The sequence below is a fragment of the Tasmannia lanceolata genome, unplaced genomic scaffold (genome assembly GCF_043159265.1).
Source record: "Tasmannia lanceolata isolate RefF3 unplaced genomic scaffold, GAP_Taslan_0.1 ptg000002l, whole genome shotgun sequence".
NCBI lineage: Eukaryota > Viridiplantae > Streptophyta > Magnoliopsida > Canellales > Winteraceae > Tasmannia > Tasmannia lanceolata.
The window spans coordinates 46183905-46292883 of NW_027518679.1; the positions used below are offsets into that span (position 1 = coordinate 46183905).

Here is a 108979-nt window from a genome sequence, read left to right on the forward strand (position 1 = left end):
GCAGTTGTTTCTTTGAAGCTACGACTTAGAAACGACGTTTTACGTTCTCAATTGAGGTCCGACTAAGTCGATGCTTAAGACTCCATAAGAGATATGGATGGGCAGGAAAGCCACATTGAATCATGTGAGGATATGCCCCTCCCGCGTGAAAAATATTGGCGTTGATAAATTGGAAACAAGAACCGAAAGGTGTGTCTTTATTAGATAGCCTAGTGAGATTGAGGGTTATTAATTTTTTAACCCGTATGAGCAAAATGTTTTTGTGAGACGGAATGCTGGCATGAGGGATAAGGTTGCCTTGGACGAGCAATCTGAGAATCCAATTGACAGGACATATGAGGACGTGTAGTAGGTGTAGTAGGTACCCACAGAACCTATTCCAACCCTCCGACATAGTACTAGGGAGACGTACGGGTGCCCGATAGACTTGTCTATCTTGGCCAGGCTTATAGTATTGTCTGTAACGTGGTCGAGGCCGACCCCCTTATTTATAAGGAGATGATGTAGGTGAATAAGTGGGACCCACCTGTTTGTTATTTTGGACCACCCGTTAGGTGTTATGGGTCCCTTTAGCTACACCGAGAGGACATGGAGGCTAAAGAGCAACCCTAGAGCCATGTTTCCCTGTTTTTGAATCTTAAATGAGCTGAGACAAACCTCAATAAATCCGTTGTAGTTTCTTACCGTCAAGTTTTTTTACAGCACCCTCCTCCGTGGGACCCACTCAGAGTTTTGTTCTTCTCTTTTCTACAACGTTCTTCCTCTCTCTCTCTCTCTCAGAATCCCGATTTTGCAGAATCAGTGATGAACGGCTGTTCTCCTTCAACAAGATGCATGGATTCTCGACCGTTGATGGCTTCATGGACGGTACCCAATTACCCATCTCTCTCTATCTCTCAACCAAAACGTTTCCAATTTCTCTCTCACCCTAATTAGAACTTCATACAGACTCTCTTTTTCTCTTGTGGGTGTTTATGATTTGTGGGTTGTATGCGTATTTTTGGGCAGTGAAGGAATGCTTAGGGGAGATGATAAAGTATGTAGCAAACGAGCCCTCTGTAGGGCTTTACTTTGTCCAACAACACACCCAAAACGCCGTACCTAATTTGATTCATCTTAAGGTATTATTTCTACGCTCATCATATCTTGTTCTCGATTTTCTCTCTTTTCTCTGCCCTTTTTCCTTTTATTTTTTTTTGTAGTGTTTGAGCTTCTATTACAATCAAATTGCAATTTGGGTTTACATCAAACACACCCATTGATATCTATTCCCATCTTGATTAATCTATGTTGTTTTTTTTAAAGGGAATGCCATTTTTGAACTAATAAATCTAAAGGTAGATACACTATGAAACTCTAAAATCTGCTGTCAATGGGCTGGAGGCGTCCATCAAAGTTTGGGTTCATACCATTGTTCTGTTGGATTTTATATCCATATTAAAGTTTCAAATATTAATAATTGGGCTAAGGCTTTTAAGGTGGCTTTTCATATTCCTTGAAATTTATTTAATTGTTTACATTATTAGATTCATGATAAGCTTTGACTATTTGTGAGACTCTTCATGTTCCATTAATGGTGACTCTTTGGTTCTCTCACTAGTGGTGTGCCTTTAGTGCTCTCATTAAGGGTGATTCCAAAATAATGAAGAGACTCTTGGCTAGCTTCTATTAAGAGAGAAAAAAGTACAGCTTTTCTAATAGAGAGAAAAGAGAAGAGATAGTTCTCTACCATTGTTGTGGTGTGAGAAAGGAAAAGCCAACCAAGCGTGAATCCCATATTTTGGTGTGATTTGTTCCACCATTTCTGTGTGAGATTAAGGTCTACACAAGAAGCCTCAAAGTGTTTTGTAGAGCCCGATTTGCTTAACTAGAGAGACTCGAAGCTTTGCCTTCAAAGTGTTTGGTAGGTGCACACCAACACTTAATTGTTGTTCCTGGAAACAGTTCGGTTGTCAGATTCTTTCACCGGAATATGGCCGAATAACGTTTTAAGCGAAGCATTCGAGGACGTACAACAGCTCTACAGTTATTGAGGATTATTTATTCATGGTTTGGTCTTTTCACTTTTCTCTAAGATCATATTATTGCAGTTTTCATTTTATAGTTTCCCTATTTGCACCAACATGTTTCATAGTGTAGATGCAGGTCAGAACGTGGCCAAAACAAATCCTAGGAGACTCGGGACAATTCGGTCGAGTACTCGGTTGACACGGCTCAATATTCAGTTGACACGTTCATTACTCGGGGAGAGTCAAAGGAGTTTTGATTGGCATTATAGGGAAAAACACGGACTTGGATATGAACGTGGCCAAGGTAAAAAGGAGTCCACGATGATGTGTGGGAGTTTTGAAACGATGATTCATAAAGGCGTGCCCAATCTAGATCCAAGTCAAATCCAACTACTACTGATTGGATTTAACCAATTCAGACTCAGATAGTAAGACCGGAAGATTCCTAGATGGATGTGAATCTCGCTTCCTGGAGATTCTCTTTGGAAGCTAAGTTCTTCTCGCCAGGGGGGGTGGTTAGGATTTAAGAGTATAGGAACCCATCTACAGGTAAAGTTCATTTGCGTAGAATTCTATTTGTGGTCCTAGATCCCTTTATGAGTCCTTAGTTAGATTTAGCATGGGAAACGGAGAGGGGACATGATTTTGGGTAGTTCTTTGGCTAGGTGAGTCCCTGTTATGCCACGCATTTCCGAACCTATATCTTTTAGCAACCGATAAATGGGCCACCTTGTGCGACTATATGGAGGGTAGGGGGCCGCATTGTGCGACTATATGGAGGGTAGGGGGAATGAGGTTCTTGATTAGGTCATTAGGTTTAGACGAAACGTAAAGGACAGCGAAATAGACAACTTCATTTTATTTTTTTTGAAAAGGTAACAGAATTTTATTGCATAATCCTTAATTATGGCAGGGACAAGATGTCCCCAATCTGGTCAAGGACCAAAACCATTAGAAGATACAGAAAAAACAAAAAGACACTACCAAGGAGATAAAAATTCCTCACAAAATATACAATCCCGATTCCACACCCTCTTTTGCAAGTGCATCCGCCACCGTATTCACCGATGCACAATCATAGGTCTTAGGATTATTACCAAATCCCTAATCTCATCGATCTTGTGCGCTAATCGCCAAGGGCCGCATTGCCGATTTGACGCCAAAGCCATAGTATTAGCCGAGTCCCCTTCGCCTATTAGTGGTCCCAAATTGTTCACCAGATACCATTTAAGACCGTATAAGTGCAGTTACCTCCGCCTCGTTGGCGTCGCAGAAGCCGGCCGGCCCAGAATAGGAGAAGAGAGAAGCACCGAAATGGTTCCTTATAATGCCACCGATTCCCGCCAAACCGGGATTTCTAATCGAACTCCCATCAAAATTCAATTTGAACCATCCATCGGGTGGTGGCAACCATTCGGGTGCAATCACATTTTTATTCCGCTTCTCACGAATTACCGTCGACCAATTACGCAGAATGACCCATGCCGAGTAAGGCGTCCCGCCCCTTGCCAGCTCCCACCCGATAATGGCAAGTTTAATGTCGAGCGTAATATGGTGACGTGATCTCGATACGCCACCAAAGATGCGATTGTTGCGTTCCTTCCATAATAACCATGTGGTTGCAAACGGAACCGCTCTCCACATAGATTCTCCCAGACAACTATGAAAGGCCCCTTCCCAATCAACATTAACCTCAGAAATGCTTCTTTGGAATACCCATTGCATACCAAAAAATTTGATGATGTTCATCCAAACAAGGAATGAGAAAGGGCAGTGAAATAGACAACTTCATCTCGTTAACATAACGGTTCTTCTCAGTATGTCGTATTTGTCCGCTACAAAAGAGTGTGATTCCAGATATATGAGGCTCCTTCTCAGTTTGATCTTTTTTGAGGAAAAAAAGGAACACGCTTCTCAAGACTCTGGAAAGCAACACGGGTGAAGCCACTTGTAACCGACTCAAAAATGGTGATTTACCTTGGCCAGCAATTGGTGCATCTTTTGCGAGAAAAAAGGAGGAATCCTTCAATCATCTTATGATACATTGTCTTTTCCCTCATCGGTTATTGGTTCGGACTCTCTTTGGCATTTCAACGATCAATCAAGAATATTATTCTACATTAGAGTGGAGGACCCTTGGTAGATCAGGAAAAATACTTCGGGGCCTCGTTCCTTATGTATTGATTTGGCTTATATGGAATGAGGGAAATAGTCGTATCTTTAAAGTAAAAAGAGGCACTTGGGAAGGATAACGTTATAAATCAAATATATCTCATTCTTTGGGGAAGAATTTCACCAACATTCTTAGAAATTGGAGTATTATTATATGGGAAAAAAGTTTGGAAAATAGAGTTATTCCAAAATGGCGCCCTCGCCTAGTGGATGGATCAAGTTTAACTTTGATGTGAATTTGAAGCTAATCCAGGTCGTACAGGTATTGGCGGTATATATCGTGATTTGGATGGACGTTCTTTATTTACTTTGGTCCTGGTGGGTATATGCCACTCCAATGAGGCGAAAGCAACATCCCTTCTTTGGGGATTCAGATTGTATGCTGACTCTATGTATAGTCCCTCAGTCATCGAAGGTGATTCTTAATGTCATCGCATGGACAACAAAAAATTAAGTGTCCTTGGAAACTGGCAGGTGTTATTGCTGAAATTAGAGATCTGTATTCCAAATTAAATTCAGAATTTTAGCATATGTTGAGGTCTACTAATAAACAAGCAGACACATTGGCTAAAAGGAATGAAAAAGGGCGAACTGGTTATTGTCAATTCCAGGAGTGTTGTTAGCTCCTAGATAGGATTTTGGGTTTGGCTTACTAATCTTGTATCTACTGTGTTCCTCTTTGGAGCGCCTTTTCCCTCTTTTTTTTGAAAGATAAGCACAGGTTTGGGCAGATCAAGCCAGGTGCAACTGCTTTGAGGAGCTGATTTAAGCCTCAGGCAGTTGGACCAATCCATGATTAGAAAAATGAGTAGATTAGGTTTTATAAAACCCAATCCTAATTACAGTTGTCCTCTTGTGGCATAAGTAACATGGTAAATTTGCAGTCTGCCATGAATTATTCTTCAAAATTAGATGTCAACTGAAGAATTAGTCCTTTTTCTTATTTTAAATTAACTGCATTCTTTTTCTGTCTATCATTATTCATTGATGGTTCTGTGTTGTTTATAGACATTAAATATTGTGGCATTGCCGCGCTTCTACTTTTGTAGGATAAAGTAGTGGAGTCGTCACGTGAAGTAACCCTGCACACAGAAGACTTGGAGGATTCTATCTGCGCCGTGAGGTCAATGAAAGACTGCGGTTTCATCATTGCTGATGAGATGATTAAAGACATCAAGAAATCTTTCCTTACGATGTCAACATCACAGCCCAAAAAAGGGTAAGACCTGTGTGTGTGTGTGTGTGTGTGTGTGTGTGTCCAGTTATTTAAAGCTTCAAAACCACCGAATCTGAGGGGTGTGTGTGTGTGCGCGCGCCACTGCTCAAAATGTTAGGAGTTGCAATGTGGTGGTCATGGGTTAACCCCAGCCTCACCACCAAAGATCTACAGTGATACTTGCTGTTCTTGTGACATTTAAAATAGTTGAGTAGCTTTTTCTAATAGGCTCCGTTTCTTTTGATGTAAAAATGGACGTAAAATTTGTTTTATGCCCATTTTTACATCGTAAACAAATTTTACGTCTATTTTTATGTCGAAAGAAACGAAGCCTAAGTTTAAAACTCTAAAATCAAGATTACATCACGGGACGTCCCGCAGTTGTAACATCTATTATGCTATCCCTAAATTGGTAAATTGGAAAGCACAGCTCTTCTATATTTCCAGAGAATAACATTGTTGTTGTTTCTGAAAAATGTGTCTCATTTCTGGCCGTCGGACGACCTTTTCCTTGGTTAAATATTCTCAATTGAAACAGCCTTCGTTCTTTGTTAGTTATGCTGCTGATTAGCAATTCCAAACTTGATGCTAACCACCTGAATTGAACACAAAACTAGTACTAATAGGAACTTATACTTGCTCATGAGTCTGAAAAATGTGAAAATTCAGGTTGATCCGTAATGCGAGTTCAAGTTTTCAGATGGGTCGAAGCAGCTCTTGGAGGCCAGCAGGATATAATTACAGTATAGGAGGCAGTGAAAAGGATGAAAGAAATAATAGCAGTTACCTGTCCACAGTTTTGAACTCAGCAAAGCAGAGAGCAGCAGCTATTAGATGGCCCCAAATTGATTCTACTCAATTTAGAAACCCAACAGCTGAGAGGTTTGTGTCCTCTCCAACTCCACAAGTGTTGGTGATATCTGCGGGCACCGATTTGGAGGTTGATGAGTTGCCTGTGTCGAGCTCGATCGCAGATGAGCAGATTGATGAACCAACTAGAGAGTCTAGAAGCACATTAACCCATGATTTATTGTCAAGGCCGGAGAATTATGAGAAGTTTAAATCTGATCAAGAAGCCAAACTAGAGGAATGGCTTGATGCCCATGACAACTCGCTGACAATTCGTAGTGGAGTAGAAGCAAATGAGGCAAACCCACTTTAGATTTCTAAGAATATACAAAGAGATGATGTTCATATGGATGATAGAACCTGGTAAGTACTGTTTAATAATAATGTTTAGTATAATCACTGTTTAATGATTGACGGCTGCTTATTCCTTGTGTCTTGAGATCTATATTTTCTTTGCTCTGTTGAGCTATCACTTCTCTATATTATAATTGGAAAGCAATTTTCTTTTTCTTGGTTCATCATGATTTGTTGGACATTAGGATCACATTAGCCTTGTTTTGTAGCCTTAGGTTGAGGGAACTTGGCTGTCAGGTTAACCGTGGTTCAACTTGGGCCAGGTTGGGTCGGGTTTAGGCCAACCCTAGCCCAACCCGAGGTAGCATTCCCTCAACCTTAACAGTTAACCCGACCTCAGCGGCTCCATCACAAAGCTAACATGATTGTCGTTGGCAGTTAAATACAGTGTGATCTGGTTGGTCTTGTGAATGGACCATAGCTTAAAAGTAACTGCAATCAGGTGGTGTATTTTGGTTTAACTTTTGCTCATTTCGTTCAATTTCCTTTTGATTTCTTCAATTATATTGCTAACATGATTTCCACACACCCAGGTTATGGATCATTATATCAACAATCACTGTAAAGGCATCAAATGTAAAGTGGAGAAAAAAATTGGTGTTCAACAGGATCTCAGAATGGTTAGGTGTAAATTATGTACCTTCATGAAGCTATTAATAGGGGTGTCAATGGGCAGGAACTAAAACTTTTATCTTTTTAATTGGGCTGGGCAATGTTTGGGCCTATCCAATTGTGTGCACCCCCACCATATGCGTTACCCACATGTGCCATCTGCTTAGGCCCTGTTAGTTTTGGTGAACTGATTTTGAGTCCAAAACTGATTATTGGACACAAGATCAAACACAACTTTGAATCCAATTATCAGTTTTGGACTCAACATCAATTCGCAAAATTCATAAGGAACAGCGCCTAATTGCATTTAGTTTTGTGTCCAGTAATCAGTTTTGTACTCAAAAATCAATTCTCAAAATTGAAAACAAACATGGCCTTCGTGCTATCCACAACTTCAGTTCGATCGACATTTTAGTGATGGAATTGTTTAAAGAAAATCATGAGTCCAAATCTCCCTAGATAAAAGGACACTTCATTTTGAAAAATATGGTTGGGGCCTACAGCTGGGCCTTAATGTTACTAGACTGTGCCCCAAAAATCATTTCCATAGGATGATTGCAACCCTCCAATCTATAAAGGTTTCCATAATATGCAGTTTCTCTTTAGATCGGAGGGCTAGGATCGTCCTATGGAAATTATATTTCATCAAATGGACAGTTTGGATCATCCTATGGTGTGGGCCGTACAATTCATTTTGAAATATATGGGCGGTGCCTACCTTGTTCAAATATTTAATCAAATTAATTGTTGGGCCCACCAACTGTTCATGTTGCAGAGAGACAGACCGGTTTCTAGTTGTGTTGTACGTAGACGGAGAGGGGGACTTGTCCTAGAAAGAGGGTAATTTATCACTAACATTGCCAATAAGCTATCAACAGCAAAGGACAGAAGTTTAAAATAGGAGAGTCCCAATATCAATTCAAAGTGTTCTTACAGAGCAGGCAAAAGTACAAATGCGGCCACTGGCTGAATGATTCAAACCATTTAATTTCTAAGCCTTGCTATGGACGGGCGATTGAACAAAATCCAGTTCCGTTTGGACAGTTATAGTCCTTCAATATGCTGTCAATAAAGGGATGGTGAGAAAAAAAAGAGTGTAAGCCTCTACAAATTGGAGAGGTAGAATCGAAGAATCATTCAATAAGTGTAGATTTCGTTCCATGGCCCATCCATAACAAAGCGCGCGCCCCCCCCCCCCCCCCCCCCCCCCGACACACACACACGCCCGCCCCTCTTAATAAAGTATGCTTCAAAACCCTTACTATCAGGGTCCCTCCCCTTTTCGTTGCAAAGTTTAACCACCCATAGGAAAAATTGAGGGGGATTGGGGGGTAAACCTCTTGAAAGAGGTTGTCATTATCGACTTCCTAATCTAAATATTGATATGGTCAACCTGTACAGAAATAAGCATCAAACAACCATTCCCTGAAAATATTGCAAAATGGGTCCATCTAGAAGCATGTAGATGAAGCACACTAATGCCCAAAAGGGTAACTGATGTTCATTAACTAAGGTCACAGCTACAGTTTAACCTTGCTCTGCATTTTGGCATAAATGGCTATCATGTTTTCTGTTAATTGACAACACAAAGTTGATTACAACAGGAATTTACAAAAGTTCAACCGACATTATAACTGCCTAAAGTGTGACAAAATTTCTTACTGGAGAGCAGACGCTAGTGCGTCATCTGAGTCCACCTTTATCTGCAAACCAGGGAATTAAAAAAGACTCTAAGTTTACAACTGTAGCGAATGAAAAATCAATCCAAAATGCATTTGTTTAAAAGATGAAAACAAGAGAAAAGAAAAGAAACTCTTACTTGTTTCAGGTGGTTCAGCAAAGCTCCATGTAACAGCTTTTTGAGCGTGTCACATTGATCAACCATATGGCCAGAACTTCTCAACTCCTCAAGTTGGCACCACAACTGCTCTATCGCTGTGTATGGGAAGCAAATTGCAGACATTCTTTTCCGATTAATGATGTCAGCTGGCCGCTGTAACAGGGGAACAAAGATAGCCTTCACTCAGTAGTTCACATATAGACTATGGCACATTACAGAAGTCCAAATAGACAAAATACGCATACATTTAGCTAGAATGTGTGTTTACCCAAGTTTCTTTGAAAACTGGTGATACAAAGGACAGAGAAAAATATTGTCTTTGCAAAATGAATTCTCTCCCATTTAGAGAAGGAACTCTAATGAAAGATTCCATCTCTAATTTGCTCGTGTGTTTCATGTTTCTTTCGAAACTACAGGTGTGGGGACGATTAACTTGAAAAGATATGAGAATAGGGAAGAGAAGAGAAACAAACATCTCTAAAAGTAAAATGTGTGTTTACCCAAAACATTTGGAGGAATAGGTGTGGAGAGTAAGGAACAGAGCTCTTCTAGGTAAGTGGACTTGGAGAGTGGGCATGCAAAAAAAAACAATAGAGTTGCCTAAAAGGGGTAGGCTAGGGAGAAAGTGGAGTTCTTGCAGAACATTAGGCTTATTGAAGAGGATTTTGGATTTTGTAGAAGATTTGTGGATGGATAACATTCCATTGTACCATGTTTTTCCTAGCTATGATGCATTGATTCTATTAGGAATAACCTTCCATTGTACCATGTTTTTCCTAGCTATGATCATGGATTTAAATTTAGACCGAAATCCGAATTTTCGGACCAAAATTTCGGATTTCGGTCCATGCCGAAATCAAAATGCGGAATACACGAAATGGTATTTTATTGGCGAAATTTGGATGTTCCGTGTATTTCGCCGAAATGAATGAAATGGAGTGAGAATCTTCACGCCAGATAAGCATTGGAAGGGTGGTTTTGTCATTTTAAGGAAAACAAAAGCCAAAAAATTAGGAAAAGATTACGAGTAGATTTTATAGGGCGGGATTTTATATGATAGAATCCCGTAGGATCTAGTATTTTTTAAAAAAGTACTATAATGCTTACACCATAGGATGATCGAAACCGTCCATTGATGGGCAGAAATGTAAACATGTTTCGGGCTAAATGTAAATACGTTGATTGGGAATAAAAATATAGTTTTTTAACGTTATACCAAAATTTCACCCGAAATTACAGAAATTTTGGCCGAAATTTTGGCAATTTCACTGAAATTTAGTATTAAAAAATATTGTTTTTTAATTGTGTACAGGATTTCGACTGAAATTTCGAAATTTCGCTTAGGGGCGAAACACATTCCGAAACCTAAATTTAAAACCATGGCTATGATGCAATGATTCTATTAGATAGACAAATTACTTGTGTCCATTTCTAAAACTCCATGGATCAACCACAAAACTTCCAGATTTGCAATTTTTTTTTTTAAATTTCACACTCACTCACACATACACACAAAGCGTTAAAGGCTCCGTTAATAGAAGGTTACCAAAGCCGATTCACAGCCAATTACCAGAACCAAGCGAAGAAAGTGGAGGCACGAAGAAAGGGTCGTCTCTCTTTCTCTCTCTAAAACCTATTCTTCGTCTAATCTCTCTCTCTCTCTCTCTCTCTCTCTCTCTCTCTCTCTCTGGTGCAAACGCAGAGGTTCGCGGGAAACTACGAAAAACTTAGGAGCTTAATGGGTTTTCCTTCCCATGTAAAATAGTTCAATGGAGAACTTAAGAGTGCATTATAATAAATATAATACATTTCACATGCATTTCATATAAATATAATTATGTAACGTACACTGATATAGTATATCATTAATACACTTACGGTTTTGGTTTCTCTTTGTGTTTTAGTTTCGCTATGGTTTTTGGTGGGGATGGAAACAAAAATATTTTGATTGTTTCGTGTCGGTTTTGGAGGAAATTTAAAGTGACTTTCCAAGGATCCATCCATCTTTTGACTTCATGATATCAGAGCAAGCTCAATCATGATCCCAGAGGAGAACATTTCTAGATCAACCAACCACCTTGAAGAAATAATGTTTTGAATCCAATTATTTTTTGTCTTCTACGCATGATTTGTATGGTCTAAGTCAGGCATGCAGCCATTAAAAAAAAAAGTAAAAAAGTCAGGCATGCAAGGATACGACCGATGTCTGTTGAAACGGTCTTCCTACATATTACCTTTGACCACCCGATGTTCATAAGTTGTACCACTTCATGTATTGTCATCACTTGTACATGTCAGCGACACTAATTTTAAAATGATGCTGTTACCACTCTTTGTAAATAATTTTTGAAAAAAAAAAGATTTAGAAAAACTTTTGTCATTTCTTGACCCGCGATGTCTAATTGAGATATACATTGCAGATTAGGGATTTATAGGCAAGAACACCAGTTTAAAAACATTATTATAAATATTAATTCATAATCACAAAAATTGACACTTAAAAACTAAAAGATATACCCAACTATTTCTTATAGGACAGTACGCGTGAATACAAATGAGAATTTTTCATGGATAAATTGGGGCCCTATTATGAAATGGTCAAGTTAAAACTCATAGAACATGAATCCCCACATCCAAATTTGTCGTCAGACAACAAGTTTAACAGCATGCCATCTATATTATTAAAAAATGCAGTTTCATGTTCATAGGGAGAGATAAACTGTCACTTTTAACCTGATAACCATCCTTAAATGTGGAGATAATGATAATTGAATCTGTAAAAAACGGATAGATATCTACAAAAGTACCAGTGAAAGCAAATATTGAAGCAATAAGACACTAAGATGCTAAATGGACAACTAATGCTTATCAGGCAATAATGATGTTTGCAGCACTAGTATTATTGTGAAAAGGGTAAATAGTTACCAGGGATGCAAATGATTCAATGTACTCAAGCAACAAATTTGTAGCTTCTGTATACCGACCATAATCAACATAGAGACGGAATAAAGTCGCAGGTTCTGGTTCATGGCCAGACATCCCCCAAGATGTCACCCTACGTCCACCCTGTTACATCTCATATGAATATGTCAGACACACACACACGAATGCAAAATATGTAATCTATTGTCAATGAAAAGTGTGGAACCAATATTTCCAAAAAGAAAAAAACCACATGAATTCCAAAATGCGAGTAAAATGCTATAAGCATCCATTAAATAAGCTATGAAATTTCCCCAAATTGAAACCATCTTCTCAGGGTTATTTCCCTCAACTTTTAGAATCCAATTTGGCTTCCCTCATGTTTCTGAAAGTTAGAATCCTACATTGTTAATCCAAATTAATGTAAGAGAAATTACCTTAAACATATGAACCAACCAAAGGGGCAATTCGATCTGAGGATCAGTATGCAGAAGTGTTTCAGCAACAGTTGCCGGTAATCTCAGGTGCAATTTTTTGTATTTCCCCTGTATACAATGATTACACTAGTAAAAGAGATGCAGAGACAAGTAAAGATGTGTAGACATACGGAATCTCAAATCTAGATGATATCCTTTGTGCACAAGGGCAGACCAGTAAACAACTTTGGAAACTACAAGTAGTCTTCCTAAGCATATCCATTTTCACTTATAAACTGAACTGAGTCAAAAAGTGTCATGAGTAGGCTGAACGGTATATCGTCAAAGCCTTTAATATATCTATGAAATTAGGTCATTGGTGGTTACCTTCCATTCAAGTATTAGACATGAATTCTACTAGTACTTTTAGAAATTATCATAAGCATCATTGGCATATAATGCAAACGAGTGTAGAAAATCTACACAAGCAAATATGAAGAAACAATAAACACTTATATCCCTCAAACCCTCTCCTCCTCAAGCTAATTTGCATGATCACTGCACTGAAAGCTTTTCCAAGAGAAAGAATGTCTTTCACCTGATAGGCTTTGGTGAGAGTATCTAGAACCTGTTCACCATATGAAACATAGAGTGGATTTATCTGACAAACTTGACTTTTCTCAACACACACATAAATATATAACTGTTCTTGCACAAGCGTGCAGGTAAGCTTACCTGCACACGAGTGCAGAAACAAGGTGGGGGCCCACATTTTTGGGGGGTCCAAAGCATTCACTTGGCAGGCCCTTCCATGGGTAGGGTGTGGCCCAGAAATCAGCCCCATTGGATCATTTGTGGAGGGGAAAAATGGGCAGAAACATGGACACAAAGTGTATGTCCATTCCTCCCCCCCCCCACCACCTTTGATTGGGTTAGGACGATCCAATGGGGCTGATTTTTGGGCCACACCATATCCATGGAACGGCCTTCCAAATATGGTTTTGCTCCCCCCAAAAATGTGTCCATGTTTTTGCCCAGTTTTTCCCCTCCACAAATGGTAGGGTTAGGATGATCCAATGGGGCTGATTTTTAAGCCACACCCTATCCATGGAAGGGCCTTCCAAGTGAATGCTTTGAACCCCCACCCTGTTTTTGCACTCGTGTGCAGGTAACTTACCTGCACACTTGTGCAGGAACAATTCTCTCTCTCTCTCTCTCTCTCTCTCTCTCTCTCTATATATATATATATATATATGAGTTAAGTGAAGCTACACATATGTGTAGCTAACTTAGCTACACCAACGGCTTAAAATACAGTGGGCCCACATTGTTTGGGTGATCCAAACCATTCATTTGATAGGCCCTTACATTGATAGGGTATGCCCAAAAAATCAGCTCCATTGGATGATCCCAACCCTTCAAACTATGGAGGCAAAAATGGACAGATTTGTGAAGGTTTTTACACGTCCATTTTTGCCTCCACAAATCGTAGGGTTGGGATGATCCTATAGAGCTGATGTTTTTGGCACACCCTATCTATGTGAGGGCCCATCAAATGAATGGTTTGCATCACCCAAACAATGTGGGGCCCACTGTATTTTAAGCCGTCGGTGTAGCTAAGTTAGCTACACGTATGTGTAGCTACACTTTCTCTCTCTCTCTCTCTCTATATATATATATTTATTTATTTTTATTTTATTTTTTTGAAAGATGACAAATTTCATTAATATTCAGAAAGCATTCGGGACCCGGAGTCCCATCCTGCAATACAAAATATTAAGATGAATTGGCATGGGATACCCGAAGCCAGTTTAAACGTAGCCAAATAAGTTACAAAAAACCAACTATTCCTTTCCTCTATTGTACTACACATAATTCTTGAATTACACCTGATTCTAATGTGCACATAATCCTTTCCTCTATTCCTTTGTCTATTCATTTCTTGACTAATAACATAAAGGACTCCCAGACCAAAGTGCCTCGGCTAGTGAAAGACCATGGTCTCTCAAGCTATTGAGGAGCTAAATCTTTTCTCAACTTATCTAGGATCTGAAATTACCTAGCGCAGAGATTGACCCCTACGAAACATTCATTCTAGCAAACATTCTCTCTCTTTCTCTCTCTCTCTCTCTCTCTCTCTCTCTCTCTCTATATATATATATATATATATATATATATATATATATATATATATATATATATATATATATATATACACACCATGGTAAACTTGCTTGAACATTGTACTTCGCATCAACAAAGATCATAGATGGAGTTTAAGGTATCAAATATAAATAAAAACATTTGTTGATCCAGCAATGAAAACTTTCATTCAATTTGTAAGGTAAGAAGAGAGAGAGAGAGAGAGAGAGAGAGAGAGAGAGAGAGAGAGGACAAGACTGGCCTCCATTAATAATATTGGCACGAGCAAGGCAGAGCCCCATGAGGAACCTTCGAACCCAGCTCCTCTCCTAGAGTTGTAAGAACTCTTTGCAGTACTAGCCTCAAATTGTCGAGCAGACAACATATCCTGCTGGACCTGTTCAGTCTATATTAGAATGCCCTTGCTCCCTTGTGTATACCGGTATAGGTCAAATTCAACCCTGAACGTTCTAGCTTGGTTGGCTGGTTGATAAATCTTTTTAAGGTAGTTCCAAATCTCACAGCATGTCTTGTATGGCTTGACATTAAACACAATCGAAGGTTCAGCCTAGTTGAGAAGCAAAGTGATGATGCAAGCAAGTTCATTTTCCATTGATTGATTTATTTATTTTTCGATTGGCAGTTTGACATTAGTTCCTATGAACATGCATGAGAGCCATTTCCCTTCAATGAAGAGGCTGAAAATCGAAAGATCCGGTTTTGGCAGATTAGAGATCTTTCGATTTTTAACATCTAACGACTAGAAGAGATGCAGGAAAGACAAAGACACAAAGCAAGAAACATAATATTTACGTGGTTCGGCAATTTGCCTACATCCACAAGAGGAGACTTTTACTATTTCGATTAGGGTTACAAACTATCTTTTCTACCTATTCTCTTAGCCAAGAAAATGCCCCAAAAACTCACATCGGTAACCTTAATATGTGGCTTATATACTAATGCCACTACATCAAGAATTACTGAAATAACAACATCTGCATTTCGCACATTAGTCATCTAGGATGATGAATCATTGCCAGAATATAAGACATCTGTAGAACAGAAGACACGAAATTGAAAATACGTAGAGATTAAGAAGATCCATCGAACTTAACAGTGATTTTTTTCCCCAACTTATAGGCCATAATTGCTACCTCAAGGAATGAATTGTTATAATGTAGTTAATGAATTATCAAGATCACATGAACTAAGGAGATATCAGCCTGCTACTACTCAAAGATTTAATATCGGAAAATTGCAAGATCTTAATACCATAAGTCATTAATCATAACATCCATCCCCTCATAACAAAATGCCATATGCATAGCAGATTTGTCTCATGAATCCACAATCAAACTGTCAAATATATTCTAGGTAGCTGACATACGGACAAAGCATATGAGATCCAAGTTTCAAAGCAAGAGAAAGATGAAGAGAGTAAAGGAGACAACGAGAGTCTGAAATCAAAGGTGAGGAAGACAACCACAAGCATGGCTAAAAGCAAGGGTGACGCAGAGGGCCAAGTGGGTGACAGAAAGCGATTGCAGTGCAGAATGCCACAAGTGGCCGAAAGCAATTGTAATGTAGACAGCCATTCGCCCCCTTGTAGATAGTTAGCTAATTTTTCTAGTTTCTAGGGTAGTTAGTCTATAAAAAAAATAGAAAAAAAAAGGAAGGGGAAGATGGACCTTAGTGTTCTGAAGGTTGCAAGTTAGCCGAAATTTCGTTGAAAGAATTCACCATGCTTCATAATATATGGCCACTTGAGGCTCTGAGCTAAATGGAAGCTGTGAACATCTGCTGGGAACTTGATTCCCCTGGGCTCAATTTCAACTACGGTTTCGTTAGATATCTTACAACTAGAATCCCTCTTTTTTACGATCCGGTTCCTCCACCACCGCGAACCCCAGTTAGGTTCAGGCATGATACACTTTTTAGTTGTTGGGAGGACCCTATACAGCTTCACTGTTCCCCGGGATTGGCTTTGGGCCTTTCCTGCGCAGCTTAGGTGGAGGGCGAAGAAGGCCTCCTTGCGGGGGGGGGGGCAAGCCATCATTGACCCGCCTGCGACCTCCTGAGTTTGGCTCTCTAAGACTTTAGGGTCATTCGCTTAGGGTGTAATCCTTCCATAGAGGTTTTCTTGTCTTCAAAAGGCTGAGAAGATATCTTTTTAGGGTGTATCTGGAGGCTGTTAGAAGTATAAGATTAGGGAAGTGTCTGGGAGACTGTTTACAACATTTTGTGATCCTCTAGGGAAAGACTGCCACCGTTATGTAGCAAGGATACTGAAATTTGTCTATATTCAGATGGGCAACAATTTGAACCAGTCTTGGCTAGAGAGATTATGTCTTTCGCTTAGACTGGATCTTTGTCAAGATCTTCCTGCTTTGCTATTCTATCTCTTCGAGGTGTGGTGATTTTATCAGAGGTTTGAATACTGGGCGACTGTTAATATCGGTGTTAATAGGACTAATGGGGTTTAGCTTGTAAAAAGGACTGATGATAAAGAGAGATGCACTTGGAGCTTTAAAACATTTTTTGCCAATGGCATGATGAAGGAGAAGAAATATTGTTGCAGTTTGCTTTGTTTTGCTTGTTTTACTATCTCCTGGTTCCGGGTATGCCCGATCCAGCTCTTGTTGATATTTTGTAACACGGTATGGGACTCCTGGTCCCCAATGTTATTCTAATATCAATGGAATATGTCAATTTTCAAAAACAAATGTAGACAACCATACAAGTGGCTGAAAGCAGGGTATGCAATTCACCACAGTGGTTGGCGACAAGTAAAAGAGAATGAAAATGCAAAAGAAAAGATCTGAAGTTTTAAATTGGGTTAAGCAAAGAAGGGGTCAGAGGGGTAAATGGACAAATCTAAAGTATTTAACGGCACTTTAGGGCAGATCTAGAGGTTGTAAGGATAGATCAAGGATATTGAGATATAGATCTACGCATTTGAGTGGGTGAAACTGGCTGATATATGGTGTCAAATGTGTTGGGGTCTTAAAACCTTATATTAGACCCCAATTCCTTCACTTTTTTTTCCTCCTATAAGGATGTTAATACATTCATATGGATTGCTATGTTAACGGATATTTGCACAAAGATTTGAAACATTCCTTTGTTTTGCAAAACAGACTTACTCATATATAGCAGGGATGATCAATTTTCTCAGCCATTCTTTTGAATCCTTTGCATCAAATCAACATGAACCCCCTCCTCCTTAGGGCTGCAACTCGGGTCGGGCGGGTCGGGTTTTGGAGAACCCAACCCTACCCGAGAAATATCTCGGGTCGGGTTTTTTTCGGAAAACCCACGATTCCCAAACCCGGCCCTACCCATGATAAATCTTGAGTCGGGTTTTTTCACGTTGACGCAATTTTTTAAGGAAAATTCTTGTTTGGCAAGGCAACTCAACTCATAGAAGCAGAAATTACACTCACATTACACTTGAATCAAACAATGATGTCATTACACTCACATTACACTTGAATCAAACAATGTTGTAATCAAACAATGTTGTAATTACAATCAAACAATGCTGAATCAAACACTTGAATCAATTCAACTCATAGAAGTAGAAATTATACTCACATACAATAACAGTGGGTGCGTGGGTTTTCACTTTTAACTTTTAACTAACAATAGAAAAAAATGTACATACTATAACTTATGTAACTCGGTCGGGCCCCTTCAAACCCGGCTCGACCCGAAACCCTTGAAACCTGAACCCAACCCAGGCTATTTTCGGGTCGGGTCAATGTGGGTCGGGTAAAACCCGGCTCGAGTTGCAGCCCTACTCCTCCTCCTCTCTCTCTCTCTCTCTCTCTCTCTCTCTCTCTCTCTCACTCTCTCTCTCTCTCTCTCTCTCTCTCTCTCTCTCTCTCTCTACCAACATAAAATATACAACATAAATCGTTCTGGTGTCGGGTTTGCAAGGATACTGTATCATTAACCAGGACCTATGAGTTTACTCAATAACTTCAATTAAATGACAGGGATGATATAGAGCATGCATGCTTGAGCATGTAGGTGTGCTCTATTATGTGCACCTGTGCATGCAGGTTCTATCCCCTGCGATGCATGCAGACACGTACTTCCCATGCTTCCTTGACTTGGATCTGGTAAAAGAGCACGAAACCGAATAGATAAAATTTTGTGCTGTCAAATCATAATAGGGGGGCAAAGCTCCCATCTACAGGATATAGGGAGGTGAAAAACCCACATCTTCATTACTTTAAATTTTCCTTGAGTGTCTGTTTGGTTACACCAAAAATAGAGAAAATCAAACTACAAAGTCAAATTTCCCTTTTCCTAGTATTATTTAGTTGCCATTGACTATTCACATGAGTCCTTGTGGACCCTTTTTACTGTTTGTTTTTCCCCTTAAATCAAGATGAAAAGGAAAGTAAAAAAAATGGGAATCTGATTTCCTTTCCTCCTACTATATTACGTACATCCAAACCAGTGTTTAAAAACGTGGATGCTACGCGGAACGTGACCAAGGTAAATGGGAGTCGACTCGGGCGAGTTCAGAGTCGAGTCAACGAGTTTTTAAAAACTGATCCAAACGGACCTTAAGGAAAAGAGAGTTTTTGCCCCTTTTGGACGGAAAGGATCGAAAGGTAGAAGGCAGCCATTCTTGACTTTTTTCCATGTGGGAAACAGATCTCAAGATCTGGTCACCATGGTCTTTTATGTTGGGTTTATAGTATGGTTTATTGTCATCTCTGTCAAATCATGTTGCCTTTTTTTTATTCCACAAGAGTTTTTATTTTGAAGATTCGGTTATCGCTATCACTGTTCACTGCCACTGGATAAAATCAATACTAGCTCCATGCAAAATCATGAAGAAATGTACCAAAGCGTACATTCCTGAGAAATATGACATTTTATCAGCATGCTTATACCTTTGGGTCATTCAATAAGCAACAGATTATAAAATAACAAAGATAACAGATAATAAAAATGAAAAGCTACATACAAGATACAGCTCGAGTGTTTCCCATTGCTTATTTCCCTTGGAATGATGAATTGCTGTGTCCATATCAATCTTTCCATCAACACGTGATTCATCCCAAGAAGATCCCAATAGAAGACCATGAATCCTGCCATAATTCCCGAAAGATCTAAACATAAGTACCTCAGAACTATTGGTGAAGATTTTAAAAATTAAGCTGCTATAAATCTAAACAGTAAATATGAACGGCATGTTGAAGGGAACAAAGTCAGAAAAAAGGTTCAATGCTTTAGCTTACCCTACAAAAGATGAGGAGCCTACTCTATTTGGACAACATTTCTGTGAGATAGCAATAAAGACTCGCTCCAGTTCTCTGTAACAAGATCTTGTTAAATATTGCATGCATACCACTGAATAACATAAATGAGATTCAGATTAAAAAAAAATTATACAAAACATGAAATCTCAGTTCACACCTTTTCAATCCTGAACCCTTCCAAAATTTGAGAAGAATTGTAAATGCCATATCATAAAAGTCTGCCTGGATCAGTAGATCCACCAAATCTGATAAAACTGTTTGACTTCCTGTATTGAAGACAAAAAACAAAAAAAAAACCCTCTGGTTATGCTTACTATTACCTTGTTTGAGGAAGACAATAATAATGTTTACAAAAAGTGGAGTTCCACAAGTTCTATCAATCAACTGACCCATTCCAATGAAATGAGATAAAATGAAAATACTCTAATTTAGATCCTTACCTGCAAATGCTGGCTTAACATTTGCAAGTACAAGCAAATATTGCGCCGATGTAAGCACATACTCATTTTCAAGCCTTTCAATATCAATATAGCATTGCACGCTCCAACTTTCTGGATCATCTCTATTTATTGCTACAAAAATAGATCGTCGAATAGCATATTCACGTGTAGCAAATTGTAAAACATACATAATCAGAAAGGTGAATCACCTCACATCAAATCACATTATTTAGTTGAAGAAACTGACACATGGTAAATCCGTAATATTATGCCAAGAAAGAGAAGAATTGAGTAATAAAAGCAAAGCAAATGAAAAAAAGAACACAATTCTTATTCCAAGTCCAGATACTTACCGTTCCCTTCCATGATCCTTCGAGCCTTTTTATTTGGTGAATGTTGATCAGGACCAATGTAGTTTTCAAGCTGAGAGTCAATCCAAGCAAAATCACAGTGAACAAGATGAAGGGCGCTGATAGCAGCGGACAGCCCCTGAAGTCTCTCTTGCAATTTGTGAGAAAGCTGTGGGCATTCTTTTAGATTTGCTTCTTTTTTTAAACGAGTAGCGTACTGATACATGTAACTAGCTGCCTTTCTCCAGTTGTGTCGATACATTTCAAAAGTATAAAGCAGTTTGTATGGATTTGGCTTTGTAGTAATATCTGAACGCTCAGCCTGTATGTTTTAATTTATAGATCCATATGAATTTAATCTAAACAAAGGTCTAAATTATCTAAAAAAGAGAAGTTCTTGTATCATTATTTAGCATTTTGTAACTATGTCACACCTTCCAAACTAGCTCTTGCTCCACTTTGTCTATCAATCCAACAAAAGGGAGTTCACCATCACAAAGGACCTACAACAAAATGAAATGTAAAATTTTTACTATGCTAAAATAGGAATAACCAAACACAAATTACCACTCAATACAGAGTGCAATAAATTACTACTTTTCAGACAACAAATACAACAAGCATCTCAGCTTGTATCTGTCTATACAAAATACAGCCACGAGAAAGTGTTATTCAAGGTAAAAACTCGGATCAGGTACAACAGTAAGGAGCCATTTGGAATCGCAGATTTAGAATCTTGGATATCCTCAAAACCCAGTATGGGAGACGAGAGAAGAAGTAGACTGTCTGTTTCGCTTCTCTTGAGAATCTTGGATTTTAAGTAAGATATCCAAGATTTAGAAATCCATCCCCCATCCCGAGATTTCTAAAACCTGGAAACATGGGATGATCTCTGGCTCTCGGTGACAGAAAGAAGGGCAAGAAATTAGAAAACGACGGCTGGTCTGCTTCTTCTCTCGTCTCCTATCTACGATTTTGAGGAAATCCAAGATTCTAAAATCTGAGTATCCAAACGGCCCCTAAATACAAAACAAGCAAATTCAAATGATACGACAGATAAGTGTAAAAGTGTAAAAGGTAAAATGTCATGGCAACATCATTGCATTGTTCTAGAGCAAATATGAGCTGCCCAGTAGGAGATAGCTCATTGGTTCTCCAATCACTAAAGAAAAGTATGAATTATAAAATACCACATGTCCAGATGACACAAGTTAGGATAGTAAAGTCAAAACCATAGAAGCAGGATTTGTTCCTGGAATTGGGGATTCGCGAATCCCCGAATCGCGAATCCGAACCGTGATTCGATTCGAATCCCCGATTCTGGGGAACCCCGATTCCCAATTTTGTGAACCCCGATTCCCAATTTTGGGAACCCCGATTCCCAATTTATGAAAACCCGATTCCCACTTTATAGAAACCCCGATTCCCAGACGATTCCCTGCGAATCCCCAACGAATCCCCAGCGAATCCCAACTCCCCACGACTCTCAACGATTCCCCGGCGAATCCCCGACGAATCCCCAACGAATCCCCTACGAATCCCCGTCGACTCTCTGGCAAACCCACGATTCCCGCTTCCCACCATCCCAGGAGCCTTCGATTCCCGCTTTCGAATCCCAAATCGAATCCCGCTTTCGATTCCCGCCTTGGCAACCTTGGTCAAAACTCTATCTTCGGGGAGTTTTCTACTCCTCATCGCTTCAGTTTGGACTTTGGAGGCACAATTGTTTTTCTTCCCTTATATATTGGAAAAAAATTATTCTGAGGACTTATCAGCCATTTATGCAACATGTGACACGGCTTGTACTGTTTGATTTGATATGTATTAGGTTGTGATGTTGTTCCAACAATTGAATTATCACGTTGCACTTTTGTGAAATAAAGAAAAGCTAACACATCCCCAGCCCAAATTTTTATTTTAATCTTTCTACTTTCCACGTAATCTTCACTCAGGATATTCTAAGATGCATTTCAAATATTTCTCCCATTTCTTACTCTGTATATGAATAATGAATGTACAACAATTATTAACTGCTATGCATACTAATTATCAATTTAGTATGTACAGGGTGTACCACATTGGTCCCCACAGTGTCTCCCAAGGCAGGGGGTAGTTCGAGCTACCAGGGTGGCACATGGCACCTTCAACAACCCAGAAACACCCCCTAAATCAACTTGTGACTAGCTAAAGCCGACACAGCATTGTCTACCCAATACTGAAACTTTTCCAACTCTTTTGGGGGTCATGATCCAGGTTACCAAATGCTACTACATACATTTCAAAAGTTAAAACCTAATATCACTTTTGTGTATGAATCAATTGTTTCTACCACAAGAAACACCAGTCTATCAAGACCCATAGCCGAAAATTCTCATCACTCAAGCTCATAGGACTTCAAGTAATATAGAAGAAAAAAGTACATGTTGTCAGCCTAGTAACCACAAAAAGTAAAAATGTACCATGCTTGAGATTCTAAGATCTGGATGTAGAAGTGGGATTCCAAACAAAAGTTCTTCAAACCATCAAATTCATTCAATTGAGGTAAAATACCCGTGAATTTGATAGAATGTGCCCTTGAGAAGGTTCTTGGAAGCAATTCACCAACTTAAGTCCACTGGAGGCCAGAGTAGTTGCTGCATGATCTCATTTTCCAAAATGACATTTGATGGGTTCTTAGAATCGGTTGAAATGGAGTTCTATCAAAAGAAAAAAATATATATATTGCCAAGGACTTTGTTAAGTGATATATTAGAGCTTGATGGGATCATAAAAAAAACTCCAGCCTTTCAATGGTTCTACAAAAGGAAATGCACTGACAAAAACTTGGCCGCAGTCTTGCCGCGTTGAGTCTACTCAGTCAAGATTGTGTCAATCTGTTGGGTTTGGAAGCTATTCTGAACCCCATAAACCTAAAAGGAAAGAAAGATTCAGAGAGCTCATTCAATAAATCATTCATAATACATCCACTTGATGTGACAATATCCACCAAATCCTTAATACCGCCCTACTTGCATGATAATTTCCACCAAATGGCATTTCCAAAAAAATTTACCACAAAATCACTAGAAACAAATTATTCTAAAAAAAAGACTAGAAAAAATTAAAAGGCCTTCATAGTATGCAACAAGAACCATTTGCCACTATTAAGACCTAACAGTACCTCAATAGTGACTCTTCTACATATTATCTCCATAGAAAAAAAGCTTCTAAAAAATACACCTATGCATGCGTTGTCATTCTTTCAAGTGTATCTTATACTTTAGGAAGTTCACTTTGGAATGAGATGTCCCCAAGAACAATGATGAAAAAACAAACACAACTTTATGCTAACTTATCATAGTAGATGGATAAAGAGGGCTGGAAAGAACCATAGATATATCAAAGTAGCATGAGTTCGATGTATAACCTTAGCCACACCATGCTCGCAGAGAACAATTATGAAACGCCTCAAGCAGATATATTTGCTATCCTCATCCGGATTTGACGTTATAGCGCAATATGCATCCGTATAGTTGTTAAGATCTAATGTAAACTTGAACACATTTGCCCAGAGCCGTCCTCTAATAGTATTAGGAGGCTCAATCGGAGAATCAGGACCATTGATATCATGTTCCAAACTGTAAAGTTCATCTACTTGCTCTAATGCAGCAAGGGCAAACTGGCAAGCACCTTCACTCATATTATATTGCTCAAAAAGCTGCATTGCCCATTGATAATAATGAAGCTTCCATGCTGTCGCAGAGCCTGTATGAGCTGAAAAGAGAAAAATGTTAAAAAAAAAAAATACCTGCAGGTTTCTCCAATAAGCACAGTGGGATCCCAAAATAAACTCGCTGTACCAGGGTATGGCAGGCCTGTTTGGAAGAATATACTTTGCAAAGCTTGGTGTGCATTTTCACCACATGCAGCCCTGAATGAGAAGTTTATGATAGTAGATAACGATAAGAATTAGATACCATGTACATATCATGGTCACTCCTAAGGCAATAATCTAAATGAAACTTGTAATCCAAACCTATAACAGATTTGACTACAGAGAAACAGTTTCATAAGTAAAACAGTACAACAAAACCCGAAAAAAAAGGATGATGAAGAAACTAACTGTTGAGATATACGTTATTTATGTTTTAATTTTAAGGGTGTTATGGTCATTTTGTAATCTATTACTTAAGTGAATAAAAAAGGGAGTGCTACACGAATTGAAGTACACGAGAATTTAGATGGTGTATGGCTGTGCATGCCCGTGGAGCCCCAAAAGGCAGTGGGGCACACATTGTTTGGTAGATCCAAACCATTCATTTGTTGGGCCCTGACGTAGATAGGGCGTAATTTTCAAAAAAAAGAAAAGAAAAGAAAAGAAAAAGTACACCCAGAAAATCTTCCCTGTAGGATGATCCTAACCCCTGAGAAAATCTTCCCCGTAATTAAATACAGAGCCGCATTAGCTACTTATATGGAGATTACTAGGATTCGAGCACAACTCATAAACTGCTGTATTCATCTCAATTCTTCTACTACTCTATACGCAAAACTTGGTCGCAGAAAATTTCTATCCATATTAGAAATGGAGAAGAATAGTTGGCATTGAATTTGGCATTCCAAAAAATCCTTGTGGATGTCCAATGATTGCTAGGGTAGAGAGGAAAATTATGCACATATGGTCAGACTATGCTTATTAGGGAAATTTTTTTTTGGCCTCCACACACTCTACGCCCCTTTCTAAAATTATGACATCAATACAGAGAGAATATGAAGAGATGCCCTATGGGAAGGGGCATGGATGGAGTATAAGTTCTACCTAGTTGATTGAAGCTGCGAGGTGTGTAAGTCTAAGAGAAACAAAATCTTAGGAAAAGGAAATACCCCCCCGCACGCACACACACGCACACCATCCCAACCACAACAAAAAAAAAGGGAATAAAGCTACTTGGGAAATATTTACAGAGATTTTGAGAAGTTGAGGTGCTTTAAAGAAAAGTAATTTTGGGCATGCATTGGGTAGAGTACTTTTGGCGGGACTAGAATGTAAAAATTAGAAGAAATGGCTCAGGTGTTTGGAATTCAATTATTAGAAAATCTATTTCTTAAGTTCAAGGAATGTTAGGTACATGATAATAGTTGAGAACTGGATCAGGTTATGGGAGGATATTTGGTTGGGAAGTGATGTGTTGTGTAAAGTCTCCATGAAACTATACATGTTAGATAGGGAAAAGGCTGCTAGTGGTTACAAATTGCTATGTTCGAAGAGGGGGAGGTAGTTTGCTATCTAGAGTTCAGAAAAAATTGGAAAGAATGGGTTTAGGTACATGATCATAGTTGAGAACTGGATCAGGTTATGGGAGGATATTTGGTTGGGAAGTGATGTGTTGTGTGAAGTCTCCATAAAACTATACATGTTAGATAGGAAAAAGGCTGCTGGTGGTTACAAATTGCAATGATCAAAGAGGGGGAGGTAGTTGACGAGGTAGAGGAGTTCGACTTCATCCACTATGCTACCGAAATGAAGAATTGTCAAAAGGGATCCATGACCAAAACTACAATGAGTATCCGGAAAAGGGGGTGAATGATTTCGAGTAGCCTATGAAGGTATTCTTTATGCCAACACCTTCCTAACTAATATGCCCAAATCAACTAAACGTGTTGGCATAAAGAATGTCAGACTCCAAAATGTGGCCGATGGATCCTCCTTTTGAAAATCTTATATTGAAAGTATCAAGTGGAGGGCAGAAGCCTCAGGCTTGGGGAGTGGGTTACCGATGGATCCTCCTTTGCTCACTTTATCTTATTTTTACCAATAAAAAAACAAGAGGCTGAGTTGCCTATGGAAATTTCTATCTTCCACTACCCTTTGAATTGTTGGGAATGAAAGAAACGACCACATTTTAAAGGGAAACGGAATAACTTGGGTTGCATCATAAATGATAATTGTTGAAACTTTTGACAGTGCTTAGAAATGCTACGAGTATGCTAACATACCATTGAAGGTTATAATAAATAATTGGATTGCCATCAATTTGGATTTTTCACCCGGAATCTTAATCTCGATACGTGGTTTCCCCAAAAATCCTAGATGGATCAAGCTTAATTTTGTTTAAAGTCACCCTCGAGATTTTGGCAATTATTCATAGAGATGGACACTGTTGTTACTTTAGATTCCTTTGCTCAAATTCATGGAGAAGGGAATGATCGTGCAAATTCTTTGGCCAATTACGACACTATACTTGTACATAATTGTTAGTTTGACATCATATGTCGGTTTTGTAATTGCTTCCCATGTCGGTTTTCATTTGGCCTTCTTGGCTTTGTTGTTTTGTTTCGTTACTTCTTTAATATTGTATAACTTGTTTGAAGAAAAGATACTATGACGAACATGAGGATCTAAAAACAAATTTTAATGAGCAAATTTATGATGATGAAATTTATAAATCCATGAAAAAGGACGAAGACTATTCACACAATGGAGTCTCATTATTAATTTTGCAAGTCAAGTTCAATTTCAGTAATTTGGCGTTGCAAGAATCAAAGCTTCCCAACGAATCTGTCAAAAAAGATGATAATACTAAATTCATCGCTCACAATGTTCCTGAGAACTTCCATCAAGAAGATGATGTGAACTCTTGGGAAATATGTGAAAAGGGATTTTAGAAGTATATGTAAGGATTTTCAAAGTTCAATTTTTTTAGGGAAATATGTGAAAAAGAATTTTGGAAGCATATGTAAGAAAGGAATGGAGCTCTACTCCAAATACCTCATTTGGTGGGAGGGATCTCCACATGATTTTTTATCAATACTTGAAGACAATCTTGTACAATTATAAATTCTCTCAAGTATATTTTTTTCCAACCATGAAGGAATTGATGCAACACATACCCATGGTGATGTAGGACCGGGAACAGAAATAGGAGAAAGAGAAGAGAATAAGAGAAGCGGAAGAAGAAGAGAAGATGAAGAATAGATGAGAAAAGGGGAAGAAGGAGAAGAAGAAAGAAGAAGAAGAGGAAGAGGAGAACTAGAAGTAGTAGAAGAGAAGAATTACAGGGGAGAAATCTCAATCAATCTTATCAATTATCCAAAACTTCTTAAAGTTCCATACATGAGACCTATATATAGGCAATGGAAATAAAATTCCATGGAAAATAAAAGCCCTAAAACTACAACATGAAAATAAAATACTAGACACTAAATAACACGTAAAATAAATCTCTAAAAATCCTAATGGGCAAAGATGCCTTTTATTGGACCTACAATATGCATAACATAGGTCCTTCAAACCATAAATAGAAGAGCGGATGACCTCAGAATACATAAACTTTTTATGAATTTTGATGATTTTTGCTTGTAATTTTAGAATATTTTTATTGTGTCAAAGTCACAGTTTTGGGAAAGGGTTGGACTGTTTGAAGTGTTTCGAGTTTCTAATTTGAATTGATGATGATAAAGTTGAAGTGGGAAGGGTGAATTATGATTGGCGTCCATTTGAAAACAGTTAGGATAGAAAGTAAAATTTTAAGATGAGAATTGAGTAAGTTTTCTTTGGGAAGATTCTGTTTTTTATGAAAGAATTCTAGCTTCTTTAGGACATTTTTTAGAAGTTTTAAAGTTAGAACTCCATATGAGACATATAGGCTGTTTGCGTCCAGAGATGGAAATATGTTAGAGGTAAAAAAGTCTATTTTTTTAATGTAAGACACTCTTTTTGGGGAGATTGATTAATTACAAGTGAAGTTTATGCAAGGAGGTTTATCATTCTCTATTGCTTCTCTTTAATATAGCACCATATCTTACTCTCCTCGTCAGTTATTGAGGTATGTTCTTGGTTTTGTTTTGCGCTGAAGTTACTTTCAGAACACGTGATAATTATTCTGTCTGCTACAGCATTTCTAGATGAATTAAAGAATAGAGGAAAGCAAGTAGAGGGAGACCGCGTTATAATATAATGAGGCACCCCTGTGATGACATAATGGGCCCAAAATTTGATTGATTTAAATCATCTGCCTGGTAGGCCCTACGTTGAATCTCCAGTGGCCCAACTGTGATGACAATCAAGTATTCCATTCATATGCTCTTGATCAGAGAGTTGGAATCATTTGATCAACATGATTATTGAGGAATTGAAAATTTAAGGTGGGAGTGACAATGAGGACAATTTGGATCAACAGATGGGACCCACAAATGAGATGTGACCTTAATGGAGCATTCCTCACAATCAACATATTATCAATTCCTTTGTTTAAGTTAAATCTATCAAATTTTCTACTATCTTATTTGGATGTCTTATGTTGCATCTCATGGTATGAATATCCTTATTTGTATTTATGTCGTAAATTTCGGGAAATACCGAGTCAAAACTCTGTGACTACATCCATATCTGGGCATCATAATTTATTACGCAGGAGTATGGGTGTCACAATTTATTAAGTTAACCAGGAGTATGGGTGTCATAATTTGCTAAGTTAACCAGTTTTTTTAGATTATAAAGTGGAATTTCTACTTGCTTATTCAAGTCCTCTTTGTGAGTAGTATCAACCAATAAAAATTCTAAATAAAAGATGTAGGTAGAAAGTACCAAAACAAGTTGGTAGCAATACCAGTTCCTGGAAAATAGGTAAGTACAAAACCAACTTCCAACTCCTGGAGAATGGTTTCCAGAGTAGCGGCCACAACCATGCTAAGAAATGCAACTTTAAAAATTCCACACGCATAAGTCAGTATTTCTAATCACAAACCTTCACCAGCAACTACAGATAATAATGACATTTATTATGACCAACATCAAGTTAATCTTCGATGACCAGTGATGATTGATGAAAGGTTCATTCAATAAAAGAAAAAATGTGGGCAAAGAACAAAGGCATCTTGGAAATAAAAAAACCAGGACCTTTTTTATTAGAATGAGGCACCTCTTCCATATAAGATATAGGGATTTGCTAGTATCCATCACAAAAGGCATTTCACGGATGGGCTGTTACATGTGAGAGCAGCCACCTCATGAATGAAGACAAAATCTGCTGAAAAGTGAGCCTGTGTGGCTGCTCTCACATGCAACAGGTCAACAGCCCATCCGCGAAATACCTTTTGCGATGGACGCTAGCAAATCCCAAGATATAAGTATAAATAGAACAGTACTGACAAAAATTAACTGGTGCATTGAACGATACCATATTATATCTGAAGAGGTCCACAAAATGCATAAAAATTATTACCGGAAAAATGCCATTCAAAAAAATATTACCGGAAAAAACAACGAACAGCTTCACGAACTTTCCTCCCTTTTAGGGCTCCACGTAATCCACTATGTGCTCGCACCAGAAGGCAAAATCCCATAAGATGAAGACGAGCACACCAATCTCCATTAGTGCTTTGAGCACTCTGGCATGACTTTTCCATGTGTGAATGCGCACCAATAATAACAAGAAGATTCTTGAAATAAAAAACAAAAAAAGATAGAATTTTTAGTACATACCACTGAATATCTGAATATTAAAAGAAAAAACAAGCCCAAGACATAAACCTCAACAGCTTCATATTGCCCATGCTTAAGTAGGAGTATCGCAAGCTCAGTTCCATGGCTAAAGGAGGCTTGAGATTCTTCTGTTGTACTGCCCCAAACAATCCAGCTGCTGAAGTTTCGTATAGAACTAATAAAATTGTTTGGGTCAGGAAAATATCTGGAGGAAAAGTAGCCATGGTTTTCAGACGAGCCAGGGAAATTACGTAAAAGTATACACGCCAACGTGAAATTTCGTGTGCCAAGTTTTTCATCCCATGATCTTTTATCAGTCTTGTTATCTGAAAAATAAATAGTAGGAATGAGAAGAATGGGACCAAAAACCATCCTCGGGTCAACTGCACTAAAACTCTAGATGTCTCAATTGATCGTACAAAAAGAGACATTGTCCATCATGCACTAAACAACAAGCATTTATCCAAACCTCCAAAAAATCTCGCAACAAAAATTCAGAGCTAAGATGGTTTAAACTGTCTGAGACAACAACTATCTTAATATGGCACATCACACTGCAACCTGTGTTTCTGGTGCAATGCCATTTTTCTTTACTTTTCTTATAAGAAACAATGGATTATTAAGAGAAGAAATACAGCATACAAGAAATGATACACGACAGATAAAGACAGACTACAACAATGAAAACAGTAAGAAACATGGAATTACAGATCGCCAAATACCATAAATCGAATTTCAAAATTATTGAAACGTGACACATGGTTGTATCATATGCTACCCCACACATTCATGACACATGCATCAAGCAATACTGTTTGATAAGAGATGATAACCATGTGCGCATTGTATGTGTCTAGGGCGGCACGCACACACACACACACACACACACACACACACACACACACATATATATATATATATATATATATATATATATATATATATATATATATATATATATATATATATACAAAGAGAGAGAGAGAGAGAGAGAGAGAGAGAGTAAAGCATTCCTGCACAAGAGTGCAGATAAGCTACGTGCACTCGAGTGCAGAAACAGGGTGGTCCCACATTTTTTGGGGGATCCAAAGCATTCACTTGGAAGGCCCTTCCATGGATAGGCTGTGTATAAAATCATCCCCATTGGATCATCCTAACCCTGCCATTTGTGGAGGGAAAGAATGGGCAAAACATAGACACAGTGTCTGCCCATTTTTTCCCTCCACCTTTGATTGGGTTAGGATGATCCAATGGGGCTGATTTTTGGGACACACCCTATCCATGGAGGGGCCTTCCAAATGAATGCTTGTGATCCCCCAAAAAATGTGGGCCCCACCCTGTTGCTGCATTCGAGTGCAGGTAACATCCGCACTCTTGTGCAGTAACACTTTAGAAGAGTGCAAGAACACTTTACTCTCTCTCTCTCTCTTTATATATATATATATATATATATATATATATATATATATAGCTAGGCTTAGCTGCGCTCGAGCACAGAAACAGGGGGGTGGGGCCATTGGGGGGGTGATCCTAAGCATTCATTTGGAAGGCCCCATCATGGATGGGGGGGCCTACCAAAAATCAGCTCCATTGGATCACCAATGGGTGTCCATTTGTGGGGCCAAATATGGACAGATACTGTTTGTCCACAAATCTGTCCATTTTTTGCCCCACAAATGGACACGCTAAGGTGATCCAATGGAGCTGATTTTTGGTGGACACCCTACCCATGAAAGGGCCCATCAAATGAATGCTTTGGATCCCACCCAAAATGTGGCCCCACCCTGTTTCTGTGCTCGAGCGCAGCAAATGCATGCTCATATGAGAAAAGGTTTCTGTGCTCGAGCGCAGCTAGGCTTAGCTGCGCTCGAAATGCATGCTCATATGAGAAAAGGGTTTATGTGCTCGAGCGCAGCAACTATATATATATATATATATATATATATATATATGAAAATTCATACATCTAAGAGTATAAAATGAAGACATCCGTAAAGAGGTGGGGGTGGCACCGGAGCACCGCTTAAGATGGTTTGGGCATATCCAACGTAGGCCTTTGGATGCTCCAGTGAGAAGAAGTGGCTCGTGCCAAGTTGATGGAGTAAAAAAGAGGTAGGGGCAGACCGAAAGCAACTTGGGTAGAAACAGTGAGGAAAGACTTGAGGGCTAGGAACATAACAGAGAGCATGACCTTGGATAGGATAGAATGGAAGAAAATGATCCATGTAGACGAACCCAACTAGTGTCAGGATTAGACTTAGTCAATTTGAGCTGGGTATATCCTTTCACCTTCTTCATGAAATTGTTCTAAAGGATTCATTAGCCGACCCCAACTAGTTTGGGACAAAGGCTTAGTTGAGTTGAGTTAAGTAAGAGTATAAAATGAAAAAAAAAAAAAAAAAAAGATACTCCAGAGAAAAATGGACTGAATTTCCAAGATAGGAAAAGGAAATTACAACATTTCATGTGATTTTGCACTCAACAAGATTTACTCACGGTGAGTGTGTCAGATCTTGCATCCTACAAGAAGAACCGACGAACCGAAGAGGAAATGCACATCACTTCATGAGAGTGCAAATCTCTAGCGGAGGGAACGTCCTTCTCCCTTAGAACACCTCCAAGATCCCTCCAAACTCCAAGTCCCCAAAAATTAGAATTCTCAAAACTAACTAATCTCTACTCCCTAGCCCCTATTTACAGAAAACTCCAGCATCAATATGATGATGTGGCATTCCACTTCAGCCCGCACTTACACTTTACAACACCACACACTTGTACAATGTATTAGGCACATGCACCACTTAACCCACGGCTAGCCAAATCTTGGCCGTTGATCTACTACATCAATGCAACACCAACTCTTGGCCCGATCTACTTCAGTTAACCTCTCTCCCATGATAACCAATACAAGTGTGCGCACGCACACATTTACAACATAAAAGGATATAACAAAAGACACGATAATATTTGAATAGAATCGGACTCAAATCACTACTTAACATTCGACGCATCAAAATAGGTATTCCCAATCTGTTATCAAGCTATAGTACAACTCTAGCTAAAGACTATCAAAGGAAAAGGTCATGAGCATAGATACCAAAACCTGCAAAATAACTATGACAATGGAAAAACGAACTATGCCAACAACCAACAAAAAAGGGGTAAGTGGATAGATATCGCATGATAGAGATAAAGAGCAGGTGATAGCATGATATAGATACAATGATGAAAGCATCCAATGTTGTTACCAATATGCAATGATGAAAGCCGAGAGCTAAATTCATCTAAAATTGGTGATTCAGAAGGTGTTGTTCCTGTCAGATGGAGGACCAGCCACGGCGTGAGTAAGTCCTGAATCATCGGAATCAACTGAAGTTGTATTCGGGAGATATCTTCGTGAACCATACAGACCTGTAACACGTAGAAATTAAACATAAGAAAGGAGAGCTTTTTGATAATTCCTCAAAGCAACCATTTCCCAAAAGAAAATTCCTCAAAGCAAATCCGTTGTTACAGAAATAATTAGAGATTAAAGCAAATACCAAGGGAAATGTAAGGAAAAATAAAGGCTACTGATATTTGCACCACCATGTTTTGATAACCGTTAAAAATAAAAGACAAGGTGAGTTTGTGCCATTACAAAACATGGTAGTGCATCTGAAACAAGACAAAACATACCTGCCCACTGATGTTGACAAGATAACATAGCAGCACAAGTATGTCGAAGGCAGAGTCAAGCATTACTCTTGCAACTTGAGAAGTCGCCTGAATTAACAGTAAACTATTGACATTAAAGAATTCTTTTGAATCCTGACCGTACACATGTTTATTTGGAATGAGATACTTGAGATACTTTTCCACAACATCCAAAACTCTACCCCAGTTAGTAGCTTTACTGCACAACGAACGAAGAGAAAGCAACATCTCAATTGAGAATTTCCTCTGGCTTTTGTGATCTGCTTTTTCCTTCTGAGAAGCAATATCAGCACCAAATTGTGATCTGTGGGCTGTTGTTACCGATGAACTGTATCCAGACACTAAAATCTTTACCAAACAAGGGATAACATCTTCTGAGGAGATAACTGATGGACTAACAAGTGATTCGTAGAATACTGCAGCCGCCGCCTTGCCCAGTTGGTGATTGATACTACTGATGCATCTTAAAACTTCAAATAGAATTTCACGATCCGTATCATCATCCGGTAAAACCAACCCCGAATTTATAAAATCACCAAACTCATCAAAACAACCTGACAAAATACAAGCAGACAATAATGAATAAAAGGCATTTCTTTCAATGATGAAAAAGTTTATTTGCAACATAACAAGGATGCATTCCAAAATAATATATGGAATGAAAAGCAAGGACCTAAACCTACCATAAATAAGCTGCTCAACATCTTCCAAGCATCGGAATACAGAAACGGAATTTTTCCGGATTAAGGCAATTGCCCCTCTTGAGGAATCGATAAGCAAACCATATGGTATACTGTTCTGACACCAATAATGAAAAAACTGAGAGCAAAATTTTTTCCAGTAATAAATTACGGAAATTGGACTTTCAGCAACTCCCTGAAACATCAGAACATTGCTTTCATCAATCAGGAACTTCCAAATAAAATCAACAACAATAAGAATAAGGGGACTGATATCCGCACTACTATACTTTGATAATGGGTCTACTCACTTTGTTTTATAATTTTTTAATTAGCTTTTAAGGGCTGTTACAATCCTCAAGAATGCTATCCACATCCAATCAGGAACCTGTAAAACCAGGTGAGTTGTCCCATTATCAAAATAAGGTATTGCGGATATCAGTCCCCTAATAATAATAGTAACAACAAAGACAATAACAAAAAGGCTTTTCTAATACATGGAAATAGAAGAAAAGAAAAAGGCAACACCAACATATGTTATTGTCTTTAAAGAAAAGAAAAAGGCAACACCAACATTTGTTAAAGCATTTTACCTCAAACTCAATAATTGAGAGAATTTCCTTTTTCAGACCATTAACAGTTAGAGATTGGAACTCAGAGTCCGACAAGTGTTTATTGTGATCCTGCATTGTTGCACGCAAGGCAGCATTTTGAGGAACACCAGGGTGGAGCAGCCTACGTAAGAAAATAGAAGACACGAATGGGACAACTTGATCCTGCAAAATGAGTCAATCACTTGAAAATTCATAGGATAAAAATGTGACATCAACAACCACAAGAAGCAGAGCATCATCATAAGATATTTTCATAATGGCAAAGGATATTATAAGAAATAGTGTTTATATATATATATATATATATATATATATATATATATATATATATATATATATATATATATATATATATATTGTGTGTGTGTGTGGAATTCATATAAAAAACTAATAAATCCTAGGATTAATCAACTATAATCTAAAACAAACATAAGATAATCAAATGACAACGCATTCATCAATATAATCTAGTTCTCTTCAATCTACAAAACAAAGCGACAAAGGGAGACCAATAGGATACAATGAATATAATATTGGAATAAAAGTTTGTTTCGGATTTTAGAGTTGGGAGAGGAGATATAACAGCAAATATTAGCTAAAGAACTAAAAGAAGAGTTTGTAATAAAAGAAGAAATAATAATAAAAGACGTGGACACAATATTCAATAATAAAACAGAATGTCACTATTAGCACTATACGAAAACATGTCGACACGTCCACATTAAGTCTAACACTTCTAACATTACATTTAAAAGTGACGAAAGGAGTGTTGACACGTGTGGAGACGCATGTCGTGTCGGAAATGACGTGACACTTGTCAGCAATACATTCAAAGTGTAGCCTAAATCATAGCTGATTTTCCTATGAAGAAATGCATAGAGTTGTTTTAAGTTTTGTTTGAGGGGTATTTTAGTCTTTGTCGCCATCTTATGTTGTAACCCTAGTATGTGTGTGTGTATCATATTACATTAGAGGTCGACTGACTGACCCTCACTTTCCCATCTCTTTCCCCCTTCTTCTTCCTCATCTTCTCTATGACCACCATCAACATGGTATCAGAGCTTTATGATTGTCCATCGCCTTCTTTCTCCTTCCCCTCTCTTTCTTCTCACACAAAACAAAAAAATGAGAAAAGATCTTACAGCCAACCCTAGGGTGCTGGGCTATCGCCCTTAAGGGGGTGGTCGTGAACGTCAGACACCCCCGTCGTGATCGCCGCACACCTTATTGTCATCGGCCTCGTCTCTGGCACTCTCTGATCCCTCTTTCCTTGATCCAGTCGTTGATTGCCTTCGTTTGTGATGGTGTAAGTCTTCGCCGACACAAGGTAAATAAGCGGGCATCCTGCCAACCAGATATCACTACAGAACCCAATTTTTCCTGAGCCCACAACCGATCTAGCATTTACCTTTCAATGTCATTTTGTGTCCAATATTCATTTCCAATGGGCAAAGCTGTTGTTGCAGGCTTCTCCTAACTTCAGATTTTGCCCTCTTCCATAAGTAGAAATGAGAAGATCACTCGAAAGAGAATTCCGTTGGAGGAGTTTATGCAACGACTTCATACGGAATGCTTTACAATAGTCCATGATTGCTTTGGTGCCCACCTTATACTATAATTAAACTGATTTTGAGGGAAGGGGTTTCCCTTAGAATCACGGAGTTCTCAAGGCTCTTAGCCAGGATTGGCAATCATATCCCCCTTGTAGATTTTAAGGAGAAGCTGAATTGACTTCAAAGAGTGGATTGTTGATCAGAAAGTTTGGTTATGCTAGCATCAGGGATAACATGGGAAAATAAAAATAAAAATAATAAAATATTGAACAATAATCTTAATCAATAAAGTTATAAATTTTTAGGCTTTGGGTCTCAACTACACCCCCCCCCCCCCCCCCCCTCTCTCCTGCGCCCCGCGGGTGGATGCAGCAACCTGACGCTTGATGGCTTAAGCTGAATTTTGATGGTAGGAGCAAGCTCTGAAATAACAGCGAGGCCGCATATCGCGTAGCCAGATTGGGGACCATGTTCTCCACCTCTAACTCTTAGGTTGCTCAATTCCAGGAATTATGATTTTACTTTGGTGTTCATTCGGAGTAGATTCGGATTTAAATCTTGCATATTTGAAAAAAAAAGGTGAAACAGAGCTAGAGTTCAGCAATGTAAGACATTTTATAGGTATAAAGAAATTTACATTCTTTAAGTATTTAACAGCTATGGAGAAATTTAGAGCATAAGACATTTAATAGCTACAAAAGAAATTTATAATTTTATATTTATAAGCTATTTAATTGTTAAATAAAACCTTACATTAATAAGGTTTTAAATAACTTTAGGCCACCCAATCCATTATTTATAGTATAAAACTATAAATACAAATATAGTAGTAGATAGATAATATTTTAGAGAAGTGCAAGCATGATGCCGCATGATGATGATTAGGATGGGACAACCTCTATTTGTACGCTGTGGGGCAAGCCATGCAGGTGATATGCCCATATGCAGGATGCATGGGTAGTAAATACTGAGACAACCTCTGCTTATACGCTCTGCATATGGGTCAAGCCACGCAAGTGGTCTACCCATATGCAGCATATTTGGCCTATAATGTGGCTACAAATTTCCTTCATGAAAGAGCTTCAAAGACCAATTGTCTAAGATATAAAAAAAAAGGCAGCACCTCTCTAACTATCAGACCCCCACAAACCCAATACGAAGTGCATGTATCATCCAATGTCCTATGTTTTTGGATAAACAATGTATGTACAAGAAGTTAGATACAATCATTGATTGTAGCGTTTGTTAGAAGATATATATGTACCTAAGGGTGGTTTGGTCATTGTACACACGTGTGTGAGGGGGAGACACTCTCTTACTCACTTTCCTCTCATTCTCTTCCCTTCTTCCTTCTCTCGACATGGTATCAGAGCCCTAGGGTTGTGGTGCCCTAGGAACCGCCATTGGAAGCCCAAAACCCTAACCCTCCTTCTAACTCTCGCCTCCTAATTTCCACACCCAACAGCCCCTCGCCTCTCCATCTCCCAACAGCCCTCGCCTCCCTTGCCTAATCTCATCTCCATATATCCCTCGCCTCACCCCCATCTCTCTCTTGCCTCTCCATCTCCCACCACCCTCGCCTCCCACCCCTTTCCATGCCCAACAGCCCTCGCCTCCCTCTCCTTTCCACGCCCAACAACACTCCTAACCCAACCCCTACTCCTAGCCCTGACCCTAGCCTAAGCCGACAGCCACCCCTACCTCATTCCCCACCTACCTCGCCCCCTCTCTCCTAACCCTAACCTGACTAGACTTCTTTTCTTTTTTTGTTTCTTTTGATCCCTAGCCTCTCATCCCCACTCATCCCCTCTCTCGGAACCCTAGAAATCTCCTTGTCCATTCCTTTTTTCCTAAACTCCTCTCTTTCATGGTCTAAATCGTCTTTATCAAATCTTCTCTTCATGTTTCGCGGCTCCGTTTCGTTCTTATCATTCCTTGCGTGCCTTCCTCTAGTGGTACTATGTGTCCTTGTCCAGTGTATATGCTTCAGAGCTGCGGCATGATGTTTGGGTCTATCTCTTGAACCCTATTTTTCTCTTATTTATTCTTTATATGTCGCCGTTGTGGTTGTGATTTTACTTCTATTTCTGTCTTCATGGATCCTCCTGTCAGCACGACTCCTGCTGTCACCCCGACTCCTCCACATTCAGCTCCCTCCTCTAGTTATTCCCTTTCTGTGGAGGCTTCTTTCCCACAGATGACTATAGTCAAACTTGACGGGTCCAACTATCAGAATTGGCGTATGGCAGCTGAGATCTACCTCCCAGCTCGAGGCAAGGTAGATTTCATTGAGCGTGATCCTCCCTCGGCCACGAATCCCTCATATGCTTGGTGGCGGCAGGATGATCCCCTGATCTGCACTCTCCTCTAGCAGAGCAAGGCCCCTCACATCGTTGGCACGACAACGTGCCCAAGACATAAAAGGAAATCTAGGAGCATGCAGCTATTCTCTATTTTGGGGTTGATAACCTCACCCGTATTTGCGATACATATTCGGAGTGAATGAGACTCCAGCATGGGGATACGCCTCTCACTGCCTTTTTTACAGTCAGTATGTCTCACTTTGTTAGCAGGTGGACGTATATATGCCCTTCACTATCGATCTGGCAGTCCTTGCCATGCGACAAGAGGAGCTCCGTGTTATTCGCTTCCTTAATGCATCGGGCCCTGATTTTGTTTCCCTCTGTGGCTCTGGTGCCCATTCCATCCCTCACAGAGGTCTTCTCTCGTGCCCAACAGTGTCTGCGGTGTGGCTGCTCTCATGACCCGCCTGTCGACAGATATGACTGCCACGTATGTTGGTGGCGATCGCTTTGGCCGGGGCGGCGGTAGCTTTGGCCGTGATCGGGGCCGCGGTGGTCGTGATACTAGAGGCGGTCGTGGCACAGGTGGGCGTGGGCACCCTTATTGCACTCATTCCAGGTGGCGGGGAATACTATGGATATTTGCTATACCCTACATCCGAAGCTCCATCCACCCCATTCTGCTCACATCACATCTGATAGCCTTCCTGATGTCTCTACATCCTCCTCCGCCGGCCCAGTGGCACACGATGACCCATTCCTCTTCTCCAAGGCCGACTATGATGAGCTTCTCCGCTTGCGTTCTAGCAGCAGCCCACTGACTGCGGGTTTTGCACAGCAAGGCAGTTCACCTGCTTCACTTCTCACTACCTCCAGCTCCTGGGTTATTGATTCAAGGGCCTTGAACCACATGACGGGTAATTCTATGTCCCTTATTTCATTTAAGCCCTCTCACTCTACTTCTCATACCATCACTCTCGCATATGGGAACACTGCTCCCATTTTTTGTAACAGTATCATTTCTCCTCATATGGGACTTAACTTGTCCTCGATTCTTTGTGTTCCTAAATCTCCTTTTAATTCACTTTCTGTTAACCAAATCACTAAAAGTCTTAACCGCTCTGTCTCTTCTTCTTTTTTAAAAAAGAAAAAAAGTAACGCTTATTAATTGCAAAATCCAACAGTACAAGACAGGGGATGAGCGGTCCCCAAAGGTAGGTCCGATTACAGAAACAACACTCATCTTTCACAGGATCAATTGGAACACCAGGAGAGAAGTTGAAGCGAGTGATAGGAATATTCACCCCCGCTTTTGCCAAGGCATCAGCTGAGGAATTTGCAGATCTCCGTCGGGGACGTAATTGGAGGTGAAGTTCCCGCACTAAATCCCGAATCTCATCGAGAATCCTGTGAAAGCACCATGGACCACCACCTCGATTCTGAGCCCAAGCAATTGCATTGGTTAATCAGCCGATAGTCCTTAAGCTCAGCAGCCCCCTCCTTTTTCAGTATAAGAGTAATGAATGTGGAGTTACACCCTTTATTTAGAATACCCCTCTCATGGAATTCGTTCATGAATCCCAAAACATCAGCTTTGAAAATCTCCCAATATTTATGATAGAATCCCATAGGGAATCCATCGGGGCCCGGAGCTTTTTCCTTCTTCATTGAACTGAGAGCTTCTTCGACTTCCTCCAATGAAAATGGTCTTTCAAGCCACACTTTCCTAATTTTTTGCTCTATCTCTTTTTTCCTTATTATTGTGTCTTTCAGGATCTCTAGACTAGGAAGACGATTACTTCGGATCGTGAGGTGGATGGCCTTTATCACCTTGCCGTGTTGCATAGTCTTGTCGACGCATATTAATGGCATTGCCGCCTCGACCATCCCTCCATTCAGAGACTTCAGTAGTCCTCTGTTATTTCTAGTCCTCTTCAATCCTTTCAATGCGGGTCTTGTGAACTTGGGAAGCACCATTGTATGTCCATCCGGACTGTCTCTTTTTGCTTACAAATATTTTATCATTTTCTTATGATTTCTCCCGTATGGCCTGGTTATTTCTTCTTAAGGAGTGCTCTTAAGTGTTTACTGCTTTCGTACTTTCCATGCCGAGATTACTAACCAATATAATTACACTCTTAAATGTTTGCGCACCAGTGGTGCTAGAGAATACTTTTCTACCTATAATGACTTACAGGATTTCTTATCCACTCATGGTATTGTCCATCAATCCTCTTTTGCCTACACCTCTCAACAAAATGGTGCAGTCGAGAGGAAACTATGGTATTTGATTGATATGGCCCGCACTCTTCTCTTTCATATGCGAGTCCCCAAAGCCTATTAGAGTGATGCCATCCTTACCTCATGTTTTATGGCTAATCGGCTCCCCTCCTCTGTCCTAGGTGGCAATCCCCCTTCTCGGTCTTACATCCTCAGGGTGCTCCCTTGCCCCTCACTCTACGGATCTTTGGTTGTATTTGCTTTGTCCAGAACCTCTCTCCTGGCCTCGATAAATTGGATCCTAATATGGAAAGATGTGTCCTTCTGGGATACTCTCGTACCCAGATATTACAGCCCTCGGTTGAGCCACTTATTTCTCTCCGTCGATGTCACCTTCTTCGAGCATGTCTTTCTTTACCTCTTCCACTGAGGGGGCTGTCCCAGACTCTCGAGTTCCTCTTCCTCTTCTCGTTCTCCTTAAGCCTCTTGAGTATAGTTCTTTTCCTTTGCAGGTTACGTCGGCTCCTCATCTTGAGTCCAGTTCTTCTCCTTTGCAGGTGACGTCGCTACTCCTCTTGAGTCCAGTTCTTCTCCATTGCATATGACTTTGGCTCCTCCTACTCCTCCGAAGGTCTATATGCGTCGTCCGCAGCCAGAGGTCCCTCACACTGCGCCGAGGAGTCGTCTTCCTAGCCGGACATGCCTCCTACTTCTCAGGTACCTCTTCTTCCATCCCGTACTGTCCCTGTGGATTCTCATAACGCTTCCCGTACTCGTTCACGTTCTAATGCCCATCCTATTTTAATTGTGTGCCCTGTGATAATCTCACCTCCGTATTTCATAGCTTTGTGTCTTCTTTGTCTTCGGTTTCTTTGCCTTGGTCTGTGGCATTGCAATGGACCTTGAGATGGGTGCCCTTCATGCCAATCAAACATGGGATTTGGTCTCTCTTCCTTAGGGTGCCCAACCTGTGGGCTGTCGTTGGGTATTCTCCATCAAAGACTTGCCAGATTGGACAGTTGAGTGTCTAAAAGCGAGCTTAGCTGCAAAAGGGTATATGTGGACATTTGAGATCGACTATGCTGAGGCTTTCTCTTCATTTGCCAAAATTCCTTCAGTTCGTGTGTTTCTTTCCTTGACTGTTAACCGTAGTTGGCCCCTATATCAGCTGGATGTGAAGAACGCCTCTCTTCATGGTGACCTCACTGAGGAGGTGTACATGGAGCAACCTCCTGGGTATATTGCACAGAGGGAGATATCTTCCTCAGTTCGCCGACTGCGAAAATCTCTTTATGGCCTAAAACAATCTCCTAGAGCATGGTTTGGATAATTCAGTATGCGGTTATGTTGTTTGACATGAAACAATGTGCAGTTGATCACTCGGTCTTTAGCCATCAGTCTGATGCCGAATAGGTTCTTCTGGTAGTATACGTGGATGATATTATCATTAAAGGGAGTGACTCAGTGGGCATACAGAAGTTGAAGGCTTTCTTGCAGAAAGAGTTTTCCACCAAAGATCTGGGTAGCCTGAGGTACTTTCTTGGGATAGAAGTAGCCTATTCGCGTTGTGGCCTAACCCTTTCACAAAGAAAGTATGTACTGGACTTATTAGATGAGACAGTTTCTCTTTGGGTGAAACCTACTATTGTGCCTATGGACCCGAATGTAAAACTTCTTCCAGATGAGGGAGCATAATTAGATGATCCCTTCTAGGAGGTTGGTCGACAAGCTTATATATCTCACAATTACTCGACCAAACATCTCATTTGCTGTAGGGGTAGTCAGCCAGTATATGAGCTCACCACGTACCTCTCATTGGGTAGTAGAGCTTCAGATTATAAGGTACTTGAGAGGTGCTCCAGGGAGAGGCTTGTAGTTTAAGAGGCATGGTAACGAGAAAATAGAAGGGTTCACCGATGCAAATTGTGCGGATCTCTAGCAGATTGAAGATCAACCACTGGAAATTGTACCTTTTTTGGAGGTAACTTGGTGTCATGGTGAAGCAAGAAACAAGACGTCATAGCTAAATCCAGTGCAGAAGCAGAATATAGGACCATGGCACACATGAGGGGAGAGCTCATCCGGTTCCGCTCCCTTTTGTCAAAGATTGGTCTCGCTCCCTCCTCTCCTACTCAGTTGTATTGTGATGATAAGGCCGCCATTCAAATTGCTACAAATCCAGTCTCTCATGAGCGGACCAAACATATTAAGGTGAACTGTCATTTCATCTGTCAGAAAATTCTGAAGGGTGAGATATGCACAATTTTTACTCGATCAGTGGATCAGCTGGCTGATGTGTTTACCAAGCCATAAGGCAAAGCTAAGTGATATTTGTAACAAGCTAGAAATGTATCATATATACATTCCAGCTAGATGGGGCTATATATATATATATATATATATATATATATATATATATAGAGAGAGAGAGAGAGAGAGAGTAGAGTAGAGTTCCTGCGCTCAAGCACAGAAACAGGGGGGTGGGGCCATTGGGGGGTGATCCTAACCATTCATTTGGAAGGCCCCATCATGGATGGGGGGGGGGGCCTATTTGTGGGGCCAAAAATGGACAGATATTGTTTGTCACAAATCTCTCCATTTTTTGCCCCACAAATGGACACCCTAAGGTGATCCAATGGAGCTGATTTTTGGTACACACCCCATCCATGATGGGGCCTTTCAAATGAATGATTAGGATCACCCAAAAACTGTGGGCCCACTCTTGTTTTCTGCACTCAAGCGCAAATAAGCTATCTGCGCTCGAGCGCAGGAACTTCCCTCTCTCTCTCTCTCTCTCTCTCTCTCTCTCTCTCTAACACACACGCGCGCGTGCACATACACGTGTGAGGAGGAGACACTCTCCAACACAGTTTCCTCTCATGCTCTTCTCTTCTTCTTTCAACAGCATCCAACCAAAAATTTAAGTAATGGAATAAATATGTCTCACATTTAATGGCCCTTTAAAACTATGCTACCACCACCTATGCAAAACAGTAAGGAATAAGTTATAACCACACCATAGCGAACCAACATCAATTGACAGGATCAAAGGTATTCCAAGGAGACCATTCTCTTTTGGGTTGAGCTCATATCTCAGTTGCAAGGTACTTTGTGTAGCAACCAAGAGATATGAATTCAAGCCAGCTTACCAAAATAAATATTCCATGCCACCAAGCAAACTTCCTCCAATTGAAGTCAAAATGAATTTAAGGAAACAGAAAACAACTGTTGATGTAAGAACGGCAGAGATACCTTTAAAGAAGAAAAAATTGAATCGCTGGCCCATATCAAATCATCTGAAGTATGATCTGAACCTTGAAATAGCAGGTCAGCAACAAAGGCCTCCTGCAAACCATAACTATATGTATGTTCCCTGACAACAAATTTTAATTACACACAAGAAATTAGCTCATCTATTACTATGGAAAAATATCTAGCAAACCGGCAAAGGCAATCAAAACATGAAATCTATGCATAGAGAATAGAAGTGTAAGTATATAAGCTTAAATGATGAGATTAATTGAAAAAACTTAAGCCAACAAAAACCCCATAAATATACCATTTTCTACTTGTCTAAGTAAGCTAGAACAGATTTACCTTAACCTCTTAGATTTTCACCTAAAGGCTTTCCAACAAGTATCTAGATAAACAACATAAGAATAAATTGGACTAAAAGAATTACAAACACAAATTTAGGAATTTTTGTAGTCCTTACCCTGCTTCATTTGTTATGTTGAGGTTCTCTCGACAGATTAATGTTATTGGAAATGAATTTCAACATTTTTTAAAATTTTTGTAAGTGATCCTATCGCTAGAGAAATCTCTAAAGAAGGTGGCCAAATTGTAATGACATTGAATAGAATGAGATAATAAGTCATCTCCCTCCTGTCAATTGATGTTGTCCTCATTATTCATGTGGTATACATATATACATAGTTAGATACATACATACAGTCATGTCCCTCCAAATTGTAATGACATAGAATTGAATAAAATACTCAGATGTCTGATAGCCAATGTTTTAAAAATCGGAATCGAATCATAAATCGTAGTAGAAATAATAAAAAAATCATATATATATATATATATATATATATATATATATGAATGGATATATGGTTTGAGTGCTTGAGATATATATAATAAAAAAATAAAAAAGTAGAGGAATAATAAAAAAGCAATTACTTATTTTATTTTTTAAAAAAGTAAATAACTAGTTATTTACTATCATATAACGAATTGTTTGCCAACAAACTTTTTTTAATGATTTTTTTTAGTATGTGTAATATGTGATAAGTTTGTTAGCAAACAAACTTATCACATATTAAACAATAAAACACGACCAGAAAGAGAACAACAAACGAGAAACAGCTTAAGCCTCAATTCATGGAGGCAAAAAATCAACAACTACAGGCCTTGCTTGTCTACGCCAGTCTTAGCCAGGCGGTCCGCCGCACAATTGGCCGATCTTCTAACGTACTTGAAAATAATCAACGAGCCAATAATTTTATTAAGCATCTCATCAAAGAGATGAGCGAATCTACACGGAGGGACCAAATATCCTCTAAGCCATCGGATAGTATTAAAGGAATCACCCTCCACTATTACCCTATCCAGACCCTTTCCAAGCTTTTAATCCCATGGTGAACGATTTTGTGAACTTAAAAATATTGTGAACAGAACGATTTTTGCAACCATGTACTGGACTTTTCCCTAAAGACCCACTGTACTGAAGCAGCTAAATTTTGTTGAACTTTTTCAACGCAAATCTCATATCACCACCTAACCTCGGCTTATTTTCTGATCTCCATGAATAGAACTCTCTAAAATATATGAGTTCTCTGAATTCATGTCTCGTTCCCATGTCTTCAGCAAACGTTACATCAGAAAGCCATTGAATCTATGCATGAAGATCATTGAGATTATTGTCTTGCACCTCATCAATAAAGGGGTCATTAACAACATGTGTTGCCCTTGATTAAAACAAACTGCAACACATTTTATGGCCTTGACAATACCCCTTAGCATATGGAAAAGAGGAGTGTCAATGACGGTTGCTATTCAGTTCACCAACAGCAGATCAGCATCTGCCTTTTGAGGCTCTTCTATATTGGCCTCCATATCATCTACCAAAACGACAGAGGTGTTGACTGTCAGATTTGGTATGTGTTATAATATGTTTACCTTTGCACTTCATATTATAACTCTCCTTCCTTTCATTCACATGATCAAAGTGTCAAACACCCAATGGGATTGCAGGATCTAGCTCTAATCTATGTCACAAATATCGTTCTCGGGAATTTCTTAGCAGGGTAAAATCGGATATATTATTTTTTTTTGTATTTTTTTAGGTTTATATCAGGAAAAAAACGATAAAATAAAATTATTTTAAAATGTATACATTAAGGGAAAAATAAAAAATTTCATAAAATATCGTGATATTATCACGATAAATGAAAATATCGCTATATTTTTTTAAATTCTTGAAAATATCGCTATGAGCCGGGTAGATCCTTTCACCTTCTTCATGAAAATTTTCTAAAGGATTCATTAGCCGACCCCAACTAGTTTGGGACAAAGGCTTAGTTGAGTTGAGTTGGGATTTTGTTGTTTTAGCAAAATATCATGATAAAATCAATATATTTTGAAAATATCAGAGATATTTGTGACATAGGCTCTAATACCAATCTATAGCAATGACCCTGAATAGAATGCTTTGATACCACTTGTGATGCCTGATAACAATAAATAGATGCCCGACAACACTAAACAAATGTCCAGTAACCATAAACAATGTACGACAACAACAAACAGAAGATTAACAATAAACAATGTTTGAAAATCATAAACGACGCCCGGCAATCATCGACCAAAAATATTAACATCCACGAATTAAATCAACTAACAAGAATTAGGCAATTCTCTCCCAAACATCACAAGTAGAATAGATCAGAAATAGTATTTTTTTATATTTGCAGATTAGGAATAGAATATCCCCGTAGCAAAGGAAAACAGCTAAAAGAAGCCCATCGGAGAAAAACATGGGAACAAAGGGCTCCCTCCCTAGCTTGATGGAAACCCTAAGGAGGGAGGCGATTTCATCCCTCTCTCTCTCTCTCTCCTTTTTAGCATTATTTTTCTCCTCTCTCTCTCTCTCTCTCTCTCTCTCTCTCTCTCTCTCTCTCTCCTTTTCTTTCATTCTCTCCCTGATCTCTCTTTTTCTACTTTTTTTTTATCCCCTCTCTTTCTAACTCTCCTTTTTAGCGTTTTTTTCTCCCCTCTCGCTGGTCTCTCTCTCTCCGATCGATCTCTCTACCCCTCTATCCTTTCCTAATATCTCTCTCTCCCCCTATCTCCTTTTCTTTCATTTTTCTGATCTCTCCCTAATCTCTCTCTTTCTACTTTTTCTGACCCCCTCTCTTTCTATCTCGCTAGTCTCTCTTTCTCTTAGATCTATCTCTCCTACTTTCTAAGCTCTCCTTCTCTCTCCCTTGATGTGCAAGGGAGGTTTTGGTGGCCAGATGATGCCCAGATTTGGGCAGATCTCGCAGGAGATGCAGCAATGGTGGCTGGAGGTGTGGAATGGCCGGACCTGGGTCCGAGTAGGCAGGATTTAATGGGGAAATGATCGGAACTGGGTAGGGTGGATGGAGAAAGTGGGATGCTGAGTCGTCGGAAGTGGTGGACATGGCAGGAGTATGAAAAGGGTGGCCGGATTCGGGGAAAAAGGAGGAGGTTGGAAGTGGAGGTGATGGTGATGGTGGAGAAAAAGTATGATGGAGGATGCGGACGGCGGTATTGAGACGGCCAGTTATTCGATTATTCCAAACCCTCTTCTCCCTCATGAAACACGGAAGGTACGTGGGATGTCGGAAATGGTGCGGCGGATGACCAGCAAAGGACTTTGGGAAGCCGTGGGTCGCCAGATCTAGGGGCCGTGTTCAGTGGAGGAAGCGATGGGTAGCCGGAGATAGCATTGAGGTTGCCGTCCAGAGATTGAGGGGTAAAGACGGGTTTGATCGAGTGCGGGGTTAGGGCTAGAAGGGCCGGGGTGTTACGTTAGGATAGGTGTTTTGGGTTGCAGGTAGTTAGCTGGAGTGGTGGAAGGCGGTGACTGGAGAGGTGATTGAGGAAGGAGGTAAGACTAGAATTAGGTGGAAGGTAGGGTAAGATTAGAGATTTGGGGTTTGGTGGAAGTGAAGAGGAAGAATGTTAGGGTGAACAATGGTGGTCTCTAGGGTTAAGTGGAAGGAATGGTAGGGTTAGGGATTTAGGTTCTAGTAGAGGTGAAGAGGAAGAAGATAGGGTGAACAATGGTGGTCTAGGGTTAGACTACGGTTTTGTGGTTTAATGGGGATCCCCTGGGACAGGCGGTGGCGCAAGGTGGAGGCCGCCGAAGATCGGATTTGATGGGTTGGCTATCGTGCACGGTTAGGGGCGCACAATAGCTTCAAGCCTTTAAGCATGATTTTTAAAAATCGAATTCGCCAGCTAGAAAGTGGTGGAGAAGTCTATGTGACATCGCAGGTCACACATGACTTGATGGAGCCCACAAATATGGTATTTTTTTGTTGGATTCGATTCAATTGAGACCATTGGGCAATGTAAAGGAAATGAAGGAGGAATGGTGAAGGCACCCTCGGCTGCGATAGTAGATGAAGAATTCGAAAGGAAAGTGAAATAGTTATTCGGCATGGTGGCAGCGCATGGAAGTGTAGACCTCACTGTAGCGGTTGACCCAGAAGATCACTTCTTTTGGTTTTTTACTGGCCTAGGAGTATGCCCCTGGCCACCCTTAATTGATTCTAGGTAATGCAAGTAGGGACCTTTGGTCCCCAATGTAATCTTCATAGTATCAATGAAATTGTCAATTTTCAAAACAAAAAAAAAAGGAATACGTTATCCCCGAGAATTTACGAAACTCCTAAAAACAAAGAAGCAGTCCCAAAGTAGAGATCTGATGAAGATAGTCCCATGAATAAAAGATCGACAAACAGTCAAAAACTGGTGTGGAAAATATAATGATACATAACAACTCTCCACAAGTAGTTAATGGCTGAAGGGCGTCAACCAACAATAGGACGGTAGAAAGGCAGAGATCTCACGTTTACTGGGATGTAACCCAGTAAACCCTAAACCCGGTGTTTCCTCCAAAGATCACAATAGGTTAGCTCACAGACGTGTGCTCTGCAAAGAGGAGACGGATCCATTTATTGTAAGGTGGCTAGAAGAATGTATGGTTTGCAAAGTGTAGGCATCCCGAATTTAAAGATCGGGAAATATGGTCTCCCTTTGTGGAAATTTGAAACACTTGGACAGAGCAAAGTTAACCTATTTTGGAGGACAATTATGCTTCGTTAAATAGGATTCTTCTTCTTACAGAGATTTTGAAGGTTAGTGGGCCCTTGCATGAAATAAAATTTGAGGATGCAAGTTTTTTCTAGAAAGTGGGGGGAAATCTAAAGGTAAGATAAATAAGGTGAAGAAGAGTGCAAAATGAGTGCCGCCGACTTTGAAGAGAGGATAAAGGAGAGGGCATTTTGGCTTATAGGGGTCTTATTGGTGTCAAAGATTCGAACAAAGCCGAGGTCATACATTGCTTACAGCATTGACCATCTTTCATAGAGACTTGAGAGAGGGAATTTGGTTAGAAGGAGCTCCTACGAACACACCGGTTGCGCTGCCCGTAGGACCGAGCGATCAGTTCATATTATTAATGAAACAGTGGATATGCATAGGGGCACTGACTTTCCCTTTTCATGTTATTCGAGATACCAATTATACAGCAAATGCCCTTCCTCAAGAAGGGCAAGTAGGATGTCTAGACTGCGGCAATATCACTCCCTGTTATAAATTTAGTTTGTCTGTAACGATGGTTTATTACCGTTTCAAAAAAAAATAGAAACAGAAAGAAGTGGCCAAGATTCTAAAATAGTAGATGCGAAAGTATTACATTGTAAGTCAAAAAAAGATGTGAAGATACTACATTGCAAGTCAAAAACCAATTTTTGAACAGAACTTCATATTACTAAAGTTATCACTCTTTCATGTAGCTCTCGAAGTGAGACAGATATAACTAACAACAATTGCAATCAATTTTTAGGAAAAAAAGATCGCTGCAATTTATCTGTGGCCGTGGTACATCCTACAGAGGAAAGCTGTCAAAAAAATTTACATATAAACAGCAACGATGAAAATCAAGTCATGGGGTCAGCCACTTTTAAGGGGTACAATCAAGTTTCAATTAAATGAACAAACATGGCATGAGATGGAAGATAAATGAGTGAAAAGACAATTGAAATACATAAGCCTAAAGCATAAGAAAAGGCATGATACCAAAAAAATGAAAATGTGTCAGTAACACAGTCATACGAACGTATTTATACTTACATATTAACATCAGTATGAAACAAATCGTATAACATTGAACCATCTTCTTTCAGTATCCAAATCTTGTTATGAGTAATTTTCATGTCAATCAGTTTCCCCTAATACAAATGAGGCATAAGTTTATCATTATATTTTCAAAATGCAATGCCAGATCTTAAACCCGGTAACCTAAAATTAAAAAAGGGAACATAATCATAAAACTTTTACTTCCTCCAGGTGTAAACTTCGCATTGAAGGCTCCAGTGAAAGAATGATTTTGTCCGGGATACTGAAACGGAGGCTACGCACAGCAATCATCTCCATATCTGCGTCCTTAACAATAGCACTCATAGGTCAGCTATTGTTAGCTTAAAGCATTTGAAATTAAGAAGATCAAGAACAGATCAGACACATAATTGACCAGTAAACCACTTTAGCCACTGAGATTAGGAAAAGAAACACACTGATGAGCTCACATGTCGAAGAAAACATTAGAATCCATCTACTACAAAAGATGCTAGAAAACAAAAGGTTAATGACTGCAAATGAGAGGCGCCATTCGAAATACTGTGGGCATTAAGAACAAATGACAGAACACATCCTTTGCAACAGCATTTTAAGAATTAGTACAAAACTGAGAAACAAGTAATACGCACCAAGGTGTTTAAAAAAATTTATATGGAAAACATGGTTTTAAATTTCGGCCAAAATCCAAAGGGACTGAAATCAATAAATTTTAGATTTCAGGTTTGATTTCGGCCGAAATTTGGTCATTTTGGCCGAAAATTTTAAAAATTTGGCCAAAATGACAGAAATTTAAAAAAAAAAAAATCGGTTTCAACCGAAACCGAAACCAAAATTTGAAACCTTGATGGAATAAGAATTAAGGACACCACAGGAGGAAGTCACGGGCACGACGTGCGTACCCTGCATGTGGGCCAAACCGCTCAGCACTTCTCTTTACAAATAAACAAAAATGTTAGTTGTTGCATTGTGATGCAAGAAATATGCATAGGAATGAGAAGAATATCAACCAAGCCTAATAAATAAAAGTTAGTAATTAGGCCAAGACATGAAAAAGCACTTCGAAAGATACAACTTAAGACACCTATCACCGCTGCTTCAAATCTTGAACATTGTAGGTGCAAAGTAGGAATTATAAGCCATATGATACAAGGAAATCTTTGAATAGATCAATGTTCAGCAAAAAGAAAGAAGGACGATCAAGACTCAAAAGACGGTCACAAGGAGATCAAATTATGATGTCATGCCCACATCAGTGGTGAATAGTAGAAATTTCCTTTCATCACAGAAATTGCTACACAGGCCATTTCGTCTTATCTCTCATTTTATTTTCCTAATGCCTGCAAATCTGGGAGAGGTTTAGTGGAGAAACAGGGGAATCCAAGCTCAGTATGAAGGTTTTACAGGTTCCAATAGATGATATTTCTCTCTCAAATCGCCACTTTCTTGAAGGTAACACTGAATGCGTTATCTGGCTATTTTCAAAAGGGATGTTGTCCAATATTCAATGATCCTTTTGACAATTGAGGAAGATTTCGTAGTATAATTTACATGCTGTCCATTGTATTAATAGAAAGTATGGGCTTACTCTACAGCAAAAAACATTTTAGCCAAGCCGATTTTGAAGAAAATGCACATGCTGCAGAAATAGAGAGACGAGTTGCTCAAGAAACAAAGGCTAAAAAGCACATTTAGAAGCTTTTATTACACGGGGCTGGAGAGTGAAGCTTATATTATTACTCAGGGATGGAGAGTCCATGAAGGCAACAATTTTTTTTTCGTAGGTGAGTCAACAATTTTTAAGCAGATAAAGCTTCTGTTTCAATCTGGATTTGATGAGGCAGAACATAGGAGTTATTTGTCACTTATCCATACAAATAGGTTTCAGACAATTAAAATATTTCAAGTAGATTTCTCTAAGTATGTTACATCCCCTGAAAATATGGAGCTTGGAGGAAACGGTCTGAAATCAGAGGCAGAATGGATTATCCATGACTGTCTAAAGAGCTTGCAGAGGATGTAGAACTTTTTGGAGGGATCCTGCAATTCAGGAAATTTATTCTCGTGGAAATGAATCGAAGTTCCAGACAGGGCTCACTATTTCATGGATAATTTGCACCGGTTTCGGATTTGAATTATGTTCCAACAAAGGAGGATATTTTTTATACCAGAGTTCTAAGTCCGACGCAATCTCAGCTACTTAATTCAAGAGATTTTATACGATGTTTGGCTGTATAAACCTGTATTTTACGGATACAGACAGCAACTCAGACTAGGATTTACACTTTAAAAAAGGAGTGAGTTGCACGAAGAAGCCATGGAACATGAAAGGCAGGCCTGAAAGTGTTCACGATATGGTCATGAGATGAGTCAAGTGTCAAGTAGCGCTGAATAACTAACTTTTCAATAAGTAGAATTGATGGATATGAGGAAAGCCCATACCGATGCATATGGAGTTGGAAATCAAAGATAGAGGAATTGATATATAGGGTCGCATTTTGAGAAAGCAGATTTTCTTCATTCAATTTTTTTGCCATTTGGTTAACTCTTAGCAACTAAATCTTTACATGTCAAATGAAAAAAAAAAACTGAACTTAGTTACTTAGTTTTTCTACTAAATGAGGATAAACAAGTCTACTTCAATATGGCTGATCTATTAAAATGAGTGACACCTAAAATATGTTAACAGATATGTAGATAGAAATAGATACAAGAACACCAGTTTGTTAAAGCTGATCTTCATCCAACATCAAATAAAAATAACTTTACAGCAAACAAGGAAAAAAGAATGCATGAATACACTATTCAGTGGAGTTAAGGATGTTTCTAGTTAAACATACCGACGGAATTCTATATAAAATTGCCAAATGAATCAGGCTTGTGTCGTAGTTACCATCACCAACCCATAACCTTGAGACTGTAGATCCTAGAAATAAAAGAACAAAAAAAGAGATAAATACAGCTAGTCATTCAAATTTTTAATAGGAATAACAACATAAATTGCAAACTTTCCTCACATGGGTAACCATCATAAACTATCTAATTCATACACAAAATAAATAACAGCATTGAAGACAAAGTTGAGAACAGTTCCACAAAAATCCAAGAAAATTTTGATTTTTTGAAATGCCATTTAAATAACACAAATATCCCCAACCCTTGAAAAGACCTAAATAGTTATAAGATTTCAGCCAAAATTGAAATGTTTCTTTTTTACTGAAGACCAAAACTGAAACCGAAATTTAAAACCTTAACGACACTGAGGAAGTCCAGTACTTAAAGAAGTACCTTAAAAAATAAATGCAGGACGATTTCAAAGGCAGGATGGCAGGTAATTTACCTTTCACTAGGCCAGACATTGCATATGCAGTGTTATCAACCAATTCATGTATACTATTTGATGAAGCACCGTGAAGAAAAATTGAGGAAAGAGGAGAGAAATAGACGAATGGGGATAAAATTAGAAGAATAGGGGAAGAAGAGATGAAAATAACCTGAAGAAGAGACAAAAATAACCAGAAGAATAGATGAATTTAGGGAGAGAAGAGAAGAAATCAGAAGAGAGAAGAAGAAAACCAGAATTAGAGGGAGAAGAATCTTTATTCAATATCAATAATCATCAAAAGTTACAAAATAAGCTGTAAAGAGGCCTATAAATAGGCAAATAACAACCTAAAAGATAGAAACCTACTAAAATAAGCATTCCTAAAAGAATAAACTTCCTAATTCTAAATAACATGGAAAATAAAAGCCTAAAAACTAAATAATATGGAAAATAAATGCCTAGAAATCTAAAGGGCAAATATGCCTCTTATTTAGGCCTAAAATCTGCATCATTCTCCCCCAGCTGAAAAAGAACTCGCCCTCGAGTTCTAGTCCACCTGGGTTAAAGATGTAAACAATCCACTGAAGTAGTAGAACGCGTAATCCGGCGGAAGCAATCATGATGTCTAATACTCAAGACAATCGGGAGAGGCATCTGCAAGGTCGGCAAAAGAAGAGGGAAGAAAGTGCCCCTGTAGGCTTATGAGAACAGAATCTGCGCTGGAGAAGTAAACTAGCTGGGAAGATCGCAACGTACTCCTCCTGGATCGGCAAAACAGCTATGGGCAGTATCAATCCATGATCAGCATCAAGATGGTCATTTTGTGCACTGAAATCGGCAGGCTCGACCTCAATAATCATCTCAATCGGAGCATCTACTGGAGAAGCAATGCTATCAGTGTGCTCATGTAATGATATGGAATCGGCATCCTCAATTATCACCTCGTGCTATGTATGCTCTGGTAATGCCCCAACGATCTGGTCACTCAGCTCGGACTCAGGCAATGGATCTGCCTCACGTGGATCGGCCACAATATCTGCCTCAGAAGAGTGAAGCTCACTCTCTAGATGATCGGCAATCGGTGCGGCAGAAATCTCAGAAGCATCATGTGCAACAATGTCGATATCAACAATCAATTGAGTCTCAACTCTGGATCGTCCATCGTAGAGTCTAAATCTGATGGAATCAAAGGCTCAACATCAATGATCTCATCAATACTAGCATCTAGACCCGTAAGAATATCAACAACGGGTAATACAAATGAAGTAGTGGATAGAGCTCTGCAAATCGGACTCACGCATGCGACGCTCTAAATTCTCAGCTTCAATTTTAGCTTCGCGTGCACAACGGGCTGCTGCTTCTTGTTCACAGCGAGCTGCTTATTCTCGTCAAGCGGCTTCTTCACGCTTCAATCTCCGTAGATAGTGGAGCGTGTAAAGAGCCATAAAAAAATCACGAACATCCTTTCAACGGCAGATTGGAGGCTCGCTTCTTCTACGACGGTACGTTTCCATTTGGTCTCATGAGCATCGGGCTTGTCGTCGCACAGTTTCTTTAGCCCAATAGACAGTCGCTTGGTGATCATGGCCATTGTACACATGATATGCGTCTAGAGCATCAATCCACTGTAAACATGCATCCTCATAAAAGCTAAAGGGAGTGCGTCCATTCCAATAGCTTTCGTCGTACCCATCAAAATATGGAATAAATGGTGGAGGCATAGGGATCGATGTCGAAAACTAAAATCAATTGTCTGATCTGTCTGGCATGTTGAAAGAAGCACAACGTCTCTCGCGAATATGAAATCGGATGAGTGAAAGTTGATGATCGGAAGAAGGAGCGCGATCAACGGCTGAGATGGCTCCTGAAGCTGTGCTGGAGACTACTGAAAGTGGACTTGATATACGAGAAAATGGGTCACGAACAACTTTCGTGTTGATGGCAAAACCCAACTTTGAGCGGAAACGGCTAGGGCGAGGAGAGAGAAAATAGAGATAGGGTAGAGAGAGAAACTGTAGAGAGAGAGGGAGAAAGAAAATTCAATTTCTATCTTCTTTTTTTTGAAAGGTGACAATTTCATTGATAGTAGAGATGCATTGGGACCAGAAGTCCTGTCTAGCGATACAAAATATCAATAGACTGGAACAGGTATGCCCAGAACCAGTTGGGGTAAAGCTAACAGAACAAATTTACAACCAATACACTTTTTTCTGCATTATACCACTCCAACGATATCTATCTATTCAGAAATCTACATCAGTATCCCATCATCCACATCCATTCCCCTATTTCTATCTTCTTCTTCTTTTTATCTATCTTTTTTTTTCTTTGTTTTCTGATTTTTTTTTTTTTTTGGTGCCTACCGTTGAAAAGAGGGGGGGGGGTTAACTGTGGCTTCTAAATGGAAAGGGCGCCCATGGGAGAAATGGAGTGGGTAACTGAACAAGTATATTTTTTGTTTTCTTTTGCGCAACAGATAACAAAATAGGGGGAGGGGTGCCTAGAGGAAAGAAGCGGGTGTATAGGAAAGACTAACTTAAAGTAAGTGGGGGTGGACCTTTTCAAAAAAAAAGTAAGTGGGGGTGGTCTAGGGAAAAAGGAGGGGGTTGAAAAAAAAGATTTCTCAGCTACGGTAACAGGAATAGTGACTCTTTCCTGAAAAATACTTATTTCTAAAGTATTCATATGCATATGGGGTAACATTAATAGCACTGCTGACACGTTTCCCACTTTCTAAACCAAAACTCTTTCTTCCAGTAAAGGTAACCTGCTTTATATATATATATATATATATATATATATATATATATATATATATATAGAGAGAGAGAGAGAGAGAGAGAGAGAGAATAGAGTTCCTAAGGTGTCACCTCATATAGCTTATATGAGGTGGCGCTTAAAAACATAAGGGGCCCACTTTGTTTGGATGATCCAAAGCATTCATTTGACAGGCCCTCACATAGATAGGGTGTGCCCAAAAAATCAACTTCATAGGATCATCCTAACCCTTCCATTTATGGAGGTTGAAATGGATGGGTATAAACCTCCATAAATCTGCCCATTTTTAACCTCCATAAATGGAAGGGTTAGGATGATCCTATGGACCTGATTTTTTGTAGGCACCATATCCATCTAAGGGCCTTTCAAATGAGTGGTTTCGATCACCCCAGAAATGTGAGCCCCTTATGTTTTGTGAGCGCCACCTCATATAAGCTATATGAGGTGACACCTTAGGAACTCTATTCTCATATATATATATATATATATATATATATATATATATATATATATAAAGAGAGAGAGAGAGAGAAAAAAAAAATGGTTCCTACACACGTGTAGATAAGTTATCTACACACTAGCTTAAAATACAGTGGGGGCCACATTATTTGGGTGATCCAAACCATTCATTTTTAAGGCCCTCTCATAGAAAGGGTGTCCACAAAAAATCAGATCCATGGGATCATCCTAACCATTCGAACTTTGGAGGCAAAAAATGAACTAATTTGTGAAGGTTTAAAGACATCCATTTTACCTCCACAAATCGTAGGGTTGGGATGATCCTATGGATCTGATTTTTTGTAGACACCCTATCTATGTGAGGGCCTTTAAAATGGATGGCTTGGATCACCCAAACAATGTGGGCCCCCACTGTATTTTAAGCTAGTGTGTAGAGAACTCTCTACACATATGTGTAGAAACCGTTTTCTCATATATATATATATATATATATATGAGGAAAATGATTGTAAGCTTGACGCCCATATAGCTTATATGAGCTTGAGGGCCCAAACACATGTGGGCCCACATTGTTAGGATGATCCAAAGCATTCATTTGAAAGGCCCTTACATAGATAGGGTGTGTACAAAAAATCAGCTCCATAGGATCATTCTAACCCATCCAAAAGTGGAGGGCAAAATGGACAAACACTGTTTGCCACAAATCTGCCCATTTTTGCCCTCCGCTTTTGGAGGGGTTAGGATGATCCAATGGAGCTGATTTTTGGCACACACCCTATCTATAATGGGGCCTTGCAAATGAATGGTTTGGATCACCACAAAAAATGTGGGACCCATGTGTTTGGGCCCTCAAGCTCATATAAGCTATATGAGCTTCAAGCTCACAATCATTTTCCTCATATATATAATTTTTGCCCTCTGCTTTTGGAGGGGTTAGGATGATCCAATGGAGCTGATTTTTGGTACACACCCTATCTATGATGGGGCCTTGCAAATGAATGGTTTGGATCACCACAAAAAATGTGGGACCCATGTGTTTGGGCCCTCAAGCTCATATAAGCTATATGAGCTTCAAGCTCACAATCATTTTCCTCTATATATATATATATGGTAACCTGCTATCTTTAGGTAATCTAATAACTCTTACCAAAAATAAAGAGATAACAATCAATGACCTTGTATTTCCTTTCCAACCACGTACCAAGAGCTCTCCGGATTATACGGCAGCGGCAAGTGGGACTGGTTTTGCACCAAAATAAGGACAGAAACTTTGTAGTTTCTGTTTTTTTGAAACTTTAGGGAGGCTGAAAAATTAGGGATTGAGAACTGAGTGGGTTATGGAAAGGTGAGACTTTCTTCTCTGCAAAGTGAAGGAAAGGGTCTGGATGGGTTGTGGATTTCAAGAACCAGTTTTAGAACATGAAAGATATTTGCACGAAACTGGGCTGCAAACTACAGATCTGAGAGCTCTATTGTTGGGCTGAAAGGGACTGGATTTTGCAAGCAACAGCTAGACAGCAAGGTATAGCGGATAAATCTGGGTTTCGAAGAGGCTGTTTTGGGTGGTTATTGGGTTAAAGAGGTGAAGGTTAGGGTTTCAAGAGTTTGAAGACAACCGAGTTGACTGGGTGAGTCAACTCAGCAGCAAGAAAAACACCTTCGCAGATTTTCGGCGAAACACAAGAATCTTTGGACCTTTAGCTTTGATACCAAATTGATGCAGCACCGTGAAGAAAAATTGAGGAAAGATGAGAGAAATAGACGAAAAGGGATAGAATTAGAAGAATAGGGGAAGAAGAGATGAAAATAACCTGAAGAAGAGACGAAAATAACCAGAAAAATAGACGAATTTAGGGAGAGAAGAGAAGAAATCAGAAGAAAGAAGAAGAAAACCAGAATTAGAGGGAGAAGAATCTTTATTCAATATCAATAATCATCAAAAGTTACAAAATAAGCTGTAAAGAGGCCTATATATAGGCAAATAAAGAACCTAAGAACTGGAATCCTACTAAAACATAAACTCTTAAAGAAGCCTACTAAAATAAGAACTCTAAACAGAATAAACTGCCTAAAATGGAAAATAAAATCCTAAAAACTAAATAACATGGAAAATAAATTCCTAGAAAATCTAAAGGGCAAATATGCCTCTTATTTAGGCCTAAAATCTGCATCACTATTCAGACTACTCATTTAGATGCTGCATATAGAATTTTCAGGTTTCTGAAACCCTCCCCTGGTAATGGGTTATTATTTGGTAACCATGGTCACACAAGGGTTGAGGCATATAATAATGTAGATTGGGCAGGTTCAGTTACAGATCACAGGTCTACTTTTGGCTATAGTTCATTTGTTGGGGTTAATTTAGTTAGCCGGAGGAGTAAGAAGCAGCAAATAGTTGCAACATCGTTGCAAAGGCAGAGTAAAGGTCTAGGCACACTGGGTGTGCGAGCCTTTGTGGACAAGAATTTTGTTGCATGAGTTGAATGTTAGAGTTCAAGAACCAAAGAGCTTGGACTGTAATAATAATGCGGCGATCAGCATAGAATATAATCCATTCAGCATGACAGAACGAAGCAGGTCGAATTGTAGAAGGAGTTAAAAAGATGTTGGGAACAAACCAAATTTGCACACCCTATGTTATGACAAACAAGCAACTTCTTGATGTGTTAACAAAGGGTGTGATCAGCGCTCACTTGCACGAGATTCTATCCAAGTTGGGCATGATAAACATCTCCACACCAAGTTGAGGGAGAGTGTTATCAAGGTACCTATAAAGGATTTCATTAGTTATTTCATTATGTTCATTGGTTATTTATATTGCCATGGGCCTTGTAGCAAGGCTTATTAGTGTTTATATTATATAGATGGGGCACATCACCGGTAAGTCGTTCATGGCTAGCATTTTTGTAATTTATTCAAGTTAAATTTATATTTATATTACTTTTCGTGGGGTAAGACTCACCCATAGGAATTTGTCCTTCACCATCTCTTTCTTCTATTCTTCACTTTTCTTTTATAGCGAAAACCCTAACCTCGAATGCACCCCCAAAGAGGGGAAGAGAAAAAACAAAATCCCAACACTTAAGAAGTTCTGAGTGTCTTCCTCTTCCACACTATTCACACATTCAAGGAAAATTTTAAACTAATGGCAAGTGAGGGAGAATCCCCCAACACAACATTTCAAGATGGTGGTCGACGACAAGGTAGTGTTTTTCAAAATCAGCAGCCTCTTTCTCTATATTCTCTGGCGACGAACCTAGAGGCGCTGGTTGGGGGCCATGTATTATACGAAGCACCCTTACTACATCAACAAAGGAGAATTGGCATTTAAGTCAGACTTTTGAACAAAGAAAAGTTCAATAATAACCCTCTCCACCATGTAAAGAAAAAATTCATCGAAGCAGGCAGTACTTTTGGGCTGAAAGGTCCCACTGATAGGCTCAAATGCACAGTGCAAAGCACTGACGAAGCACTCTAAGCGGGAAGCACTCACAGGGCACTCTCAATGCAAACCATGAAGTCCTTCATAGTGGAAACATGGTAGAAGTTAAATAAGTCGACGAAAAACACCAAATCTGAACCATCTTGGACAATGAATAAATGAATGAGTCGAACTCTCAAATAATGGCCTTCTATCAACTTAGGACTCCAAATCAAGCTTGAAAATCGCTCAAAAGAAAAACTAATCAAGACATATTATAATTCACCCTTCTTCGACACATTCCCATCAAGAAGGAAATGGAAAGAGGAAGTAAAAGATCAATTAAACATCAACTAGCATGTTTTTTTTTTTTTGTTGAATGGACTAAAACATGAACTAGCATGTTACAGAAGTAAAGTACTGGTTTTTCTAATAGAAAATACATTGTGCAGAAACTATGAAAAACAAAGATAGAACCCTTAAGAATACATTATCTCCAACAAACTCGAAACCTTTCAAGCCTCTAGTTATTCGCACATGTTTTACTTCCTCTAGAATTTCCATGAATTTATGATAGGAGACTGTCAGATTATGAGTATGTGCTCCAAAACGCCGCTAGATAGAAAAGTAAAATAGGGGTAAGTGTGATTTAACATAATTAGTATCAGCTTCCATGAATGGATTTAGAAAACTAACAATTCCAAGAACCAGAAGTAAGCTTCACTGGCTATAAGAACTTACTTTGAGCTGACCAATAAAGGTACCAATATTGAACAAAAAATTATATTGAGAAATAAAAGGAAGGTAGAAATTGCCTGTCGATTCTTCTAAGCTTACACTACGAGTCAGAAGCTTAACATGACCAAGAAGATCCCATACTCGTAAGATTCCATCCACGTGAAGCACAAATAGCAAGTATCTACCATGAACCTCAGATATTGCCATATCATGTACAGCACCAACAGCCCTTCCCCTGCATGACATATGTTGAACATAATGTACAACACTCAATAATATATTTTAAGGACAAATGGGGCACAAAAGAATTTAGGTATTTGCAGTCAAATAAATATCATGATAAACAGCCATAATTAATTGCCAAAAGATGGCATCGTCCACCTTATAACTGATTAACCTGGCATCAATTGCTAAAAATAAAGATAATCATTTCAACAAACCGATGATTATGAAATCCATGGAAAATGCAAATAAAATCTAAACAATTGTAGTTCAGATTGCCATCCGTAACAACCGTGTGGATTCGTTGGCCTACAAATTTAAATATTCAAGTTAAACTTTTGGTGTTTTACAAGTTAAACGTTGACATGGTATCTGCTTCTATTGGACTTGATCACTACCCAATGCTATTCAAGCTGAACTTTTGGTGCTTTGCATCAAGGATTTCTGGCCAAATGAGGCATCACCCTTGCTAGTTCCTTCCAAAGCCACAAGAAACGGAGTAGTCTTTATTCCTTTGTAACCTGGATATCTCATAATCATAGGCAAGGAAACCTAAAAATATATAAATTGGCTAATTATTCCATGCATTGTGGTTCTCTAAGAACGTGGAATTACGAGGGTTATGGTCGTTTTATCAGCGGTAGGTCAAAAATCAGCACGGTTAAAGCGCGTGAGTCTCACTGTTTCAGTCATAACTCTCAAAATACGTGGAATTTTTCACCTCCGTTTCTTTTGTTGTAAAGTAGACTTCAACAGCTTTGAGTGGGCTCAAATTTCACTGAATTCCGAGTTGAATTGAGTAAGTTATGGTCATTTTATCAGCGGTAAGTCAGAAATCAGCACCACGAAATCGCGCGAGTCTCACTGTTTCGGTCATAACTCTCAAAATACTTGGAATTTTTCAGCTCCGTTTCTTTCGTTGTAAAGTAGACTTCGGCAGCTTCGAGTGGGCGCAAATTTCACACAATTCCTACAAATTTAAATATTCAAGTTAAACTTTTAGTGTTTTACAAGTTAAACGTTGACATGGTATTTGCTTCTATTGGACTTGATCACTACCCAATGCTATTCAAGCTGAACTTTTGGTGCTTTGCATCAAGGATTGCTGGCCAAATGAGGCATCCCCCTTGCCATTTCCTTCCAAAGCCACAAGAAACGGAGTAGTCTTGATTCCTTTGTAACCTGAATATCTCATAATCATAGGCAAGGGACCCTGAAACTATATAAATTGGCTAATTATCCCATGAATTGTGGTTCTCTAAGAACGTGGAATTACGTGCTGGAGTGGTAATCTTCCGGACACACACACACGATTTCTGGTTAACAAAAAATGTGCTAAAAGGCAAAGAACACATGAAACACGCATACATCCAACACGGCATGAAATATGCCAACAACAATCAACCCAAAATAACTAAAACCCATGTTATGAGGCAACCAAGAAACATACATTCGGAAGCACAGGGATGAAACCAACTAGGTGTCAAAGTTATGGCCCATGCTGAAGCTAAACTTGATGGGTCTTCAAGTTTCATCTTTTTTGGATTTTGCGTTCTTCCTATTACTTTCAACATGGATCACTTGAAGTCAATTGTATGCTTATAATTCGAAGTATCTTTTTCATAGATTTCGCATTTCAGAGTTGAAAGTCTTTCAAGGCCTGCAGAACATAAGCTCCAAGTGTGATACCTCTACACCCAGCACACACAATGGTGTAGCATTACTATGTGGAGTTTTTAGCAACCATATTAAGTTTTGGACACAATTGACGGGACATTACTTTTCATTCTTGTGAACTATGCCAAAGAAATGTTCATAGATCATTTCCCTCGACTACATTACTTCTTACAAGTTATCACTTCTTGTAAAACAATTAACTTTGTAAACTGAATCCCAATAAATGGTTTCAGCAATAGAACCATCTCACAAGAGCAATCGGTACCTAGGTAGAAACCAAAGCCTGCCACATTTGCAAATGTCACTTTTTTACTTAATTGTATGAGTAGATTTCCCCTCAATTACACCATCATCCACGAATTGACCACGGTTATTACTTGTCTCATCATTAAAGATGAAAAATGCACAGCTTCACTTTATAGACAATTGATGAGGACCAGGCTTGAGGCTTTTGGCAAGAGGAGAATAGAAGTGAAGGAAGTAGTTGTCAAGGGCGGGTACAAAGGAAATATGGCATTAGATTAGTATGTGCATTAAGTATAATTTTCACTTTTAGGATGGGTACAAGTGTACCCTTTTAGGGAAGGGTATTCTAGTAATTGAGAGATGTAGTGAGGGCATTCTTATAATGTGTGTAGTCTAGGCTTGGACCTTAGAGAATTAGCTCTCTTCTGAATTTTGGAGGGACTTTTGCTAAGATTTGAATCTGAGCTGGAGCTGGAGCTTTGGGAGTGAGAATTCTTGTAAAAGGGAGCTTTGATTGAACCTAGAAAGAAAATCCTACTCAAAGAAGGCCTTCCATTTCTTCTTCATCTCCGATTGTGGTTGCAACTGAGCTAAGTCCCCTTTTATAGTTTCTTTTCATTGAAAGTCAATAAAGATTCAGTTCATCTCTGTTTTTGCTCATCTTCTTCGGTTTTTCCATCAATTTCAGCACATTTTCTGCATTTTCTGGTCATTTTCTGCCAATTCCAGCAACATACTGGTTTTAGGACTGTTTTGATCAGTTTTTGTGTTCAATTTCTGATCATTCTGTTCTAAATAGTGTCTAGGATCATATTTTACGAAATAAAGAAGTAGATCCTCAAAAGCCTACATCAACTTTGGTATCAGAGCACGATCCGGAAGAAATCCTCATTTCTCTGCGATCCGAAACCGTTGATTTCCTTGATTGTTCAATTTGTGTTTGACCATTGTTATGGAGGAAAATCTTGATTGATCCTCCGCCATTTTGTGTTGAATTCATTTGAAATTTTTCGAATTACCTTCGAATTGGAGTCTTCACAATTTCCGCCAACTTTTCCCCAATTTTTTGTCAATTTCGAACCAATTTCTTCCACTTTCTACTTCATTTCGAAAATATACATGGCTTCCTATTGTTTTCCCTCAGAATCATTGAATTATTGCAATTCGTTTTCAACTTGTAACTGAACTTGCAAGTTGCACGATTTTTCCCAAGAATTCCATAAAGAGCGCACCACCTCTCCCCCCCGCCCCACACACACACACAACCAACACGAACCCACCAATGGCAGAACCTTTTATCCTTCTTAAGGTACTTGGAAAAAATATTTTAACCCAAAGCTCCTCAAGCTTTGCAAGAAGTCCCCACCATTATTTTTTAAAAGCAGCAAAAAATGGTGCTTAATGTCTTCAGCAAACCACCTTCATGATTAGTTTTGCATACTTCAGTCATTTACCATGTGAAATTATTTGAATGGAGGGTTATTATTCCAAAGAAAAACCTTCTGATTCTGAAGCTTTTCTAGTAATAATTATTTTCAATTAATCACAAAACTTATATAGTAAATCAATCATGAATAATAAATTTTGCAGTAATTATTTTCAATTAATCACAAAACATATATAGTAAATCAATCGTGAATAATAAATTTTGCAGAAACACCTTGTTCGTTGGTTTAACCTTCCGATTCTGAAGCTTAAGCTTTTCACTCTTTAAGGCTACCAACAAAGGCATTTTGCCCAAGGAACTACAAAGGAGTGTTATCTAAAATTGCCTTAGTGTCCACCTAGGAAAGGAGAGAGATTTTCCTTTCCAAGATTCTACTATGGACTCTATTCTTTACACCACAGGATCGTAGTCATGATCGACTGGGAAGTGAATTTGAGTGGATAAAATTGCAAGGTTTGATGTCAAATATTCTGTGTTAATGACACCACATTATATGCCAATCATCTAGAAACTTTAAGGTTACGGAAGTAGCTAAGAAATAATAATTTCCTTTTAGTAATAATTATTTAGAATTAATCACAAAACATGTATAGTAAATCAATCATGCGTAATCAATTTTGAAACAATACCTTGTATGTTGGTTTCCAACACTTTCTAGTAAATAAAACATTAGCTATATAGCAAAAATAGTTCATAACCATGACTACCTTTTCTAAAGCAAAACATCCATTTTTGAAATTTATAGTTTATCTCCGGAAAAGAAGCGAATGGGAAAAAATATATATACCTTGTCATCAGACCCCATAAACGGCCAACTCCCACATCATCACGTAGCTCATGCATGAAACCTGTGCATTGCAAGGATAACATGGCATAAATGATACACATATCCATAACAATGTGAAAAAGGAAATAAATAATAACATAAAATATCAATCTAAATGTCTTTCAAGGCCTCTCTACTGAAAACAAGAACAAGTCCACAATATGACAAGAATTTTGTTTTAATATTACAAGAGACACACATACTATTAAAGTGATGCAAGCCTTTGAGAGGATCACAAAAAAAAATGACAATAATAAAAGAAATCCACTTAAGCAAAGGATGATTATTTTAACGAGTGAAAATCATGAAAAAATTTCCATATGAAATCTAAAAGCAACCACTGCATCTCCCATATCCCTATGTAATACATTAAAAGAATGTCTATGCCTTAGTTTGCCCATTCCTTTGGGTTGTGCATGCCTCCCAACAATCCCTTTTGGGTCTTGCATGCCTCCCTCCCTCTATCTCAACTATTATGTGTTTGTCTCTAATATCAAGACTGTCAAAGTGACGTGATGCATTCAATGAACTCTTGGAATGCCCAAATGGATATACAGAACTTGTTGCTATGAGAAAAAAAATTCTAAGATAAGAGATATAGAAAAAAAAAGAATATCATTTAAACTCTTCAAGTTCAAACTGAATTCAAAAGCACACTTTTTAGTAATTTTTCCATAGCAAAACCTCTTTTATTCCCTTCAGCTTTTACATTCTTCTTGCCACAGGTCCCTACACCGAGCGCCAATGAAGCACGAATACGGGTACGGGGTGCGGGTACGACATGATACGGGTACGTGGATACGTGATTTTTGTAAAAAAAAATAGGATACGCGTACATTGGGGGCACACTGAATATAATAATTTTTATATTTTATTATATATTTATAAAAATTAAAAAATTAAATATTTTGTTGAAGAATTCAAACAATTTAATTGGAGAACAATCAAATAACAATAACATCACAAAAATCTAATATTACTTCTAAGTTCTTAGGTTTTTAATTACGGGATATATATATATATATATATATATATATATATATATATATAGCAGAAGAGAAAAGGAGAGAATTATTTGAATTTCTCCCAAAATTCTATGAGAATTACGCATCACTTTTTTTGACTTTTTCTAACAAAGGCACCCATTCAACCCACATATTTTCAATCCTACCCCCTCCTTTATGCTTTTAACAAAGGCACCCATTAAAGCCACATATTTTCAATCCTTACCCCCTCCTTTATGACTTTTTAATTATGGAAACCTCTATAGATTGGAGGGCTAGGATCAGCCTATGGAAATGATTTTTCGGGCACAACCTATTGATACTAAAAAAACCCCGTGCGATGCACGGGCCGACAAAGAACTGTACGGACCACATCATAGGTTGATCCAAACCGTCCATGTGAGGGAACACAACATCAATAGGTCGTGCCCGTAAAATCATTTCCATAGGCTGATCCTAGCCCTCCAATCTATAGAGGTTTCCATAATATGTTGTTCCTCTTAAATCGGATGGTTAAGATCACCCTATAGATTTTTTATTAAAAAAGCATAAAAGAGGGGGGTAAGATTGAAATTATGTGGCTTTATAGGTTGATCCAAACCGTCCATGTGATGGAACACAACATCAATCGGTTGTGCCCTTAAAATCATTTCCATAGGTTGATCCTAGCCCTCCAATCGATATAGGCTGATCCTAGTCCTCCAATCGATAGAGGTTTCCATAACTGTTGTTCCTCTTCAGGTGCTCGGAATCCGTCAATATTTTGCAAGTGTCATGCATAAGTAATATAAAGTACTTCTTTCGTCATTGTCATATGTCTTTGCCTCTTCTTGGTAGTTTTTTTCATAATTGTCATAGACAGGTACCCGTGTCGGTACTTTTCGTATGTAGATTACGATTTTACCCTCACATAGATAGTATGTACAGATATGTGGGGAGGGCAAAAAAGTATTAGATTATATATATATATATATATATATATATATATATATATATATATATACACACACGGAAAAGTGACCGTAATCGGTCGAGTAGATAAAGCGAGCTAAAAACAGTGGGGGCCCACATTGTTTGGATGATCCAAACCCTTCATTTGAAAGGCCCTTACCTACATAGGGTGTCTACATAAAATCAGATCCATAGGATCATCCTAACCCATCCAAATGTGGAGGGTAAAATGGGGGTAAAATGGACAGACACAGTTTGTCCTCAAATCTGCCCATTTTTCCCTCCACTGTTGGATGGGTTAGGATGATCCTATTGGGCTGATTTTTTGTGGACACCCTATCTAGGGAAGGACCTTTCAAATGAATGGTTTGGATCACCCAAAAAATGTGCGCCCTCACTATTTTTAGCCAACAGAGTAGATAAGCTTATCTACTCGACCGAGTACGCTCATTTATATATATATATATATATATATATATATATATATATATATATATATTTTTTTTTATTTTTTTTTATTTTTTTATTTTATTTTTTTTATTTTTTATTTTTTTTGGATATATTGACCCCCCCCCCCCCTCTTTGTTAATTGGGACAGCCTCTCTATTGTAAATCTGTAATTTTCGATTTAATTCGAACCGGTGCGCACCTGATACATACCCAAACTGGATTTTCATTTTGTTTGTTGTTTGAGTGCGTACCCAGTACGCACCCAACGAGTACACAAGCGCACCCGCACCCAATACGGGTGCGTGGGCCTCCGGAGAGTACCCGTGCTTCTTAGCCGAGAGCCACTACCTTCATCACCACCCCATCCACACCTCTTTACCCATGCCTCCCTCCTCTCTTCTCTCTACAAAACACATTTGTGAAACTAATATTTCAATGGTCCTCTTGGTAACTAAAACCCTTATTCTAAATCTAACTACCACAAAATCCATATCTTAGTATGGGGCTCCTGCAGACCCCCCTCATTTTGTTCAAGACCGACCTGACATTAGTTAAAACCTCAGGGGTCGCTTTCCAATGATAGTGTTCCTGAGTGATTGAGTTGCATGTACTTTGAAGTGGTCAAAGGACTTCTAGACATTAAACCATTGAGAAAACTACCTTAGAAACCTATCCAAAACTTTATAATAGAAGATTACAAGTTGCTTTAAACTATTCCTCAAAACTTTACATCTGGGTCTAGCCAAAACATTTTTGTGAAGATCAGTTTACTTACCACACTGATCTGAATTTATTAGAGAAATATTTAACAACTTCCTGCCCAAGTCCACCCATGGCTGTGAGAAGAGAATTCCAATCAGTTTTGAATATTTTGTTTCATGCATCATTTTGTTTATCATTCCTTAATAATTTTAATCACCATAGTATGTTAGAAGAGCAGTTGATATGGGGAATTTATGAAGGGAATTTTAGAGAAAAAAGAAAGATAGCAAGGACGATGGTATATGTAGAAAATTGGGATTAGAAATCAAGAAAAAAATCATAAATTGCAAAGAAACAAAAGGGGAAGGTTCAGACAGGTTCAGAACTCAAAATAGATGCTTAATAAAAAAAAACTTAAAAAGTCTTGGGACCGGCAATCAATCAAGAGCTTTAATTCATTCTTGATCAAGGTCTCTGGAACAGAAATCTCATTCTGCTTAAAATTTAGGGTTCATCCAATTTCATGAAATAACAGAAATTGTTATTGCAGATCAAGGTTACTCGAAAAGAAATCTCATGTTCTTTAATGAAATAACAGAAATTGTTATTGCTTAGTTATGAGCTCACAAAGCCAGGAACGGTACATTAATTTGAAATCTATTGCAGCAGAAATACGAACAATAAAAAATTTTATAGATCAAGTAAAGATACAAAAAACATGGATCATATCGTTGTTAGAAACAAGAAAATAACCATAGGAATTATAGAATTCACGAAAGTATGTAACGTCCTTAAACCTGTGGTCAAGTTCTAGCTCAGCTCTTTCATGATCCAAAGGATTTTATAATGGAAAATGTATGTTCAAGATAGATTAGGGTTAACCTAATTCAATAGCACAAAATAGAATCAAAATTGGTTCACACAGGCATGTACGTAGAAATTCAACAGGAAGGAAACCCAGGATTAGAAACCTGAGGCATCAGATTTGATAACAGAATAGAGAATCAACAGCAATTATTCCTATCAAATACGCAAAATAAAAAAGAAAAGGCAGTAGAGATGAAGGAAAGAATATAAATTAAAATATTAGAAACCATAATTGACAAAAATAAAAAGATGATAGCGGGTTTTATTTATGATTTACTCAAAAAATCGAGAGGAAGAAAGAGAGTAGAGAAAAAGAAGAGTTGAGGTTAGAAGAGGCAAAAGATGGCAGCCGTAAGAATTCAAGAGAAAATCGGTTGAGTAAAGATTCTAAAATAGAAGAAAATTCCAAGAACTAGGGTTTGGGAAGGAGGAAAAAAATGGGGAAAGGGATGCAAAAATCTGTACCTTGTGAAAGACCAATTACTTCAATTTGAAACAAGGATAACTTCTTTTTTTGAATGGCAGAATTTGATTACTCCAAATTTCTAAGCAATTTTATTAAAAAAGATGGGGAAAGATCCCACGACCGAGGTGGTAGGATACAAAGCAAAAATACAACGAGAAAATAGCTAAACAACTACACAAAGATAACTCCACAGTGGTCCTGATCACACCGCCTCTAGCCAGACCATCCGCCTCAACATTGGCTGATCTCCTAACGTGCTGGAACCAGACCATGAATCCTTCCAAACGCTCATGTATTTCTTCAATCAATTCCTCAAATCTCCAAAACACATGGATTTTGCGATCCAATCACTACATCATGTTAAGGGATTCATCTTCCACAATCAGACAGTCAAGCACTTTCCTATAAGAGAACCGAACTGGCATACAATACTGCCATTACTTCCACTTTGTTATTCTTTCGTCCCTACCAGACCAACAAAGGCCCCTTACTCAGCCCAACCGTGCTCTCAGGAAACCCTCATCTCCCTTCGACCCTGAAAATCTGAATAAGAGAACCATCAAAATTCAACTTTAGCCAACAAGGGGATTGTGTGTGGGTGTGGGTGTGGGTGGGTGGGTGTGTGGGAGGGGTGTAAATCTTTTCCACATTCCGTGCACATGCTCGCCCATCTAATTGTAAGTGCAATCACAATTAAGTAAATGAACAGAGGGTCTCTTGTTTTACGCATAGAAATGGAATTATTCCGTTCTATCCATATAGTCTACAGAGTAGCTAAAAAGACCGTGCTTCATAATATCTTCCCTTTTCTCGGCCAAGGGAATAACACAGTTTTTAACTACCATTTCCAGTCTCAGAGCAGAGAACCAGAAGTTGCAAAAGCGATCTAGTTTGCGGCTCCACACCTCTAGCTAACTTGAATGAATAAAAAAGGTATTTTACCTTCTTTGCTGCTTCACAACACATAGCACAATGATCAACAATAGGAACTCTACAGCTATAAAGTGATCAAGTGGCAAAATCTTATCAAAGTCGGATATCATTCGAAGGCACACACCCGGGGTGCATTTGGACGGACAGAATTAGAGGCCATAAAAAAAAAGTACGGAAACAAGGGGGCGTGATTGGCACAGGGGCAGAATAAGAGGGGGAATGTTGGAATCTGTTTCCCACCCCAAGAGGTAGTATTATGATTCCATCCTGATGGAAATGGAATTTTTATTAGAATTGTTTTGAATTAAAAATTTTATTTTATTTTTCTCATTCAGCTTAAGAATCGGAATATGATGTCGATTATGATTCCTTATTCCAGCAATCCAAAAGCAGTCTAGGGGGAGCTGGAATCCTCCAAATTCTGTTAGCTGGTCCAGATGGCAAGGCTGACACAAGCTAGAGATAGAAAGATTTGACATTGAAAACCTCAATAGAGTTCCGGATGCAGACCGTTTTGCCGCTTCCGTTTCTCTTCAAAACAATGGAGTTGAGAGATATTGATATCAAATCCATCAGTATAGTAGCTTCTCTGCCCACGTATTATATATGCCTATGAATCCTGCATTTGTTCATTTACTCAACGGTCGTGGCATCCACAAATCTTAGGTAACTCGTTGGCAATACTTCGTGAGTTATAAGTCAGCTGAATGGCCTCTACACCGTCAAGGTTTTAAATTTCGGTTTCAGTTTCAGTCGGCATGGAAACGGAAATATTTCAATTTCAATTAAAAATTACATAAACGTATGAAAACATATGCATACGATAAAATTTTAAGATGAAACTTCGAGAAATGCTAGAACAAGCACAAATACATACTTAGAAAGCATCACATGAGCAAGAATGCAAGATATCTATCCATAATAGCTTAATCACATCAACCACCTAGAGACATGTGTTCTCGCATATGAAAACATATGCATACGATAAAATTTTAAGATGAAACTTCGAGAAATGCTAGAACAAGCACAAATACATACTTAGAAAGCATCACATGAGCAAGAATGCAAGATATCTATCCATAATGGCTTAATCACATCAACCACCTAGAGACATGTGTTCTCACATATGTCTGGAACAGCAAAGTCAATAAAGAAGTTCTATGTAATGAAGCATAAGAAAGTACAACAACAAGTCATCCCTCCAACCCCAACTCTATGCCAAAACCACATACAGAGACGAGGTGGTATTGGTCCCATATCGATCTAGCATCCCATGCATAAGAAAAGGTTACTTTGTTGTGCAGGTTACTTTGTTATGCAGTCCAATGATGCTGCCTACCAAATATCATTCTCTACAATAATCAAATGAAATGCAAGTAAAATGGCTTACAAAAAAAAAAATTCCTTTTCTGAGCTTAGCTGAAGACATCATTTGTATGATGCTTAGGTTTTTAATTTTGAAATTCCCATGACTCTTCACACTGAAATGAAAATTGGATTCACCTTCGATTCAACAAGGATGAGCCTAGAAAGCATTTTGATAAAGATAAAAAAAAAATGTTTTTTCTTCGATTCAACTAGGATAGGCCCACAAAGCATGTTGACAAAGATTTTTTTTTTTTTTTTTTAAATCTTACATATTTTCTGACATTAACAATTGGTATTGGCACCGTTATTTGCATCATTTACATCCGAATGGCAATTTACATATAAATAAAATAAATCAAAGGAAATATATAAACGGCGACGGTAAGTTTAGGGCTAAAACTTTCAGATGTTTTATTTTATTTTATTTTAATTTACAGCAGATTAGGGCAGGATTTTTATTTTGTTTTGGAGGAAAAAAACTTTAAACGCTCCGTGGATGATAGATTAGAATCTTGACACTTCATTTCAAGGATTTGCGTAAAACAAAGGAAACCGTAAAACCCTAACCAAAAGCGATGGGAGCTTAGAACGGACATCTGAAAAATGTCCAGAGCTGCTGCTGCTTCTTAGGAAGAAGATAAGGAGCCGATGCATCAGTCTGCCCACATCAATCTGAAGGTCAAGGGGAAGGATGGGAATGAGGTCTTTTTCAGGATCAAGAGCAGCACCTGGCTGGGAAAGCTCATGAAAGCATACTGTGATCGGCAGTCGGTAGATTTCAATTCCATTGTTATTTGATGGTCGTCGGTTGCATGGAGAGAAGACACAGACGAGCTTGAAATGAAAGATGGGGATGCATTGATGTCATGCTCCACCTTACTGGTGGTAACGATGGAGTAATTTGATTAAGTAATTGAAGGGGGGAAAAAGGACAGAAATTATGGCTTGCATATTTCTGCTTAATTTCTATGTTGTAAGACTTAGCTGTAAGAAGGATTTGCTTCAGACTCTAAACTATGGAATCAACAAATTGGGGTGGCTGCTTAATTTCTATGTTGTAAGACTTAGCTGTAAGAAGGATTTGCTTCAGACTCTAAACTATGGAATCAACAAATTGGGGTGGCTAGTATAGGTTTTGGTGACAGGATATGATACTCCACACACACAAAAAACACCTTGACACTCCATTTACGAGATGATATCGGATCTATTATAAGTGGATTGCGATAAATGTGTAAAAGGGAACACAATAAGCATGGTTCACAAACTCCATGTGCATTAAGTCATCAAGATAGGTCATTGCATACCAGTTTGCTCTCATATGCCATTCAATAAATGCCACACATGCATGTCAACAGAGATAGGCATATCTGCCCACATGTAGAATTAAAAAATATATAAACAAATACCCGGTGCACTCTGATCAAGAACACCAAGTTGGTAACAGACAATCGATCCATCATCCCGCCCGATCACCAGGCTACCCAACGTTGCTTCCACGCACGTTATTTTTCTTAACTGCGGATGCGTTTTCACATCAAACTCCACAAGCTCATTTTGAGGGAAGACAGAACCAGATAAATAAGCACCTAAACTTTTCAGTCTGAAAACATAAGCAACTCCTGAAATTGTCAATGCATAGAGCAAATATGTGTTCCCGGCAGTGCTTTGAAGCTGCAATAGACAAATCTTAATTTAGAGGCCCCCAAGTTCTTAAGGTATCTAGAAACCCATTAAATAGAGATATCTCTCATAATAAGAACCATGTGTCTGGAATATTGAAAATTAAACAAGTGAAAACTTTACAGTAAAGTCCTAGACCAACCTCATTTCTGCATATGAACGCAAATGGACAGAGAGCATCCGGAAATAAGAGACGTAGTCCACTCTTAGGAAGTTCTTTACAAGGTGAGAGTTCAACCAATTCAAGTGCATTTGGAAGATTCTGGTGAATTCGCCTGGGGAATGGCAATCAATGACAGTATTAGATTATCAAAATCAGGGAAGAAACAGTGATAACAAAAAACCATATAAATAATTTGTGCAACAAATCTGGAAATTTAAAATTAAAAACCAATAAGCAAGAAAATATCTAAAACGGTAATGACTGTTAGGTTCTTTACCAAATACCAACAGTCACTTTTTGGGCCCCAAAAGTGACATTTGAACGTGATTGGGACCATTGGGGATTACCCATGTCAGATGGAGGATGGCATTGGTTAATTAAGTAGCAAGCAATTATGACAGCATCTGCATTCTTAGACCTTATTATTTCACAGAGCGTTAGCTCACCCGTGGTTTACAATTTCAGATCTTGAAGCTTGGCATCGGCATGGCATTGAGATAGCAGGAGGATCATCTTATCTTAAAAGAAATTCTGAATTTTGATTTTTATTGACTGAGTAATAGTTTGATCTACAGTACACATTATTTGTTTATTTTAAAAAACGGGGTAAGATGTGAGACTTTGAAATTTGGTTTACTAAGTTGTGGATGGATTGGGACTTACATTTAAATGTGATTTAGCATGCTTGTGATAATTTCTGCTACACTTGCATAGTTGTGAAGTCTACCTTGCAGGTATGTGGCGTTATTACGTGCTAGACCATGGTAATGGTTTGGGGGACGTGACATAAATCATATAATTACTGTTAATTTAGAGGGATATCATCATAAATTGAATAGGGTTGGTTCAAGTTATCTTTTTTCAGTGAATAAAAATGGTGGAAATTTTGGAAATCTTTTTTCCTTTCCAAAATTTTCAAGAAATTTCCTGCAATCCAAACATGACCTAAAGGAAAACAAAAGCAACAGTGATAAACTGAATACATACATAGATACAAAATACGTATATAAATCATATTACCATATGAGATAGGTGGGAGGATCATCAATGAGGTGAGAAGAAGCATAATCTTTGGTTAGAGGAGTGTAGGGTTCTGAAGAAGGGAGGATTGACGAAGGGACTGTGACTTCTATCCACTGTATTGAGTCACTACCGATTATTGGAACCTCCATTGCTGCCATGGAACGATTCGCCATTACAACTAAAGGTGAGGAAGAGAAGTGGAAGAAGAAGATCAAAATTTAAGAGAGGAGAGGGTTTTTGTAGGGTTTAGGTTTTGACGCTGTGAAAGGGAGCGTTCGCTATTCTAAGTTTCTAACCCGACATAAGGCAGATACATAGGCTGTGGAGACCACTTATTCAATTATCATTGGGGAGATGATTTTTTCGCCCCACTTTAGGATAATGCGACCCACTGTTAACGGGAATTGTGGCCAGACGTTAACGCTTTTTGACGTCGAATCAAGTTAAAAGTGGGGCGCATCATCCTAAAGGGGGGCGAAAAAATCATCACCCTTGTCTTTGCCATTCATTTGTTGGCCCACCGTGGATGGTCCATGCCCAAGAGACCTTCACCGTTGACGTCTTTAACCCTCGATTTTGTTGATTGACGTTTGTGACGAGAAATTTTGTGGATTGAAATTTTTTTCCAAAATTTCATGCATTTCAAATTTTGCTCACAGGTACTAATTAATAATTATATCCCAAAAAATTATCATTTTCTTGTAATTTATGGAAACAAAAAAAAACTTAAAAAACCCGCGAGGAATATTTTTCCTGCAATTCATATAGGTAGTTTACCTTGTAGATTAGTAGTATAAGTAGTGAACAGGGAGGACACAAACATTTGATATATCTAGGATTTACCTCGTAGAATAGTGATAAGTAGTGTTTAGTTACCAACCTCGTAGGGCAGTGGAGAGGGTGTCATTACAGTAAGAAGAAAAGGAGGGGGGGGGGATGGAGAGAGAGAAAAAGATAACTCAAAATTTTCCATGCAAAATTCCTCTCTTTTGATAAATTTTGCTTGAAAAGTATAAAAAGGGACATTGATGCAAGGTCACCAGACATGATTACCACTTAAATTTGCCTGATAGTCCCCGGGGATTTGGATGCTAAATTGGCAACCAAACAACATAAAATTACCAAAAAGTGCATCTTTTGCTTGGGAAATCATTGAGGATGTCACACATGTGGCAACCAAACAATTAGGAAAACAAGAAGACAAAATTATTAAAGTTTACCGCATATAGGAGGGTTAGGATTTACTAGCGAAGAAGTGTTGATGCTCAAATCTGTTCGAGAGTGTGATCGACCTAGATGTGTTGGTCTCGCTTTTTATCTGATTTTGACGGCAGGAATGTTGTCTTAGCCCGTGACCTGCGTTCACAGACAAAAGGTTAGGGACCCCCGAAGTGGACCTCTAGGGGAACCCTTCGACACTCAAGTCAAATAGAAGGCCAACAAAATGCATTAGAAAGTAGTATGATACCTAATGTTTGGAGTGGAGGGTTCCCTTTTGTAGACGGAGGTCTGTATTCTACGGGGCAGTGTGACAGCAGCATGACATCGTGTCAATCGCTAGCATGGGGCACCAACAATTGGCGTAGTACATCCACTAATGGATGAAGGCCATTGGAAGCTTCTGGGGGCATGCTGTGACTGCCAGGAGAGGTAGGTAGCTGATGTGACATGTTCACTGGGGAGTGGCGCTTGTCAACGAGCTAGTGAGCAACGGGGGTCAGCATGGCCCTAGGAGGTTTTGTATGTCAATGAGATGACAGGTGGTAGGGACCTAGTGTGTTCCATGATGGTGATGTGTTGGTAGTTGAACATTCGCACCATCAGATGGCGAAGCCGCTACCTGTGCGAAAGGTGGAGATGATGGTGGCACGATGGGAGTAGCCACGGGGAAGTGGTTAGAGAAGAAACCGGTGGGGATCTGGTGTAGGTACTGGTGCAGGGGTCGTCGCTGAAAAAGGGCAGAAACAAACGGTCGTGATGAGGCATGATTCTCGTTGTAGAAGGTAGTGTGGCGCGCTCTGCCCTACGTTGCCGATGTAAACTCCCATAATCCAATTGTCGGAGAGTTGGGTGATGGAGGTGGCAAGCACAAATAAAGCGACGAGACGAGGACCAATACAGAGAGAGAGAGAGAGGAGAGGAGATGAATCGTCCACTGCTTTCTGATATGCCACTTGACGCTAGGAAGAAAAGAGTGAAGAAACCCCCTTCGGCAAAGCCTATCCTCCTTCAATAATGAGATGGAGGGCTTTTAGAGGCAATGACTTATTTGCCCTTCATCTACCAAATTGTACCCTCAACATATAAGCCCCCACTTCCTCGAGTCGGTGCGGGTCAGGGAAGTAGTTCCAATCTGATGACACTCAAGATACTCGACTAGTGTGCGAGGCAATCCTGTTAGAGAAATCTTCGAAACACTCAACTAGCCTGCGAGATGTACTCGACTGAGCTGTGAAGCTGGAGAAGTCCATGGAGCACTCGTCTAACCCGTAAGATGTATTCAATGAGGCTGTGAGACTGGAGCGTTTGTCTAGCCTGCGATGGATACTTGACGAGGCAGCTTAGGATAAGCCCACGAAGAACCCGTCCATCCCGTGAGATGTACTCGGGTGCCTAGGCTAGGGTGACTGGATTTTGACCAGTTCCTTCTAGTGTGTGATGTTTTGATATTTATTGTTTCCCCTCTTGCATATTGTGCATAGAATGAATAAGATATACTATTCAAGCTTGTTCAATAAAATTCTTATCCTATACTATGGGGTGTAGGTGATCTAGAGAAAAGGAACAAGGGGAAGTAAAAAGCAACTAAATGCAGCCGATGGGAAGTGATACGTTGCCCCCTGTGCAGTCAGGGTGAAAGAAAAGAAAAATGATAAACTGATGAAAAACTCCCCCTTCGCAGATGTGGGTCGAGGGCTACTGAGGGGAGGTGGTGCTTCTCCTCCCGATGCAGTTAGCGTTGGCGGGAGAAGCTGAGCCTGGGGATTATCCTTAGTGGTTGATTGGGTGTTCACTGGCATGTGCTGAGCTCCTTTTCTCTGGAGAAGACTCCATCAAGCCCCACGGCGGGCGCCAATTTGATGATGCTCAAAACTGCAGGTATGGTCTAGCAGCGAAGATGGTGCTTGCCTCGCCTACTGTCCGACACAAATTGCACTTAGGATGGTGAATCTGCACTCACAAACAACAATTCAGGGACCACCCAAAGTTTTACTCCAGGGGAACCCTTCGACGCTCAAGACAATAAAAGAGATCAACATAATGGGAACTCAGTAAGGGAGAGAACACGTGATACCTGAGCTGTGGAAAGAGGGTTCCTATTTATAGGCGAAGGCCTCTTATTCTGTGTTTCGGTTTGATGGCGACGTATCACAACACTATTTGCTGAGGGGTGATAATGACATTACACCGTGTATCATCATTGTTGGGAGGAGCTAATTGGATGTTATGGGAGTGAGGGACGATCTGATACTACAGATACTTGGACTATAGGTGATTGGAAGGTTCTTGCCTTTTAGGGTGGTTAAGCGACGTGACCCATTCTCAGAGAGGCGGCGTGCGTCGGAGAGGTGGGGGGCAAGGTCATTTTGTATGGCTCTGCAAGGAGGTGGTCGCCAGGGGACTGATGGATGATGAACGTTTGGGATGCCATTGGCTAGGGACCACGTGTTGGAATTAGAGTGGCTGCTTGGTCAGGATGCATGGGGAGGCTCTTTGTGCGTTTATGGCTTGGTGGGCCGGGCTAAGTGCCACATGTCGTCATCGCTTGCTGACTTGTTACTACTCCATCGATAATAATAATAACAATAGGAAAAGGTTTCTCAGCTCGAGCTCAGAAACCACTACTCCCATAGTTGGTTCAGTCATCCAACCCATTTAGGTTTATGGTTATGATTATGGTTATGGTTATGGTTATGGGTTATGGTTATGGGTTATGGTTAGGGTTATGATTTGTGGAGGTTTAGAATGGATGGCTAGGAATTATGGTCCTATAGATCGGACGGTTAGGATTATGGTATGGAGCCGGTTTGTTAGGAACACCATATCTATGTGAGGTAGTATAAAATGAATGGGTTGGATGAGTCAAACTACTATTGGAGATGGAGTTTCTAAGCTCTAGCTGAGGCCGAGCTAGAGCTCAGAAACCACCCCCTCTAATAATAATAATAATAATATGGGATTTTTTAGGAAATTTCATAGAAGGCCAATTCGTGGCTCATTCATGCACGAGAGAACAGCCACACAGGGTCACTTCTTGGAAGATTTTGTCTTATTCATTTATAATTCATTTGTGGTGGCTGTTCTCTCCCGTAAAAATGAGCCGTGAAATGGCTTTCCGCAAAATTGACTAGCAAATCTATATAGGGTACGGATGTTGGCTCTACCATGTTTTGGTAATTGCACTAACTCTCTGTCTTTTATTATATGAGGAAGTCTAAACTGAAAGGAGCCCTTGCAAAAAAGAGGTGAGAGGGCTCCCCCGTTGGCTGCACATCACCATCATGTTTGTCCATTCAGCCGTTATTAATGCATGATGGTGACGTGTAGCTAATAGGAGAGCCGTTTCACCTCTTTTTTGCAAGGGCTCCCTTTAGTCTAGAATTCCTCTTATTATGTAATGTATCATAAAGTTATTACAATTCCCAATAAGGAAAGCCGTCCAAAGCCAATAAACAATGAAAAGACAAAATTGCTAAAAAAAGTAAGCATGTGTGGCTGTTTCTCTCATGCAAAAGTGAGCCGCGAAATTGCCGAGTAAATCCATATATATGTTTAGCAATATCTACGATAACTTCTAGGGGATTTGCTAGCTTCCGTCGTCGTAGAAGGCATTTTGAGGATGGTCTGTTAAACGTGTCAGCAGCCACGCAAGCTCACTTTTCAGCAGATCTTGTCATCATTCATGATGTGGCAGCTCTCACACGCAACATGCCTTCCGCGAAATGCCTTTCTGCGATGGACGCTAGCAAATCCCAACTTCTAGTGCACAAACATTATGTCTCTTATAACTATTTCTTTTTATTAACTTAAATTTAAGGTACATGATACTTTATGTGTGAGGGGTAAGGCAACAGTTGGAACCACTTGTGCAAGCGTACACAATGGATGTGCCCCATTCCCTTTGATTGCCTTAATAATTCGCTTCCCCGTCTTCTTTTTAATTCACACACGCTACTCTTTCATGATGGTACATATCTGATGTAACTTCTCAATTTAATTCACACACGCTACTCTGTCACCTCTTCCATTCTCTTCTAACTCTAGCTCTTCATATCTCACCAATTCTCTCTGTCTCTCCGAGATTTTGGATCCCCCTTAAAAATATACATATACCACGAAAATTTCGGTTGGTTCATGTTTTTTTTTTTTTGGATAGCAATTAGATATGTAAAATGGGAAGAAAGTTTGAACCCACATATAGGGAAATGATATCAGAGCTCCAATGTTTTGATAATTCCGATCCACTTCCTTGTCGTTTAGTATTTAAAGGGCTTGTTAGAGCATTTTGGGAACTGTAATAACCTTCTAATAGCCTTTTAAATAATAAAGACAAGAAAGGGGAGCGGAAATATCAAAACATTGGAGACCTGATATCATTTACCTTCAAATATTGGAAAATTGTTTGGCAAACCTTTTACGCGGAGAGCAAAAGAAGATGGAATGGGTGGTGGTCAGACTTCACACAGGTAATGGCTCGAAGATGGGACGGACACGCATCCACACGTTATACTGCCACGTGTAAGATTGTAAGTCAACTTTCTCCAAGAATGCCGGAGGTGACATCACTCGGCTCGGCTTGTTATTAATGAGTCATAATTCTTCACTGAGTTGCATTATTTGTTAATTTTTGAAGTGTAATTTTTGGGTTGTTTTATTTTATTTTTATTTTGAGAGATGTAGTGAGGATAAAAATTGTATTGTGTTCATAGGCATGGTGGTCATTTTCCCTAGCTTACACATGTGTGAGCCACACATGTTTGCTACAACTTTTTCCACTACTCACCTATTTTAAATTCAAATCCTTACTTGGAACTCCAAACCCACCACTTCCCTAAGCATTAAAGACTCCACTTTCCCACACCCGCTATCACTTACCTAAGCCATTCACTCTCTATTTTCCTTTGACTAAGCGTATTCTCATTTACTTCATTTTAGTAGAGATTTTCCACTATCTACCTAGACCTTCATTGAAGCTCTCTTGTATGCAAGCTTAGGTTTGAAGCAAAATGTCAACTTTCCCATATTTTCTCCTAGCTAGTTTTGAAGTTTTCTTCTTTTTATTGTTCTTTATCTTGTAGTGTTGTTATTTCTATCATATATTGAAGCATATTTCTTTTGGGCATTGTTCTTCTTCTACTTTGGTTATTCATCTTGGGCTAGTGCAAACTTTTGTTTCACTATTTGATAAGAGGATTTTCCGGTCTTTCTCTATATTATTATCTACCCTTTTTTTTAATGAAAATGACCTTAATTGTTCTTACTTATGAATGAATTCCTTTGTGCCACTTTCAGCTTACACCCATTTTGGACTCTAGTTAGTCATAAGAGACCGAACTCCTCAGCGGCCCTTGGACTAAGTCAAGAAGAATTTTGTACCTAGACTATTTTTGAAACTAGTTTCCAAAAAATGATAAGAATTGAGTGAGATTTTGTAGGAATTTTGAAAAACCAAAACTCTACTGAGTATATTCAATATGGGATGTTTTTCTAGTATACTAACTACACTGGGTTACTGAGATTTTCTTCGAGGAATTTTTTCCATCCTTGAGTATACACAAGAGTTACCACACCCCTACTCGGATACCGCTTGTCGGGATTCGGTTGGAATTCGCCCTTCAAAGCTAGCCATTAAGGAGACGGTGCTCAAGTCCTTAATAAGCTCATCCACATCCATTCAGTTTTCCGATGTAGGATCTTTGCTTTCGCGTTGAACCCCACAATTCTCACGTGCAAAAAATCATTCCCTAAATGCCTTTCTGTTAAATTCCCTAGCAAATCCCATACGTATGGAAAAATTTCCTTAACCAGTATGAAAGTCAACTAAATTATGCAAAATATTTAAAGCTTGGTAATGACCAGAACACTGTTTGGGTGATAAGCCCCATTTAGAGGGGCTGAAATTCGTCACAAGTCACCATCTTCCTCACATTGGGCAGTCACTAGAATAGAATGATTTTATACGGCGTTTATCTTTCAAGAAGAGAAATTATAATGTATAGAGCAATGATAGATAGAAGGGAGCGCTTGCATAAAGAGCCAAAAAAGGGGTCTTCATTGGGTCCACATCATTTTCAGTTACAATTTAAAATTAGTTGAAAAAGTAAAATCAGTTACATTTGATGACGTGGATCCAATCCAGAGCCCTTCATGCAAGGGCTCCCTTGTATCTAGCATTTCTCGGATGGGTATAACAATTTAATTTCTCCTTGTATAATAATTTAAAGTAATATTTTAAAAATGATTTTTTTACCTACTATTTTTATGAGCCTTCCTTTAACTGAACTAGATACTCTTGAAAGTGGGACTCCCGTGGGCCCATGTCGAACCCAATCCACTTATTGTGGAATTCCAACATTTGTCATCTCGTCACTAGGTCCCACCGAGTGAATTGGAGGGCTACCAAAACTGGGTCCCACCAGATTCCCAATTAGAAGTGGTAGGAGGGCTACCAAAACTGGGTCTGTCCACTTTGGAATTAGACACCGAAATTAAGATAAAATCTCAAATGTACTCAGCCACAAGTTGAAGAACTGATCTCATAGGCACACATCTCAATGTGATGTGGGGCCACTCCAATTGTCTTCCACATAATACGCGCACGTGTGGACATGTAGAATCATTGTTAGTAAAATGACAAATTAACCCTTACGTAATCGGTGGGGCCGTGTAAGAGATGTGAAGGTAGAAGAACTCGCATTTTTTCCGTTTAGAGAGAGAGAGAGAGAGGGTCATTGTTACAGATGTGAGGGGCAATTTAGTCACTGAGAAAAGGCTCTCTCTCGATCGTTGTTAGAAAAACGGCTTTTTTTTAAAAAAAATTTTAATTTTTAAAAATCCATCTTTGGACGAAAATACCCCTTCATGAATTGGCAAAAAGCTGCCCCTTTCCAAATCCGTTGAAGACAAATGAAAGGGGCTTTTTTGCCATTAGTGGATCTTCTCCTCTAAAATTAGCAAACCACTTGGCTGATTTATTTTAGCAAAAAAACCAAGGAAAAAACTATCTCATGCAGATGAATAATTAAAATAATTATTCTGGAAAAGGACTAGAAAATTTTAATGTGTTGAAGAAATGACTTTGGAATGGAGCTTTATGACATATCAAGTTAAAGTGTCACCTTACGAAGAAAAAGACAAAAATACCCTTCTATACCTTCTGCTCATTTTTCAAAATTTCAACAAAGAGGAATTTTGGGAAACTTGTCCACATGCTATTCTGTAAATGATCCGGTTCAATGGGTAAACCCGTCACCGCACTCATTCTATCTACTTAGGTCAACAACCCATGTGATCGAGATAAGTCGCCCCAACTCATTATGGATGTTGATTTGATGCTAATTATATCCAGGAAGAGATTTCCGGTCTCAACCCCAACCAAGACCTTTTTAGGTGTGTAAGGAACTGGAATGTCATAACTCCTTGTCCCTTAGGATCTATGAATCCATGGGCATGACCATTCCTACAATGTTGCCTAGGGAGGGAGCATGTGTCTAAAGTAAATAAGCACATCACACATTTCCAACAATATACCCAATGTATGTCATGAAACAAAATCATCCATTAATAACAAATAATTCAACACACAAAACACTGGCTTTTAGGGCATATGCTTTAACACTCAATTATCCCACTTCGTCTTCTAGTCTCCAGCCGTTTCAATCTTGCTCGTCCGAAGGTTCACACAATTTTCAGCCGGAACGTCTAAAGGTAACTCTCCTATATGTCTCAACTTTACCCATTGTTTGTGCATATATGAAAGGCTACTTTTCCATTCGACTATGTTAAACTTTTGGTTCCACTAGATAATCTTAGGAATTGAACCCAATTTAACCTAGTTGAACCCAAATTAAACTAGAATTCCGTCGAACCAAAATCGATTCAATCGAACTCAAATTTTCCCAAGTCGATTGAACTCAAATTTTCCAGTCCAGCCAGATATTGACCGATTCTACCTAATAATTGACCAAGTCTACCCCAAAATTGATTGATTTGTAATTGTTTTCAAGATTTTTAACTACCTTTTAATCTAATTTTACTTGAATCTACTTGTTATACTAGTTATTTGACGTATTTGTAACTGTTTTGTAGATTTTCACCATCTTTTTGTTATTACTAATTGTTCATAAGAGATCTCAAGATTTTCAACTATGCTTTTGTTTAAAAAAAATGCTTAACAGGTTCCAAGATTTTCAATCACTTATGGTTCTAAATAACAGAGCTTAACAGATATAAATGTATTTGCAGGAAAAATATGTAATGACCAAATACTCTCCTTTCCAATTTGACAAGGAAACGCGGGGATTAAAACTAAAGGATCATCATTTTGATGCCTTGTATGGCGCTCATTTTGGCCATTTATTTAAATTGGAAGGCATCCTTGTGTATAAGACAAATTTAGGATGTTTACTTAGTCTTTGGGACAGTCAAACCAACTCATTTAGACTAGGTGGACGAATAATTTTTTTTTTAATGCCATCAATGTGGTATTAGCTTTAGGTTTAAGTATTGAGAGGAGAGGCATAGTTACTAACTTGTTCTTCCCACCTACATAGTCGTATGAAACTCCATCTTTCAAATTCGCATATTGATTTCGTCATTTTCCACACCTTATTCAAAATTATCATTCAAAGTTTAGAGAGTTAGATTCACAGTTAGTAGCATTTAGTTCATAGAAGCAGAGTTGATGGGAACTAGCATGTACTAATACAAACAAATACATACAAATAGTCCATACATATGTAAACAGATAAAAACATATAATCACTGGGGTAAATAAACAAAAAAATGATAAAAAATGATCCAAATTGAAGAAATCTGAAAGAATGTACAGTAAATTCAGGTATAATTAGCCATAAAATGGGTTGAATCAGTCAGTTTTGATTTCGCGTAAGTCAATTATGGGGGTGACTGACCTTTTTTGGTCGACTATGTCTAATTTGTGTTCAACCACAGCATTTTTGACTTTGACTCTGGAAAATTTTAATTCGACTTATGATCTTTGAGTCCGACTCAGGAAAAATTGGGTTCGACTTGGGAAAAATTGGGTTTGACCCGTCCAATTTGGTTTCGAGTGGTTGAATTTGGGTTCGACTGGCTGAATTTGGGTTCGACTAGTGACTAGCTTAAGTTGGGGTCGATTGCCTAGAGTTGGGGATGATGTCAAAAGTGCCATTCCAATATGATCTCTTTAAAACTTAAAATAACAAATTTGGCAAGAATGCAAAATAAAAATGAGAGTGAGAATGTAATAAAGGAGAGAAAGTAAATGATAGAAGTGGAATATTGAATAGCTTGGTGATAGAGAAAGAAGTGGGGTTTTACTGTGGAAGGAGTTAAAAGACAAATTACCACGTGAGGGCTTGTCTGAAAATAGAAAAAAGATACAGGTGCTCTTCCGTATAGGAAATCAGAAATCAGAAAACAGAAAACAGTTAGAAATTAGAAATTACCAGGGTTAGCTGCGGGGACCTCTATTATTAATTCAAAGAACTGTGGGACCCACCGAAATAACTCATCAATCTGGCCTTTTCCTACTCGTGAAATAAATGTTATATCGTCTCGTTCTCGCGATAATATTTCTTGCCACATGTGTTTTCCACATTGTGGGATCCACGATAATCGCCCCGCACGTGCTGACTCTTACTTGTGGGCCCCACTCTCCAGCTGTAACAATGTTTCCTTGTCTCCTCGGACCTTTCTCTTTTTCTTCTTTGTGAAAAAAAATAAAGAGATGGTTATTTCTTTATTCTGGTAACGCCACTCTTTTTCCCTAGTTTATCAATAGAATTGAAAATTCTGCCTTTTAATCTTTGCTTCCACAAAAGATTTGTGAGTATTTTTCAAGGAAGTACCGTACTGGCTGCCATATCACAAAGATCGATGGCCAAGATTGCAAGAACCATGATCAGACTGTTCGGGGATCCGCAGATCACCAATCTAACAATCCAAATCGTCAATCAAAGCCCGAAATAATGCCGGATCATATTTTTTAGAGGCCGGATCATCCTCGGATCGGAAGATTTTAGACGGTATCCAAGTCAATGGTCCATGTTGATCACATTGATTGAAGTTCTTTGATTTATTAGAGTTTCTTTTGTTAGAAATTTTCTTATTTCCTATTGGTAGTCTTGTTTTTAATTTAATCAGGATTTTTAGGATAGATAGAGTTTGCTTTTGTGTATGAATTTTGGTAGGAGAAACAAGTTTGAATTAGATTAGGATTGCTATGCAAAAAGGCTTATAAATATGACCACATTGTAACTATTTTACACAAGCTTTTGAGTTAATAAAATTCTAAATTCGGTCCCTCGGAGTTGTCCCGCCGGTGAAGCCGCTACCTTAGCTTTTAACTAGCCCCTTTTCGTCCCAACAAGCAATACCCAAAATAGCCAACTCTTTCTCAGCCCACTACATCTTAGTTTATTTGACAAATAGCCTACCCAAAAGCTTCAACCGATTAACACCCGGCCCAAATCTTGTAGGGAAATGATTTCTGCGCTCCAGTGTTTTGATAAACATGCGCTCCACTTTGTCTGTCGTGTAGTATTTAAAGGGATGTCAGAGGATATTACTGTTCTCAGAAAGCTCTTAAAACCTTTTAAATACTACACGACAAACAAGTGAGCGCATGTTTATCAAAACACTTTAAATACTACACGACAAACAAGTGGAGCGCATGTTTATCAAAACACTGGAGCGCCGATATCATTTCCATCTTTTATGCTTTAATAATTCTTCAATCTTCTAAACCTTTCTTGAGACTCAAGAACTACCTTCAATTCTTTAACCTCTTCTTGTTTTAGCCCATCTCTTTGATCTTATCTAACAACCATTGCCTAATCTTTAACCATAATCCTAAGCTTCCGCCTACCCTACATTAGAGTTTCCGCTTCTGCTACCACCCCTACAATAGGATGATCCAAACTGTCCATTTGATGGGCCACAATGTAAGTAGGTTGTGCCCAAAAAATCATTTCCATAGGATGAATAGATAGCTAGAGGAATTGCATATAATGGGACATACATAGATTTGAGGGTTGGGATCATCCTATGGAAATGAGTTTTGGGCCACAACCAATTTGTACTGTGGCCCATCAAATGTACAGTTTGTATCATCCTATGGTGTGGCCAATACAATATTTCTTTGAAAAATAGTACTGGACTATACGGGCTTACACCATATAAAAATCTCCTCTTCCTTATCTATTTTTTCATAATATTATATACAGGATTTGCTAGGGACCATCACAGAAGGTAGGGTTGCAATGGTAGGATGGGTTGGGAACCCTACCCTACCCTACCCTACCCTACCGGCCCTACTCGAGAAATTATCTCGGGTCAGGTCGGGTTAAAACCCATGTTCCATAAACACGGCCTACCCGAGATAGCTTCTCGGCTAGGGTCGGCTGGGTCGGGTTTTTCCACATTATCGCCATAGCTACGTTTATCTTTTCTCACGAATTAGCGGACCTTAAAACGGAATATTAAATCTGTTACAAGTACAGACATTAGCCCTAGCTACAGTCAATTCATTTAATAAATTCTTGTGTGTTGATCACTATGATAAATCAGAAAATAGACCAAGCCTCTATTTTTTTTACAAACAAAAAATGAGGGGAATATTAAAGTACAAAAATATCCCTCCTCAATCTCATAACCCAAACAACAAAGTTGTAAATGTGCCAAAAAAAAAAAAAAAAACCCTTCATCAGTCGGTTACTTAGATTGACATTAGCAAAAGATTATTTGAAACATTTACATGCCTCAAACTAACACAGAACATGTAATCAGTAGAAGCAGATTAATAATAATTAAGCGGTTTAGAAATTAGAACATCAACAGCACTCAGTGTCCAATAAACAGCATCAAAATTTAATCAACCTATATTTTTTATATCAGGCATCACTCCACTTATAGGATTACAAAAACTGGACTTGCAACTCGGGTCGGGCGGTTCGGGTTTTCCAAAACCCTATCCTATCCTAGAAGCTATCTCGAGTCGGGTCTATTTTTAAAAAAACCCGAGATTCCTAAATCCGGCCCATGATTTTTTCGGGTTATGAATTAAATGAATTAGACAAAATCTCCGCGCAAGATTTTTTTCGGGTTATGAATTAAATGAATAAGACAAAATCTGAGCCTGTGTGGTTCCTCTCACACGCAACAGTGATTCCTCGAAATCCCATCTGCGCGATGGTCTCTAGCAAATCCCATTATATTATTATCTCTTTTATTTATTTTTTTACAAAGGGTGGTGGAGGAGGAGATGGGTTTATGTCTTCGTTTAGTTTAACTCAAGATATTCGTATTCCAGGCGTAATGAGGTGTTGAGAAATAAAATGGGCCCATCTCTCTATCTCTCTGTCTTTCCTTTTTTAACTCTTATTAGCTACAAATAATCAGCTGACACCACATCTTCTAGTTTGTATTATCATTTTCCAATTCTATCCTCTCCCTCTGTGTCTTCATCTCTTCTGCACTTCTCTTCTCTCTTCAGTATTTTCTTCCCTCTTCACCTTTTTTTCCTCTCTGTAGTATTTTTTTCCTTAATCTCTTTATACATATGTATTTATATTTAATTTTTTTTCTAGCACTCACTCATAGGAGGAGCTCCTCTTTCTCTCTTTCCAGTTGTCTCTCTCTCTCTCTCTCTCATGTAGAGGAAATTTTTTTTGAACCAAGATAGAACTGAAACAGATATTGAGAGAAAAAAGAATAATATGCAGGATCAAGGAGGATCTCAATATGGTCTCCCACAGGAGATTACGCCTTTCGCCGGAACTAGTAGTGGGACCCACATGCCAGGAGATGTGGCTTTGCCGGAATCCGCTTCTCCGATCAGTAGCCGACCGCCGGAATTGGTGCCAGAATATGATGTGCTTATCGCGGGAGAAGAGCGCGGCACGACCGGAAACCGGTGGCCGAGACAGGAGACTTTAGCCTTATTGAAAATAAGGTCTGAGATGGACTCAGTTTTCAAGGACTCTACCCTCAAAGGGCCTCTCTGGGAAGATGTTTCAAGGTATTTTTTTCTTTTCCTTTGGGTTGGAATTTGATTCTCTCTCAAACCCATTTGCCAAATTGTTCTTTTTCTTTAGTTATCTCTCATTTCACACAGATTCTTTTTCTTTTCCTTTTCATTTCCTCTCTCTCTCTCTCTCTCTCCTCTTTTTTTTTTCTTATTGAAATTCATAGATCTGAAATTTTGGTATCTTGTATTTCAGCTAATGGGTGAAAAAGATAAAGAAAATACAGAAGTTTTAGCTAATGATCTGAGCTTCGTATCACGGTTTTTTTTTTTTTTTTTTTTTTTTTTCAGTTTTGTTTTTGTTTAAAAAAGCCCAAAACCCTGATCACTTGTCTAACTTAAAAACCTCACTTTCTCTCTCTTTCACGAGCTTGGCATCTTTTTCTCTGATTTCGATAACAGTTGCCCAGATCCACTCAACCAATCCCAATTTCTTAAATTTCATTTCACCCAAGAAAAATTTAAATATTAAAAAAATGAAAAACAAACCCATGCATTTTTTTCTGCTATCATTTTTTTTTTGTATTATAAATAGTGACCTGTAATCATCAGTTTGATGCTATATTCTTACCTTTTTTCTTCTTCTCTTCTTTTCTTGGTTTTTAGGAAGCTAGGGGAGTTGGGTTATAGAAGGAGCTCCAAAAAATGCAAAGAGAAGTTTGAGAATGTTCACAAATACTATAAGAGAACCAAAGAAGGGAGAGCTGGGAAGAGCTACAGGTTTTTCAGTGAACTAGAAGCTCTTCATAACACCAATACAATGCCGGAAAATCCGTCTCCGGCGGGTCCGATTTCAGTCGGAATTTCTTCTAACATTCCAATGGAAGGATCTTCTGTAAGAATCCAACCCCCTTCATCATCTGGAGTGGTCCCACCAACCCAGATCAACGCACCCAGAATCGTCCCCGATTTAACGACCGGACCCGCTGCTGGAATGTCGGGTCAGGCGGCCGGAATCAGCTTCTCTTCCAGTAGCTCCTCGTCGGGTTCTGATTCCGAGGACGAGATCAAAGTGGGGTTGGATTCGAGAAAGCGAAAGCGGTCAGGTGGGGGGAGGAGTAGAAAGATGATGGATTTCTTTGAGGGGATGATGAAACAGGTGATGGAGAAACAGGAAGAGATGCAACAAAGGTTTTTGGTGACAATTGAGAAGATGGAACAAGATAGAATGATGAGAGAGGAAGCTTGGAAGAGTCAGGAGAGGGTGAGGATCGCCCGAGAGAATGAAAACATGGCACAAGAACGTGCTATCTCCGCAGCTAGAGACGCCGCCGTGATCAGTTTCCTTCAGAAACTCACCGGCGAGATGATTCCGGTAATGCCACCACCGGTGATAATTCCTTCCGTCTCGCCTCCCCAACCCACACCCACACCCCCTCCTCCTCCACTGCCCCCACAACAACAAGAACAACAACACCAGCAATCGCAACAGTGGGGCCATAGCTCAAGCAAAGGAACTGAGTTCCAAACCCCAGTATCATCTATGGAAATAGTCCCTCAGGAGCAACATGAGATAGAGGGTGGCCTGAATTTTGATCCCGCGTCTTCCCGATGGCCTAAATCCGAGGTTAATGCACTAATCCAGCTGCGAAGTGGGCTGGAGAATAGGTATCAAGAAGCTGGACCCAAAGGTCCTCTTTGGGAAGAAATTTCGGGCGGAATGAGGCGATTGGGATACAATAGGAGTGCTAAGAGATGCAAAGAGAAATGGGAGAATATCAACAAGTACTTCAAGAAGGTGAAGGAGAGCAATAAGAAACGCCCCGAAGATGCGAAAACCTGTCCTTATTTCCATCAATTAGACGCGCTCTACCGGAGAAAAATACCCAGCGGTGGTGCTGGCAGCAGTAGCAGTTTGGGGAATCAAAACAAGCAAGATCAAGAGATCGAATCAGATCGGAACCCGAATCAAAACCCACAAGAAGGTAGTGACACCCTCGCTATCATGCTTCCTCCGCCGGAGATAAATAAAAATGTAGGGAACCCAGGGGGCGGAGGCGGCGGAGGTGCTGGTTTGCAGGTTCCAACTAGTAATGGAGGTTCACCGGCGAGTTTCTTCGAAGGAGGAGATGTAAAGAAGGTAAGCATTGCTAGCATAATGTGACCCAAATTCTTCTTTTATGTTTTAAATTTTGGAAATTCGATTGATTATTGTTTTGGATTGAAGCCAGTAGACATTGTGAATGAGCTGATGGAGGAGGAACTGGACAGTGATAATCTTGATCACGAAGAAGACCAAGATGAAGATGATGAGGACGGTGAAGATATGAATTCAGCCTATAAGATCCAATTCCAGAGGCAAAATGTGGGTTCCTCTAATGGCGGAGGGAACCCAAAGGTTGGATCTTTCTTCGCGATTGTTCAGTAGCTTCTGTTCCTCCTTTGATCTCATTCTTCCCCAAATATACCATCTGTACTTATGTCTACAGCAAGGACAAAAAGTATCAAAATCCATCAAAATTCAGGCATTGGATGGGAGCCTAATAATCTTCTTCTTTCCCAAAAAATCACTTTTGTTTTCCTCTTCATATTCCTCTTCTTCACTAGAGCTTTTTCTTCTAGGCAATCTGTTTCTTTTTCTTTTCGTTGAGATCAAATTCACGGTATCATCTGTTCTTGCTTCGATCCTTTCCTATTTTATTGATTTGTTATTGAATAAAGATCAGTCTCCGATCAACGGGAGGACTAATTTGAAGGGTAAAATAAGGGAAGAAAAGAGAAGAAGATACTCAAGAGTGGAAAATGTAAATCGAAGAAGCTGCAACATGAAGAAGAGGAGACTTTAAAATGTTTTTTTTTTTTTTTTTTTTTTTTTGGGTAGAAATGATTTTCATTTTTTATGTTAATTTATAAATTATATTTCAATAATATATAATTTGCAAGTCAATTTATTTTTCTCTTTGTATCTCTCTCATCTGTCTGACAGTAAAGAAGTAGTGGCGTAGTAGTAGTAGTAATGGTCGACAAAGGGAGCAGAATTGCTTTTAATTTTATGTGGTTGAATGTGCTGTTTCAACTCTATATATTATCTTATTTTCAATCTTTGCGTCTCCTTTTAGATGCATGGAAATTTCCCTTTTTTTTTAATTTCTGGCCATTATTGTTTTTATTTTTATTTCCTACTTGAATTATAAAAAATAAAATGAAAAGGAGAAAAGTGAGTGCAATGCCATTTTGGGGCCCAACAGAATGACAGGAAAGGTGACGAGAGAAGGCTTTTATTGGCAGTGATAAATTCACCCACCCTGAAAGAAGAATACACCCCCCGTATTTCTGTTTAATTAAGTGGGTGTATTCTTCTTTCAAGTGGGGTGTATTATTGTTTCATGGGGGTGAATTTATCACTGCCCTTTTTTTGGTGCAATGCCATTCATACGAGAGAGAGAGAGAGAGAGAGAGAGAGAGAGAGAGAGAGAGAGAGAGAGGGAGATCATCTTTGACACCCTTATATGTCAAAGACTGCATAGTTTGGGTGGTGCGTGAAGATATCATTTCCACACATTCCCAAACAATATATTCCATGTGTATTTATTAAGAAAAAATAACTTCAACAAACCAATGATTTTAAACATATACACAGTAAATATATGTACACACACATATTTGCTAGGAAATTTCACGGGAAGCCATTTCTCGGCTCACTTTTGCCAGATAGAAGAGCCACATCAGATGAATGAATAAGAGATAATCTATTAAAAGGTGAGCCTGTGTGGCTGATCTCTCATGCAAAAGCGACCTGCGAAATGGTTTTCCATGAAGTTTCCTAACAATTTCCTAGTAAATCTATTAAAAATGTAAAATGTTTAAGAACAATAAAAATTTACATTTATAAGGTAGTAGCTATAGTGAAATTTGCAAGTAAAGGATATGTAATATCTTAAAACAAATTTATATTTATATGATACTAATAGCCAAAGAAGACTGTTCATTTGTATGAACATAAATCATGTTTCACTATGTTGTCATTCATCTTTTTTCATGATTTTTTTTGGGAATTTATTACTACTAATTCCATTTCCCCCCTGGCCTCCTTAAACTTTCCACTCTTGTGTAGAATAAAAACGTTTCTACAACGGATAGAAATTTCCTTTTCTGTCTGTCGTCTCTATCTCTTTGCGTAAATATCTTTATGGATGCGTAAATCCTATCTAGAACGTATAGAAATTTCCTTTTTTGCCTATCTTCTCTATCTCTCGGCATAAATATCTCTCTGGTTGTGTAAACCTTTATCTTCGTATCCATCTCTTCGAGACTCCGACTGCATAAATCTCTCTCTTTATTTTCATCTCTATTCTCCCTCTTGGCGTAAACTTGTCTAAAATAAAACCCACTAAAAGAACTTTTGGAATTTATTTCTAAGAAAATAAGGAACCTCTTTTCCATATAAAATTCATTTCTAAAAATAACTTCAAACATGGAAACACTTTCCATTTGACTTCTCCCTCTCTTTTCTCAAAATAGAAATTCTAAGTTTCCATTTAAATTAATTAAGGAACTTTCCAATTATAGCAATCTATAATTAGAAACTTTCTTTTCCATCCAAAATTTGAAACTCAACTTTTCATTGTTGAATTGATTAAGCTAATTAATTAATCATTTATGTAAATTAATTAACTAATTCACATATACCGCTACTATGGTATATGCGCCCAAGTGCACACACCATAGTATGGTGTAATTCCTCGTCTTCAAAATTCATCATCACTTTCATCTCTCAAATCATCCAACATGTGGTTACTACATGTTCCTCTACCTCTTTGTGCCGCCATGAAAAGAAACCAAATCGAAGCTAACCCGAGAGAGTAATGTGGCTCTGATATGTGATAATGCGGGACCTTAAGAGATGAAGAAGAAATTAACACCCAAGAACACAACCAGGAGACAAGGGGTTAAGGACACATCTCTGAGATTTGGAAGGAAATTCTTCTTCATTAAAATCTCTAAACCATTGTCACTCATGTGACCGAGTCGTCGATGCCATAAGTCTTGTTGAGATTCTTCGTGCGCAGTGTTTCTCTCACCCTTGGATAACTGGTCAGCATTTCTTACCTCTTGCCACAGTAAGATATTCCCTTATTCAACTTCCAGAGTTCATTTTTAAACTTTGATACAAGCCCTTCATCAAGCTTTTCCTTCGAGATGAGATTCAATCTGAGGTCAGAAACATGCCTCACATCTTTAAGTACCAAATTGAAACCAACATTGGTGGTAATGCGAACATCACCAATGCCAACAATCATTAATACACCCATCCTTACCAAACCAAAGTCTCTCAACTTGTATATGCTAAATAAATTCTTTTGTGAGTTGGCATGGAAGGAGGCTCTTGAGTCAACACCCAACTAGACGTTGTACTAACACAAGCTTCACTACCTATCGAGAAGATCACAACTTCACTCGATGCCACTACAGTGGTTTCTTGAATTTCTCAACTTCCTTGACCAATTTTTCTCTTTTTGCTCCATTTTGAACTTTCAGAAATCTCTTTTCATATGTTCGGGATTCTTGCAATGAAAACTAGTCGATCTACTTTTTGACTTGGATCCTCCTTTTGATTTGCTTTGGGTGTAGTTTTCTCTATTCTTTGAGCTATCCCGTTCTTCATAGACTAATTAGTGCCTGAGAGTGGGAGGAATTAGATAATTTTATTCTAACTTATTCATTCAACAAACTGCTTGTAACTTGGCTCATGTAATAATACCATCGGGTGTTGAGTTGCTAAGAGATACAACAAGAGTCTTCCAATTATCAGGTAACAAGCTTAGAAATAGCAGTTCTAGTAGTTCATCATCTGGCACCAACTTCAAAGCCGCCCAGCTGATTCACGATGCCCTGCATCTCATTCAAGTGCTCTGCTGACCCATTCCCTTTGAACTTCAAGTTTACAAGCTTTCTGATGAATAATGACTTATTTCTTACTGTTTTTCTCTCATATAGGTCTCACAATTTCTTCCATAGAGAACTTGTACTAATTTATTTCGGTACATGATGGAACAGAACATCATCTAGCCATTATTAGATACAAGCGATGGCTTTCCGATCCAACTTCTTTGAATCATCAACGATTAGGGATTCTAGCTTCTTCTTTATCCCCACAATCAGCAAATAGAGGTCTCTTGAATATTGCTGGTCTTCCATCTTGGCTTTCCCGATTAACCAATTTTCTCCATTTAGGCTAATCATCCTTGATGAGGAAATCTCCTCCATATTTGATCCTCGGACGAATAAAGAAATTGACCAAAAGCTCTGATATCAGTTGTTGGAGAAACATGAGCGGACCACAGTGGATAAACATTCCCCTACTATCTATGAATCAAGAAACTAGTGTAGAACAAGAAGGAAACCACAAAGCATATAATATTAATCTATTAAGCACAAATAAGAACACATGATTTAATGTGAAAAACCCTCCAACATGAAGAGAAAAATCACGATACGAACTTTGAGAGAAATCCACTAAAAGGATAAAAGGGATACAATATTGTTCTTCTCAAGTTTTCCCCAAACTTGAGGTTTAGAACGAGAATAGAAGAATAATAATGATATCTTGGAGGAAATACATGTTTACCTCACAAACCCCTTGCAAGAGAACTCTTTCCTACCTCTAAAACCCTTGCGTGAGTGATCTTCTTCGATCTTCTTCTCCAAGAGCACATAAAAAATCCGAGGTTTTGGCATCTTCTTCCCTCTTCTTTCTCCTCTTTTCCAAACAAGTCAAACTCTAATGTGTTAAGTTCCAAACCCCTATAGGTTTTTGGAGCCAAAGCAAAACCTAGATGACCACAGAAAGCCTCTTGTTTTTCTTTCTTCCCTCTCCTCTCTTCTCTTTCACCTTTTTTTTGAATCGCCATACCACATCTTGCTTTTCTTCTAAAAAAAATAATTAAGAGTCTTCTCTTTCCTATTAAAAAATAGGACTCTAGTCTATGTGGGTGGGTGTGAGGCCCACATCATGGGGATGACCCCACAACACAAACAACCCCAAAACCTTTTATTTACATGTTTTTCCACTACAAGCATCCTACCTTGAATTAGATATTAGCCTTTAATATATATTTCTTTAATTTTACTTTTCAAAAGGATAAAAAGAAGGGAAGAAGACGAGAAGTTTTAAAGCCTTGAAAAAATCACTTTGGAATGACATCTTTTTGGCATTTCCCATTAATGTCATTGTATGAAACAAATGCTTCTTAGTGAGTTATAACCTTTTGTCTTAGTCATTTTCACCATATCTACTACCTACCACTACGTGAGCAGTTCTCTATCTGTCTCAACAAGAAGATGAAGAAAAAGTAGAGGAAGAGGAAGAAAAGAGGAAGAAGAAGATGGAAAAAAAATAACCGATCCTAGAAAAATTGAAAGGCGCCTGAAAAAATGGATAAAATGAGGATAAGGAAGAAGAATGGAGATTTGGGTTCGACCCACTCGGTTAAGTTGGGTTCGGCTCAGTCAATTTGGGTTTGACTAGGTCAATCTTGGTTCGACCAAATTCACCTAGTAGAATTCACTAAGTTGAACTGAAATTCATCCGATCGAATCCAAATTAACTTAATCAAACCCAAATTGGCCAAGTCAAACCCAAATCTCCATTATTCTTCTTATTTCTCTTTTCAAAATTTTTCCGGCGTCTTCTATCTTTTTCAGCGTCAATTCATGTTTTTTCCTTCTTACTTTTCCTGTTCTTTTCCATTTTTTCCGGCTTCGATTCTTCCTCCTCCTCTCCTTTTCTATTCTTTGTTGTTTTCCATTTTTTCAGCGTCAATTCCCTCTTTCTATCTTCTTCTTCCCTCTCTTCCCTTTCCTCTTTTTCTTTCTCTTCCTCTTCCTCTTCCTCTTCCTCTGCTTCTTCCATTTTTTCTGGTGTCTTATTTTCCACCATTTTTCTTCCCTTTCCTCTTCTTCTTCTTCCTCCATATTCGAGTTGCATGTTGTCCGCAGTATTGGGGATTGGTTGTGGTAATGAAAAATAGAAAAATTGACGAAGAAGATGAGGGCATTTTGAACTTTTTACTTGTACAGAGCGGACCTATGAAGAAAACAAAAGCCATTCACTGTCATTTCAATTACATAACACAAGCTTCATGGAACTTTCCCTAAAAAGAAACAACAATGAAGCTCATCGAAATCCAAAATTCAAGCTTCTCACAGCATAAGGTACAATAGCTTTCCAAATGTACAGAGACAAGAAACAAAAAAGAAGCTCATCGAAATTTCCAAAGTCAAGCCTCTCACAGTATAAATACAATAGCTTTCCAAATGTACAGAGACAAGAAACAACAAAGAAGCTCATTGAAATTCCTAAAGTCAAGACTCTCAGTATAAAGCTATATAAATACAATAGCTTTCCAAATGTACAGAGATAAAACACTTGCTGCAACACCTAGAGTAGAGTTTTACACTTCCTACACTAGAATATCTAGTATATATTGGTCAATGTACAATATACACACCAATACAAATGAAAAACCCTAAAACTCATCTTAGTTTCTTCCAATCTCTTTCTCTCTCAAAACTTGCATGAAGTTCCCAACCTCTGCTTCAACCCCATACTCTTCCTAGACTCAAATGCCTCAGGCAAAAGCAACTCAAATCTCTCTAGAAATACCTCCCATTCCTTTTCACTCATCCCTTTAAATGAAATGCCCCCACACTCAGGGTTGTGTTTTATTGCAGATATGCTCACACTCTTTGTAAGAATACCCGCCATGGGTTTGTCCTCTTCGGTGTCATTTTCATCAGTATCATCATCACCATCTTCCTCAAGCAAAGGAGACAGGGCTTCGCGTGGAATTTGAAGCTTACATAGTGGCACTTTCGGCGGCTTACCCATTCGAGGATGACTCTGAAAAAGGCGAGGAAGATCCAAAACATTGCCAACTTGATCTTCTTCAATGCAGATATCATCTTCTTCACACTCAATATCAAATTGGAAGTGCTCGATTTCTCCATTTTTCTCTTGGCCTTCGTCAAATGTAATGATCATCATTGTAGCCTTTGCCCTCATGCAAAGGGTCTCTAACACACTCAGTTCCTCTTCGGTCCCACGAAACTCTCTCGTCATCATGTCGCCAATGTCAGCTAGGCAGAGGACGGCACTGGCTGCACGTTGTAAGAAAGTGGTGCAAAGCACAAGAACACGAATAGAGGATTCTGTCAACAATGGAAGTTCTTTGCGAAGAAGGTCCGCATCCCTTGAAGGGTTGAGCTCAGTTATGTACTCCAATTCCGCGTCAGAGAATGGCACAGAAGCCTGTGGCCAGTGCAACCACTCAAAGTAAGGGTCCTCGAGCAATTCTGGCAAGCAAAGTCCATGGTCAATCGGCACAAGATCGGCACCAACAACAGTACTATTAGACCCATCATCGCCCCCTCGACCGTGTTTCTTCACAAGGATGTTCCCAGCATGCCGGTCAATGTTGAGTAGCCTTACGTCGAGGATACCTGTTGAAGTATAAATGATTAAATAACACCAACTTTAACACCTTAAGCGTTTGGAGTAATTGGAAGTTTAACATTGCGTCAAAGCTATTGCCTTATGGTAGGTGTACCTGGGTTCAAAATCCAACAACTCTTTGATATTAAAATCCACGTGTAGGGCCAACCTAAAAAAGGGACCACATGTGCCATTTTTATGGCCAGCCCTAAAAAAAAGAGCTATTGCCTAATAGCAGGTCATGGGGTCAAAACCCAACAACTCTTTGATATTAAAAATCCACGTGTAGGGCCAACCCAAAAAGGGACTAAATGTGTCATTTGTACGGCCAACTCTTAAAAAAGAGCTATTGCCTAATAGCAGGTCCTATGTTCAAAACCCAACTACTCTTTGGTATTAAAAATCAACATGTAGGGCCAACGCAAAAGAGGGACCACATGTGCCGCTTGTGTAGGGCCAACCCAAAAAAGAAGAAGGGGCACACATGAGGGGGAGTGTTGAAGTATAAATGATTAAATAACACCAACTTTAACAGCTTTTGTAGTAACTGGTTGTTTAACAATACCAATGCGGTGAACAGAAGCAACCGAGAAGCTTGAAGGTCCTAGGTCACCAGCATCATAGTCGTGAGCCACAAAACGTTGCAGAGAGGCAATCTTCGACCCCGCCGAGCAGTGATTGGCGTGTGAGATTCTTACGAGCGTAGTCGGAGGCACTCCAGCGAAGGCTCCATGGTCCAGGAGGTAAGCAGCAACCTCTCGGACCCCGGCTAGAACTGAGGGTTGGCCGAGGATCCGGCCCCCAAAGCCTTTCGGATCTAATGGTTCTTGGTCCTCGATTGGCTTCATAACTGCAATGCTCTGGCCACTGCGGGTACGGAGGAAATAGGCTCCACCAAGCCCTCCGGACGCAGAAACTGGGTCCACGCCGGAGGCCATTGCAATGGTGGACTCAACAACTACGGCTCGGATACCGGGGGCCCCACTTCCGGCCATGATTTCCACTTTATTGTTGGATTCTTCTTCGTCCCTTTTCTTGGTGGAGGCTGAGAAGCATGGTGTGGAGACGCTCCGATGGAAGCTAGAAGAAGAGGTTGTTAGTGTTTTCAAGGAGCGTGCAAGTTTGTTTGTTCTTTGATCAAGTTCGAGCATGGTGGAATCTGGGTGGGCGAATGATCGGAGTTTGTAGATCTGGGTTCGGACCAAGGGCTTGAATCCTCCATGGTGGTGATCTATGGCGACAGCCATTTGTGACAATTTCATGTTTTCCAGGCATGCATGCTTTAGGGGATGTAAGCTTTTATCAACTCAGGGGGGAAACCTACAGTATAATTTTTATGGGAATGTTAACCATCATCACTTTCCATCTGCAAGGTATCAAAAAATGGAACAGTGAATGAATCTTAATGAAAAACTCAATCCATGTTTTGATAATGGCGTTCCTCTTTTTATATTACATCTTTCATTACATTTGAGAATTGTAGTTAGGGGTGCCAGTGGACCTAGACGGTCCTATGGATCCAAAGAACAACTCACCGTGGAGTTATATAATCTCAAGGAAAACAACCCATTATGCATGTTAAAGATATAGGCAAGGGACTGCATATATCATTTGCCAAATGGTGGGCTCCACTGTATACATGCGTTTGAGTAGAGATGGTAGGCCCCCCATGATATAAAAGGGCGTAAAATAATGAGACTCATCTTAATAAAGCATGTGTTGTAAATGATGTGCACCATCCATGCTATGAAAGAGCATAGAAAATCTATAAAAAAAAATCCAGTAAAAATTTTTATGAAAAAAAATTTCATTGAGGGCTCGTTTGACTATCATGATTTTTTTTTTTCCATCATAAATGGGCACCTCCAAGTGGTGAGAGAGGGGCTGGGTGGGTGAAGTGGCTAAAAATCAGGAAACAAAATACAGGAAACTAGCATCTCCAGGTGGTGAGAATGGGCTGTAAATAAGGAAACCAAAAATTCTATACAAAATCCGATTGACTGTTTCACTGGTTCATGATTTTTTGCCGCTTCTCATCATCGGAGACACTACTTTCATGTTTTTTGTTTCTTGATTTCAGCCACTAGCTTCACCCTCATCTCCACTTGAAAAAAAAAAAATCATGGTCGCCAAACGTTTTATAAAAAGTTTACTGAAAAGTGTAAGATCCCACATCGGAAAAGGGAGGAAAAAGTTACTAGGTTATATATGTGGATTTTTCCTCTCCCTGTGTAGGCGTGCTTTCCTGTGGGAAAAACAAAACTGGGGCGGGTTGCGACCCTGAACAGGACAATATCTGCATGGTATGGGCCGGGGCGTGACATAATGGTATCAGAGCACCCTAAGGGGGGGACGCGGGGCCCTAAGGGGGGGGTGGATTATGAGATCCCGCATCGGAAAGGGAGGAAAAAGTTACCGGGCTATATATATGTGGATTTTCCCTCTCCCTGTGTAGACGCGTTTTCTGTGGGAAAAACAAAATCGGGGCGGGTTGTGACCCAGACGGGGCGTGACAAAAAGAAAACCAATGACAATGGAAAGAAACATGGTTCCTATATATTACAGGAGATATGCTAAAATTAAGGACGCGCTTGCAAAATTAGCTGAGGGCGCCCCCCACTGGCTGCACTTCACCAAGTGCATTTATAATGGCTGCAAGTCAAAACAATATTAAGTGCAATTTGCTGCAATGCAACCAATGGGGGGCGCCCTTTCAGCTAATTTTTGGAAGGGTGCCCCTGAGTTTAGCATTCCTCCTAATATAGATAGATGGTGATTGACCTTGATCAATGATTTGCTCCTATTTGGCTTTTGAAGGCACATCTCTAGTGCAACGGACATAAGGCAGAAAAATCTGTACTAATGGAGCATCTATCCCATGGGGCCGCACCTTGAAGTGGAAGTCTTCATTTGAACATAGAAACCAAAAAAAAAGTCAAAAAATTAGTGATCAAATGTTATTTAATGGGCATTTGTAAAGAAACAAAGAAAGAAAGTTCAGAACCTCAAAAAATTTAACTTTTTTGCTAAACAAATTGATATTGACACTATAAATTTAGTCATTTTTCAAAAAAATTAACTTTTTGGAGAGAGAATCTAATATTGAGACCACAAATTTAGGTATTTTCCATCAAATCAATTTGTCTCAATTGATTTGCTTTACCTTTTTTTTTTTACAAATAAGACAATCAATATCATGCTGATTTTTAAGTGTCTATATTGACTGCTTTTTAATAAATCATAATTTTCATTGACTAATTATGATAAACTCAACTCAACTCAACTCAACTCAACTAAACATTTGTCCCAAGCTAGTTGGGGTAGGCTAATGAGTCATTTAGAAAATTTTCATGAAGAAGGTGAAAGGATCTACCCGGCTCAAATTGACTAAGTCTAATCCTGACACTAGTTGGGTTTGCCTACATGGATCAATTTCTTCCCTTCTATTCTATACAAGGTCATGTTCTATGTTCTATTCTTAGCCATCAATTCTTTCCTCACTATTCCTACCCAAGTTGTTTTTGGTCTGCCCCTACCTCTTTTTACTCCATCAACTTGACACAAGTCACTTCTTCTCGCTGGAGCATCCAAAGTTCTACATTGGATATGCCCAAACCATCTTAAGCGGTGCTCTCTCATCTTCTCCTCATTTGGTGCCAACCCCACCTTTTTATGGATGTCTTCATTTTTAATTTGATTTAACCTTGTGTGGCCGCACATCCATCTAAACATTTGCATCTCCGCTACACTCATCTTATGCACATGCTGCTTCTTGGTGGCCCAACATTCTCAGCCATACAATATGGTTGGCCTCACAGCTGTCTTATAAAACATTCCCTTCAACTTGGTACGTATTTTACGATCGCACATAACTCTGAAGCATGTCCTTCCACTTCAACCAACCTGCTCTTATTCTGTGGTTAACATCTTCTTCAATCTCTCCTTCCTTATGTAGGATTGAACCAAGATAGCGAAAGATATCCCTCCCAGGTACCTCCTGTCCAATGACTAATTATGATATAATTTGAAAATTAGTGATTGATTGGCAAAAATCCCTTAAAAAGGTACTTATGAATAGAGTTGGATTTAAAATTTCTACACTATATTTTACATTGGAGAAACACTGCATTTTTATCAACCTGCCACTCATAATCACTAAATTTTGGAAATTTTTGTAAAAAAGAACCTAACAAGGTTTTTTTTTTATAATGATTTTTTCAAGAAAATTCACATCTTTCTAATGAATCTTGATTTTTCTGAATAAACCATGAATTTTAAGAACAATTTCTGCTTAGTTCATAATAATTTGAAAATAATAATAATTAAAATGTACATGAAAGAGTGTTGTAAAATCATGACTTTTAACAAGCAAGCACTGCACTAGACCAACATATTAGAAATTTCATTTGACTATTAGGTCATGTTTGGATACCTCATGCTTTTGTATTTGGTTTTGGATTTTGATTTGAGTTTTGGATACAAAATATATCAGTCATCCCCATGCTCATGTTGTACAAAAGAGGGCGAGGGACGTCTGGATGCTGCTGCAGCAAGGTTGAGGAGCAGCAAGGGTGAAAGTAATTGCCACAAATATTGATTTCCAAATAATGTCTTGCAAAACATATTTGAAAATCGGAGTTTTTTCATTGTTGTAGCTGATTTGGAAATCTAAGGATCTGATCCAGTTCCAAATCTCAACCGCAAATGTGAGAAATCCAAATCTAAGTCTTGTGGGTATCCAAACGTGGCCTTAAAAAAATTGAAATTTTCACTTTCCATATTCTTTTCATCTTAATTCTTTTTGTGTTTTTCGAATATTTGCTTGCTTCTCTAAATTAGTCTCAACCGTGCAAAATGGTGACTATGCATGCATTGATGGCTGCTATGCGATTAGGAGATGCAGATTTGAGAGAAAAGATGAGGGAAAAAATGAGGAATGCTAGAATGAAGGGCGCCCTTGCAGAGATAGGATGAAAGATTGAAAGGAAACAAAGTGAGTAAAAGTAAAAGAACATTAATTGCACTTTTGTGACATTCAACCAATGTGGGCACCCTTTCATCCAATTTCTTTTAGGGCGCCTTTGAGATTAGCATTCCTCCAGAAAAATATATGAGTAGGCGTGCAGCTCGGGTCGGGTTGAGGCCAACCCAAACCCATCCCGAGATAGCATTTTCTCAACCCTAACCCAACCTAACCTGAGCCTCGGGTTGATGATGCTCAACCCTAACCCAACCCACCTAACTCGAAAATCGGGTCGGGTTGACCTTGGGCCAAACGGAAAACATAATAACCCAAAGAAAATGAAGATAAAATTAGAGGACATAGGTCTGGTCGCGTTGGCAAGGCCTCAACCCTAACCCAGTCCGAAATTAAATCGGGTTGGGTTTTCCCAACCCAACCCAACCCAACCCGAGGAAATGCCAATCCAACCCGAGCCAAAATCGGGTTGAACCCGTCAGGTTCAAGTTGAGCCCGACCCAAGTTGCACCCCTAAATTCGTAAGGAAGAGAAGAAGAAAGAAATAGATGTTGAAAGATTAACATTGAAACGATTGATTAGATAAGATTGAGAAATTAAATACCTGGTAGAGAAAAATGGATGAATTTTCCCTCCAATGGTGACGACCAAGAGAAAGATGAGAGATTGCGAGATTGAGACGAGGGATTGAAATTGGGGAAACAAACAGGATCCCTGTCGCTCCCTCCCCTTCTTTCTTCTTTCTTTATCTCTTTTCTAAGTTTTTTCTCTTTTTTTTTGTATCAAAATGATATATATATTTCTCAACCTCTGCCAGGGTATCATTCCGTGTATCCCGTTCCAAATTGTTTGGCTTTTGATTTTTTTAACTATAATTAGATAAAATTCATCCAATAAAAGGTTTCTGGTAGTTGACACGTCTTGTTATTTTCTTTTTTTTGCCTAACTGATTTAAAACGGCTATTTTAGATTTCGAAAGTGCCCTCTTATTTTTTACTATAATCTTTAGAAAACCGTATTGGAAGATGATTTTTTCACCCCCCCTGTAGGATAATGCGCCCCACTCTTCACATGGATTGTGGGCAGACTTTAACACACGTTAACAGGGGGTGTATTATCCTACAGAGGGGGTGAAAAAATCATCTCCCAACTGTGTTTTATAAATGTAGTTTTGGAGAACGTGAGGTGTGGAGACGAAAGGATCCCTCCACATTGTACGCTTTTTGACTACCGTTTATTTCGTCCACATTTAGCAACGCTTTTATGCTTACGAGTAGCGACTACAAAAAAAACTCTCTCTCTCTCTCTCTCTCTCTCTCTCTCTCTCTCTCTCTCTCTCTCTCTCTCTCTCTCTCTCTCTCTCTCATATTTCAGCAATGCTAGATTCACAGGCGTCCTTTGCTCCTTTATTTGCAAGGGCGCATGTGAATCTAGCATTAGTCACTTAGGTGTTGCAGGTGCATCTCGACGGATCACAAAATCACTAGGATCAACGGCCAATATTGTCAGATCTTTGATAGGGTTATACAGGACCCTCGGATCATCAATACGACGATCCATGTCGTCAATCGAGCCCGGAATAATGCTTTGTTGGATTTGTCCTGCCGTAGGAAAAGTTGCCTATTTTCGCAAGCCACCTGCCGGTTTCTCGCCATTGCCCTCAACACTTAGTGGTGCACAAGGTTAGTCTCTTTCTGCCTATCCCAAACAGTCAGTCCTCTTTCCATGTTCAGTCGACTACCTTCTCCCATCCATAGCTGCACATCATCTCTAGGTTGCACCCAAGCCACTACCCTTTGTTGCCATCTTTCCTGTTAAACTCATTAACCGAGACCACTTGCCTTCCTTTATGTCAGCCAGCCCCTTTCCCATCTTAAAAGCCAATCTAAAATCAACCCCTTTAACATCATCCGAACTACACGTAAGCCCAGCCAAGAAACCCTTCTTGTTTCACATGAAACCTCTATCTAACCATGTTTTAATAGTAAATACCGCCTTCTTGTAACCCAATTATATTACACACAAACCGATATCCCATGCGCCCCCTTTCCTTCACTCCACAGCCTCCCTCCTTACAGCTAGACCTGGCAAAAGCGACCCGTGCCCGCGGGTCGACCCGACCCACCCGCAAATTTGCGGGCACGGGTCTAAGTTTTAGTGACCCGTGAAAAACTAACCCGCGGGTGACCCAACCCGCAAAAACACGGGTCGGGTCGGGTCAACCCGCGGGCACCCGCATTTTTACGTATTTTTAAATTTTTCTTCAGAATGTTATCAGCACTACTGTTTTTTCCGAGGGAACTCCTCACTTTATAAAAAGTACGGTATGGCCCGCACCATAGGATTATCCAAACCGTCCATTAGATGGGCCATAGCCTAAATAGGTTATGCCCCAAAATTATTTCCATTTGGTTGATTCTAACCCTCCGATCTATAGAGGGTTAGGATCAATCCTCTAACATTCAGATTGGAGGGTTAGGATCATCCTATGAAAAAGATTTTTGGAGCATAACCTATTTAGGCTATGGCCCATCTAATGGACGGTTTGGATCATCCTATGGTGTGGGCCATACCATACTTTTAATAAGTGAGAGTGCGCTTATAAGAAAACAGTATTGTGGATAACATTTCCTTCGGTTTTTTATTTTACAAGAATTTGCTACCAAAATTCTCTTATGGCAACTTCTCGGCATGTGGCCATCGTCGTGCAACATGCGCACATGGCAAATGTTTGCTGGCAAATAAAAAAAACAAGAAAAAGTAATCATTACACCCACAAAAGTAAAATAGTTATAAAGTTTTAAATGAAAAATTATCTAGAAATGTTTATAAATTTCTAAAATTACGAAAAAAATACTAATAAAATATAAAAGGTTATGACAATTACGGAAAAAAACAGATGCGGTCAAATCGGATAATTATTACAATCCCATATATTTGATATATTTGCGGGTGACCCGCGGGTTGACCCGGCCCACCCGCGGGCCGCGCGGGTCACCTAAATTCTGACCCGCAAAAATGCGGGTCATTTCCTCACCCAACCCGTGGACCCGCACCCGCATCACCCGCGGGTTGACCCGGCCCGACCCACCCGTTTGCCAGGTCTACTTACAGCCATATCTTCTTGATCTCATTCTTTAAGCAGCCAAGAAAGGTAGTAAATCCACCTTTCTTTCCGATCCTAATCGATCCAAACATTTCCCAAACAATCATTTCTACCAATTTCTTTGCAAAATTTCCATCTCCCAGACCTTGCTTCCATCTCACCCAAGGCCCTTTCCGTTTTCCTCCTAAACCCCAATTCTTGTTTCTTAAAACTATCCAACATCCAATTTTTAACTTCTCCACCAATTAACTGAAGAAACTGACACAATTTTACTAAATGCAAAAATAGAACTGATTCAATATATTGCATTTTGCATACTTCTCTTTATACAAAGGTCTGCATTTATAGACTATAGTAGTCCCACGATTTACAGCACTTTCTTGGAAATAACAGACAACCTAAACAGACTCCATAAAAATAGAAACAAACAAATCATAAAGTGAAGATAAACTCTCCATGAAAATAGCAATAAAAACAGTGATAAAATCTGATTCTTTATTCAACGAACTTTAGATAACGTGGTAAAGCATGCTGCTCTACAGCTTGGCACATGGTTGGTGATGACTTTCAACACTTCCCTTCAGCACCAACTCTCTTTCAATGACTCCAAGCTCCTTCCTAAATTTAGCAAACTTCTTCCAGCATAGGCCCTTCGTTAGAATGTCAGCTAGTTGTGCATCTGTGTGAACTGACACGAGAGAGATTTCTTGACGCAAAACCTTCTCTCTGATAAAGTGATAATGAACTTTGATATGTTTTGTCCTAGCATGAAATACAGGATTTTCTGCTAATTTAATTGCACTTTCATTATCACAGTGAATAGTGACCACCCCGATGTGACTTGATTCAAGTCCTTCATCAACTGTACTAGCCAAACACTCTCTTGAGCTGCCATTGCGGCTGCTCGATATTCAGCTTCAGTTGTAGATAAAGACACTGTTGGTTGCCTTTTGCTACACCATGAAACGGCACCAGACCCTAGGCTAAATACATAGCCTGTTGTTGATCTTCTAGTTGACACATCTCCAGCATAATCTGCATCACAAAACTCAGTTATCTCACATTTCTTCCCTACTTCATAGAATATGCCAAGATTCAAGGTTCCTTGAACATACCTTAAGATTCTACGGGCTGCATCAAGGTGTGACCTTCTTGGTTTTTGCATGAATCGACTTATGACACCAACTCGCATCAAGGTGTGACCTTCTTGGTTTTTGCATGAATCGACTTATGACACCAACTCCTTGAGCTATGTCAGGTCTAGTTAGAGTTAGATAAATTAAACTCCCCACTAGTTGCCTGTACATAACTGGATCTTCAAGTTCTTCTCCTTGGTCTAGTTGAAGGTTTGCATTTACTTCTACTGGTGTAGCTATTTCATTGCAGTTTGCCATCCCAAACCGTTCAAGCATCCTTCTTGCATAGTTCTGTTGTCCCAAAAATATCCCTTGCTTGGTTCGGTCTACCTCGAGTCCTAAAAAGTGATTGAGCTCTCCCAGTTCTTTCATTTGAAAGCGAATTCCAAGATTTGTTCTGATTCTAGTAATTTCTGTAATATCACTTCCTGTGACTATCAAGTCATCAACATAAACAAGGACGATTGAAGTTCTACCATTTGTGATTTTTACAAACAAGCTAGAGTCAGATGGAGCTAGAAGATACTCATTTGCTTGTAAAAATTCAGTAACTTTACCGTACCAGGCTCTTGGAGCTTGTTTCAACCCATATATGGCTTTCCTAAGTTTGCAAACATATTGTGGGTCCCCTTCAAACCCTTTTGGATGATCCATAAAAATTTCACGATCCACCTCTCCTTGCAAAAACTCATTCTTCACATCTAGTTGCCACATTTTCCATGAATGACTGGCAGCAAGAGAAATGAGGACTCGGACAGTGGTGATCTTGGCAACAGGACTGAAGGTTTCGTCATAGTCATAACCAA

At 39.1% G+C, this 108979-nt stretch overlaps 4 protein-coding genes across 9 annotated transcripts; 2 read left to right on the plus strand and 2 right to left on the minus strand.

The window, feature by feature from the left end:
* Window positions 1-613: 613 nt before the first annotated feature.
* LOC143885535 (MEF2BNB-like protein) lies at window positions 614-6762 on the plus strand. Its single transcript, XM_077389752.1, has 4 exons — window positions 614-867; window positions 1009-1121; window positions 5231-5400; window positions 6067-6762. The coding sequence occupies exons 1-4, from the start codon at window positions 831-833 to the stop codon at window positions 6557-6559; spliced, it is 813 nt and encodes a 270-aa protein (XP_077245867.1). The 5' UTR covers window positions 614-830; the 3' UTR covers window positions 6560-6762.
* A 1916-nt stretch (window positions 6763-8678) lies between these two features.
* Window positions 8679-75558, minus strand: SAR1 (SUPPRESSOR OF AUXIN RESISTANCE1). Of its 2 annotated transcripts, XM_077377264.1 has the most exons (27): window positions 75270-75558; window positions 74229-74361; window positions 73813-74077; window positions 65624-65684; window positions 61322-61479; window positions 53364-53449; window positions 50728-50832; window positions 50521-50618; window positions 44383-44503; window positions 35034-35216; window positions 34444-34636; window positions 33743-34314; window positions 33313-33475; window positions 30113-30390; window positions 29834-30021; window positions 24441-24511; window positions 24008-24354; window positions 21036-21104; window positions 20605-20923; window positions 20252-20383; window positions 19969-20077; window positions 19791-19865; window positions 19517-19640; window positions 12412-12519; window positions 11978-12118; window positions 9032-9205; window positions 8679-8915 (listed from the first exon to the last, which is right to left on the minus strand). In XM_077377264.1, exons 1-27 carry the CDS (start codon window positions 75443-75445, stop codon window positions 8871-8873), a joined length of 4494 nt encoding a protein of 1497 aa, XP_077233379.1. In that variant the 5' UTR covers window positions 75446-75558; the 3' UTR covers window positions 8679-8870. The 2 variants fall into 2 exon arrangements, with proteins under 2 accessions (XP_077233379.1, XP_077233386.1); XM_077377271.1 differs by lacking the exons at window positions 61322-61479; window positions 65624-65684; window positions 73813-74077; window positions 74229-74361; window positions 75270-75558 and having other exon boundaries at window positions 50728-50825.
* A 13344-nt stretch (window positions 75559-88902) lies between these two features.
* LOC143875668 (trihelix transcription factor GTL1-like) lies at window positions 88903-92572 on the plus strand. 2 transcript variants are annotated; one of them, XM_077377285.1, is made up of 3 exons: window positions 88903-89514; window positions 90127-91600; window positions 91692-91829. In XM_077377285.1, exons 1-3 carry the CDS (start codon window positions 89213-89215, stop codon window positions 91692-91694), a joined length of 1779 nt encoding a protein of 592 aa, XP_077233400.1. In that variant the 5' UTR covers window positions 88903-89212; the 3' UTR covers window positions 91695-91829. The 2 variants fall into 2 exon arrangements, with proteins under 2 accessions (XP_077233400.1, XP_077233393.1); XM_077377278.1 differs by having other exon boundaries at window positions 88905-89514; window positions 91688-92572.
* A 5064-nt stretch (window positions 92573-97636) lies between these two features.
* LOC143885538 (phosphatidylinositol 4-kinase gamma 8-like) lies at window positions 97637-104674 on the minus strand. Of its 4 annotated transcripts, none has more exons than XM_077389768.1 (4): window positions 104536-104670; window positions 101735-101857; window positions 99519-100273; window positions 97637-98961 (listed from the first exon to the last, which is right to left on the minus strand). In XM_077389768.1, exons 3-4 carry the CDS (start codon window positions 100213-100215, stop codon window positions 98027-98029), a joined length of 1632 nt encoding a protein of 543 aa, XP_077245883.1. In that variant the 5' UTR covers window positions 100216-100273; window positions 101735-101857; window positions 104536-104670; the 3' UTR covers window positions 97637-98026. The 4 variants fall into 4 exon arrangements, with proteins under 4 accessions (XP_077245883.1, XP_077245879.1, XP_077245872.1 ...); XM_077389764.1 differs by having other exon boundaries at window positions 99519-100319; XM_077389757.1 differs by lacking the exon at window positions 101735-101857 and having other exon boundaries at window positions 99519-100319; window positions 104536-104674.
* Between the last annotated feature and the right edge of the window lie 4305 nt (window positions 104675-108979).

Bases quoted from the DNA above. Each gene is read 5' to 3' on its own strand.
- LOC143885538 (XM_077389757.1), bottom strand. From the start codon at position 100,215: ATGAAATTGTCACAAATGGCTGTCGCCATAGATCACCACCATGGAGGA. The intron at 98,962-99,518 runs GTATTGTTAAAC...ATACTTCAACAG, and splicing joins TGCTTCTGTTCACCGCATTG to GTATCCTCGACGTAAGGCTA.
- LOC143885535 (XM_077389752.1), top strand. From the start codon at position 831: ATGCATGGATTCTCGACCGTTGATGGCTTCATGGACG. The intron at 868-1,008 runs GTACCCAATTAC...ATTTTTGGGCAG, and splicing joins CGTTGATGGCTTCATGGACG to TGAAGGAATGCTTAGGGGAG. The intron at 5,401-6,066 runs GTAAGACCTGTG...GTGAAAATTCAG, and splicing joins ACATCACAGCCCAAAAAAGG to GTTGATCCGTAATGCGAGTT.
- LOC143875668 (XM_077377278.1), top strand. From the start codon at position 89,213: ATGCAGGATCAAGGAGGATCTCAATATGGTCTCCCACAGGAGATTACG. The intron at 89,515-90,126 runs GTATTTTTTTCT...CTTGGTTTTTAG, and splicing joins CTCTGGGAAGATGTTTCAAG to GAAGCTAGGGGAGTTGGGTT. The intron at 91,601-91,687 runs GTAAGCATTGCT...TTTGGATTGAAG, and splicing joins AAGGAGGAGATGTAAAGAAG to CCAGTAGACATTGTGAATGA.
- SAR1 (XM_077377264.1), bottom strand. From the start codon at position 75,445: ATGGCGAATCGTTCCATGGCAGCAATGGAGGTTCCAATAATCGGTAGT. The intron at 30,391-33,312 runs GTAACAACATTG...TTTATTTTTCAG, and splicing joins GCTTTCATCATTGCATATTG to ATAACAAGACTGATAAAAGA. The intron at 12,520-19,516 runs GTATGTAGCTTT...CATTGTATACAG, and splicing joins AAACACTCGAGCTGTATCTT to GGGAAATACAAAAAATTGCA.